The sequence below is a fragment of the Spinacia oleracea genome, chromosome 4 (assembly GCF_020520425.1).
Source record: "Spinacia oleracea cultivar Varoflay chromosome 4, BTI_SOV_V1, whole genome shotgun sequence".
NCBI classification, from domain to species: Eukaryota; Viridiplantae; Streptophyta; class Magnoliopsida; order Caryophyllales; family Amaranthaceae; genus Spinacia; species Spinacia oleracea.
In genome coordinates, this window is record NC_079490.1 from 41400478 (window position 1) to 41544656 (window position 144179).

At 38.1% G+C, this 144179-nt stretch overlaps 4 protein-coding genes and 2 long non-coding RNA genes across 6 annotated transcripts; 1 reads left to right on the top strand and 5 right to left on the bottom strand.

The window, feature by feature from the left end:
* Positions 1–17900: 17900 nt before the first annotated feature.
* LOC110795345 (UTP--glucose-1-phosphate uridylyltransferase) lies at positions 17901–25056 on the bottom strand. Its single transcript, XM_022000352.2, has 21 exons — positions 24808–25056; positions 24619–24666; positions 24416–24507; positions 24207–24297; positions 23213–23273; positions 23054–23131; positions 22918–22968; positions 22714–22787; positions 22303–22375; positions 22133–22190; positions 21880–21926; positions 21735–21800; positions 20049–20081; positions 19797–19849; positions 19644–19719; positions 19512–19568; positions 19335–19418; positions 19164–19262; positions 18982–19086; positions 18212–18283; positions 17901–18119 (listed from the first exon to the last, which is right to left on the bottom strand). Exons 1-21 carry the CDS (start codon positions 24891–24893, stop codon positions 18093–18095), a joined length of 1431 nt encoding a protein of 476 aa, XP_021856044.1. The 5' UTR covers positions 24894–25056; the 3' UTR covers positions 17901–18092.
* A 1553-nt stretch (positions 25057–26609) lies between these two features.
* On the bottom strand, positions 26610–29840 carry LOC130459615 (uncharacterized). Its single transcript, XR_008919127.1, has 3 exons — positions 28492–29840; positions 28014–28079; positions 26610–27308 (listed from the first exon to the last, which is right to left on the bottom strand). It is a non-coding gene; the product is annotated as an uncharacterized lncRNA (long non-coding RNA).
* Positions 29841–33856: 4016 nt separating this feature from the next.
* On the bottom strand, positions 33857–36151 carry LOC130459806 (uncharacterized). The gene is made up of 3 exons (XR_008919438.1): positions 35375–36151; positions 34897–34962; positions 33857–34191 (listed from the first exon to the last, which is right to left on the bottom strand). It is a non-coding gene; the product is annotated as an uncharacterized lncRNA (long non-coding RNA).
* Positions 36152–69286: 33135 nt separating this feature from the next.
* Positions 69287–71156, bottom strand: LOC110776401 (uncharacterized). Its single transcript, XM_056841662.1, has 3 exons — positions 70477–71156; positions 69917–70088; positions 69287–69709 (listed from the first exon to the last, which is right to left on the bottom strand). The coding sequence occupies exons 1-3, from the start codon at positions 71154–71156 to the stop codon at positions 69287–69289; spliced, it is 1275 nt and encodes a 424-aa protein (XP_056697640.1).
* Positions 71157–72641: 1485 nt separating this feature from the next.
* LOC110776403 (uncharacterized) lies at positions 72642–89378 on the bottom strand. The gene is made up of 11 exons (XM_021980964.2): positions 88943–89378; positions 75683–75794; positions 75582–75595; positions 75013–75231; positions 74785–74856; positions 74556–74645; positions 74398–74436; positions 74083–74187; positions 73569–73734; positions 73038–73147; positions 72642–72921 (listed from the first exon to the last, which is right to left on the bottom strand). Exons 1-11 carry the CDS (start codon positions 89186–89188, stop codon positions 72832–72834), a joined length of 1263 nt encoding a protein of 420 aa, XP_021836656.1. The 5' UTR covers positions 89189–89378; the 3' UTR covers positions 72642–72831.
* Positions 89379–125661: 36283 nt separating this feature from the next.
* Positions 125662–126435, top strand: LOC110776400 (uncharacterized). The gene has a single exon (XM_021980962.1). It carries the CDS (start codon positions 125662–125664, stop codon positions 126433–126435), a length of 774 nt encoding a protein of 257 aa, XP_021836654.1.
* Positions 126436–144179: the final 17744 nt, after the last annotated feature.

The window sequence follows — 144179 nt, forward strand, 5'->3', positions numbered from 1 at the left end:
TCCTATGAATCGATTAGTTTTAAGTTTACTAAATAATCGAACCAACATAGAAACAACTAGGTCCAAGTAATATTGAGTTTTAAAAATTGCCTTCCAAATCAACACTTACAAAAATCTAGGGATCTAAGATTGTAGGTTTACGCTAAAGCGAGGTGCTATTTTAGTTGACTTAGGTGGTAAGGCGTCCTAAAGGAGCACGTTGATTGTGGTTACAACTCAAACAACAATGGCATTAAGTTGTGGCAATGGGATAAATTATGGCATTAATTTATTAACCAAGAGTAATTTGGAGATTACTAGCAATAGGTTTTGCTTACCTAAAATCTTAAACTACTTAAGACATGCTAAAGCTGCTTAAGGATTTAGTACTTTTGGGGTCTTGGAATCGTTTCATTCATTTTGGACCATGTTTTTGCTTTTTGCATGAATGAAATGTTTTAATAGCTTTAATGATTGCATGTTTTTGCTTTTATTTCAAAGTTATTGAATTGTATGAATGGTTATTTATTGCAAATTCTTTTCGATTGTAGTAATCAAAATGGTCGCAAACATAACAACAATCATATCATCTGAAATTCTGGATGTCGAGTTAGACTTGACTAATTTTCTTGAATGGAAAGAGAAACTTGTCGAAGTTTTGAAAGTTAATGGCATACACTATGTCATTGAACAACCTTTCCCTAGCTATGATGCGCGAGGCATGACTCCTGAAAGGTACAGAAGTTGGGCACTTCACAAGTACCTTGTCACGGAGTTCATCCTTAAGTCTATACCTGAGAGTTGGAGAGGGAGGTTCATTACTTTTGAACCTCAAGCTCTCCTAAGTAGCCTAGAGGATAAGTGTGCGGGTTTTCGACCCATGTGCCAAACTGGTGGCAATGGGGTTGACGAATTGGCTAATTCGATGAGCAATATCAAGCTCATAACCCCACGCAAGTCGTGCCTAGAAATCGAACTTCTGGAGGCACAGAGGCGCATCTACTCTGTCAAGATGGACAAAAACACATCAATGCGGTCTCATGTGGATATGATGTCTAGATTATTTTTCACAATTGAGAGACTTGGTGGTTCCATCAAAGAGTCGGTAGCTATTGCACTAGTGCTGAATTCTCTTCATAAGGATTATGAGGGTTTTAAGATGCACTATCTCTTTCATCAGAAAGATAGCACATTCTGTGAACTTGTGGAATTACTCATGAAATGCGAGAAAATCCTTAAGTTCAATCAAGACCCTTTGAATGTGAGGTGCACTAAATTCAAGAAAGTAGGCAAGGGGAAGAAAAGCAAGGCTGCATCTTCGTCCACTCCCGGAGGGCATCTGGCGCCTTCCAAGAGCAAGATGAAGAGGAATGCTTCTCCTTCTACATCGCAATGCTTCAATTTTAATGAAACTGGTCATTACAAGCGAGATTGCCCCAAACTAAAGGAAGAGAAGAAGGACGGAAACGTTGCTTCTCCTTCATGTATGTATGTTATACATTGTAATCTTGCTAATTCTACTTCTTGGGTATTAGATACTGGTTGTGGCTCACACTTATGTTCCAATTCACAGGGACTAAGGAGAAGTAGAAATCTTGATAAAGGCGAGATGGATCTACGCGTGGGAAATGGAGCACGAATTGCTGCATTAGCCGTAGGATCTTATTTTATTTCTTTGCCTAGTGGGTTTGTTTTGGAACTAGAAAATTGTTACTATGTTCCTAGTATCACCAGAAACATCATTTCCGTTTCAAGTTTGGATTCTAAAGGTTTTAGTTTTCAATTTAAAGACAATAGTTGTTCTTTTTCTTTGAATGGAATGTTTTATGGTTCAGCACAACAAGAAAACGGTCTTTATGTGCTAGATACGAGCAAACACATTTATAACATAAATACCAAAAAGGCTAAAACTGGTGATTCGGATCTCACATTTCTGTGGCATTGTCGATTAGGCCATATAAACATAAAGCGCATGGAATTACTTCAACGGAAAGGAATTCTAGAATCATTCGACTTAGAGAAGATTGATCAATGCGAATCTTGTTTACTTGGCAAAATGACAAAGCAACCTTTCTCAAAGGTGGGAGAAAGAGCAATTAGCGAACTACTAGGGCTAATACATACGGACGTATGTGGGCCTATGAGTACGAAAGCTAGAGGTGAGTTCAGCTATTTCATAACGTTTACGGACGACTTCAGTAGATATGGCTATATTTACTTAATGAAGCACAAGTCTGAATCGTTTGAGAAATTCCGAGAATTTCAAAATGAAGTAGAGAATCAACATGGCAAGAAAATCAAAACTCTAAGATCGGATCGAGGAGGTGAATATCTTAGCCACGAGTTTGATGACCATCTAAAAGAATGCGGTATTCTTTCTGAATTGACTGCTCCGGGGACACCTCAATGGAATGGAGTGTCGGAACGGAGAAATAGGACCTTACTCGATATGGTCAGGTCAATGATGGGTCAGGCCGAACTTCCTTTACAGTTCTGGGGACATGCGTTGTAAACTGCAGCACTCACACTGAATCGTGCTCCGTCAAAAGCTGTTGAAAAGACTGCATACGAATTATGGACTGGGAAACTTCCAAAGTTGTCTTTTCTGAAGATTTGGGGTTGCGAAGCATATGTCAAGCGATTAATTTCGGACAAGCTACAACCTAAATCTGACAAATGTTTCTTCGTTGGGTATCCAAAAGAAACTATGGGGTATTATTTCTACAACAAGTCAGACAACAAGGTATTCGTTGCTCGTGACGGTGTCTTTTTGGAAAGAAATCATATTTCCAAATTGACAAGTGGGAGAATAATAAACCTCGAAGAGATTCGAGACGAACAACGAACTCAGAACTCTTTAGAAGCAGTTCAAGTTGATGAACCTCCAAGGTCTTTAGAAGAGCCAGTGGGAGTAGTTCCTCAAAACGTTGTTGCCCCTCGTAGGTCAAATAGAACTATTTTTCAGCCGGACAGATGGACAGGCGTCCTCTTGACTGAAAACTTAGACGTTCTCAAATTGGATAGTGATGAACCTTTGACTTACAAGCAAGCTATGACGATCCCAAGCTCCATTAAATGGTTAGAGGCCATGCAATCTGATATAGACTCCATGTTTGAAAATCAAGTCTGGGATTTGGTTGATTTGCCGGATGGGTTCACACCTATCGGATGCAAATGGGTCTTCAAATTGAAGAAAGACAAAGATGGAATTGTATACATATACATGGCTAGATTGGTAGCAAAAGGTTGCAGGCAAGTTCACGTCGTTGACTACGATGAAACCTTTTCTCCAGTCGCGATGCTTAAGTCTATTCGGATAATCCTTGCGATTGCCGCTTTTCATGACTATGAAATATGGCAAATGGATGTCAAAACTGCCTTCTTGAACGGTGTTCTTGAAGAGACTGTGTTCATGACACAGCCGGAGGGTTTTGTCGATCAAAAGAACCAAGGAAAGGTATGCAAGCTTAAGAAGTCCATCTACGGACTAAAGCAGGCATCAAGGAGTTGGAATAAACGATTTGATGAAGCAGTCAATAAGTTTGGCTTCATCAAGAATCAGGACGAATCTTGTGTATACAAGAAGGTCAAAGGGAGTAAAATTGCATTCCTAGTCTTGTATGTTGACGACATACTGCTTATTGGAAACGACATTCCTATGTTGGAGTCTGTAAAGACTTGGCTCGGGAAGTGTTTCTCAATGAAGGACTGAGGAGAGGCACAGTACATATTTGGCATCAAGATCTATAGGGATAGATCTAAGAGGATGATTGGACTAAGCCAAAGCACTTACATTGACAAAGTGCTAGCTAGGTTCAATATGATGGAAGCCAAGAGAGGCCATCTACCCATGTCACATGGCGTATATCTAAGAAAGAATCAGTGTCCCAAAACATCTGATGAGCGTAGAAAGATGAGTGGAATTCCATACGCTTCGGCTATTGGATCCATCATGTATGCTATGATTTGTACAAGGCCGGATGTTTCGTTCGCACTCAGTGCAACGAGCAGATACCAGTCAGAACCAGGTGAGGCGCATTGGACTGCTGCCAAGAACATCCTAAAGTACCTGAAAAGGACTAAGGATCAGTTTCTGGTTTATGGTGGTACAGATGAGTTGATTGTTAAGGGCTATACAGACGCAAGCTTTCAAACCAACAGAGATGATTTCAGATCACAGTCTGGGTTTGTGTTCTGCCTCAACGGAGGAGCAGTAAGCTGGAAAAGTGCTAAGCAAAGCACTATTGCGGATTCTACAACTGAAGCCGAGTACATTGCTGCCTCAGAAGCAGCAAAGGAAGCTGTTTGGATTCGGAAGTTCATCGAAGAACTTGGTGTTGTCCCCTCCATTAAAGGACCAGTGGCTTTGTATTGCGACAATAGCGGAGCCATTGCCCAGGCAAAGGAGCCTAGGAGCCACCAGAAGTCCAAGCACGTACTGCGGCGATTTCATATACTTCGAGAGATCGTTGAAAGAAAGGAAATCGAGATTTGCAAGGTTGGAACTGACGACAACGTCGCGGATCCATTGACTAAACCGTTGCCACAAGTGAAACACAACGCACATGTAGCAACCATGGGAATCAAGCATGTTGGAGAATGGCTTTGATTTTCTAAGTATTGTTTTAGAACATCTGTTAGATCTATGTTTAAAACAATTGGTTTAACCATTTCATATTTATGAAATTTATTTATTTCATATTCATTTAATTGTGGTTTAGAATTAAATGATAAGTCCATGTGATTCAAATCATTCAAATGGGGTGTCAAGATGGATTCTTTGACAAAGAAACACCCATAAGTGAACTTGAATATTGAAGTCACAAAGGATCCCTAATCCAGGTCATTGAAAGGTGGACGACCAATGACTAATGAAGATTAGATTGCAAGTAGATTACTTAGTTCTGTTTCTTGAACTAGAGTGACTAGATGTCAGAATCTTTTGCATAGATACTTATTGGATCTTGTATCGGATTGACCATGGGAACGCTTTAAGAGATTAAAGTCATGTCATAGGTAGTTCTCATTAATGGTGATTAGAAACCGTTCCTCAGAACATGAGCGATTATGTCTGCTCGTTTGAGAATTAGCTCGCTTTGATACTAGCTAAACGTCGCACCGTAAAAGGAGGCTATAAAAGCAGTTATTGGGCGTCCTATGAATCAAAGTGAGTGTTCATAGATTGCAAGAATGGATTTTCCTCCTATCTTTGATAGGATATGGTGTTGTTGTGTAACAAGGCCTCTCGGAGAGTTAGATACTGTAAAATGCATGGCCGTGCTCAGAATGGTTAGGCTTAACCTTCTGCAAAAGTTTGACAGTTGAACTCTGTAATCCGAGAAACACTTCTGGCCCTAATAAGGATGGCTTGGATCTTACCTTATGTTCAGTAAGTAACACTAAGTGACAAAGGAATATGGATGCACACTTGTCTGAATGACAAGTGGGAGATTGAAGGAAATATGTCCTTCACCCAAGGTGCATTAAGTCTAATACCAAGGTTCAGATTAATTGCGAACAATTAATTCAGTGAGATCAAGTGATCGGTACAACTAGCTGGAGCAATGCTTTCGATCAGTGAGTTCTAATGGCTATTGAACTCACAACTTACTCTTGACTGAACCTACAAGGTCACACCAATGACACGTAACAGATCACCGGATTAAATGAATCGGAAATTCATTTAATAGCTTTTCGGGAATTAGTTGGAAACGTATTATACGATACGACCTTTGTCGGAATCGTATATCGTATCGCGAATATTCGTAAGCTGGGCGACACGAATAAATCGTATCGTACGACGGTGATTCGTCGTATACGAAACGATAAATAATATATCAGAAATATATTAAATCGCGAATACGAAGGGCATCGGAGTTGCCGGCCCGTCGAGCCAAGCACGTAAGCGTGCAAGGCCCAACGAGCCAGCAAGCTCACGAGCAAGCAAGGCAAGCCCATTGGGAGCGAGCACGCAATAGCAAGCAAGAGCGCACAGCAGCGACGAGCGAGCAAGGCCCACGGCCCAGCTGCTCGGCGCGCGCGCTGTGGGCTTCGGCCTGCAGTGTGTCGCTGGGCACGCGGGCGTGTGTCCGTTGCTTGGCTCGCACGGCTTGCTAGCCGGCCTTGTTTCTTGCTTGGTCGGTTAGTAAGGTTAATGATATAACCTTACAACCTAGTTTCCAACACACACACAATTCATATTACTCAAACCCTAGAGACACAGAGAACCCTAATTCTCTATGTGCCTCCAAAGTGAGTTCTTCCCAAAAATAAAAGTATCTTGATTAATTTTCTAAGCTACGATTATCAAGACGGATCTGATCGTGTCGGTGAACCAAGTAGAGGAACGACAAGTGGAGTTCTTTGTTCGTGTTCGTTGACAGATTATTGTGGAAAACACGCTTCGAATGTAAGTTTGCTTAATCTGTGCTTTATACATGTTTCCTGGCTTTGGGGATTGTTCCGCACATGTTATTATGTTTAATTGTATTCCCTACATCTAACCCATCTTTAAAAAAGTTCATGGAAATGCTTGATTTCCAGTGCTACAATGTGAGTGTTGCTTCTCACTTGTTGCATAGGTTTAGTTATCATGCTTTGCCAATCTTAATATCCCTTTCATCGAATGTCTTTCGAGATAGGATAATAAGATCTTTTTAGTTTTTTTATTATGTGATCTAGTCTTTCTTACTTCAATAGTAGTTCTATGCATTTTGCAATGAAGAACCATTAAGTCAACAGACATGTGATCTTCCTAAGTTCAGTGAAGAACTCTTTATGTAAAAAACTCTATTTTATTGCTTCTTAGTCAATAAGTACTTTTACTTCAACTGTATAGGTTGCTAGTGATGCTTTGTTTGGATTTGCTTATCCAAGCAGTTCACAGATATGTGGAAGACTTTCCATCTGTATCTCAGACCATAGAAATTAATGTTTTAATTTCCCACGCAACAACTCATGGTCTTCAATCCATGTTGCCATTTCAAAACACGATGCTCTATAGCTCGTCCTTGCCAATGGTTAACTCCAAAGGAATCTTGCTTGATCCTTTGCCAATGTTTATGCGTGTAGCATCAATATTTAGCATATCTTTATTTCCTTGAATCAAGAACTATTCTTAGGTACCTTTTCAAGTACCATAAGTTTTCTTAATCTCAATCTACTTGATCTTTACTTAGACCAATAGAGATTGGTATATGTTCGTTATGCCTAAAGCCATACGATACATTTTTGGCGATCCTCATATTATATCATACATGATAAATTCTTTTGCAAAATAATTCTCAATTGAATTCTATTCATGTAACTTTAGCTCATCTAATTTCAGTAGATACTAAATACAGCTAAATTCTTTGACATATAATATAGGTTAAGAACCTCATTTAGACTCTATGATGTTTAACTTAGTAAATGCTTATACATAGTTCAAAGATCTATTACTTAGATTTATTCATATGGGTCGAATACCTCAAATGGAGTCTTTCGTGTTTGATTTAGTAAATGCCATTACTTAATCTAAAACAATATTCTAAGATCTTTGTAAATAGATCTTAATACTCTGTATGTACTAAGCTTCGCCTTGGTCCATCATTGATGAATAATTTTAAATCTAAGTCATTAACATTTGAATGTTATTTCACAATAGAGAGATATGTGTGTGATACACATAGGACCAATTAAGTTTTATGTACTCCCACTAAACTTCTTATATATATATAAGAATCATGTACATTTTATGAAACTAAAATATTTATTAGCTTCACTAAAATACAATTCCAATTCCCAATTGCTTGCTTAAATATGTACTTAGATTTCATAAGCTAGCTTTCCTTTTCAAGTATTTATTTGGATCCACAAATCCTATGACATACCATGTACATAATTTCTTCCATCATTTGATTGAGGAAGATGTTTTGTCATCCATTTGCCATATGTACCAATATGCAATCATTTCTTAAATTATAGACTTGAGCATTACGATTATGCATGAGGTTTCAACACAATCCACGTCGTGAATTTGCTTGTAACCTTTAGCAACTAATCTAGATTTGTGCGTGAACACAATTCCATGTTTGATGGTTTTTATCCTTAAAACCAATTTGCAACCAATAGGTGTTAACCTATTCTTGCAAATCAACAAAATTTCAATTTTGTCAGCAAAACATTGGTTATGTTTTATGGCCTTTAACCATCTAAAACATTTGAGTCTATATATGGCCTCTAACCATTTTAGGGAATCTAGGTTTCGTCATAGCTTTCTAACAAGTCACAAACTCATTAATCTACATGATAATAGTTTGACTGCAAGTTGCAGGTTTCTTTACTATCTAATAGAAGAATCTCATAGCTTCAGTGACCTGAACTCCATGTTTCTTCACTATCTAATAGAAGAATATCATAGTTTCAATGACTTGAACTCTATGCCTACTTGGGTGTGGAAGATAAAACAATAGAATATCAACAAACACTTAAAATTCCTTTGAAAATTCTGTTCTCCTTGAAGCACTTGTAAAGTCTTCTAAGAGATGTCTATTCGTTAAAGCCACTTCTAAAGTCCTTAAAGAATAAGTGTTAGGATTTTCTGAAGAACTTCTAAAAGCCTCCGGAACGTCCGTTTATGTTTGTTGTTCGCCTTTAAGACTTTCGAGGTCTATTTTCTCCCACTTGTCATTTTGGAAACGAATCTCCAAAAGGACATTATTTCGAGCAAACAAACATTATGTTCTCAAAAATTCGTGGTAGAAACAATACTCTTGTGTCTCATTTGAATAAATCACAATGAAACATATATCTATTATTGGGCCTTAGTTTGTTGAATAACAAACACTAAGCTCCCACTGAGTTTAGCAACTCTTTGGATATATTATATATTATTAAAAAGATATTCCGAAATTACTTTTCAATAGCTTTGACGAATTTGGTTTAGTTTGGTGGTAGTTGAGCATTTTGTTTTAGAAATTATAGGAAAAGTCTTTATGATTCATCATTGATCGAATCAAGCACTAATTGACTTCGATCATTCCAACTTAGATATGCCATATCTTATGGAGATAGATCGTGAAATTACAACACACAATCATTGATGATCATTCTTGACTTAAGTAATCATCAACATGATCTAACCTAGATCTTTATGATTTCTTTCCAAGTGGGTTTTATACTTCTGAATCTTTGAACTAGCCAAACAGATTCAAATTTATATCACATTTGAGTAAATAAACCTATATTCACTCAAGTCCATGTGAAATAATAAAGTCATAAAATCTTTCTTTAGCTTTGAACTCTATTTTCTAGGCGTTCTAACAATAGTTCATATCTTTTGTTGCTTTCAACAAGTAAGGCTAGCTTGTCTTAAATTAATCTAGAAATCAATCAACTTTCAAAATTCCATCAAAATAGAGCTTTTGAATGTTAACTTGTTGATATGGTCTAAGAAACAATGCCAAAGATTAGTGGAACACAAATCAAGGGGATGATTTGAACCTAGTAAAGTTCTTATTGTTAAAGATTTGTTTGTTTTAATCAAGCATATTGACTCAACCCGTAAATGACCATTTCATCCAAATAAACAAACAAACATTGTTTTTGTTTTTCTTGAATGAGAGTCTTTCTGTGTTTGAAACAGAAATTTAGGTATGCTGATTATGGAACAAAATAGCCATTAAGTTCCAGCCTTTGGAAGGACTTAAAACAACTAGATGACCCTACAACTAATGTAGCATTTTCATGCTTTATTTCCCACTTGTAGGTCACTAGTGTAGCCTGGCTTCCATTGTTTGAGTTATTACTGAAGTAAGTACCTCAAGCGGTATATGATACCAAGGAAGTTTGATTGCTAGGACACTTCTCTTTAAACATAAACTTATAGGTAGAAACGGAATCGTAAATTCCTTTCATTTGTTCCTTGTTTTCCTATTTCTTGTACCCTTTCTTATAGTCTTAAGAATTGACTTCTCTAGTGTTGACTTTTATACTTTGTTTAGTCGTGTCCAATGTCACTCCAACAAAGTTCTTACCATTTTATTTATGTTGAATATTCTGTTCCAACTAGATGATCTTACCAGAAGCTTCTAAAGTTCTCTAAGCATCGATCTATTCGAATGTCTACGGACTAGACTCATTCGAGAATTAAATGGACAAAGATATTAGGTTGTTAACCATTGGTTAAGCAGAGCGTTTAAACTCAATGCTTTATGATCTCAAAACTACATTGTATTTTGAATTCACAAGCACCAATCGGTTTGCCATTCGACTTTGACACTCGAAAACAACCATAAAAGTCGCTATAAGAAACGTACATTTAAATTGCTCATTTTCTCTCATTTCCGTGAATCGTTCTTGGATTCACTACCAATCGAGGAAATTTACTGTTACCTTTCAAAAAGGATTTACTGCAGTGCAAGTGTGAGGGGGTCGAAAAAGCACGAGGCTAATGCGTGACCTCGTCCCTCGTGGGTGTGACGATTCTTTTTTATTCAATCAAGTGTAATTGGATTTCCTGTGAGTTTACACCCAATTGACTAGTAATATAGGAGTCGCCATTCAGTTTTTAACGACAATGAGAAAAACTGACAAAACCCGGTTATTGTGACATAAAGGGAGTGCAATTATGTTTGACCACGACGGCCGTAGGTTCCCTTGTGATCCCTGGTGTGGGGATCTCTCAACATACACCCGCAAGGTAGAGATTGAGGGTTCGGGGGACTGTAACTACCGAGAGGAGTACTTCGCTCGTCGATAACTCCAGAGGCAGGATATCCTTACTAGCTCAGCATAAATAATTAAAGGGACATGCGTTAACTATTAAACTAATTTGAGTTGATTTTAGCAATATGCAACATATAATACTATATCGATCGCGATTATCTGATTTAGATAGTATTAAGGGACCTAGCATGATAATCCAATTTCCCAAAAATATTATATTTGTTAGGCGTGGTAGAACAATCAGATTTAGTTAGTTTAACAGCTCATAAAAAGGGCGAGGAAAGCAATTAAATCATCGAGAAGGGGCACATTACGACGCACCCTTGAGAGGTGCGTCACGGTTCTCAGAAAACTAACCACTTTGACTTTGCTATTTCTCCTTTTTATTTAACGAATCTCAAATTATGGGACAGGATACGTTCTGTTCGATTTATGGATCGATTGCGACAGAACGCGTGAACAATTTCGCAGCGTGAGGCTTAGGCTAAGGGTTGGAGTCAATACTCAGAATATGAATTGTGTGTTGTGTGTGTTCTTTTCACGTCGAATTTGGGGCTGTATTTATAGGGAAGAGTTCGTGGAAAGATAGAATTGCAGAGTTCTAATCCACAAAGAATTAGGAAAAAACACGTACCCAGGTATTTTCAGCGCCCAGGCCTGGGCGCCGAAGATTTCGGCGCCCAGAGCCAGGCGTTGAAAATAGGGTCTGGGATGTTTTCTTAGTCAGATTCGGACTCCTGAAATCCGTAGTGTTTGAGACTTAATCGAGTCTTTTAGTGCGTATCAATTTCATGACGGAATGCGTCTGGGCCCGTTACGAACTCTAGGCTCGTTAGGATTTTAATTAATACGTAACTCTTATTTCCGAATCATATTAGGAATAGGATTCTCGCAGTTTTCTATCTCATTTAGGATTTTATGTTGGAGTGCAACACCTAATTCTGACACGTTTCTATCTTTTATGACTTTCCACTTTTAGAAGCTACCTTTTACGGCAGTTACTATTTTTAGCAGGTTTCCATAAATAGCAGTTTTCTATAAATATCAGGTTTCGGGTGAAATGAAAAGGGAATTGGGATTCGTTTATTTTAAGGAGGTGCGTTGTCAAGTGGAGATTTATGTTTTCATCATCGAACCTTTCCCTTTCGGGAATGGGGACAAAAGTAGGTGTCTACAGCAAGATATTTAATTATAAACAATAATTAAAACATACATTGAAGCATGCAAAGTCTAAAAATTTATCATGAGTAATAACTTGAAAATTAAAGCAATCATGCAATTTTAAACAAGTTATTAGCATTTTATTCGAATTTATTGTTCCGGCAGGTGTGAATAAAATGATTCCAAGATCCTTAAATCATTGAATAATTAAGCATATTATGTATTTAGACTCAATTCTAAAATATTTTAGGTAAACAAATCCTTTGCTAATAGTCTAGAAACTACTCTTGGTTGATAGGTATGTCTAAGAACTTATTAGGTAAACCTATCCCGTTTGCCACGACATAAAAGGACTCCTTACTTATATCGTTGAGTTTCACCAAAACTAACATGTACTCACAATTATTTGTGTACCTTACCCCTTTAGGATCAATAAGTAACACCTCGCTATGGCGGAAAACTATTACTAAGATTGATGTAAAGGTTATCCAAGTAAGTGTTATTTTGGCATGACACGTTTTAACTCAATTTTAAAGTTTGGAACTTAAGGCTCTTACTATGTTGGTTAGATTTTAAGTGAACTAAAATCCTTAATCATGCAACATAATCAAGCCACAATCTCATGCATACTTAAGACATATTTAAAAGCAATAAATAACTTAAAGCATGCATAAGATATAAATGTGATCTAGTATGGCCCGACTTCATCTTGAAGCTTCAACTTCAAACTCCGTCTTGAAAATGGATTGGAAACTCCGTCTTGAATTTCACATGGGAGGCGCCATTTTCTTCAAATAGGATAAGCTATAATTTAAACTAATTACAACTATTTGATGGTACGCAGACCATATTTAAAGCAATAAAATTTGGTACTTTAGACCAATATTACATTCAAATTAATGGTACGCAGACCATATTTCTATCCTATTTAGGCCATACTAGTCACTTTCCATAACCTGCAAAACAGTACATTTACAATATACCATTCACCCATTCATTTATCAATGAATGGCCCACATAGCTGGTTAGTAGAACATATTATGCATCACATAAATATTTGCATCAATTAATCAAGGGTTCCAATAATCTACCAATTATTCAATCCTTATTAATTCTAATCAAGTTGTTTTAACCTTAAAGGAATGTAGACCTAATCAAGAGTTTATGACTAAAACGCTCCCACTTAAACCAATAAATTTACAAGCTTTACTAATTTTAAACATAAAATTGTATTTCCTAGTCTAACCGGAAACATACAAATTTAATTAAAATTTAAAGCTCATATAAATTACTATTTGAATCCTTTAATTTATTTTCAGTTTAGTAAATTAATTAATTTAAATTTAATCAAGGTTTTAATTTTAGTAAAATAATTAGTATAAATAAATTTATAATTATTAAATTATTCAAAATTAAATTCCGAGAAAAAAATTAAATTACGAATTTTAAATTTAATTAATATCGTTTTCCAATCTGAAATTAAAATTAAATTCAAAGCGCATCAATCGGGTCAAGACGAGGCCATGGGCTTGCGCCCATGCCCCGTCGAGTCACGAGGCAGCATTGCCCCTCACAAGTGATCGCATAGCAAGGCATGAGCAGCAGCCACGCGCAAACGTAGCAAGCCAAGCCACGCTTGCGCGCAGCATTGCTCGTTGGCTTCGTAGCACAACAGCTGCTTGGCGAGGCAGCGCTCGCTATGCGCAAGCCATCGCTCGCTGGGCGAGGCAGCGCTCGCAGCGCTCGCTGCTGCGAGGCATCCCTCGTTGCGCGCGCGCCTGCCTTGCTCGCTTGCCTTGCCTCTTCGCCCATCCACCCATGCCATCGCAGCACTAGACGCAAGGCAGGGCTACTACCTTGTGCTCGCGTGCCACTTGTCTTGTTCGCTGCATTCGTACCGCATGGGCGACGAGCTCCCTTGCTCGTCGTCGCATGCCTGCACTATACAACACCCCTTAAGGGTAACACGTAGCGTCTATTGCTTTGTGCGTGCAAGATTCATGAGCGTATTATATAAAATCAAAACTTTTAAATTTAAATTTATAGAAAAACTAATAAATCATATTAATTTCATAAATTTAGGGCGAAAAATCGAAAATTTATTATTCAAATTAATTTCCGATTATCATGGATTCAAATCTAGGTCATAAAATTTAAAAATTTACCAATTTTAACAAACTTTATGGTGGTTTTTAATCATGGATACCTAATTAAATTGTCAATTAATTATGAAAATCAAATCAAATTCTAAATAATTCGAATTTCAACAAATTAATTACAATTACAAATTAGGTTGTATAATTAACAAGCTTAGGCATTTAAATTTGTTAAACATATACAGTAGGTCAATCAAAAATTCAAGATTTACAAACAAGAATCGCAAATATTTAAGTTAACATCTTAAAATTACAAATTTTGCATTCGAAAAACTAAAACCTCCAAAAAGTCATAGTTAGGCTTCGAATTTGGGAAATTCTGGGTGCGGCATCAAATCTTTGATTTTAGTCAAAATTTTAAAACGCCGTTTACATGCGAAATACACTATAAAATTATACGATTCCGACCATTATTGACTAAACTGCCGAAAATTCTGCGGACATATAATTAAATAATCGCACGAATTTGCAATTAATTACAAAAAAAACGAAATTAATCACCCCTTTAATTCATTGCAAATTTATAAAATTTAACCATGTTAACTTATTATTATGGAATTAATTAGAGGCTCGCGATACCACTGTTAGGTTATTATACATATAAATCATATATTAATCATGCGGAAAAACCATAAAGCCAGGAATCCAAATTAATTGTAACATAACAATTAGCATAATTTAGTATACATACACTTTGTAGCGTGCCCTCCCTAGATGCGCCCGAACCGAACAAGAACAAGTCTTGCCGTCCCTCCGTAGATAGTCCACAGCACGTTCGGATCCGTCTTAGATTTAATTAACTAGAATTGCACCTAAGGTATTATGAATATATTCGAATATTTTTAGGCAAATATTAGACTTAGTTTTAATCCTTAAAACTAGGTGAATAATTGAAATTATGTGTGTTTATAAATTTGTGAGTGCCATCACATATTTATAGGGTAGGAATAATGGAATTAGAAGTCTACTAGGATTCAAGTATTCTAAATCTATTAGAATTAGAGTTTACTTAAAACTAGTAACATTAGGAAATTAATATTTTAATCTAATCCTAATTGCTTAAGGATTCGATGTATGCACAAACTTCAACACACACGAGCACGGCCCACAAGAATGCAGGCCATGCCCGCGCTCGGAGAAGCAGCTCGCAGCTCGCAGCCCACACGCTGCTCGCAGCCCGCGTTGCTCGCAGCCATGGGGGCGCTGGGCCTGGCCTTGCGCTGGGCCTTGCTGCCTTTGGCTTGCTGTGTCTCTCATGCCTTGCGCAATGGGCTTGCTAGGCGTGGGCCTGGCTTCGTGTTGGGCCTTCGTCTAGCAAGCTCGTCCGATGCTTATTCCGGAATTCATTTCCGATTCGAAGAATATTTAATATTTCCAATTTTGGAATTAATTTCCGTTTCGAACAAATATTTAATATTTCCGATTGCGGAATTAATTTCCGTTTCGAACAAATATTTAATATTTCCGATTCCAGAATTATTTTCCGATTCCGATAATATTTCCGATTCTGACAATATTTCCGTTTCCGGCAATATTTCCGATTCCGGAAATATTTCCATTTCCAATAATATTTTCCAATACATACCATGTTTCCGTTTCCGGCAACATCTACGACTTGGATAGTATTTATATTTCCGATACGATCCATATTTCTGTTTCCGGCAATATCATCGTTTCCGGAGTATTCATAATTTGCCTTTTGACGATTTCAGCTCCCACTGGAACCGAGATCCGTCGATTCCGAATATCCATAAATGGAGTATTTAATTCCTTTAAATACTTGATCCGTTCACGTACTATTTTTGTGACCCTACGGGTTCAGTCAAGAGTAAGTTGTGGATTAATATTATTAATTCCACTTGAACTGAAGCGACCCCTAGCTAGGCATACAGTTCACTTGATCTCACTGAATTATTAACTTGTATAATTAATACTGAACCGCATTTATTAGACTTAGCATTAAATGCATACTTTGACCAAGGGCATTATTTTCTTCAGTAACAGCAACTCATGGGCTGGCTGCAAGGCCATGTCCCATGTGCGAGCCAAGTAACACAACAGCAGCGACATCATGCACGCTGGCTTGTTGGCTGTAAGGCTCGCAGCGCAGCAGCGAGGCCACATCAGCGCCCAAGGAAAATGCCTAGGTGCGTTGGGCTAGAAGCAAGGCGCAACACAAGCAACAACACCCATGCGCTGACTGTGCTTTTGCGCGCGCTTGCACAACATGTTACTTGGGCCACAAGCAATGAAATGTTGTGTGCATTGTGTATGTGAGATTCATGGTTTGATTTGAATTCTATTACGTGTAGGTGTCCTTATCCTACACGAATTCTAATCCTAATCGAAGGATTCTAATTCTCCGATCTTACACCATAAATATAGCCGTAGGTGCTCATATTTAATATGACTTATAACAATTTCCTTGATCAAAGTGAGATCCCAAACCTATTCTACTACCTTGTGATATTATTATAAGGTAGTAATCTCAAGGCGGATCCGTGCAAGCTGTGGACCAACTACGGAAGGACAACACTTGGGGTCCCGACGCAGGTTCGTGCTCGGTTCTGACGCATCTAAGGGAAGACACACATCACTATGTATGTATCTTAATTATGCTAATTGGCTAATTGAATTATTACATGGATCCTTGCATTTGGGTTTATTTCGCAGAACAATTAGATTGTTCATAACCCAACTGTGGTATCAGAGCAACTTGTATTATTTTAATTTAATCAAAGTTAACATGGATTAATTACTAATATTGGAATGTATTAAGGTGGTGATTAAGTTTGCAATTTTCGGTACGATTATTAATTTTATGTTCATAGAAATTTGCGTAGAATTGTCGAAAACGATCGGAATCTTATGTGAAAATAGTGAATTTCTCATGTAATCGACATTCTAAAACGGACTAACATGTTAGGCCCCCACCGAAATCATCAAATTCTGACAAGAATTATGTTTTTCGAGGTTTTTTGTTTTCCATATTTTTTTTTTTGAATTTTAATGATGTTAAATCTAAAAATTGTTTTAAAATATAGTATTATACTTGATCTAATGCATATGTTTAATGATTTTAGGGATTAATTTCGTTCATTATGCATCCTAATTTGTAAGTTTGACTTAATTTGTTGAAAGTTGAAGAAATTAGATTTAGTTCTAGAGTGTTCCCACCTCCACAATTTCTAGGAATCCCTACTCACGTCTTCGAATCTCTCTAGAAGGTTCTACATAAAGAAATAATCTCACATGTCATGCCAGGGATCTAACAGTTACTAGACAAATTTAAGGCCCATTAGAGCTACTTTAGGCGTATGATGAAATTACTTTTAATTAGACTAGTGTTTTTTCGGCATGTGCGATGCCTCCAAGGAGTTGAAAATTATTAGGTGCACCCAATGAAAAAAAAAAATTGTGCCCTTAGGCCCTAAATTTGTTTGGGACTATGTGATATAGGTATTGATGCACAGGCATATATATATCCGGCCCTACCCTCGTGCTTTAATATGTTCAATGGAGTCCCTTCAAAAAAAATGTTCAATCAAGGAGTAGCTCTCAATGACTCTCCAAAAGGTTTTATGATTCGAAGGTTTTAGTCACCTTCAGTCTTTCACTTATGCATGAGTATATCCGAGTAGTAAATTCAAAATTAAACTTTTCATTTATCTGGTAATAGGGAGTGATAACCCAGGGATGAAAGTTAAAGTACTACCTTGTATATCATTTTGCTTACACGTACATTACTTGATTTGATTTAAAGATTATCTGGTAATAGGGAATGATAACCCATGGACGAAGCATACGTTGGTCCGTCCTTTACGGCAACAATGACCAAAATTCTTCTAATGGGGTATGTATTAAGGTAAATAAAAGTATATAAAGATGGGACACCAATAGAAAAACAACTCCGCATTATTCGAACTTCTGAAGCCTTGGTGCCAGTTTTCTACACAATTGCTCCAACAAAATTATATCCCCAAAATTCAAAATTCTATACTGTTCACTCGTATATGTGAACCATGAAAATAACTACATAGGCAAGAGCAGTCAAGTGATCATGTATCACATCCCTTGTTCCTCGAGGCTTTAAATATCCTCAGCTCCATTGATTTCCTGAGGAAAACAAGGCAGCTGTGGTTAACAAACACTCTAGAGTAATGAATGAATAAAATTTTGTCATACATATATTGGTATCAAGTGCTAACCTTGTCTGCAATCACTGCGCCATCTGGAACTTCCAGCTTCGCCGCAGACTTGGCATTGATAGTCACTTTTCCCTGTTGCAATTCAAACAGGATATGCTGTTAGTCCAGAAAAATGCAAGGCAGGACTGAAATAATCTGCAAAATTATGTTCAAGTTCAAGCATCACATGTTGAAAATATGGATTTATAGATCAATGAACAATGTGTTTCTACTGCAGGAAAGCAAGAGCAGAGGTGCTTTAGTAAAAGGTCAACCGATCAGAAGTTGATGCTGAACTGCTGGTACAATAAAAGTATTGCAAAGGAGAAAAAGTGACTTTTGCTAAAGGAGCAGGAGATATGTGATTACTCGAATATTTCCAAATCATTCTAAACAAGAAAAGAATATTCATTAATGACATTCTTGCAGGTGAAGGTTGTGATTGCCTGATCGGTGGTCAGACAATAGCCAAATTGCACACAAGACAGTTCGTTGGGTTTTGAAAAGAGACCTCTTTCTCATCAACCAAATGCAGTCTGGTTGGTTTCACGATACAGAACAATTGTTTTCATACTCATCTCTCTCATGCCCGAAATATATGGCACAATTACTAAAACTTTAGACACCTAAGTGGCACATAGAGAAGGTAATGACAAACAGCTTCGAGATTCCCTTCTCAGTACTTAATTTAATTTCTTATTGCCAAAATCTTGAAAAGTGAAACTGGGATAGGGCTTCAGCACATGGGGGTGTAGGGATTACTATCAAGGAGTTACGAAAATTCTCAGTACCTTGAGAGCGACCCCAGCACCAAACCACACATCTCCTGTCACCTTCAAGCTATCTAGCTCAATGATACTGGGGATAGACTTGAATCGGCTTAAGAAGTTGCTGACCTGTTCATAAGAACATTTAATTATAAACAAGAAGCTATCATCAAGAATCAAAGAACTTCACTGAAGCGAGACAAAACCTTTTTAAATTCTGGCCCCAACTCAATGGTTGGGTTAGCGGGGTTGTTTCTAGCTGTGTTTCTTATCACAAAGCCATCAACAACTGTGTACAGGTCCGACTGCAGCAAACCAAATAATGTTATAAAATGTCAAGTATTAGCACACAAAACAGTAATTGTAGGTCAACTAACCTGGACAAGGAGCAAATCTGAAGTTGCCTTCACTGGAAGGAATCGTGATCGTGGCACATTCATACCAATAGCATTATCAAAGAACTGTTACATTATAAAAGAAGCATGGACATTATGATCAATCCCCAGCACTAAAACATAGAAAATTATCATTAATGCATGATAATTGAAAACTACCTTGATTGCAGCACCAGCAGCAGTTTCCAATTGAAGAACTTTAACTCCATCAACTTCCTGAAAGAAAGATCAATTTAACCAAAAGCTCCGTGACAAATTACTACTTGTTTACCCTCAAAGAAAGTGCAATACCTTGGGGTTTGGAATAATTTCCATCTTCAGTGCATCAGCTTCTACAAGCCTTTTAATGGCATGCAAGTTCACCCACCTGAAAATCATATTACACCATGAAGTACCTCTGCAATTCAAAATTTGTTCAAAATCTTTCAAGACAATATAACTTACAGGTTGTTGGTATTGAAAATTTTGAACTTCTCAATTGATTTGAATTCGCTGACCTGATTTGAAAAAGAACAATCAATGAGCAATTATTTAAGGAATCAACATAGTAAGAACTAAGAAGAGCTCCTCAATCAGAAAACAAGATAAGAAACTTCCAACATTACAAAGTGAACGTGATGAAAGATATAAATCAGAACTTTTACTTTCGGAAGAAAAATAAGTAGAGCAAAGAAAAGTAGAATGAACAAAACTCACATGTTCATCTGGAACCTGTGCAATTTCTAGAAGCTGCATCACAAGAAAGACAAATTACCTTAATCAGCACCATTTTAAATACTACTTGATAGCATAATGCTAAAGAAAACATGTTTCATAGGCTTGGATTACACCTGGTGGCATAGGGTTAGGGTCAACTTAATAGGGTTTTTATTGGGTAGGGTTCTTACTTGACAGGGTCAATATCGAATCAAACTTATAACATAGTAATTTTGGAAACTAAAATAGTTATTTTATAAAAAATTATGTGTATTCCTTCGTATTCAATTGTATAAGCATACGACTCTTTTTTTTTTTCATTTTTACTTACTCGTTTATTGACCCGCGACCCACTTTGACCCGCTAAAAATGACAATTTCATTACCAATCCCATACCGAGCCTGACCCGACCCGCCCAATAACCAGGTCTAGCTTGGACTAGTATAAAAGATTTGGAAACCTACACTAACCTAAATCATCATCATTCAGACGGACATTCATAATGCATATAACTAATAATAATGATATCCTTCACCAACTCCTCCTCACCCCCCCCCCCCCTTCCACCATCAAGTAAGCACGCTAATGAGGCGCATTAAACGAAACATGATGTTGTCCAAGAATAATTTTACCTACCACGAAAATATTAGAAAAATATGAAGTCTTGTCAAAGAACTTGGAAATTGTTTTGCTAACACAAGCCCATGCTACCTCTAGAAAGCAGACATGCATTGTTGTTCACCTATCTCCATCCTTCACAAGTTCATCAGTGGGTGCCAATTCTTTACTCTCTTCCCTTGCCTCATTCGAGTCATTCCAATCTCTCCCTAGTTTGATCAACTACAAATTTACCTCCTAACTATCATCTATCACACTAGCACCAAACACGCCTTAAATAGGAGCAAGAAGTGTCAACAATAAAGACCTCCATAATAGTGACATGAAAGGCATAAGATATTTGGATAAACCCCAACCCAATACAATCCATCTTAGCAATTTGGATTGGACATTTTAAAATGGAATTTCTTATGGACTTTTTTTAAAATTTTGGATTTTTGAATTGGATTTGAAGTTTAGAATCTCATGTCCATATCACTGTCCATGCTTTTCACTCAGACACACGTAGGTTTTTAAAGTACAAAGGAAATTCACAAGTTAGTACTTCGTATGTTGTTAGCTGTTTACTTATATTTACTTGATGGGAACTGCTTAATAATTCTAATTTTGGTGGATAAGATTTATTTTCAACACGAGGGCCTCAATTCACTTGGTTCAAAATATAAATATCTCTTTCATGCAATTTTGCAATTGTGTCCCAACTCCCCAGAAGACGCAAAACCCCTTAACATTGCTAGTTTGCTACCCAGCCTACCATACCAAAAGTACTAGTCATTATATCTGTTAACAATCTGCAAAAAAGGGGCCTAGTTTGTTGATATATTTTGATAAAGAAAAAAAATTGAGTTAGAATTCAATTCAATTCCATCAGATTTTGACTCAGGTAAAAGTAATGAGATTGGATTAGGTTGGACTTGGCCGATATTCAGGTCAGAGTCTGACTTAAAATCCAAGTTTTGGATTAATAATAACTCTATCCTACCTACATCTCTAGGACTAGATAGGAAGTGCAAAGTTGAGGACAAAATTTTAAAACCATGGCAACCTTGAATAAATAGTAACACATACCTGGACCTTCCCTTCATAGGAAATAAGAGTTCCACCTTTGACATCCGCCAAAGTTTTAGGCGTTACCTACAGCAAGATAGAACAGTAAGATATATGTAAGTGGAAAAATCACAAGAAATTTCAAAATACTAGTTGGCATACATACCTCCATGCAGTACTCGTTCTTATTCTGGACCAAGTGACTTAAGATTTCTGTGAAGTAAATTAAGGAGGACAATTGGGTGGAAACCATGGACGGCAGCCCATGATTACTTAACCACATTATTGTGGTTTATAAAATGGCATTAAACCTAAAAGAAGGTGAACTAAAGGCATTATATAAAAAAATATTAGCATTATATGCAAGAAAGAGACTCTTAAAATAGATAAAACAGAAGAATAAGCCAGAAGTAGGATACTCAAATCAACAATAGCCCCAAGATTGTCAGAGTTTGCAACAAAGATATACTCCTTGCCCTGTTTGATTTCCATGTGAGCATCATGATACAGGAAAGTCTTAGTATCTCCTTATGAACAATACTCCATTTAGGTAAATAGTTATACAAGTGAAGTAATAGGATGAAGTTACCTGTGACAAGAACAAGTCAAGCTTTCCACTGTTCTTCAAGGACGGGAACACATCACCGTGACCAGGAGGATACCTTCATAAGCACAAGATGATCACAGGTGAATCAGAAAAGAGAACATAAAAAGCAGTACAGAAATGTTATACTACGTACAAGATTAGGAACTCGTTATTGGAAATGTACGCGGAGAACAAGAAAATGACCCGGTCCCACATAATTATTGAATAAAAGAAAGTACATATGTATTCCGTAGATTCATAAGTAATGGTGGTAGGGTATACCAATTATGGAACATGTATAATTACGGAACATATATGGGGATGAGATAGAAAAAAGCAGATAATGAAGCAAATATTGGAATATAACCATAATTTTGTCGCGTAACAAAAACATTTAACAGTGAGGATGCATACCATCCATCCTTGCCACTTTCACCTTTGCAGGGCAATGGCAAGAAATCTTCAACAACCAGACGAGGGTATTGGCTCTGAGTTGCAAGCAAAAGTCAGTGAGAAAAGAAATAATGAAAGGTAGAAAAAAAGATTTGGAATCAACAAGCTAAATCATCACATTGCAGTACCTAAAGCAAGAGGCGTGAACTCAACTAAACTACAAACCTGATTAAATGTGTGAATCTCAACATTTGAATTGGTGTATTTCTCAACAATCTGCATGCAGTAAGATTAAAATCACGAGAAGATACTCCACAAGCCAAAAGATTAATAGTATAAAATATTTTAAAGGGTACTTCACCTTAAGAGTATCATCATGTGTGTTGAATGAGTTCATCAGAACCAGAGGCACTTTGGATCCATACTTGCTGTTAAGGTTCTGCATATCATCCATAAAAAAACGTAAGTGTCATGTAGAAAAAAAATATGCATACATCTCAAAGAAACGAGAATGCAAGACCTCAATTTGCATGACTATAAGGTCCAGAAAGGTCAGGCCATTACGGACTTCAATGACAGACCTGTACAGCTCAGTCAATAATATACAAGTTAGTATTTGAGGTTATGCTCAGAAACCAAGAAGCACGAGACCACACTCAATGGCCGGAAAAGACTTTTCTACATAGTGAAGTTAGCAAAAACAATTCCTTTCGTACGAAATATTCAATCTGAAGAAAGCAACATCATCAATTAGCAACAAATTTGGAACATTTCCAGCAAAGCAAGATCTAATTCTATACTTTCAACAGTATCCAGTAAAACATAGCAGAATGTGATAAAAGCTACCCCACAGGAAAACAATTAAACCAATGCAAAATCAAACTGCTCCCCCCAGCCCGCCCAATGTGCTGACAACAATATTTCCCCCGGATATAGCTAAAGTGCAAGTAAATAGGGGGCAATTCTTCCTTAAATCACAAGCCCCCTTTTCCAATATGTGAACACAAATGTACAGTCATTCCTAAAGTTTGCTTCAAATCGTGCAGGATGTTATAGATAGCTTTTGCGTTATGTTTACATTTCATATCAGAACTTGATGACCGTAACATTACGTAAAATGACAAATCGCTGCTCAACTTCATATCGTGCCTAATACTTGTAATAGTGAATACTTTCTAGACTCTCTTTCAAAGATCATACTTTTACAAATAACAATATACACAAATTCGATAATCTTGTCTTACACCAAAGATAGATCAGGTATTCTTTGCCTATCACACATGACAGGATTGATAGCAAGTATGAAATCTGAAAGTACAACCATATACCACTAATCAAGTCCGAACAGTACAAACATACAAAAACATAATCACCAATCACATAAAAACGTATGATCTACGCACACATCTTAAAAACCTGAATCATATTCGACGAACAAAAATACAAAATCCGACCAACAAAATGATGTACAAAGAAAGCAATCAAAATATCATGATCACGTTAGAACAACATACTTAGGACCGGTACAACCCATGGTAGTTCCGAGTCCTCCATTGAGCTTCAACACCACAAGTTTATCCAAAAGCTCCTTAGTCTTTGCCTCTTCTACATTTAATCCAAAAGTTCAAACAACACAAAATCAGATCACGCAAATCGCCATTTCACCGAACGATCGACGCAATCAAACATACCAAATAGAGAAGTTTCATCAATTTTCGATTACCTTCCGGTGGCGGTGAAACGGTTTCGTACGGAACAACAATATCATCAGTAGGAGTGTTGATTTTGCTCCAATCAACATGCTGAGCTTCTCCACTTCAAAATTTTCCAATGCATTCAAAAATATTAATACTACAGAATTGGGCTAATCGTAATCAATTAAATCCAGAGTAAAATTCACTGGAGAATATTTTGAATTTTCCGTACCTTAGGTATCGAGTTACCAGATTGATGAATCCGGATTTTTCATTCTCACTGCAATGATAAATAGTAATCATCACGACAACAACAAAAACGACAAAACATCAAGATCTCAGATCCAAATCATAAAGAAAACTGAAGAGAAATTCAGAAATGCGGGAAAAAAAAATCAAAGATGAAATCGTTGATAGGAACCTGATTTCATTGAGGCCAGAGGTAGCAGAACGAAGATTCTCAATTTTGGTAGCTTCGACAGAGTTGAGAGTAGCAGCGGACGCCATTAATGGAGGTTGCAAAGCTTCGGTTTACAGAGAGAGGAGAGAGAAAGTGAGAGAAATGGAGAGTTGAGAGTGGAGAGTGGTGATGAGGTGGGAGAGGAGAAGGGGTTTTTAAATGAGAGAAATGATCCTACAAAAACGCTTTTTTGTCCAAACCTGAATTTTGTGCGCAAAACTAAGCAATCTGAATTTTGTTTTTTTATTAATTTTCTTTTAATGAACAAAAAAGGATAAAAAGCTAGAAGAAAAGAGAATATACAGGCGAATATAACTCGGGTGCCACGAGTTATTTTTGAGGTTAACAAAAAAAAAGAAAAATTTGGTAGAAAATAATTAGTGTCTAGGTCTCTCCTCAGCTTTTTATATGGGGTTGCTAAATGCAGCATGATTTTACTTGACGCAACCCTTTTTTCTTTCATTTGTTTCATTCTGAAAAAAACCTAACCCCCACTTTTATTGTTTTCTCTCAACCTTTTCCCCTATTATTTTTGTTCACGTAAATTTGATTTTTTTTTTAGTGTAACGTGTACGTGATAAAATTAGAATACGTATTTGGATTGACATGGACGATTTTTTTGACTTGGAAGACCTTGAAATTGAGGTAATATCCGTTTTTTTCTGTTTTCTTCGAGTCACTTCATGTAACTTATATGAAATATACACTTCTATTTCGTATAGATTGAACATAGTGGAACTAACTATTTCGTACAGATTGAACATAGTGGAACTAACTATTTCGTACAGATTGAACAAAATAGAGTTAACTATTTCATACAGATTGAACAAAATATAATTAACTATTTCATACAGAAACCAAAGAATTAAAAAGGGTATTTCTGGTTTTTTACAAGGGTGCGCCAAAGTAATTGAAGGTTGCGTATAGCAACCGTGTTTTATATACTTCATCCATTCTGTAAATATCACACCATTTTATTTTTATATACTATTTACGCTAGACTTTTAGGCCTTATTTGGTTGGGAAGAATTGGAAGGAAAAGAAAAGAAAGGAAAGTTAAAATAAGATTTCCTGTATTTGGTACAAATAATTATATGGGAAGTGAAAGGAAAGGAAGGGAATTGGAAGGAAAGCTCCTTTATAAAATTTTCACTTTCCTTTCCTCCCAAAATTGGAGGAATTCGGAAGGAAAGAGAAAATTAAAATCTGTCATTTATATTTCTTTTTCCTTCTCTTCCTTTCTTTCCTTTAAACCAAACACAGGGAAATTAAATCACTTTCCCTTCCCTTCTTTTCCTTTCTTTTCCCTTCCTTTCTTTTCTCTTCCTTTCCTTTACTAATAATGAACCAAATAGGGCCTTATTAATCTTTTGTGATTCATATCTAAAATAATTATAGTCATGTGAGATATTTTTAGATTCGTATCATCGATATATATTTTCTAAATATCAAGTTTTTACAATTTTTAATTATACATAATTCGAGATATTAAGAGTCAAACTATGTGTTAGAAAGAGTAAAGATAACAATGGTGCAATATTTAAGGATCATAGGAAATACTCCCTCCGTCCCGGATTAGTTGTTACACTTTCCTTTTTCGTCCGTCCCGGATTAGTTGTTATACTTCTAACTTAGGAATGACCCCACAATTATTATATTCTCTCTTACCACTAAATTTTTTTTTATCCCCACACCCTCTCTCATTCAATTTAAAAAATAATCCACTAACTCCTATCACATCTACTTTTTCAATAAAATAACAATTGATAACCAAACAATCACTTATCACCTAAAACTTTGTGCAAAGGTAAGTGTAACGACTATTCTGGAACGGATGGAGTAAATTTTTTTTAAAGCATGATTTTTTTTTTATTGTTTTATCCCAAAATTATAAAAAGAAAATGAGATAACTTAGTAATTTAACATCTATGCAATGGTCCATATCTTGATGAGTATCAATTTGGTGACCTATTGTTGCTACATAATATGTGGCACGATTGGTAATTATTATTTTTTTTGTTTATAATTGAGTTAAGGAACTACCGAATACAATGTTTGGAGGTCTGCAAAATGCAGTTGAAAACGATACGTAATACGGAGTAATCTTTAAGACAACTTTTGATTTACATTCGTACAATCAGTTGTATCTTGAGCAAATTACAACCAAGATGTAACACCCCAACCTCTAATTTATTTAATAAAGCATAATTAGCAGCGGAATTAACCTAATTCGGTCGGGACATTACCTGCCGTAACTCCCTCTTGGGAATTACAAGGCAACCATCAATCATAAGCTATTTAAACTCCAAAATTAACATAATACTTGATTTGTATTCCCAAGGTAAAAGTACATAACTTACTACGAGTCTTTAATTAAACTATTAAAACGTTAAGCGTAACTAGGTGAATATTATTAAAGTGAAATCCTCGCCACTACTCGTTTCCATCGTTCCCAGCAGTACCTAAAACAGAAAACAAAAACGGTGAGCCGAAGACTCAGTAACGAACTATTCTAGCAACGTAAATTCATTTCAATTCATTTTATTTAATAACACAGGGAGAATAGAATAATGTAAAGCATTTTATAAAGTCCTTTATTTAATTCATTCGTAACTTTAGGGTGCACATGCTAGTCGTGGCAAGTATGACATGGTGGAACGTCTTCCACGATGGACCGGTGTCCATAAAACATGGGGCCTTGGCCCGAAAAACATGAGAGCCTTGGCTCAATGGGCGGATGCCCCATGGGTACATGCATGACCGAGAATCGTAACCTGTGAACATATACTGCCAAACGGACTAGGAATTTCACTTTCATTTATCATGTTTCGTTTAATTTTACATTTTAGCCTTTTTACTTCAGTAGAAGTAACATAATTCCTTTAGATCATGAGATCATGATAAAACATCATTTAGATCCTGGGATCCATAAAATATCATTTCTTTCCTGGCATCATAGAGACATCATTTCATTCATGGTTTCTTATAAAGATCGTTTTATAAGAATTTCAATCAATCATATTATAATAAATAATTCAATCAAATCACATTTCATTTCCCGCAATTCATAAAACATGTCAAAGCATTCAATTCATAAATAAATCATAACATTGTATTTTCATAAACGCATTTATAAGGGAATTGCGGGTACTAGCAATAGCCGTTACCTCACTTCCACGATTTTGGCTAAGGATTTTCGCTGGTTCGTTCGTCCTGAGCTCCGAGTCCAATTTCTTTAAAAATAGTAAATAATTGAATTAGTATTAGATCGATAAATAATTTAAAATTAATATTTTATAAATCATAAATTTTATAAGTAATGAATTTATAAATAACGAATTTTAATAAATTATAATTTCGAATTTTAACGAAAATGTTATTATTAATTAAATTTTCAATCGAAATACATATATATTTGATAAATCGATTTTCATGAAAATCTTATTTAAATTCCGTTTTTGTTAACTCAAGCTAGTAATTTATTTTAGTAAAATCGATATTCGATAATTAAACCTGAAAAATAATAACAATTTATTAGTAAATAATTATATGATAAAAATTTATTAAAACATGAAAATTAATAATTTAGAGATTCTGAAATTTAATAATAGGAAATCTGAAATAGTTATTCAATTTTTAACTCACCAAAGGCCCAAAGTAAAATAGCCCAACTCAAATACGAGTTTGAGACTTTGAGGTGAATAAGAATCAATGTTTCACTTAGAAACATGATTCTCGGTTTTCTGGGAAGGGAAATAGAAACAGGGGAGGGGCGTGAAACAGGGAAGGCACGGAGGAGGAAGGGAGTTGGGGTGGCTGGGCTCGGTTGTCGGCGACGGGGAAACTCCAGCGTGGCTGGGCGGTTCTGACCGCGTGGCTGTGGCTCGCGGATAAGAGGAAGAAAAGGAGGGGTGTGCGAACAGGGGAGGGAGAACAGGGGAGTCGAAGAGAAAGGAGGCGGTGTACGGCGGAGCAGAGCACGAATAGGAGGGGAGATGGGGCTAGGTTTGGTGGCGCCAGAAATCTCCGGTGAAGGCGAAGGTGGTGGTGGCTGGTCTGCGGCAGTAGGACGACGAAAGAAAGGGAGGGGAAGTGCGAAGGAGGCGAGAGAACAGGGGAGTTTGGGGGTGGGGTTTTGCGGTGGTTCTGGGCGGCGTATCGCCGGAGATTGAGGATGGAGTTGGGTTTAGGAGGTGGTAATGTGTTTGTGGTGTGGTGGCGTGGTGTCGGTGTTGGTGGTGCAGCGAAGAGAAAAGGGAGAGGCAGGGGAGACGATATGAGTGTGCGGTGGTGGCCGACGGTGATTGGGACGGTTCTGGGTCGTTGTTGCGGTGTTTAACGGTGGTTGAGGTGGCGGACAATGGTGGTTATGGTGGTGGTCGTTGGTCCGAATCAGAGAAATCAAAAGGGGAGTGAAATTGGTTGTTGTTTTGATTTGTGATATTGAATTTCAATTAGGAAATAGAAACTGAATTTGTATCCATGTAGAGTAAATGGGAAGGAATGAACATGGACTGAATTGTGGGAAAGAGAGGAATGAAGGAAAATGTTTCCTTTTGCTTTGTACGTGGCGAGCAAGGGAAGAGGAGAAGGAAGAAAATTTCTTCACTCATTTGTGCGTGGAAAGCAAGCAGAAAAAGAAAAAAAAAGAAGATGATTTTGGCTCTTTTAAGGGCAATTTCGTAATTTCACATTATTTGGCCAAAATTTCAGAAATTGTTGCTATTTTTGAAACTTACTAAAAATAGAAATGTTTAATTAAAATAATTCTTTATAAAATTTATCGTTAACGAAAAATAAATAAATCTTCGTTTATAAATTTATCGTTTAAAATAAATCGTAAAAACGATTAAAATAACGAAATTCGATTATTCGTAATTATTTAAAACAAAATCAAGCTAATAAATATTTTTAATTTTAATAAAATCATGTTTAAAAATTTCGGGGTATTACATCCTTACCCCCTTAGAAAAAGTTTCGTCCTCGAAACTGGAGCTCAGTCGATCTTGCCATTCTTAAAATCATACGAGTCATATTTAATTGTTCTACTCGTCATTCACTAATCGAAAACATGCATGTCATAACCAATCATTTGATCTCACGCATAAGCATGGTTGATATATTACACATTCACAGAAAACATGGAGATTCGTACATCATATCGTTCTCTGGAAACTATTTGAAGATATTTCGCTTTCATTTGCTACTGGGCTTCTTTGTTTCAGAAATCTTGTCGTTGAGTTTCATTACTTCACTCGTTTAGATTTCGATATTCGATCTTTTCTTCTACGTTAAATAACTTCGTTGACCACGTTCGTTGCAGGGGTTTGAGTCCAATCACGTGACTAAAAATACATCGTTAGACATGTGGCGTTGCTACTTATCCTTTATAGTTTATAAAACCTCAGATTTTTTTTTTCTTTTTCTTTTAGGAGAATGCTAAGCCCTCAAGCGTGCCTTTATTTGGAACAATCTTGCTCCCAGAAAACTTAGTTCATATTACCTGGTCCTATAGACATGTCATATGTTGATTTCCTAATCCCAATTCCATTGCATTCCTCAATCATTCATAATTCTTTTCGAATTTCTAACATTCATTGATATCATCAACCTTATTGACAGATTAATTCTTGATAACTTATTTTGGTAGAATCCTCAAGATCTTATCCATGTGTCAACTCAGATGGGTCTTTTGTCATAACTCATGTTGGGTTCATAACATTTCTACTTAACTTCTTAGCTTCCTTACTTGAGGCATATCAATCATCTTTTAGTCCTTCAACATGCGTTTCTTTGATTTCACTTCAAAATAATGGTGTTCAACAATTTCCCACCTAAGTCAAATTCTTTCACAATGGAGGGCTCAGCCCAAATTACGTGACTATGTCTTTGAGCATAGCCTGGTTTAGATTTCTACATATACTCAAAATATACGGTATATACTTTAGCATAGATTAGTCTAGGTTGTTCACTCTAGATTGCCATTTCATAGCCTTCGAAACTACTTTCTTGCCAATTTGACATATTTCAAAACTTCATGAACTCCTGTATTTTCCTCAAATTTGTTTCCTCCATAATTCTTAAACTATACGTAGGCAGGTTTACTAAATGTATCAAAGCACAGGTCTTAATTGTGATTCGTCAAGATATCTCATACAATTGATAATCCCAAAATAATTTCAGCTAACTTTATGGTATTTGGTTTACAACCTCTACTATATTCTTAATAGCTCAACGAACCTTCAAAAATACTTTTGCACCAATTCCATTGATACCAGAATATGACGCATAATGATAACTTACCTTAATCCTCAATAATACTCATACATTATCGTTTCTTGCACGTAAGATTGGGGTTCCCAAGGTAACATTTTCATGTTATCATTCTTAAAATGATTTCCGCAAATTAACTCTTCTCATCTCATTGAAAACTAAAATCTTGTTCTCTTATTAAAGGTCTATCATGGTTCCTTCTCGAAATATATTTGGGCACTTACTATAGGCAACTAAAATTTTCTCTCTCCCCTAGTTGTCTGATAACCTTTCATTTTCGACCCTTTTGTCTCTTAGTCATTGGAGTAATTTACTCTTATTCTCTCATACGCATCAATGTCAATCTTCTTCATAATCTCCAACCTATCATCCTTTCATTACATCATCTCAATATGCCTGAACTCTCAGGTTACTCAGTACTCACTATCATACACATGTCAACCTATTTGGTATAAACTCTAAACATGTATGACAAATAATAAATAAATGAAGGAATGCCAACGAATATCATACAAAATAATTAGAAAAGAGAATTACAAGGACCATTGGTAACATTTATGCCTTTTTCATGTGGTTTTGCCAAAGAATCTTCTCCAATCATGGGTTCCTAAAGCATGCTAACAATGTCAATGGTTCTATGTTCGTTGTCAATAGACGATCTTTTAGTACGTGTAGCTGATGGTGATAGCTCAGAATAATCTCGAACCTAATGGTCATGACTTTCACAACGATCATTTGTTCCTATTGCAAATCCTTAATTCGTGCTTTCCTAATCTCATAATTCAAAGTTGGCCTCGCATTTAAGCAAACGTTTCCTTTATCCTTAAGGAACTTGACTTCCCTAACAAATATTTCCTTAGTCTCATCAATCAAAGTTGGTCTCGGTACTGACTTAACGCATTTAGACAAACATTTCCTTTATTCTTAACATCTTAACTTCTAGGTTTTACAGATCATCTTGGTTGGCTCGTAGAAAAGGTAGGATCGAATTTAGGTAAGATTTTGACTCAAGCATCTATAATAACATTAGCTTTTCTGGTAGGGTATTGTATATCAAGATCATAATTAAGGTAGTTCTATTCAGGGACTTGGAGTTGGCGAGAGAATCATCTATGACCTTCCTGTTCCATTTCGACACATCATATTCCATGTTTAGAAGTATTAATATAAATAACAAATCTCTTAGTTCCGGATGGAAGGCAAGGATATAGGAATTGTGATACGTCTATTAAGTTCTGAAATTGCAGATTTACAATCATCATTCCCCATAAATTTGATATTCTTTCTAACCCATCGGATTGTGGGTAAGGCAACCTTAGAGAAATCTTAGATAAATTTTCGATAACCTTCAGCTAAACCCATAAAATTTCATACTTCAGGGACATTGGTTGGTCTAGGGTATTCCACGATTGCTTTTACTTTCTCATGATCAACAGATACACCTTTCTCAGAAATAATATGACCTAAAAACGATATTTCCTTAAGCCAGAATTTACACTTTGACAACTTAGCATATAACTGGTTTTCAATCAACATATCTAACACTTTTCTCCGATGCTCCTCGTGTTCCTCATTACTCTTAGAATGTACCAAAATATCATCAATGGAAACAACTACAAACTCGTCAAGGTATGGTTTGAAATTGTGGTTCATTAAATCCATAAATACAGCTGATGCATTAGTTAACCCAAAAGGTATTACAACAAACTCGTGGTGACCATAGTTGGTTCTAAAAGTTGTTCTTGGAATATCCTCAAGTTTATTATAAAGTCGATGGTATCGAGACCTCAAATCTATCTTTGAAAACACTTTTGTACCTCGAAGTTGGTCAAACAAATCATCAATGCGGAATAAAGGATATTTATTTTTGTCCAACTCTCTATAATCTATGCATAACCTCGATGTTTCATCATTTTTCCTCATAAATATGGCAGGGCTCCCAAAAGTGAATCACTCAGTTGAATATACCCCTATCCAAATAAATCATTTAATTGTTTCTTCAATTCTTTGCAACTCAGTTGGAGTCATTCTATAGGTGCTTTAAGAATAAGGGTGGGTCTTGTGATTACTTTAATGCTAAAATTTAATTCTCTCGGTCGAGGCATACTATGTTTCTTTTCTAGAAAACATTTGTCGATTCTCGGACGATAGTTGTATCGGTGATGGGTACGTGATCGACAACACTACAAGGATAACCAGAAAAACTCACCATCGGTCATCAGGGGTTTTCAAAGCAGAGACAGTTTGAATCATTGGTTTTCTTTACTAACATTTGGGACGAAATCCTATCCTCATTTGCCATTTTGGTCACACTATGCCCCCAAAAAAAAATTATTGTTAGCTTCACATTCAGTCAACTAATTCATTCCCAAATTACATCAGATCTAGATAGATCAAAGGATACTAAAATTCAACTTTCTCTAACATCATAAGACAATTTCTAATTCACAATCACTAGGAAAGAAAACACTCATAACTGCATCGATATGGCATAATCATTGTGAACAGATTGCTCGTTGCGAGCCTTTGGTGACATTATTCATAGCCTCGATAGACAACATTTAACAAGTTGAAGCAAATAAATCGTTGAAAATAAACCCGTTCATCCCGTTCCTACACTCACACTCATATTCATTTTAACTTAACAAAATTTTAAGAATGTCCCATTTTAAACTTATTCTTTAAAACTCTTTTACTTAAAGCCTAATGAATTCTATTTCGTGCGAAACCCGTAAGGTCTAGCACTTATGGTCCAGAACCTTGGCTCTGAATACCAAACTGTAACACCCCAACCTCTAATTTATTTAATAAAGCATAATTAGCAGCGGAATTAACCTAATTCGGTCGGGACATTACCTGCCGTAACTTCCTCTTGGGAATTACAAGGCAACCATCAATCATAAGCTATTTAAACTCCAAAATTAACATAATACTTGATTTGTATTCCCAAGGTAAAAGTACATAACTTACTACGAGTCTTTAATTAAACTATTAAAACGTTAAGCGTAACTAGGTGAATATTATTAAAGTGAAATCCTCGCCACTACTCGTTTCCATCGTTCCCAGCAGTACCTAAAACAGAAAACAAAAACGGTGAGCCGAAGACTCAGTAACGAACTATTCTAGCAACGTAAATTCATTTCAATTCATTTTATTTAATAACACAGGGAGAATAGAATAATGTAAAGCATTTTATAAAGTCCTTTATTTAATTCATTCGTAACTTTAGGGTGCACATGCTAGTCGTGGCAAGTATGACATGGTGGAACGTCTTCCACGATGGACCGGTGTCCATAAAACATGGGGCCTTGGCCCGAAAAACATGAGAGCCTTGGCTCAATGGGCGGATGCCCCATGGGTACATGCATGACCGAGAATCGTAACCTGTGAACATATACTGCCAAACGGACTAGGAATTTCACTTTCATTTATCATGTTTCGTTTAATTTTACATTTTAGCCTTTTTACTTCAGTAGAAGTAACATAATTCCTTTAGATCATGAGATCATGATAAAACATCATTTAGATCCTGGGATCCATAAAATATCATTTCTTTCCTGGCATCATAGAGACATCATTTCATTCATGGTTTCTTATAAAGATCGTTTTATAAGAATTTCAATCAATCATATTATAATAAATAATTCAATCAAATCACATTTCATTTCCCGCAATTCATAAAACATGTCAAAGCATTCAATTCATAAATAAATCATAACATTGTATTTTCATAAACGCATTTATAAGGGAATTGCGGGTACTAGCAATAGCCGTTACCTCACTTCCACGATTTTGGCTAAGGATTTTCGCTGGTTCGTTCGTCCTGAGCTCCGAGTCCAATTTCTTTAAAAATAGTAAATAATTGAATTAGTATTAGATCGATAAATAATTTAAAATTAATATTTTATAAATCATAAATTTTATAAGTAATGAATTTATAAATAACAAATTTTAATAAATTATAATTTCGAATTTTAACGAAAATGTTATTATTAATTAAATTTTCAATCGAAATACATATATATTTGATAAATCGATTTTCATGAAAATCTTATTTAAATTCCGTTTTTGTTAACTCAAGCTAGTAATTTATTTTAGTAAAATCGATATTCGATAATTAAACCTGAAAAATAATAATAATTTATTAGTAAATAATTATATGATAAAAATTTATTAAAACATGAAAATTAATAATTTAGAGATTCTGAAATTTAATAATAGGAAATCTGAAATAGTTATTCAATTTTTAACTCACCAAAGGCCCAAAGTAAAATAGCCCAACTCAAATACGAGTTTGAGACTTTGAGGTGAATAAGAATCAATGTTTCACTTAGAAACATGATTCTCGGTTTTCTGGGAAGGGAAATAGAAACAGGGGAGGGGCGTGAAACAGGGAAGGCACGGAGGAGGAAGGGAGTTGGGGTGGCTGGGCTCGGTTGTCGGCGACGGGGAAACTCCAGCGTGGCTGGGCGGTTCTGACCGCGTGGCTGTGGCTCGCGGATAAGAGGAAGAAAAGGAGGGGTGTGCGAACAGGGGAGGGAGAACAGGGGAGTCGAAGAGAAAGGAGGCGGTGTACGGCGGAGCAGAGCACGAATAGGAGGGGAGATGGGGCTAGGTTTGGTGGCGCCAGAAATCTCCGGTGAAGGCGAAGGTGGTGGTGGCTGGTCTGCGGCAGTAGGACGACGAAAGAAAGGGAGGGGAAGTGCGAAGGAGGCGAGAGAACAGGGGAGTTTGGGGGTGGGGTTTTGCGGTGGTTCTGGGCGGCGTATCGCCGGAGATTGAGGATGGAGTTGGGTTTAGGAGGTGGTAATGTGTTTGTGGTGTGGTGGCGTGGTGTCGGTGTTGGTGGTGCAGCGAAGAGAAAAGGGAGAGGCAGGGGAGACGATATGAGTGTGCGGTGGTGGCCGACGGTGATTGGGACGGTTCTGGGTCGTTGTTGCGGTGTTTAACGGTGGTTGAGGTGGCGGACAATGGTGGTTATGGTGGTGGTCGTTGGTCCGAATCAGAGAAATCAAAAGGGGAGTGAAATTGGTTGTTGTTTTGATTTGTGATATTGAATTTCAATTAGGAAATAGAAACTGAATTTGTATCCATGTAGAGTAAATAGGAAGGAATGAACATGGACTGAATTGTGGGAAAGAGAGGAATGAAGGAAAATGTTTCCTTTTGCTTTGTACGTGGCGAGCAAGGGAAGAGGAGAAGGAAGAAAATTTCTTCACTCATTTGTGCGTGGAAAGCAAGCAGAAAAAGAAAAAAAAAGAAGATGATTTTGGCTCTTTTAAGGGCAATTTCGTAATTTCACATTATTTGGCCAAAATTTCAGAAATTGTTGCTATTTTTGAAACTTACTAAAAATAGAAATGTTTAATTAAAATAATTCTTTATAAAATTTATCGTTAACGAAAAATAAATAAATCTTCGTTTATAAATTTATCGTTTAAAATAAATCGTAAAAACGATTAAAATAACGAAATTCGATTATTCGTAATTATTTAAAACAAAATCAAGCTAATAAATATTTTTAATTTTAATAAAATCATGTTTAAAAATTTCGGGGTATTACACAAGATTAAGGCTTTGTTCCTTTCATTTACTTTTGCATTATCTTTCACTTCAACTTCTTCATGTTATGAGCCAATAGTCGTGGAATAGATCATCAAATATGTGTTTCTATAGCATTTTGAATTGAACTTCAGTCATGCTATCTTTCAGATCTCTATCAAACATTTGCGGATCTTCACTTTTTCTTACCATCCACATTATGTTGTACAATTGATATCCTACTGTGTGCCTACATATAAAATTTTGAAATGTGAAAGTGCAAATAATAATTGACTTTTTGTACACTTGTGTAGCTTTTGGCATATTCTATAGCACCTTCCACCTTTCCTTAACTTCTCAAATGTCATATCATCTATAATTCTTAATGACGAATGTCGAAAATGAAGTGTTTATAAGTTCCTCTATATATCCCGATAAATTATATCTAAATCCTAAATTACTTTACGATGACAAAACATCCGACCATATTTGGATATCCTGAATCTACCACATAGCATTTTTAATATTTATTATAAGGTACTTTAATTATTTTTCACATTTTTCTATTATTGATTTATTATTCCTAATGATATTATTATTATTATTATTACTATTATTATGATTATTATTATTATTATTGTTATTATTTATTTATTTCATTTTAATAAAATTAAGTTCAGTTAGTTTATAATCAGTAAGTCCAGTTTAGTTCAGTTCAGATTCAACAAGTTAAGTTTAGTTGAATTTAGAGATTTTCAGTCCAAAAGAACAATCTAGGTCTAAGTTTCAAATGCGGAATTACCAAAAAGATTATAGCTTTGATTGTACAATATTCAGTTGTATGGTGAAATTCTCCATAATTTGAAAGTTTATAATGAATTGAAATTATAATGGTGAAATTCTCCACCTCAACAAAATTTGATTAATTTCAATAAATACAAATAAATTATTCATGCTTTGACTGATAATACCCTTTACCACCTTAATAAATGTATTTAAAGTAATGCATATTATGTTTACTTTATTTTAGAAAATGAGGTTTATTTACTTATTGAAAATTTGACAATGATTTTTTCATAAATCTCAATCAAAAAATATGTTTTAATATAAAACATCTATTAGTTATTGGAATTTCCCTATTCTAATCAGCAAGTTACTAATAAAAGTCCAAACCCAAAAGTTTAAACAATAAACTTCTATTTATCATATGTATTGCAATAATATTTTGTGCGTTAGCGTTATTAAAAAGTTGTGTTCTTTTTTCTTAACAATATAGTGGTAGATATTTATTTAGTTATAATTCGTACATTTTTCCTTTCATTAGTCGGCTTAAAAACTAGTGCCACAAAAGTGGTACCCATCAATATAAGGCCTAAATAACAAAAAAAATTATTTTTGTCCCCCACGTCCCAATCACTTCCAACAATCTAGTTTATCTTATTGGTGGACGTGTTGCGGTCTTCCTAACATATTACTCTCTCCGAATTTATTTAAGAGTTACACTTGGTAGGGCACGGGCATTAAGAATAAAAATTGAATGAAATAAAATAATAAAGCAAGTGGGGTTGGGTAGATATTTTAATAAGTACATAAGTGGAGACCATGTCATTTTGGGGTGAGAGGTGAAGGTGGGTTTCAAAAATTATTTGTTTAATAGGATGGTGGGTCATAACGTAAATTAGAAGTATTATTTAATTAGATGGTGGGGTTGATAAGTTACTAAATATGGCAAGTGTATCTCTTAAATAAATACGGCCGGAAAAGGCTAGTGTATCCCTTAAATAAATACGGAGGGAGTACTATTTACATAACTATGAACTTGAATATTCAATATAAAATGATTACTTGGTTATACTTGTTACTTAATGTAATATTGTTATCGGTTTTTTCATGAAATGACATTGAAGATTCACGAAACACACCAAATACACCTACGTGTTTCAAAAAACATAATATACCCCTATTTAAACTTATTTGCACCAAATACCCTTAATTTTGACCTTCAGTTAGTCCTCTATTAAGTCATGGTTATAATTCACTAAATCTCTATTATATAAGTGAAGAGGTGGGGTTATTTTAGTAAATCCACTTTTGGTGTCCCATTTGGATTACTAAAATACCCTCCACACTTATATAATAGAGAATATAATGACAACCTACCCAATAGGAAAATCTCAAAAAGCATTTTAATCAATCTAACCCCTTAAATAAATTCTTACCATTTTAATCAATATGTTTATATGCGTTTGGCTCTATCTAACTTATATGTTTCTTATATTCGCATGCATCGCATTTATATTATATTCTTTACATGTTATTTCAGGTTTAAATGTAATAATACAAATATGTTTCTAATATTAGCACGCATCGCGTATATGTAAGACTAGTACAGCTATAAGTAAACTCATTGCACTATATACCCCTATTTTAAACTTGTTGTACCAAACACCAAATTTGTAACACCCCATTTTTGGCCCTTTATACTATATTATTATATCTTTAAAAGTATAAATAAGATAAAATTATGTTATATTTACTAGTTCTTTAAGTATTTTGGACCTATCTTTCCTTTTTTCTTCAATTAATTAATTTAACAAAAATTATTATATAATTATTTAACCTTTCATGTTATCATTCTTTTTTTAACAGTGAGTTTTGAAGACTTCCTAATTAAACGAAGCTTTAACTTACAATATCCTTTTCCGTTAACTTACCTTCTTTCTAATTTAGGAGTCACCTTTTCACTTTCCATAACTCCCTCGTCACTGTAGTGTTGTGGGTTCAGCCCACTTGTTGTACAAGTAAGTCATTTATTTTGTGTTTGTGAGTCCAAAATATTAGGTTATGTTTTTAGTCCACTTGGGACTAAATGGGTTGGCTTATATTAGAAGCCTAGTAGTGTTTTTTGATGTTTAGTTATGACCTAAGATGAGTTAGGTCAGCTGAGTGAAAAAATCAGATATAAACACACACACAAAAAGGAGAGGAGAGAAAGAGAAGAGAGGGTTCGTAGCTTTCAGGGCAGTCATCAGGAAACTGCCGTTTGCCGGAGATTGAACTGTCGGATCGTGCTGATTTTTGGTCAGCCCGTTCAGGATACATAGGGCCTCATTTTGAACAGTTGGATCGCCGTTTTGAGCTCCGATTTGTGCATGGTCGCTGCTGGACAGAACCTACGTTTTTGGGTGATATTCTTCATCTCTTGTCTCTTAATTGTTGTTCTCTTATGTATGGAAGTATTGGTGGGTTGTGAACCTTTGTATGTCTGATTTGGGTTCTTTTTCCCCCAATTTTATCATAATAAGAGAAGGTGACAAGGGTGGACTCCTCACAAGTCCCGTGGTTTTTACTCTTCACATCGAAGGGGTTTTCCACGTATAATTCGCGTGTGTTGATTGATTTTGTTATTCCGCATTATATTATTTGTTTCTGTCCATTATTGGTTGATTGTTAGGTTATTTGTTTGGTGGATTATTTATGGTGAATTGGAGTTGTATTGTTTGGTTGATTGTCTTAGAGGTGATCCTTGTGGGTAGTTGATATACTACTAGGGTCCTATCAGTTGGTATCAGAACGAGGTTTACTTTTATCATTGTTATGGAGTCTACTAGTAGTAGTGGAGGTAGTTCAATGGTGAAATTGACATCAACCAATTATTCCATCTAGAGACCGGTGAAGGATTTGCTATATTGCAAAGTTTTGTATGATCCAATTGAAACAACCACAAAAGCCGATGGCACCATTTCTAAACCTGAAAAAACCAGAAAAAGTGGAAGAGAAAGATTGGGGAAAGTCAAAGAGGAAAACTTTGGGGACTATTCGGCAGTGGGTTGATATTAGCATTTTCAACCATGTGTCTCAGGAGTCCGACCCATATGATTTGTGGAAGAAAGTAGAAGGTCTTTATGAAAGAAAGACCGCACATAACAAAGCTTCATTAATCAAGAGACTTGTTAATTTGAAATTGAAAGGTGGAAAGTCTGTTTCTGAGCATTTGAGTGACTTTCACGATATTATTAACAAGCTGACTACTATGAAGATTGTTCTTGATGATGAATTGCAGGCTTTGTTCTTGTTGAGTTCTTTGCCAGATAGTTGGGAAACCTTGGTTGTGACTATTAGTAACTCTGCTCCAGAGGGTGTTCTATCTTTGGATGTGATCAAAGAAAGCATGTTCAATGAAGAGATTAGAAGAAAGGAGATGGGAGTTGATAATTCACATGCTCTTGTTGTTGAGAATCGTGGAAGAAACAAGAGTAAGGGTCCCAAAGGCCGTGATAACTCAAAAGGGAAGTCCAAGTATAGAGACAAAGAGACTAGGACATGTCATTACTGCAACAAGCCTGGCCATATCAAAAAGTTTTGCTACCGTTGGAAGAAAGAACAAGGTAAGAAGCAAGACTCACAATGTTAGGTTATGATACATATGAACAACATAAATCATGCGGAAAAACCTATATGCCAGGATTCAAATTAATTGCACATAATCAAATAATTAGTCTAGAATGCATACACTTTGTAGCGTGCCCTCCCTAGCTGCGCCCAAACCGAACAAGAACAAGCCTTAGGACTCCAAGTGTCGTCCCTCCGTAGAAAGTCCACAGCACGTCCGGATCTGCCTTAAGATTGACCAACTAGCTAGAATCGCCCTTAAGGTACTAGTGATTTTCGGCTGATATGGGGCAAGTGTATGGTTGAATTTTTGCTTAAATTCTTACCTTTGAATACTTGAAAAACTCGTCTGTAAATTGTGAACCAGGGCCACATATTTATAGGGGTATGGAAAGGGAGTTGGAATCCTATTAGGATACTAATTAGCTTAATTAGAATTTTATTAAAACTCTTATTAACTAATTTATCCATTAGGATTAGGAATTTAATCATTGAACGAATCCCATTAGATTTAGGATTTGTATCGGACACAAACACACACGAGATCGCCCTTGCGGGCGCTCAGCCCACGCAAGCCTTGCGGCCCACGCGAGCCTCGCAGCCCATCGCGCGCGCGCCTTGGCCTGTTGGGCCTGGCCTTGCGCTGCGCCTGGCGTGGCCTTGGCTGTCTTGCATGTGTGGTGCGCTGGCTTGCTGGATGCGGGCCTGGCTTCGTGCTGGGCCTTCATTTAGCAAGTCTCGTCCGATGCTAATGAAGGAAATAATGCCCTTGGTCCAAGTATGCATTCTATGTTAAGTCTAATAAATGCGGTTCAGTATTAATTAACAAGTTAATAATTCAGTGAGATCAAGTGAGCTGAATGCCTAGCTAGAGGCCGCTTCAGTTCAAGTGGAATTAATGATATTAATCCACAGCTTACTCTTGACTGAACCCGTAGGGTCACACAAATAGTACGTAAACGGATCAAGTATTTAATGGCATTAAATACTCTATCTATGGATATTCGGAACCGACGGATCTTGGTTTCAGTGGGAGCTGAGATCGTCACAGGCAAGAAATGAATACTCCGGAAACGATGATATTACCGGAAACGGAAATATGGATCGTATCGGAAATATAAATATTATCCAAGTCGTAGATGTTGCCGGAAACGGAAACATGGTACGTATCGGAAAATATTATCGGAAATGGAAATATTACCAGAATCGGAAATATTGCCGGAAACGGAAATATTGTCAGAATCGGAAATATTACCGGAATCGGAAAATAATTCCGGAAACGGAAATATTAAATATTTGTTCGAAACGGAATTAATTCCGGAATCGGAAATGTTAAATATTGTTCGTATCGGAAATGAATTCCGGAATCGGAAATTTAATCGGAAGCGTATCGTACGAATAAGCATCGGACGAGGCCTGCCGGACGAGGCCCAACACGAAGCCAGGCCATCGCCCAGCAAGCCAAGCGCGCCGCACAAACAGCCACGCCAGGCCCAGCGCAAGGCCAGGCCCAGCAGGCCGTGGCAGCGCGCACAGCGCGCGCAGCGCGCGCGGGAGCTGCGTGGGCTTGCAGCTCGCGCAGGCCTCGCTGCGTGGGCTGCTGCTCGTGCGCACGCATGGGCGGCCCATCGTGGCTGCCGTGTGTGCGTGTGTAAGTGTTTGTGTTCGTGCACGTTTCCTAAAACGTGCAGAGTTCGGTTAATGATTAAATTCCTAATTCTATTTGATAAATTAATTAAATTAGAGTTCTTGTAAGATTCTAGGTTTAATCAATTTGTATCTGAATAGGATTCCAATTCCCTTTCCATACCCCTATAAATATGTGGCCTGGGTTCACAATTTATAACGAGTTTCAAAGTATTCAAAGTGAGTTTTTGAGAGAAAAATTCAGCCACACATCTTGCTCAAAAGTGCCGAAAATTCTAGTACCTTAAGGGCGATTCTGGTTGGTCAATCTTAAGGCGGATCCGGACGTGCTGTGGACTATCTACGGAGGGACGACACTTGGAGTCCTAAAGACTTGTTCTGGTTCGGTTCGGGCGCAGCTAGAGAGGGCACGCAACAAAGAGTATGCATCTAAATTATGCTATATGATTATGTGTAAATAATATGTAATCCTGGGTTAATGGTTGTTTCCGCATGATTTATGTAATATCATATGTATCATAACCTAACAGTGGTATCACGAGCCCCTTATTATTTTCATAATCTAATTTGCATAAACATGGTTAAATATTACAAATTTGCAAGAATTAAAAGGGGTGATTAATTTTCGTAATTGTTAATTAATTGCAAATTGCGTTTATTTAATTATACGTACGCAGTTTTTCGGCAGTTTCTTCGTTACTCATCCAAATCGAGTGATTTTTGTGTCAATTCCGCATGTAAAAGGCATTCTAAAATTCCGAACCCAGAATTCTCAAATTCGAAGCCTAACTTGAAGGAAATAATGCCCTTGGTCCAAGTATGCATTCTATGTTAAGTCTAATAAATGCGGTTCAGTATTAATTAACAAGTTAATAATTCAGTGAGATCAAGTGAGCTGAATGCCTAGCTAGAGGCCGCTTCAGTTCAAGTGGAATTAATGATATTAATCCACAGCTTACTCTTGACTGAACCCGTAGGGTCACACAAATAGTACGTAAACGGATCAAGTATTTAATGGCATTAAATACTCCATCTACGGATATTCGGAATCGACGGATCTTGGTTTCAGTGGGAGCTGAGATCGTCACAGGCAAGAAATGAATACTCCGGAAACGATGATATTGCCGGAAACGGAAATATGGATCGTATCGGAAATATAAATATTATCCAAGTCGTAGATGTTGCCGGAAACGGAAACATGGTACGTATCGGAAAATATTATCGGAAATGGAAATATTGTCGGAATCGGAAATATAGCCGGAAACGGAAATATTGTCAGAATCGGAAATATTATCGGAATCGGAAAATAATTCCGGAAACGGAAATATTAAATATTTGTTCGAAACGGAAATTGATTCCGGAATCGGAAATATTAAATATTGTTCGTATCGGAAATGAATTCCGGAACCGGGAATTTAATCGGAAGCGTATCGTACGAATAAGCATCGGACGAGGCCTGCCGGACGAGGGCCCAGCACGAAGCCAGGCCATCGCCCAGCAAGCCACACGCATCCAACAACACGCCAATGCCTCGACCAGGCCTAGCGCAAGGCGAGTCCCAGCCAAGGCTGGCGCGCGCGCACAAATGGGCTGCGGGCAGTGGGCCTGTGCGCCGTGCCCACAGCGTGGGCCGCAAGGCTTGCGCATGGGCGTGCGATGCTCATGCGGTGCGTGTGTACGTGCTATACGAATCCTAAAGCTATCGGAATTCGTGCATAGATTAAATCCTAATCCTAAAAGATTAAATTAATTATTTAGAGTTCTAATAAGATTCTAATTAATTAATTAGTATTCTAACAGGATTCGAAATCCTTTCCAAGGTTCTATAAATATATGCCTAGGGTCATAAATTTAAAAACAAGTTTTCAAGTATTCAAAGCTAGGATTTTTAAGCACAAAAATCAGCCATAACTCTTGCCCATTTAGCCGAAAATAAGTAGCACCTTAAGGGCGATTCTAGTTGGTCAATCTTAAGGCGGATCCGGACGTGCTGTGGACTATCTACGGAGGGACGACACTTGGAGTCCTAAAGACTTGTTCTTGTTCGGTTCGGGCGCAGCTAGGGAAGGCACGCAACAAAGAGTATGCATCTAAACTATGCTAAATGATTATGTGTAAATAATATGTTTTCCTGGCTTTATGGTTTTTCCGCATGATTTATGAATTGTCATATGTATCATAACCTAACAGTGGTATCAGAGCCTCTTATTATTTTCATAATCTAAATTGCATGAACATGGTTAAATATTACAAATTTGCAAGAATTAAAAGGGGTGATTAATTTTCGTAATTGTTAATTAATTGCAAATTGCGTTTATTTAATTATACGTACGCAGTTTTTCGGCAGTTTCTTCGTCACTCATCCAAATCGAGTGATTTTTGTGTCAATTCCGCATGTAAAAGGCATTCTAAAATTTTGACAAAAATAGTAGTTTTCGGCCGAACCCAGAATTCTCAAATTCGAAGCCTAACTATGACTTTTCGGAGGTTTTAGTTTTTCGAATGCAAAATTTCGTAAATTTTAGATGTTAAATTAAATATTTGCGATTCTTGTTGATAAATCTTGAATTTTTGATTGACCTACTGTATATGTTTAACAAGTTTGAATGCCTAACCTTGTTAATTATGCAATCTAATTTGTAATTATGATTAATTTGTTGAAAATTGGAATAATTTAGAATTAATTTGATTTTCATAATTAGTTATAATTTAATTAGATACCTATGATTAAAAACCACCATAAAATTGTAAATTTATGTTAAATTTTAAATTTTATGACCTAGACTTGAATCCATGTTAATCGGAAATCAATTGAATAATAAATTTTCGATTTTTCGCCCTAAAATTATGAAATTAATATTATTTATTAATTTGTCATTAATTTTTAATATAAATTTTAAATTTTTTATGCGATTCGCTCATATAACTTGCACGCACAAAGCAATGGACGCTACGTGTTACCCTTAAGGGGTGTTGTATAGTGCGGGCATGTGACGACGAGCAAGGGAGCTCGTCGCCCATGCGGTATGAAAGCAATGAGCAAGGCCATGGTGCACGAGCACAAGGCAGCAGCCCTGCCTTGTGTCGTGGGCTGTGTGCAATGGGCGAATGGGCGAGGGCGAGAGCAAGGCACGAGCAGTCGCGTGTGGGCAGCAAGCGAGCTGCGCCACAGCGCGCACTGCCTCGCGCAAGCGTGCGGAGCCTCGCGCGCAGCGAGCGCAAGCTCGCGTGCCACGAGTGCTACGCCCAGCATCGATCGCTCGCGCGCAGCGAGCGCTGTTGTGCGTGCAACGAGCGCTGCGCCCAGCGATGGCGTGCGAGTGCTTGTTGTGCGTGCGACGAGCGCTGCGCCCAGAGATGGCGTGCGAGTGCTTGTTGTGCGTGCGACGAGCGCTGCGCCCAGCGATGGCGTGCGAGTGCTTGTTGTGCGTGCGACGAGCGCTGCGCCCAGCGATGGCGTGCGGGTGCGTGTTGCGACGTGCGACGAGCGCTGCGCCCAGCGATGGGCTGCGGCAGCATGCTCGTGCGTCGAGCGCTGGCGCGCGCAGCAAGCACCATGCGTGATGCCTTGCGATGGTGAGCAGCAGCGATGCGAGGCAGCGCATGGGCTGCGCGCACATGGCCAGCAATGGCTGTGTGCGTGTGGCCCATGGGCGTGCGTTGCGTGGGATTGTTGCGTTGCGATTAGATCGTTTTGAAATTTTAATTTGAAATTTTCAGTTTACGTAATTTTAATTAATTTTAAAATTGATAATTTAAATTATTTTCTTGGATTTTAATTTTGAATATTGTAATTATAATAAATTTTATTTATTCTAATTATTTTACTAAAATTAAAATCTTGAATTAATTTAAATACGACTGAAATTAAATTAAACATTTTGGATTCAATTATAAATTTATATGAGCTTTAAATTTTAATTAAATTTGTATGTTTCCGGTTAGACTAGAAATACATTTTTATGTTTAAAATTAGTAAAGCATATGAATTTATTGGTTTAAGTGGGAGCCCTTTTTAGTCATATACTCTTGATTAGGTCTACAAATCCTTAAGGTTAAAACAACTTGATTAGAATTAATAAGGACTAAATAATTTGTAGATTATTGGTGCCCTTGATTAATTGATGCAAATGTTCATGTGATGCATAATGTGTTTTACTAACCAGCTATGTGGGCCATTCATGATAATGAATGGGTGAATGGTATATATTGTATATGTACTGTTTTGCAGGTTATGAAGTGACTAGTATGGCCCAAATAGGATAGAAAATATGGTCTGCGTACCATTAATTTGAATGTAATTGGTCTAAAGTACCAAGTTGTTTTTCAATTCAAAATGGTCTGCGTACCATCAAATAGTTGTAATTAGTTTTAATTATAGCTTATTCTATTTGAAGAAAATGGTGCCTCCCACGGAGATTTTCAAGACGGACTTTGAAGTTAAATCTTCAAGATGAAGTCGGGCCATACTAGATCACATTTATCTTATGCATGTTTTAAGTTATTTATTGCTTTTAAATATGTCTTAAAATGCATGAGATCAAAAGCTTGATTATGTTGCATGATTAAGGATTTTAGTTCACTTAAAATCTAACCAACATAGTAAGAGCCTTAAGTTCCAAACTTAAAAATTGAGTTAAAAGGTGCCATGCCAAAATATACACTTGCTTGGATATCCTTTACATCAATCTAGTAATAGTTTTCGCTCAGCGAGGTGTTACTTATTGGTCCTAAAGGGGCAAGGTACACAAATAATTGTGAGTACATGTTAGTTTTGGTGAAACTCAACGATATAAGTAAGGAGTCCTTTTATGTCGTGGCAAAATCGATAGGTTTACCTAATAAGTTCTTAGACGTACCTATCAACCAAGAATAGTTTCTAGACTATTAGCAAAAGGCTTTTGCTTACCTAAGATGTTTTAGGATTAAGTCGACAAACTGTGCTTAGTTCTTCAATGATTTTAGGATCTTGGAATCATTTTATTCACACCTGCCGGAACACATAACTTGAATAAAATGCTTAATGAACATTGAATTATGCATGAATGCTAGAATTTAAGTTTATTAAGAGAAACTGTGAATGGTTATTTATTTGTTTATTCTTTTCAATTGTAGTTTTAAATATGGCAAACAACAATTTATTCAACATTCGATCAATTCTCGAAAAGGAGAAGTTGAACGGGAAAAACTTCCTTGACTGGCAAAGGAACTTGCAAATAGTTCTTATGCAGGAAGGAAAGGAGTATGTCCTAGAAGAGGCGATGCCCGAAGCCACAGGCGACGGGGTCACTCAGGCAGCCCTCAATCGTTGGATTGATGCCAATAAGGATGTGAAATGTCTAATGCTCGCCACCATGAGTGCAGATCTGCAGAAAACGTTCATCAACTCAGATGCTTTCACAATCATCAGTGAGTTGAAGAACATGTTCCAAGATCTGGCTCGAGTCGAAAGATTCGAGACTCATAGGCAAATTCTTGAGATCAAGCTTAAGAAAGGCGAGCCCGTAAGTCCACATGTTCTCAAAATGATTGGACTCATTGAGAATATGAGTCGGCTGGATCAGCAATTTTCTCAGGAAATGGCTATAGACACCATCCTCCATTCTCTTCATAGCGGGTATGATCAGTTCAAACTGAACTACAGTATGAATAGTCTGGACAAAACGCTCACTGAGCTTCACGGTATGCTGAAGACCGCTGAAAAGACGCTCAAAAGTGATAAGCAGGATGTGCTTATGGTGCGTGGGGGCAAGTTCAAGAAATCTGGAAAGAAGAGGAATGCTAAGAAAGGTGGCAACAAGGCCAGCCCAACTAAGAAAACTAGCGCCAAATCTGTAAAGAGGAAGGCCAGTCAACCCACTTCTGAATCCGAATGCTTCTACTGCAAGAAGAAGGGGCATTGGAAGAGAGATTGCTTGAAGCTAAAGGAAGATCAGAAGAACGGAACAGTCGTTCCATCTTCAGGTATTTTCGTTATAGACTGTATACTTGCTAATTCAACTTCTTGGGTATTAGATACAGGTTGTGGCTCACACTTATGTTCCAATCCACAGGGACTAAGAAGAAGTAGAAAGTTAAGCAAGGGTGAAGTCGACGTGGGAAATGGAGCACGGATTGCTGCATTAGCTGTAGGAACTTACTATTTGTCGTTGCCCTCCGGGAACTGGAAGAATGTTTCCATGTTCCAAGTCTTACTAAAAACATCATTTCAGTTTCTTGCTTAGATGCTAAGGGATTTTCCTTTTTAATAAAAGACAATAGTTGTTCGTTTTATTTTAAAGAGATGTTTTATGGATCTGCTAGATTAGTCAATGGACTTTATTTATTAGATCACGACAAACAAGTTTATAACATAAATACCAAAATGGATGATTCAGATCTCACCTATCTGTGGCATTGTCGATTAGGCCATATTAACTTGAAACGCATAGAAAGACTTGAAAAGAAAGGAATTCTAGAACCATTTGACTTAGAGGATTATGGTAAGTGCGAATCATGTGTACTTGGCAAAATGACAAAGCAACCTTTCTCTAAAGTTGGAGAAAGAGCAACTGAACTATTGGATTTAATCCATACAGATGTATGTGGACCAATAAGTATAAATGCTAGAGGTGGTTTCAGCTACTTTATCACTTTCACTGATGACTTCAGTAGATATGGTTATGTCTACCTAATGAAGCATAAGTCTAAATCCTTTGACAAATTCAAGGAATTTCAGAGTGAAGTAGAGAATCAATTAGGCAAGAAGATTAAGGCACTGCGGTCTGATAGAGGTGGTGAATATCTGAGCTATGAATTTGATGACCATCTGAAAGAATGTGGAATTCTATCAGAATTGACTCCTCCTGGAACACCACAATGGAACGGTGTGTCGGAACGGAGGAACAGAACCTTGCTAGACATGGTCAGGTCAATGATGGGTCAGGCCAAACTTCCATTAGAATTTTGGGGACATGCACTAAATACAGCTGCACTCACTATAAATAGAGCTCCGTCTAAAGCTAACGAAAAGACTCCATATGAATTATGGTTTGGAAAGCCTCCAAATGTGTCTTTTCTGAAGATTTGGGGATGTGAAGTATACGTCAAACGATTAATTTCAGACAAACTTCATCCAAAATCTGACAAATGTATCCTTGTGGGCTATCCAAAGGAAACAAAGGGGTATTACTTCTACAATACATCTGAGAACAAGGTGTTTGTTGCTCGAGATGGTGTCTTTTTGGAGAAAGATCACATTTCCAAAATGACAAGTGGGAGAAAAGTAGACCTCGAAGAAATTCGAGTCGAACAACAAACTCCAGAGAATGCTCAAGATGATATTCAGGATGAAACTCAGAGATCTTTAGAAGAATCTGGTGAGAATCATGGTCAATCTAGAAATGTTACCCCGCGTAGATCGCAAAGATATAGATCTCAACCGGAAAGGTACTTAGGTATTTTGACAAACGAGAGCTATGACGTTCTATTACTTGAAAGTGATGAACCTGCGACTTACAAACAAGCTATGACGAGCCCTAGCTCCAAGCAATGGCAAGAAGCCATGCAATCTGAATTAGACTCCATGTCTGAAAACCAAGTATGGGATTTGGTCGATTTGCCAGATGGCTACCAAGCCATTGGAAGCAAATGGGTTTTCAAACTGAAAAAGGACAAGGATGGGAAACTTGAAGTTTTCAAAGCTAGATTGGTTGCAAAAGGTTACAGGCAAGTCCACGGTGTGGATTACGATGAAACCTTTTCACCAGTTGCAATGCTAAAGTCTATTCGGATAATGTTAGCAATCGCTGCATATTACGATTACGAAATATGGCAGATGGATGTCAAAACTGCTTTCTTAAACGCGTTTTAACAGAAACTGTGTTTATGACACAGCCTGAAGGTTTTGAGGATCCAAAGAATGCTAAAAAGGTATGCAAGCTAAAGAAGTCAATCTACGGATTGAAGCAGGCATCCAGGAGCTGGAATATACGTTTTGATGAAGCAGTCAGTGACTTTGGTTTCATCAAGAACGCAGACGAATCTTGTGTATACAAGAAGGTCAGTGGGAGCAAGATTGCTTTCCTAGTATTATATGTCGACGACATATTACTTATCGGAAATGACATTACTATGTTGAACTCTGTCAAGATTTGGCTTGGGAAATGTTTTTCGATAAAAGATCTAGGAGAAGCACAGTACATATTGGGCATCAAGATTTACAGAGATAGATCTAAAAAGATGATTGGACTTAGTCAAAGCACTTATATCAATAAGGTGCTTGATAGGTTCAAGATGGCGGACTCCAAGCGAGGCTACCTACCCATGTCTCATGGAATAACTCTAAGCAAGACTCAGTGCCCAAAAACACTTGATGAGCGTAGACGAATGAATGGGATTCCATATGCATCATTAATTGGTTCAATAATGTATGCTATGATATGTACACGCCCGGATGTTGCGTACGCACTCAGTGCTACGAGCAGATACAAGTCAGATCCAGGAGAGGCGCATTGGACTGCTGCCAAGAATATTCTGAAGTACCTGAAAAGGCACAAAGATGACTTCCTGGTCTATGGTGGAGATGATGAATTAATTGTTAAAGGCTATACGGACGCAAGTTTCCAAACCGACAAAGATGATTTCAGATCACAGTCTGGGTTTGTCTTCTGCCTCAACGGGGGTGCAGTAAGCTGGAAAAGTGCTAAGCAAAGCACCATTGCGGATTCTACAACTGAAGCGGAGTACATTGCTGCACATGAAGCAGCAAAGGAAGCTATATGGCTAAGGAAGTTCATAGGTGAACTTGGTGTAGTCCCCTCCATTAAAGGACCAATAGCCCTGTATTGTGATAATAACGGAGCTATTGCACAGGCAAAGGAGCCTAGACACCACCAGAGAGTCAAGCATGTACTTCGTAGATTTCACCTTCTACGAGAGTTCGTTGAAAGAAAAGAAGTCGAGATAAACAAGATAGGAACTGATGACAACATATCAGATCCATTAACTAAACCTCTGCCGCAGGCGAAGCACAACTCGCACACTGCAGCTATGGGAATCAAGCATATTGGAGAATGGCTTTGATGTCCCTGTTTCATGTTTTAAAGTTTTAGAGTTTAAATCTTTGTAAAACATTATTGGTTAATCATTCACAACAAATGAAAAGAATTCATTTTTCCATTTAATTAGTGGTTTATTAAATGATGAGTCCCTTCAATTTGACGATATATTCAAGATAGACTGTCAGGACCAGTCCTGTGACTAAGAAATGTCTATCAAGTGAACTTGAATGTCAAAGGTTGAAAATGGTCCCTAGTGGGAGTTTTCTATAAAATTGGACGCATAGAAAACGTTAGACGATTAGAATGCAAGATGACTAGTAGTTCTGTTTCTTGAACTATGTGGACATGGCAATGTCATAATCATTTGCATAGATACTTACTTTGGGAAGACTAGTATCGGACAAGACCTATGAAACTTTACTGTAAGAGATGAAAATCTGTCATAAGTAAATTTCATTAAAATTATTAGACACTAAATCCTCAATACCTGAGTGATTTGAGATTACTTGTTTGAGAACTGGTTGCTTTGACGTTGACCAACCGTCGCACCGTAAAAGGAGGCTATAAAGGCAACGCTCCGGTAATCACCTATCAAACGAAGTCTAATCTCAAGATCGCAAGATTGGGATTATCCTCCAATAAATCGGGATGAGATGCTTAAAAGTTGTACAAGGCCACTCGGAGAGCTAGAAACTGTGAAATGCATGGCCGTGCTCGGATGAATCATAGGCTATGATTATCTGTTTATTTGATCAGGTGAACTCTGAAACCGAGGAACACCTCTGGACATAATAAGGATGACAACTCTAACCTTATGTTCAAGAGCAAGTATCAAGCGACAAAGGAATTAGGAAATGCACACTTGTCCCTAAGGACAAGTGGGAGACTGAAGGAAATAATGCCCTTGGTCCAAGTATGCATTCTATGTTAATTCTAATAAATGCGGTTCAGTATTAATTAACAATTTAATAATTCAGTGAGATCAAGTGAGCCGAATGCCTAGCTAGAGGCCGCTTCAGTTCAAGTGGAATTAATGATATTAATCCACAGCTTACTCTTGACTGAACCCGTAGGGTCACACAAATAGTACGTAAACGGATCAAGTATTTAATAGCATTAAATACTCCATCTACGGATATTCGGAATCGACAGATCTTGGTTTCAGTGGGAGCTGAGATCGTCACAAGCAAGAAATGAATACTCCGGAAACGATGATATTGCCGGAAACGGAAATATGGATCGTATCGGAAATATAAATATTATCCAAGTCGTAGATGTTGCCGGAAACGGAAACATGGTACGTATCGGAAAATATTATCGGAAATGGAAATATTGCCGGAATCGGAAATATTGCCGGAAACGGAAATATTGCCAGAATCGGAAATATTATCGGAATCGGAAAATAATTCCGGAAACGGAAATATTAAATATTTGTTCGAAACGGAAATTGATTCCGGAATCGGAAATGTTAAATATTGTTCGTATCGGAAATGAATTCCGGAACCGGGAATTTAATCGGAAGCGTATCGTACGAATAAGCATCGGACGAGGCCTGTCGAACGAGGGCCCAGCACGAAGCTAGGCCATCGCCCAGCAAGCCACACGCATCCAACAACACGCCAATGCCTCGACCAGGCCCAGCGCAAGGCCAGTCCCAGCCAAGGCTGGCGCGCGCGCACAAATGGGCTGCGGGCAGTGGGCCTGTGCGCCGTGCGCACAGCGTGGGCAGCAAGGCTTGCGCATGGGCGTGCGATGCTCATGCGGTGCGTGTGTACGTGCTATACGAATCCTAAAGCTATCGGAATTCGTGCATAGATGAAATCCTAATCCTAAAAGATTAAATTAATTATTTAGAGTTCTAATAAGATTCTAATTAATTAATTAGTATTCTAACAGGATTCGAAATCCTTTCCAAGGTTCTATAAATATATGCCTAGGGTCATAAATTTAAAAACAAGTTTTCAAGTATTCAAAGCTAGGATTTTTAAGCACAAAAATCAGCCATAACTCTTGCCCATTTAGCCGAAAATAAGTAGCACCTTAAGGGCGATTCTAGTTGGTCAATCTTAAGGCGGATCTGGACGTGCTGTGGACTATCTACGGAGGGACGACACTTGGAGTCCTAAAGACTTGTTCTTGTTCGGTTCGGGCGCAGCTAGGGAAGGCACGCAACAAAGAGTATGCATCTAAACTATGCTAAATGATTATGTGTAAATAATATGTTTTCCTGGCTTAATGGATTTTCCGCATGATTTATGAATTGTCATATGTATCATAACCTAACAGAACTCTCGTAGAAGGTGAAATCTACGAAGTACATGCTTGACTCTCTAGTGGTGTCTAGGCTCCTTTGCCTGTGCAATAGCTCCATTATTATCACAATACAGAGCTATTGGTCCTTTAATGGAGGGGACTACACCAAGTTCACCTATGAACTTCCTCAGCCATATAGCTTCCTTTGCTGCTTCATGTGCAGCAATGTACTCCGCTTCAGTTGTAGAATCCGCAATGGTGCTTTGCTTAGCACTTTTCCAGCTTACTGCACCTCCGTTGAGGCAGAAGACAAACCCAGACTGTGATCTGAAATCATCTTTGTCGGTTTGGAAACTTGCGTCCGTATAGACTTTAACAATTAATTCATCATCTCCACCATAGACAAGGAAATCATCTTTGTGCCTTTTCAGGTACATCAGAATGTTCTTGGCAGCAGTCCAATGTGCCTCTCCTAGGTCTGACTGGTATCTGCTCGTAGCACTGAGTGCATACGCAACATCCGGGCGTGTACATATCATAGCATACATTATTGAACCAATCAATGATGCATATGGAATCCCACTCATTCGTCTACGCTCATCAAGTGTTTTTGGGCACTGAGTCTTGCTTAGAGTCATTCCATGAGACATGGGTAGGTAGCCTCGCTTGGAGTCTGCCATCTTGAACCTTTCAAGCACCTTATTGATATAAGTGCTTTGACTAAGTCCAATCATCTTCTTAGATCTATCTCTGTAAATCTTGATGCCCAGTATGTACTGTGCTTCTCCTAGATCCTTCATCGAAAAACATTTCCCAAGCCAAATCTTGACAGAGTTCAACATAGGAATGTCATTTCTGATAAGTAATATGTCGTCGACATATAATACTAGAAAAGCAATTTTGCTCCCACTGACCTTCTTGTATACACAAGATTCGTCTGCGTTCTTGATGAAACCAAAGTTACTGACTGCTTCATCAAAACGTATATTCCAGCTCCTTGATGCTTGCTTCAATCCGTAGATTGATTTCTTAAGCTTGCATACCTTTTTAGCATTCTTTGGATCCTCAAAACCCTCAGGCTTTGTCATAAACACAGTTTCTGTTAAAACGTCGTTTAAGAAAGAGGTTTTGACATCCATCTGCCATATTTTGTAATCGTAATATGCAGCGATTGCTAACATTATCCGAATAGACTTTAGCATTGCAACTGGTGAAAAGGTTTCATCGTAATCCACACCGTGGACTTGCCTGTAACCTTTTGCAACCAATCTAGCTTTGAAAACTTCAAGTTTCCCATCCTTGTCCTTTTTCAGTTTGAAAACCCATTTGCTTCCTATGGCTTGGTAGCCATCTGGCAAATCGACCAAATCCCAAACTTGGTTTTCAGACATGGAGTCTAATTCAGATTGCATGGCTTCTTGCCATTGCTTGGAGCTAGGGCTCATCATAGCTTGTTTGTAAGTCGCAGGTTCATCACTTTCAAGTAATAGAACGTCATAGCTCTCGTTCGTCAAAATACCTAAGTACCTTTCCGGTTGAGATCTATATCTTTGCGATCTACGCGGGGTTACATTTCTAGATGGTCCATGATTCTCACCAGATACTTCTAAAGATCTCTGAGTTTCATCCTGAATGTCATCTTGAGCATTCTCTAGAGTTTGTTGTTCGACTCGAATTTCTTCGAGGTCTACTTTTCTCCCACTTTTCATTTTGGAAATGTGATCCTTTTCCAAAAAGATACCATCTCGAGCAACAAACACCTTGTTCTCAGATGTATTGTAGAAGTAATACCCCTTTGTTTCCTTTGGGTATCCCGCAAAGATACATTTGTCAGATTTTAGATGAAGTTTGTCTGAAATTAATCGTTTGACGTATACTTCACATCCCCAAATCTTAAGAAAATACACTTTTGGAGGCTTTCCAAACCATAACTCATATGGAGTCTTTTCAACAGCTTTAGATGGAGCTCTATTTATAGTGAGTGCAGCTGTGTTTAGTGCATGTCCCCAAAATTCTATTGGAAGTTCGGCCTGACCCATCATTGATCTAACCATGTCTAGCAAGGTTCTGTTCCTCCGTTCCGACACACCGTTCCATTGTGGTGTTCCAGGAGGTGTCAATTCTGATAGAATTCCACATTCTTTCAGATGGTAACCAAATTCATAGCTCAGATATTCACCGCCTCTGTCAGACCGCAGTGCCTTAATCTTATTGCCTAATTGATTCTCTACTTCACTCTGAAATTCCTTGAATTTGTCAAAGGATTCAGACTTATGCTTCATTAGGTAGACATAACCATATCTACTGAAGTCATCAGTGAAAGTGATAAAGTAGCTGAAACCACCTCTAGCATTTATACTTATTGGTCCACATACATCTGTATGGATTAAATCCAATAGTTCAGTTGCTCTTTCTCCAACTTTAGAGAAAGGTTGCTTTGTCATTTTACCAAGTACACATGATTCGCACTTACCATAATCCTCTAAGTCAAATGGTTCTAGAATTCCTTTCTTTTCAAGTCTTTCTATGCGTTTCAAGTTAATATGGCCTAATCGACAATGCCACAGATAGGTGAGATCTGAATCATCCATTTTGGTATTTATGTTATAAACTTGTTTGTCGTGATCTAATAAATAAAGTCCATTGACTAATCTAGCTGATCCATAAAACATCTCTTTAAAATAAAACGAACAACTATTGTCTTTTATTAAAAAGGAAAATCCCTTAGCATCTAAGCAAGAAACAGAAATGATGTTTTTAGTAAGACTTGGAACATGGAAACAGTCTTCCAGTTCCAAAACTAGCCCAGAGGGCAACGACAAATAATAAGTTCCTACAGCTAATGCAGCAATCCGTGCTCCATTTCCCACTCGTAGGTCGACTTCACCCTTGCTTAACCTTCTACTTCTTCTTAGTCCTTATGAATCGGAACATAAGTGTGAGCCACAACCTGTATCTAATACCCAAGAAGTTGAATTAGCAAGTATACAGTCTATAACGAAAATACCTGAAGATGGAACGACTGTTCTGTTCTTCTGATCTTCCTTTAGCTTTGGACATTCTCTTTTGTAATGGCCTATTCCATCACAGTAAAGACAGCTTGATGTGGACTTGTCCTGCTTTGTTTTAGCATTGCCCTTGGACTTTCCACCTTTCTTGAAGGGTCTCCCTTTAGCCTTGAGTAAATCTTTGGCTTCACAGTCGAGTATTATCTCAGCCTTTTAGACAAGGTGAACAAATTCTGCAACTGTTTCTTCTCTTGGTTCACTTAGGTATAGTTGCTTGAAGAGACCAAACCCACCGTGTTGTGAATTGAGCAAGATAGAGACTGCCATCCTTTCGCTTATTGGTGTTCCTAGCTGTGAGGGGGTCGAAAAAGCGCGAGGCTAATGCGTGACCTGTCCCTCGTGGGTGTGACGATTCTTTTTATTCAATCAAGTGTAATTGGATTTCCTGTGAGTATACACCCAATTGACTAGTAATATAGGAGTCCCCATTCAGTTTTTAACGACAATGAGAAAAACTGACAAAACCCGGTTATCGTGACATAAAGGGAGTGCAATTATGTTTGACCACGACGGCCGTAGGTTCCCTTGTGATCCCTGGTGTGGGGATCTCTCAATATACACCCGCAAGGTAGAGATTGAGGGTTCGGGGGACTGTAACTACCGAGAGGAGTAATTCGCTCGTCGATAACTCTAGAGGCAGGATATCCTTACTAGCTCAGCATAAATAATTGAAGGGACATGCGTTAACTATTAAACTAATCTGAATTGATTTTAGCAATATGCAGCATATAATACTAATTCAATCGTGATTATCTGATTTAAATAGCATTAAGGGACCTAGCATGATAATCCGATTTCCCAAAAATATTATATTTATTAGGCGTGATAGAACAATCATATTAGGTTAGTTTAACAGTTCATAAAAAGGGCGAGGAAAGCAGTTAAATCATCGAAAAGGGACACATTACGACGCACCCTTGAGAGGTGCGTCACGGTTCTCAGAAAACTAACCACTTTGACTTTGCTATTTCTCCTTTTTATTTAACGAATCTCGATTATGGGACAGGATACGTTCTGTTCGATTTATGGATCGATTGCGACAGAACGCGTGAACAGTTTCGCAGCGAGAGGCTTAGGCTCAGGGGTTTAGAGTCAATACTCAGAGTATATTATGTGTTGTTGTGTGTTCTTTCACGTCGAAACTAGGGGCCTATTTATAGGGAAGAGTTCGTGGAAAGATAGAATTGCAGAGTTCTAATCCGCAAAGAATTAGGAAAAGAAACGTACCCAGGTATTTTCAGCGCCCAGGCCTGGGCGCCGAAGATTTCGGCGCCCAGAGCCAGGCGTTGAAAATAGGGTCTGGGCAGTTTTTTTGTTTAGTCAGATTCGGATTCTAAAATCCGTAGAGTTTGAGATTAATTTGAGTCTTTTAGCGCGTATCGATTTGTGACGGAATGCTTCTGGGCCCGTTACGAACTCTAGGCTCGTTATGATTTAAATTAATACGTAACTCTTATTTCCGAATCCTATTAGGAATAGGATTCTCGCAGTTTTCTATCTCATTTAGGATTTATGTTGGAATGCAACACCTAATTATGACAGGTTTCTATCTTTTATGATTTACCACTTTTAGAAGCTACCTTTTACGGCAGTTACTATTTTTAGCAGGTTTCCATAAATAGCAGGTTTCGGGTAAAATGGGGAATCGAGATTCGTTTATTTTATAGGAGATGCGTTGTCAAGTGGAGTTTTTATGCTTTCATCATCGAACCTTTCCCTTGCGGGAACGGGGACAAAAGTAGGTGTCTACACTAGCAGACTTAGGCGATCAAAATATAAAAGCATAAGCTCCACATGGAACCTCAGTGGGACGCATACCCTTTGTTTAGTGCGAAGGAGCTGAACATGTGTTTCTTGGACCTCTATCCTATAACACATGTTAGGAGAACCAACCTTTAGACCAGACATTGATTCAATCAACTCATGGACATTTAGGTCCATGTCCTCTGTGTTTCCACGACAGATATCCCTCAGATTCTTGATGAGCATAAAAGGTTCGTAAGCTACAAATCTTCTAGCCCATTCATCAGGGATATTGTTCAGCATGAGACTCATAACCTTTTTGAGATCCGCATCCCAGGCGGCAAATCTTTCAGGGGTCATGTCTCTGGCATAGTAGCTTGGCATGGGATGCAACAGTACATACTCAAGTCAATTGAGTCTGACTATTTCAACAAGCTTAGCTTCCCATTCAAGAAAATTTGTTAGGTTCAAGTTGACCATAAGCTCAGAACCCATGATGATGTTTTGATTGTTGTTTGCCATAGTAAAACTACAATATAAAAAGAATAAACAAATAAATAATCATTCACAGTTTCTCTTAATAAACTCAAATTCTAGCATGCATGCATAATTTAATGTTTATTAAGCATTTTATTCAAGTTATGTGTTCCGGCAGGTGTGAATAAAATGATTCCAAGACCCTAAAACCATTGAAGAATTAAGCACATTATGTATTTAGACTCAATTCTAAAATATTTTAGGTAAGCAAAAGCCTTTTGCTAATAGTCTAGAAACTACTCTTGGTTAATAGGTACGTCTAAGAACTTATTAGGTAAACCTATCGAATTTGCCACGACATAAAAGGACTCCTTACTTATATCGTTGAGTTTCACCAAACTAACATGTACTCACAATTATTTGTGTACCTTACCCCTTTAGAATCAATAAGTAACACCTCGCTATGGCGGAAAACTATTACTAAGATTGATGTAAAGGTTATCCAAGTAAGTGTTATTTGTGCATGGCACCTTTTAACTCAATTTTAAGTTTGGAACTTAAGGCTCTTACTATGTTGGTTAGATTTTAAGTGAACTAAAATCCTTAATCATGCAACATAATCAAGCCATAATCTCATGCATAATTAAGACATTTTTAAAAGCAATAAATAACTTAAACATGCATAAGATATAAATGTGATCTAGTATATTCACTAGTGGAAAAAATACCTGTTGAGGGGGGCATTTTGGGCTTATTGAGGCGAACAAGGCCCGCTTCGACAGACGTGGCTTCAACAGCTCACATAGCTGTTGAGGCGGGATTTGTTCGCCTCAACAGGTAGTCTGTTGAGGGGGGCTTTCAAAAGCCCGCCTCAACAGGCCAAAAACTAAAGCGAAAAATAAGGACTTGTTGTGGGGGGCTTTACAAAAGCCCGCCTCAACAGACACCTCTGTTGAGGCTCACTTCTTAAATGCCCCCCTCAACAGACCTGTATTTTTGCGCCAATACCTGTACATTGGCGCCATAAATTCATATGTTGTAGAGGCGTACATTAAATGCCCCCTTCAACAACATTTTTTTTTTTCCAAATTCTTTTAAAATATAAAATAGGTGGCAATAACCAAATATATATATATATACACCATTGAGCATTGAAACCTGTACACGCACCAATCAACACCAGAATAGCAAGGTATGAATCTGCTTATTTTTTATTAATAAATCATTAAATTAACTTCATTTATATTAACCCAATAGAGAAAAGCGTATAGTACGTCCGTAAAGTTTACAATTTTTAAACACCTAGCTAGCTAGTCCAACAAATTAAAACTAGTCTAACAAATTTCTCTAATCCGGCCACTTAGCTCCCTTTAGATCATGCATTACAAAACCTTAATTAATTAAGGCCGTGTTGACGTACTTTCTAATTCCAATCGACTCGATCCCTGCAAGATGGAAGGAAAATATATGAGCTATAGAGTACCAAAGTTCACACTCACGATATTATCTTTACATTCCATTGAAGCATAAAAAGATATAGTTGCAGACTACAGAGATAATTAAGTTGTTAAAAATATGACCTATAACGACTCAATGAGCCTTAAATGTGCATAAATAGATTCGAATGAGTCTTAGAAAGTTAAAACTATGTATATTAGTCATGTAATAAGAATCAAATGAGTCTTTAGGTTCTTTAGTTCAAAGTTGGGAGCGGAATGTCATTTTAGCTCTAAATATGACCTATAACGACCCAATGAGCCTTAAATGTGCATACGTAGATTGAAATGAATTTTAGAAAGTTAAAACTATGCATATTAATCATGTAATAAGAATCAAATGAGTCCTTAGGTTCTTTAGTTCAAAGTTGGGAGCGGAAATGTCATTTTAGCTCTAAACATGACCTATAACAACCTAATGAGCCTTAAATGTGCATAAATAGATTCGAATGAGTTTTAGAAAGTTAAAACTATGCATATTAGTCATGTAATAAGATTCAAATGAGTCCTTAGGTTCTTTAGTTCAAAGTTGGGAGCGGAAATGTCATTTTAGCTCTAAACATGACCTATAACGACCTAATGAGCCTTAAATGTGCATAAATAGATTCGAATGAGTTTTAGAAAGTTAAAACTATATATATTAGTCATGTAATAAGATTCAAATGACTCCTTAGGTTCTTTAGTTCAAAGTTGGGAGCGGAAATGTCATTTTAGCTCTAAACATGACCTATAACGACCTAATGAGTCTTAAATGTGCATAAATAGATTCGAATGAGTTTTAGAAAGTTAAAACTATGCATATTAGTCATGTAATAAGATTCAAATGAGTCCTTAGGTTCTTTAGTTCAAAGTTGGGAGCGGAAATGTCATTTTAGCTCTAAACATGACCTATAACGACCCAATGAGCCTTAAATGTGCATAAATAGATTCGAATGAGTTTTAGAAAGTTAAAACTATGCATATTAATCATGCAATAAGAATCAAATGAGTCCTTAGGTTCTTTAGTTCAAAGTTGGGAGCGGAAATGTCATTTTAGCTCTAAACATGACCTATAACGACCTAATGAGCCTTAAATGTGCATAAATAGATTCGAATCATCATACCATTGTTTGTTGAGCTTAAATGTGATCCTAGTTTCACCCATGCTGAATGCAAGCCAATCATTCAAGTGCTCACAGATTGCATAGGTGTAGAAACCAGATGAACCACGCAACATTATAAACCTGAAAACAATTTAATTATTTATCATGAATCAATTGGGATTTGGGAAACATCAGAAATCAGTGTTGCAGCATACTACCTCTAGTTGTCTTGAATCAGAAAACATCAGACATCAACCTCTAGTTTTAGTTGTCAGAAATCAGAAAACAACAGACATCAACCTCTAGTTTTAGTGTGTGTGTGTGTGTGTGTGTGTGTATGTTGGTTTACACCACTGCAGTACTGATCAAGCTATCAACACCAGCAATTCAGCCAAGCAAGATCACAGCAGCAACTTCACTGAACCCTTGCTCAGTTCCAGCTCAGTTTCTAGAACCAAGCTCAACTGATTTCCCTTGAAATCAGGAGGTGTACAAACAATACGATTGGTTTCAATACATCACTCTAGCTTGTATAAATACACTAAACACTGTAATTCAGATTAACATTCAATAATACAAAGATCATTTTCTTCAAATTCTCTCAGTTTTTCTCTCAACTGAATTCACCCTAGAGGGAGAATTCTGAGATTATAATAAAGAAAGATGCCATCTTGAAGCCTGTTCAATAAAACTCAGAGCAATCACGAGACCTCAGCAAAACTCATATTTGAGCCTAGGCAGGAAGGAGATCAAACAGTTATGGCAAACAGTATTCTGGAATCGAACCAAATCACATACGAGTAAATATCCTGCAGTGTCAAATATACAACTTGGAGAAAAATGTACAAAATGTGCTGCAAAATGACACTGTTGTCACAACTTAAAAAACCCTATTCGCTCTTCAGGGTCACCCCACCCCTAGGAAGAAATGGCATAGTGTTTGCAACCCATATATTTGATTTGATACAATTAAGGTATCAATTCATAGTGTTTGCAACCCATTCAACCAATACCAAAACACCAGAATTTTATCACAAAATCACAGGAATGAATATTCTTCTAATCTCAAATATATTAACTAATACTACATATACCTCTTAACTCTAAAGAAGTTTCAAAAAAATTAACTAATACACACAGAAAAAATATAATGCATATATATGTATATCACTATATATAATTATGTTAGTGTATGTGCAGACGTGCTCATTTGTTCAGTTGCTGCTTCTTTTCTTTCTTTAGTAACTTCAAGACCAAATCATTAATTGGTGAACAACTCAGGAAAGAAAACTATATGCAGATGATGCGTGACTAGGGGCAAACGAAAATTAAGCATGTGACTAGCACACATGCTTACACTGAATTAAGAAATTACAAAATTAAAAAAACAGAATTAAGCAAATTCGACCATGGTGTGGACGACAGAAGATGAAATGAATGAATGGATGGATCAGTAGGAAGGGCAGATGAAATCAGTAGGGAGCTTGCAATCACAATAGTTGACAAGAGCTGTAAGATCAAGTTTAACGTTGAGGTGAACAAGTCCTAACAAGACTACAACATTCTGCCTTTTTAGGAGAACCAATTCGAAGGCCCGACTTCACTTGAAGTTTCAACTTCAAAGTCCGTCTTGAAAACGGATTGGAAACTCCGTCTTGAATTTCACCATGGGAGGCGCCATTTTCTTCAAATAGGATAAGCTATAATTAAACTAATTACAACTATTTGATGGTACTCAGACCATATTTAAAAGCAATAAAATTTGGTACTTTAGACCAATATTACATTCAAATTAATGGTACGCAGTCCATATTTTCTATCCTATTTGGGCCATACTAGTCACTTTCATTAATCTGCAAAACAGTACATATACAATATATACCATTCACCCATTCATTATCATGAATGGCCCACATAGCTGGTTAGTAAAACACATGTTATGCATCACATAAATATTTGCAACAATTAATCAAGGGCACCAATAATCTACCAATTATTCAGTCCTTATTAATTCTAATCAAGTTGTTTTAACCTTAAAGGATTGTAGACCTAATCAAGAGTTTATGACTAAAGGCTCCCACTTAAACCAATAACTTTATATGCTTTACTAATTTTAAAAATGTATTTCTAGTCTAACCGAAAACATACAAGTTTAATTAAAATTTAAAGCTCATATAAAATTATAATTGAATCCTCTTTAATTTATTTCCAGTTGAATTAAACAATTGAATTTAAATTAATTCAAGGTTTTAGTTTTAGTAAAATAATTAGTATAAATTAAATTTTATAATAATTATAATAATCAAAATTAAATTCCGAGAAAACAATTTAAATTATTAATTTTAAAGTTAATTAAAATTATTTCCAAACTGAAAATCTAAAATTAAAATCAAAACGTATCAATCGTAGCAAGACGAGGCACTTGGGCTTGCGCCCAAGCCCTATCGAGCCACGAGGCTGCTGCGCCCCATACAACTAATCGCTGCACAAGGCACGAGCAGCAATGCCACACGCACACCCAGCCACATTGCTTCGTCGTGTCTGCTTGCTGCACAAGGCAGCGCGCGTTGGGCGAGGGATCGCTCCCTGCTTCCGCGTTCTGTCTTGCTTGCTTGGGCGAGCCAGGCGCGCTGTGGCGCAGCCCCATCGCTGCCCACACGCGTCTCGCTTGCTCGCTTGTGCCTTGCCCCATCGCCCTCGCCCACCGCACAGCACACACGCCCAGGCGCTGGGCTGCGCTCGCGCCTTGATTGTCGCTCGCTGCATTCGTACCGCACGGGCGACGAGCTCCCTTGCTCGTTGTCGCGTGCCCGCACTATACAACACCCCTTAAGGGTAACACGTAGCGTCCATTGCTTTGTGCGTGCAACATTTATGAGAGAAATTAATGACAAATTAATAAATCATATTAATTTCATAATTTTAGGGCAAAAAATCGAAAATTTATTAATCAATTAATTTCCGATTAACATGGATTAAAATCTAGGTCATAAAAATTTAAAATTTATCATAAATTAACAATTTTATGGTGGTTTTTAATCATGGATACCTAATTAAATCGTCAATTAATTATGAAAATCAAATCAAATTCTAAATTATTCGAATTTCAACAAATTAATTACAATTACAAATTAGGTTGTATAATTAACAAGCTTAGGCATTCAAATTTGTTAAACATATACATTAGGTCAATCAAAAATTCAAGATTTAACAACAAGAATCGCAAATATTCAATTTAACATCTTAAAATTACAAACTTTTGCGTTTGAAAAACTAAAACCTCCGAAAAGTCATAGTAAGGCTTTGAATTTGGGAATTTGGGAATTTGTGAAAATTTTAGAATGCCTTTTACATGCAGAATTGACACAAAAATCACTCGATTTGGTTGAGTAACTAAGAAACTGCCGAAAAACTGCGTACATATAATTAAATAAACGCAATTTGCAATTAATTAACAATTACAAAAATTAATCACCCCTTTTAATTCTTTGCAAATTTGTAAAATTTAACCATGTTAAGCAAAAATTGATCATGCAATTAATTAGAGGCTCGTGATACCACTGTTAGGTTATGATACATATGAACAACATAAATCATGCGGAAAAACCTATATGCCATGATTCAAATTAATTGCACATAATCAAATAATTAGTCTAGAATGCATACACTTTGTAGCGTGCCCTCCCTAGCTGCGCCCGAACCGAACAAGAACAAGTCTTAGGACTCCAAGTGTCGCCCCTCCGTAAAAAGTCCACAACACGTCCGGATCCGCCTTAAGATTGACCAACTAGAATCGCCCTTAAGGTACAAGTGATTTCGGCTGGTATGGGGCAAGTGTTTGGCTGAATTTTTGCTTAAATTCTTACCTTTGAATACTTGAAAAACTCGTCTGTAAATTGTGAACCAGGGCCACATATTTATAGGGGTATGAAAAGGGAGTTGGAATCCTATTAGGATACTAATTAGCTTAATTATAATTTTATTAAAACTCTTATTAACTAATTTATCCATTAGGATTAGGAATTTAATCATTGAACGAATCCCGTTAGATTTAGAATTTATATCGGACACAAACACACACGAGCATCGCCCTTGCGGGCGCTCAGCCCACGCAAGCCTCGCAGCCCACGCGAGCAGCGCAACTTGCAGCCCATCGCGCGCGCGCCTTGGCCTGTTGGGCCTGGCCTTGCGCTGGGCCTAGTGTGGCCTTGGCTATCTTGTGTGGTGCGCTGGCTTGCTGGATGCGGGCCTGGCTTCGTGCTGGGCCTTCTTCTAGAAAGTCTCGTCCGATGCTAATTCGTACGATGCGCTTCCGATTAATTTCCCGATTCCGGAATTCATTTCCGATACGAACAATATTTAATATTTCCGATTCCGGAATTAATTTCCGTTTCGAACAAATATTTAATATTTCCGTTTCCGGAATTATTTTCCGATTCCAATAATTTTTCCGATTCCGACAATATTTCTGTTTCTGGCAATATTTCAGATTCCGGCAATATTTCCATTTCCGATAATATTTCCCGATACGTACCATGTTTCCGTTTCCGGCAACATCTACGACATGGATAATATTTATATTTCTGATACGATCCATATTTCCTTTTCCGGCAATATCATCGTTTCCGGAGTATTCATTTTTTGCCTTTGACGATCTCAGCTCCCACTGAAACCAAGATCCGTCGATTCCGAATATCCATAGATGGAGTATTTAATGCCATTAAATACTTGATCCGTTTACGTACTATTTGTGTGACCCTACGGGTTCAGTCAAGAGTAAGATGTGGATTAATATCATTAATTCCACTTGAACTGAAGCGGCCTCTAGCTAGGCATTCAGCTCACTTGATCTCACTGAATTATTAACTTGTTAATTAATACTGAACCGCATTTATTAGACTTAACATTAAATGCATACTTGGACCAAGGGTACCGACAAACCTTTGGTGATGGTAAGTGAAAATTGTCTAAGGGCTCGATGATAGTTGCTCGTGGCGAGTTGTGTTGTTCTTTGTATAAGACATACTTGAGTGTATGTTGTGGTGAGCTGAATGCAGTTGAAGAAAAGAATTCTCCAAATTTGTGGCATCGGAGGCTAGGGCATATGAGTAACAAGGGGATCAAATTGTTAGCATGTAAATATCTTATTCTTGTTGATAAATCAGTTTCTCTTGACCCTTGTGATCATTGTTTGACAGGTAAGCAGCATAGAGCTTCCTTTTCTAGGAAGTCCACCAGAAGGCAAGAAAAGTTGAAGTTAGTACACTCCGATGTTTGTGGTCCTATTGAGGTGGAGTCTCTTGGTGGCAATAGATATTTTGTCACTTTCATTGATGATGCTACTCGAAGAACTTGGGTGTATATGTTGAAGACAAAAAGCCAAGTGTTCGAGATTTTCAGAAAGTTTCATGCCATGGTAGAAAAGGAGACCGAAAGAAAGTTGAAGAGTCTTCGATCTGACAACGGTGGTGAGTATACTTCGATGAGTTCAAGTATTATTGCTCACAACATGGCATTAGACATGAGAAGACAGAGCCCGACACACCACAACACAATGGAGCTGATGAGAGGATGAACAAAACCATTGTTGAGAAGGTGAGATGCATGCTTAGAATGTCTGATCTTCCTAAGACATTCTGGGCCGAAGCAGTGCAATGTGTCATGTATTTGATTAATCGATCTCCATCGATTCCTCTTGGTCTTGATATTCCAGAGAGAGCATTATTCACATTTGAGAGTGTTGAAGGAAATAATGCCCTTGGTTCAAGTATGCATTCAATGCTAAGTCTAATAAATGCGGTTCAGTATTAATATTCAAGTTAATAATTCAGTGAGATCAAGTGAACTGTGTGCCTAGCTAGAGGCCGCTTCAGTTTAAGTGGAATTAATAATATTAATCCACAGCTTACTCTTGACTGAACCCGTAGGGTCACACAAATAGTACGTGAACGGATCAAGTATTTAAGATAAAAGGGCCTTAAGTGAGAATGGGCTTGCTTCATTTGGGCTAAACCTCTTAATACTCCCCCTCAAGCTGAGTACGTGGTCGGTGAACTTTGCACTCCAAGCTTGCTCAGAAGATCATAATGTTGTCTGGTGTTGAGAACTTTGGTGAAGACATCAACAGCTTGAGCATGAGAAGGCACATACTGAGTAACTAGTTCTCCAGTGTTGATCTTGTCTCTTATGAAATGACAATCCATTTCTATATGTTTGGTCCTTTCATGCAGCACATGGTTGGCAGCAATAACAATAGTTGCACGATTATGACACTTCATTACAGTTGTAGGAAGATGTTGAGGTCCCATATCTTTTAGTAGAGCCGTTAGCCATGTGATTTCACAAGCAGTAAGAGCCATGGCTCTGTATTCAGCTTCTGCAGTAGAACGTGCCACTACTGTTTGTTTCTTGGATTTCCATGATATTGGGGATGATCCTAAAAGAATACACAATCCAGTAGTAGATCTTCTTGAGGTAGGACAACTTCCCCAATCACTGTCACAGTAAGCCGTCAGTTGTGCAGATGATGAGGATGCTAGCAGGGTGCCTTGGTTTGCAGTCCCTACAAGATATCTCAGAAGCCTTCTTGCTGCTTGCATATGCACTGTTGTTAGATGCTGCATGAATTGAGAAAGAATATGCACTGTAAAAGTGATGTCGGGCCTAGTGATTAAGAGGTAGATCAGTTTCCCTAAGATTCTCTAGTACAACTTAGGGTCTGGTAGTGGATCTCCCTTTTCTGAAGTCAATTTGAGATGAACATCCATAGGAAGTTTGAGTGTAGATGAGGTGTTCATACCAAACTCTTTCAGCAACTCAGAGGTGTATTTCCTCTATGACACAAAAAAGCCATAATCATATATGTCTATTTCCAGACCTATGAAGTAAGTCAGTTCTCCAAGGTCTTTCATGTGAAAGCACTTTGACATCAAATTTTTAAGCTCATTGATCTCCTCCATAGAATTTCCACATATCATCAAGTCATCAACATAGATCAGGGTTATGGTGATGGTAGTTTCTGTTGCCTTTGTGAACAAGCTATAGTCTGCTTTGGACTGAGTGTATCCAATGGTTATGAGAGTGTCTGAAAGTTTGCTGAACCATTTTCTAGGGGCTTGTTTGAGTCCATATAGGGCCTTGATTAGCCTACAAACTTTGTATGTTGGTTCAAGCTCCCCCTGGTTCACACATATCCTGCTTCCAAGCCCATTGTAGCCTTGTGGCATTTTCATGTACACCTCTTCTTGTAATTCACCATGCAAGAAAGCATTTGTGACATCCATTTACACTACAAACCAGTCAAACATTGCAGTTACTGCTATTACAGCTCTTACTGTTGTCATTTTTGCCACTTGAGCAAATGTTTCACTGTAATCAATTCCATGAATCTGCTTATTTCCAAGAACAACAACTCTGGATTTATGCCCCTAAATGGTACCATCCTTCTTGCGCTTTGTTTTGTACAACCATTTGCATCCAATAACATGTTTTCCAGGAGGAAAGGTTGTTATTTCCCAAGTGCCATTCAGTTCTAGAGCCTCCAGTTCTGTATTCATTGCATCTACCCAGTGTCTCTGAGCAACTACATGTTTGAAATGCACAGGATCAGTTGTTCTTATCATTGTGGACAAGAAACAACTTAATTGTTTATCCAAGGGAAATTGAGTCACAGTTAACACATTAGCAGAGGGTCTTACAGATGGATTCACATAGTGTTCCATCCAAGTAGGTGGTTTTGTTGGTCTTATAGACCTTCTTAAAGGTGGTGGAAACACTGGTTCATTTGGCTGATGTGTTTGTGTGACGGGCTCTGTGTTTGGGTTTGTGTTTGGGCTTGTGTTTGGGTGTGGCTGAAAGTCATCATCATGGTCATCACTGTACTATATTATGTCATCTGAAAACTCATGTTAGCTGGGCATTTGAACAGGAAGAGGTTTCATGTAGCTGGCCATACATTCTTTGTGCAAAGGAAAGATGTCCTCATGAAATTTTACATCTCTTGATACAAATTAGGACTTGTTCAAGAGATTCAGGAGCCTGTATCCCTTTTGAATTACAAGATACCCTAGAAAGACACAAGGTACACCCCTTGCTTCAAATTTGTCACCAGTTTGGTCTGGATTTGTGGCAATGCTTAAACAACCCAAGACTATCAAGTGATCATAGTTTGGAGGAGAGTTGTTCAGAGCTTCATAAGGAGTTTTATTCTGCAAAACTGGTGTGGGAAGTCTGTTTATCAGATGTACAACAGTCAATGCACACTCACTCCAGTATTTCAGAGGTAAGTTTGCATGAAACCTCAGAGCTCTGCTCACTTCCAGAACATGTCTATGCTTTCTTTAAACCCTTGCATTCTGTTGAGGTCTCTTTACACAAGAAGTTTGATGGATGATTCCCATCTTTGCAAAGAACAGTTTACATTCCTCATCATCGAACTCAAGTGCATTGTCTGACCTGATAATCTTGATCTTCTTATTGTACTAAGTATTCACATAGTTACTGAACATTCTATTGTTTCAAATGACTCAGATTTGGGCTTCTGCAGGTACAGCCAGGTCATTCTTGAGAAATCATCCACAATTGTCATGAAATATCTATATTTTCCTCTTGATATTACTCTGTAGGGCCCCAGAGATCAATATGTATTAACTCAAATGGTTGAGCAGCATGTGAGTCACTCAGAGAAAAAAGTAGCTTGGTGAACTTAGACATAGGACAAGTTATGCATGTATGAGTTTTGTCTTTCACATATGGTTGTACACAAGGGATATATCTGAGTTTCGACTTAGGTGCATGACCCAATCTATGATGCCAAAGATCATACAAGTCAGTTCCAGAGCTTGCATTTCCAACTATCCTTCTTGTTTCTTCCTCTGGTCCTTTTAAATAGTATAGACCATGCTTCATTTCACCTTTTCCTCTGAGTTCCTTTGTCAAGGAATCTACAACTGTACATGTCCTAGGTGAGAACATTACATCACAAAGATTGTCTTTATACAACTTATGAATGGACACCAAGTTGTGTTTAAATTGAGGGACATACAACACATTCATCATCTCAAGACCATTTGATAGAGTGATGTCACAATAGTGAGTTATCATTTCCCTTGCACCAGTTGGCAAGTTGATTGTGAGATTTGATGGTGCTTTTCTCACATTTGTCAGCAAGTCTAGGATTCCTGTCATGTGATCAGATGCACCTGAATCCATTATCCATTCATCATACTTTGCACTAAAATAGGTCATCGTTCCAGAGAAAGCATTATCCAACTTATCATCAGTTTCTGAATGTTTCATGGGATTAAGTGTTGTTACTGCACTTTGAGGTATCAACTTTAGTAATTTTCCAGCTGCTGACTTGAGAAAACAATCTCATCATCTTTTTCACTCATCCCTTGAGCTGTATTGGCTGATTTCGGACCACTTGAGGTGGCTCCCTTGTTGCCTAACCACCTTGTTCCAGAGGACTGGTTTTTGTTTTCAGCCTTGTTCCCAGACTTCTTGTTGTATTTGTAATGCCATTTAGGAACCCCACAACAGTCCACCACCTTTCACTGGTGTGTCCTTTGATTCCACAAGCAGTGCAGGTTACAGTTCTATCTGCACTCACACTACCTTTGATATACATAGCAGAGGTGTCACTATCCAAACTACCACTGTGGATCAGTACATCTCTTTGAGTTTCTTCTTGTTGTATCACAACACATGCAGACTTAACAGATGGTAAAGGTGATTTCATAAGCAACTGACTTCTTTGTGGACTATAGACATCATCAAGTTCATTAAGAAACTGAAACAATTTAGCTTCTTCTTTCTGAGTCCCAATAGCTTTCATTACAGCTGTGACATCTTGTGCAACAGTTGTGAGCATAGGCATCATGTTCATTGATTCAATTTCATCCCAAAGACTACTCATACGCTCATAGTAGTGTAATATTCATCTATTTTCCTACCATTTTGTTTTAGGTTAAACAAGTCTTTACTAAGCTTATATTTTCTAGATCCATTAGAAAGAATAAACCTTTTTTCTAACTGTTTCCATGCCTCATGAGCATTCTTAACAAACATAATAGAATTTTTAATGGATTCAGAAACATTAGTGTGAAGCCAGCAAGTTACCAGATCATTGCAGGTATCCCACTGAGTTGCATTGGGTTCATCCTCGGTGCTCCTTATCACAGTGTCATTGACAAATCCAAGCTTTCTTTTGGATGAGAGTTGTATCTCAAACAATCTCCTCCATGCTCTATAGTCAGCAGCACCTTGCAACTTAGCCACACTAATGGAAAGAGGTCCATCAGATGGATGGAGAAACAAGGGGTTCTGCATATCTGAAAAAGTAAACCTCGATCCCATAGCTACTGAAAGTGTTGTCACCCAGATTCACTCACTTGTGGCTATAAAGATGAAAACTTTGAGGTGATTTCCTATGAATAACTTCACTCTTACAAACTTCACTCTGATTCTCGATGTTCTGAACTCCTACAGCTCTGATACCATGAAGATTTTCATCAACGAAATGTAGTGAGTTGCGGAAATTGTTTGAGGAAAGAGAGGAAGAGAAAGACTGAAATTTGTAGCCCAAGTATTTTTGTTATTCTTACTTGACTGCTGCCCTTACAACATTTGTCTTAAATACCACAATGCCAATCATTTGTGGTGGCTAACCTAGTACTACAAAAGACCAGATTAACCTTGCTTACAATCAGAAAAAAAACAACAACAACATATTGGCTAAAAAACAAGTAAAGAAACAACCCGAAAGTACAAGATAAAAGGGCCTTAAGTGAGAATGGGCTTGCTTCAATTGGGCTAAACCTCTTAATAATTTATTTATTTTAAAATTTAAAGACATGAATATATATATCTAGTAAGTCATTACGTAACGCTTATCCTAAGTTGGACCTAACAATAATACAAGGGGGAAATATTCTAACTCAAAAATCAAAATTGAAGAGATGCAAAAAGAGTATTATTGACAAGGTATGATTGTTGGCTCCAAAGGACTAAAGGGATCGCTATTGCAATTGTCGTAGCTCGCAATGTCAGCAATCAGTTCTCCCTGTTTCACAAACAAATATGGAGTATGAAAAATGATTTTGATTATTATAATTATTGGGATTACTCCCTCGGAAATTATTATTAAAAAACTACGAGTAAAAAACAAAGAATATGTACCTTAGCAATGTTCCTTAAATAAGTTGTTGTGTAATTTCCTGTGGGAAAGATTGCTTCCATCAAGTCTGCTAATACTAGTTGAGGTTGAGACACAGCACCATCGTACCAATCTTGAGAATAACAAACATAACATAATGTCATTTCATGGAACTGTTCTGCTATCTCTTATACGTACATATCCTTAACCCCCTCCGCTTTCAAGTCACGCTTAAAACATATATTTTAAAATATAGAACTTTTTATGCATTTTCGTAAAAGTTATACTACGTACTTTATGAAGTAGAAAGTTTATATTATACAAATATTATACTTCGTAGAAGTATAACATATTAAAAAGAATGTAGCAGATCTCAGATGACTTGACTACATTACTTCTTAACCTGGTTATGCTCTTTATCCACCCTGACCATTCGGCTTGCTACTAGACATAATATAGAGTCTGGCTTGACACACGAGTCCATGGCTACATAATCCAAAAAGGTTAAAAAAAATAAAAATAAAGTAAAAGAAGAGTTAGTGATGTATACTGACCAAGTGAAGCGTTATTCTGCATTCTTTTGTCATATCTCCAAATGCTTTGGTTTGTTAAGAAAGCAAAGCAAGATTGATCCTCAACTCCAACATTTTGGAGGAATGTAGTCATGTTGTATGCAATTGGATCAGTTGTGTATGTTTCATCTATCACTGCATCCACCGACTATACAACAAATTTATATTAAAGTTAACACAAAGCCTAACAATAAATAAAAATATGATTATATGATGCAATCGAATATGCTCAAACTTAAAGCTTTGGTAAATCGATCTAATACAATGTAATTTTCCCTCAAATACAACTTTTAGTTGTCGCAATCTTATGTGTTTCCGACTATTTTAAATTGTTTATGAGTGAACATAAAGTTGAACGTATTGTTTTCCTAAACTAGTGTATAGAAAATCAAGGTTTGAGATGGGATTGACTTGACAACAAATGACATGCCCGGAATTGAGAAATAGAAAAAGATGGTATGCAGAATGCAATGATAGAAGAGATGGATAAACTGACACATAAGATAGCATGAAGTTGATCTAGGTCATCAGGAATTGATATGTTATAGGTCATGCTGTTGATGGATTCATCTACATTTTCTCCACCCGCATCTTGCACAAACTGCATCAACCGTACCCCATTTAGTATAGGAAAATAATTAAACCAAAGAATATCATGTATTCATTCAATGTTACTTGTTTAATAGTACAAATTCAAAATAACAACCATGATACTAGTACATTACTCATTTTATAATTTTATGACAAAATTGAAGTGCATCTTTCATCAAATTATAGTGGGGTGCAAACTGCAAGTTATGAGTCTTATAACCTTTATTTTGTAGGCTTCTGTTGTGAAGGACCATGTACCCTGCACCAAACACAAATACACTATTAAAAGTTTCACAGTTCAACACTTTGTAGTCAGTGGTACGGTCGTTGTACGGATGCTGATATGCATTTACTTGAAACTTTCTGAGGAACACTTACATCTTCATAACGCATCCAAGCAACAACAGGTTTGAACGACGAATTTCTGCTTATCGACATCTTTGCCAAGCACATATAATTTTGTTTAACCTACAAACATATAATTAATGTATTTGATCCTTAAAATAGGTACGTATTCAGTCTTTAGCAGGCGAAAGCAGTAGAGGGTTACAACAATATTCATGATCCTCAGAAGCTAATAATTAAGAGTTCGTTAAAGCACAATTACCGCATTATACACTGAGTTTGCTCTGAATTCCAAGTTTGCGAACATGGCAATATATTTGATCCACTCTGCACGCTAACAATTAACATTCGTATGTTAACAAATTAATCGGTTCAGTTAAGTTAAAATCAGTCGAATAGAACATGGCGGTAATAAATCTCTCATGTTTTTCAAGGAGCTAAAACAAAAGGGAATGCATAACAGAAGTAGATACAAATGAAATTGGCAAACCTGAAGAGGGTAATCTTCAGATGCTGGTAAAAAAGTAGCAATATTGCAGGCTGGTGGTTGGTCTGTGGAACTCGTAAAGTAAGCCGAAAACTGAGAAAGTTGTTCTGTTTCACTCTTGTTTACAATTGTAAGTTCCCCTCCATCATATAACTTCAATAAACACTGAGATGCCATTTCATTTGAAGTGATACCCTTACAAGTCCCAAGCAAACCTAGAAGCTAACATAACCATATCATATTATTACATAATGTCATTAAGAATAATCAACAATCAATTTGCAAAACTAGAGAAATTAAATGTCCAAATATTCAACTCATTATTACTTGCGAACACTAAGCTTGTACCCTAGCAAGTAGCAATGGTTATTTTGCTCATTTCATCAATTTTGTTGATTTAATAAAGGCAATACTATATACATTTTGTATTTAGTTGCATGATGCAAAAACAATAAGATTCAGAAACAGGACAATGTTTACCTTATGTATGTAGTTACTAAATATAGGGTATGTGCTATTTTCATAAGCGTTAAGAATGTTGCAGAAAGTACGTGCCAGGAAAGAATCCTTACCTCAAGGAAAGAAACTGCAGGAAATCACAGAAAACAGTGTTTAGCACATTAGAAAGACAAAACCCCTAGAATAAAAGTTTGTTATGGATCTACATCTTTACCTGGGATGCCTGGAAAAGTATCACTATCAAGCGAGTAATTCGACAATGGGATGACGAATGATTTCATCCGATTTGTGCAGTACTTTGTCCTCCCCGCCATCTTTGAGTTATTCTGTGATTGAAAGAAAGACCAAAAGCCCATTGTTGTTAATCAAGTGTGTAACATGTAGGTGTACTGGAGTGTGTACGTATATTACCACAAACAACTAGATATCCATCCTTCAAAATAAATAAATAAAACTAGATATATCCCTTGTACAAAAGATGTTTAACTAACTCCTAGAAGGTGTACGTGTCAAATGAATTGGATATTGATGCTCTTACTGCTCGTTTGGTAGCCGGTCATAAATGGTGGCGATGAGAATGAATTTGTGTGTAAATCGGTAACGAAAATCAATATCCATTCCCATGGTAATTCTAGCTCACTCAAAATTATTTCTTTTTCTTCAGAAATTTCCATTACCACCCATTACCATTTGGGGGTGGTATTGGATGGAAATGGAAATTTATGAAGAAAAATAACAAGTTTCAAATATAGTTTCATTGCCATGGTCATTGTGATGTTATTTTTCTTGTCAAAAAATACTTAGATTTATTTCCATTCCCACCATTTATTATCGGCTACCAAACGGACCGTTAACGTACAATACATCTTAAGGACTTGCTAGTTGCTACTCATTTCTTGGTGGGATACTGGGGTGACGGCCGGAATGGTGGTGGGTTGCTGGACATGGTGGTTGGGCAGGACAAAGCCAATTAACCAAATGTCCAAGTAACCAACCTAAAAACATAAAAGATTCTAGTTTGCCACTTTTTTTCCTCCAAAATATCATTTCTCCCAAAATTGACCATCTTCCTTAAAAAAAATCAAGATAATAAATTAGTGTTAGGCTTTATTTGGTTCACTATTAGAAAAGTAAAGAAAGAGAAAAGAAGGAAAGGAAAAGAAAGATAATTTATTTTTCAATGTTTGGTTTAGTAAAAGGAAATGAAGGGAAAATAAAAAGAAATATAATTGACATGTGTTCTATTCACATGATTTTTACTTATCTAAACTTATTAAACTTATCTAAATTTATTTTAGTTATAAATTGTAAATGGCAAACCCTTATTTTCATGAACTTGACTAATCAAACACTCTAACGCGCCTATTAGTGTGCACCTTGGTCCAACATCTTAATTACTTATAATCTTGTGTATGGGCTCTTGATCTACACACCATATTGCGCCTATCATCCCTCTTAACTCTATAGGCTTAATCTTACATTGTTACGGTTGTACTATTCCTATGTCTATCATGTTTGAATATGCCTTGAATCGATCAAGCCACTTATTGTAACGCCCCAACACGGATATCTGCCGGGGTTATCTGTTTGGGGCCTATTTTTTGGGCTTTCACGCATCTATCTAGAGAGTTATATAAAACTCCCTAGGTCTTACCTACTTGTATTCTGTAATCTGTACTTATCAAGATCAATAAAATTTTCCTCTTCTCTTCCTCTTCCTCTGGACGTAGCTAACAAATCGAGTGAACCACGATAAATCTCTGTGTTCTTTATTTACGTTACTAATACATCGTCAATCAATATTATTCCTTTTAGTTTATCATGGTATTGGATCTATCCATAATTTTGGATTGATTTTACGCTTCCGCAAATAGTCTATGGCCGATGGTTATGAGTTAAAAACCCACCGGCTGCATTTGTTAACTCTCCAAGAGCATCAATATTAGCTATCTCTTAGCCCACACTTAACTTTTATCTCTCTTTAAGAGTTAGCTCTTAGTTAAAATGTGGTAACTCTTAGCTCCCTCATATTTAGAGGTTGATTATGACATCCTCTAAATAAGAGGTAGCTCTTAGAAATAAGAGGGGGTGAGGTGGAATATTGTGGGGCTTTTATGCTTGCTTTTTGATATTTTTGTATTAAAAATAAAATGGAAAATATGAAAAAGCTATATAAGAGGTACTCCCTCCGTCTCTTTTTGTTTTTTACGTTTCCTTTTTGGGTATTTCAAAATGTTCTTTACATTTCCTTTTATATTATCACATAAATAATTTAATATTCTATCAAAATTTGTGCTCAATTATTATATTAACCAATTAAATCAATTGGGTCATTTAACCCCTCACACTTTTCCATAAAGACATTAACTTTTTCTCATTTTCCCAATATCAGAATTTTGATAAGAGTGAAAACATTATAAATAAACGTAATTTTCCTCGTTTACATGAAAAACTTAGAAGAATCTCAATGCACATTAATTAGTCGTTAAAACGCGTGCAAAATACCAAACGTAAAAAACAAAAAGAGACGGAGGGAGTAGTAAATAAGAGTTAGTATATTTCTTGTATTTTTTGGTAGCTAACTCTTATTAAGAGTGGTTTTGGGTGGAATCCAAAGCAGGAATGTACATGCGCTGTGTTGGTGCTCAACGTGTCCTAGCACGTACACCAAACTCTTCACCAGTTATTGCGTAGTGTACCGCGACAAAGGAACATGAGTGTACCTTTTGTGTCGACATCAGATTGATGGTTTCGGTCGTCATGATTTACACTTCAATCGTACCGTTCGTGTTACTACAGTTACGATTGCGGGGAGTGTTAGAGTTATGGTATATCTGTTTTGGGCAAATTCGACTTAGAGGAGAACTTGCCTTGATGAGGGTGCTAACAATCGATCGAGCTAGATAATTGAATATGGTGAGAGCAAGTTGTAATAGCATAAGATAATCGTAGGTTTATTGCTTGGAAATCATGTATGTAAAATAGACAAGACTAAGCCATTTTATAGGCATTTATAACAAGAATGTAACGTTTATGGAATAATTGCTCATAATTAGATAATAAATACGTAATGAAGGCCGGCTTCATCAAGGGTTTGTAACGTCCGTTTTGAGCCCAGCAGTTGGGAATAACGTTCGAATAATGCCACCTTGCGCCTTGTTGCCAGCCACGTAAGCAATGCTTGCCACGTATGCCCATGTCACCAAGAGGGTATTTTTCCCCCTAACAATTGTCCCCAAACCCATTTTGAATTTATTCCGAGAAGTTCAAAAAAAGGAGAAATGGGTTTCACGGAAGGAAAAAACGGAAACCGCCTCTTAACCTCCCCAACACTGACGGCGTCAAGATCATGATGACTTTTCCCTTGGAGACGCCAACCATCCATATGCGCCAATAAATAGGACTGCGCTTCCAACCATCCGCAATCACTTCTGCAATCTCTCTCTTCTCTTTCCCAGAAAAAACGATCGGCGCTCTTTCTCTCTCCTTTTTCCAGGTAACTGCTCGGCTTCCATCTTCTTCTCTTCTTCTTTCTTTCTTCGATTCCTTCTATGTCGCAACGAATGGGGACGAAATCCACCCGTGCGAAGAACAAGAGAGTGGTGGTGGAGTGCGATCTGACTGAGGGGCCGATTTTCAGCCCTACCCACATTCTGGACAGAAAGAATGCTCGGCCGGCCACTTGGGGGAAGCAGGATGTGGAGGCGCTCAGGGAGGAGTGTGGTTTTCCTCCGTTGGCGGTAATTCGTTTGCCGCAGCCCGACGAACGGGCCGATTGGGTATCGGACGGCTGGGTGTGCTTCTATGAGTATCCCTTCAGAATTGGGTATACTTATCCCTTCTCGCCACTGGTGCGAGGAGTTCTAAGGGCACTGGCTGTGCCGCCGGCGCAACTGATGCCGCAGGTCTGGAGGGTGATGCACCTGGTCGACCATCTGGCCGGCAAACTGGACATGGAGTTCCGGGTTGAGGACCTTGTGTATACCTACAAGGTCCAAAATTATGGGGCTGGTAGGTACTTGCTGCATGTCAAGGACGACAGGGAGGCTATTCTTGGTGCGGACAAGTCGAACGACCGCGAGTGGATGGGTCGGTTCTTTTTTGTGGAGTTGGCTACTTTAGGGCCCAACTCCGACTTCTTGACGGGGGAGTGGATGGCTAGAGGTATTTTGTTTGTTTTTGGTGTTTTTTGGGCTTGTTGATTTGACTTTGTCTCACTTTTGTGTTTTTGTAGGTGCATCTTTCGACACAGTTGGTGTCGGTGCCGAAGCCATAGAAAAGACTACTGTGTTGTTGGGGGTCCCTCTAAAGGACAGAGCTTTCATCGGCCTCAAGTTAGAACGCGAGGAGCCTTCTCAAGAAGAAGAAGTTTCTGAACCTGCGAACATGTCGACATCAACAGGTAAACATGGATTAGGGTTAGTTTACATTCTGTTTGGGTTCGTCGCCCTTTTCAATACGAAATACCATTTACAACTGCTGTGACGAGACTGAGTCGTCAAATAAATGCTATCAACAGGTACTGGCCCGTCGACACGCTCTGACAAGGCCCCATCTGCGGATGCATTGCTGAGGAAGAGGCTGGAGTCACTGGGAAGTGTGTCTCGAGCCAAACCCATCACTGTATTGTCACCACCGAGGCCGCCAAAGGCTTCAACTGACACCACGGTGACGGGGGAAACCAGCTCGCTTCTGCCTGCTGAGAAAAAGCTGTCGCCTCCGTCTCGGAAGAGGAATCTTGTAGTGGAGTTCCCTGACGACTATGGGTCGGCAGATGCGCCACGGGTTCAGCTTTGGCCTGAAGTTGACCGCCTCTGGATGCCGTCAAGCCGGGAGCGCCAGGAATCTTTGTCCCCAGTAGCTGCAACTGTCGAGAGCGTCTCGGATGCATGGAGGGTATGTGTCTGCTCTTTCTTTTTTTTATTTTCTTCGCCTCTTCCATCCTCATCTCATCACTCTTAAAAACTCTTAAATGATTTGCTTTCGCACAGGCCCTGCAATCTGCTCTAGCCACGCGTCATCATGTCATCATGTTAGAAGATCAAATAGTAAAACTGAAAAATGACATGAAGAAGGCAAAGCAGGAGGCTGGTCGTCTTGGCGGTGTGGCCAAGGAGGCGACAGCAAGGGCTGAGGCGCTACAGGTGAGTCAAAAGAAGGGGGTTGTTGAGGTCGCACAGTTGAACGCTGAGAAGGAGACGCTGGTTGCTGAGGTCGACGAGCTGAAGACGTCTCTCTCCAAAGTCAAGGCGAGGATTTACGAGTGTGCTGGTTATTACACTTGGAAAATGAAGGCCGAGATGATGGAGGAGTTCAAGGCGGGCAAACATGTGAACTGGACTCCTGACGAAGACATTGCTCAGTTCAACACTGCATTCCCCGAGGACTATATCCCCCCTGGTGCCGTTAGCGATGAAGAAGACGTCGAGGAGGGTGCAACTGCAACCAGCCCCGATGTCGAGACGATGGTGGCACTAGGCGATGGCGAACAAAGGGAGAATGCAGGCCCAGCAGACCATCAGGAGTAGTTCTGTCCCCCCTCCTTAAAAAATTTAAAATTTGAATGTTTGTGGTTGTTAAACAATGATTTTTTTTAAACAATGTTTTGTGTGTTCGGCCTTTGGGAAGGTCGAAAAGATATTTGTGGATGTGTTTCGCCTTGAAGGCGGCAGTCTTTTGAATGTTTTTGGGCTTGTCCAAGGGGGCAAGTCATGTAAATATTTGTGGTTTGTGAATTCTGTGTTGCTTGCTTTGTTTTTTGAAAAATGTGTTTGGTTTGGTGTTTTGTTTTGCAGGTTGGGCACATACCTGGAGTTTGACTTTGGTGACGCCTCCAGCCTGTCAAAGGGGAACCTGCAAGAAATGTATGCTGTAGAAAAAATGTAGATTTGTATTCCATTATGTATGTAGTGTACATTGTAGTGTACCAGGCGTTTTTGTAATGGCCTAAATTGTGTTTTGTAGTTTGTAAGATTTGTAATGTGCAATGTATACAAGCATTTTTGAATAAAAGAACATTGTTTTCCTTTCACTTCGTGTTTCTGAACATGCGTGCACCATTTCGACTTTTGTTTTCCTGTATGCTGTGTTGTACACTTTGCTTCATCTGTTTTCTCCTTGTCGAATTCGTCACCATGTAGGCACCATACTGTCAACACAGCAGAGCGTGAGGATTGGCCGTTGGTGGAGCCAACGGCCCTCCGATGCTTAAGTCAGTATGGAGCAACATAAAAATGAGAGGAAATTACGACAAGGAGAAAAAAGAAAGAAAGAGTTCAAGGAGAAATACGGGACGAAGTCAAGTCGAGTCTTTATGTTCGTTATTCCTCCTAAGTGTATACTTATGATGTCGCCACGGTGTTGTCTGCAAAACAAGACGATGGCGTGAGGGTTGGCCGTTGGTGGAGCCAACGGCCCTCCGATGCCTAAGTCAGTAATGGTGATAACATACAAGGAGGAAAGAAAAAAAGATAGAGGAGAGGAACTTAACTTCTTGTTTCTTATAAGTGTATATAGTTCGAGATGTTCTCGACTTTGTAATACGTCATGCCCACTCTTTCTCGGGGGTATCGACATAATGGTGATGAATGCTAGAGTACCTGTTGTGTTAGAAAAACTAGAAAGCAAAAATTATTCGAGTGTTCAGAAATGGTACAGTTTTAGGTGTGTCGCATTCCAACTTCTTGGGATGGGTGTGCCGTCTTTGTCGACCAACTCGTATGCGCCATGTCCTGTTCGTCTCACGATCTGGTAGGGACCTTCCCATGCCGGGGCCAATTTGCCGTGTCGAGGATCCTTTTTGTTTGGGAAGACCTTGCGCAGAACCCAATCTCCCTGCTGAAATATCCGAACCCTCACATTCTTGTTGTAGCTGTTCGCGACGGCTTGTTGGTAGGAGGCCATCCTAACCAGTGCCGCTTCCCTAAGTTCGTCAACAGTATCGATGTCGTAAGCCAAGACTGAGTCGTTCATTCCCGGTGCCATGAAACTGCTTCTTGCTGTGGGGAGTTCGACTTCGGCATGGATGACTGCCTTGCAACCGAAGACCAAGGAGAAAGGAGTGTGGTTGGTCGCCGTCTTCGGCGTCGTCCTGTCGGCCCAAAGGATCATAGGTAACTCATCTTCCCATCTTCCTTTGGCGTCATCAAGGCGCTTCTTGAGGTTATTGATGATGATTTTGTTACTTGACTCGGCTTGGCCATTTTCTTGAGGATATCTTGGTGTTGAGGTGTGCAAGGTGATGTTATACCTACTGCAGAATTCTTTGGTTTTGTTGCTGATGAACTGAGAACCATTGTCGCAGATGATCTCGGAAGGGATACCGAACCGACTAAGGATATTTCGTTTGATGAACGATATGACTTCAGTATCTCGAACTCGCTTGAAAGCTTCTGCTTCGATCCATTTGGAGAAGTAATCAGTCATTGCCAACATGAAGACGCGTTGTCCTGACGCTTGTGGTAAGGGACCTACTATGTCCATCCCCCATTTCGTGAAGGGCCAAGGGGACAAGATAGGACGGAGTACTTCACAAGGTTGATGAGAGATGGACGCGAACCGCTGGCAGGAGTCGCACTTCTTAGCAAAGGTGATTGCGTCTTTCTTCATGGTGGGCTAGAAATATCCCATGGTAAGGGTTTTGTGGGCTAAGCTTCTTCCTCCGGCGTGGTTTCCACATTCTCCATCATGTATGTTGCGCAATGTCGACTCAATCTCGTCATGATCAAGGCATCTCAGGTACGGTCCTGCAACCCACTTTCTTAACAATACTCCGTGGATTAGGATAAATCTGGAGGCTTTCATGCGGAAGGCTTTTTCGTGGGTGACTCCAGGTGGGGCAGTGTTGTGTTTAAGCCAGTGTATGTAAGGGTCGCGCCATGAGGGCATTTGAGTAGGTTGAGACTGTTCGGTGATGGGTAGGTTATCTTTGGTGATGGCTGGATACATTAAGTGGACTACGGGGATGGAGGTGAGTTTAGGTTTGATGTTTGAGCCAAGATTGGCTAAGGCGTCAGCCTGGGTGTTTTGGTCTCTTGGTATTTTTTGTAAGGTGCATGAGTCGAACTTGTTCACGAGCCTTTTTGCTATTTCCATGTAGGCCTGCATCTTTGAGTCCTTCGCTGCATACAAACCGTTAATCTGGCTGATAATTAATAAAGAATCGCAACGTACCTCAAGTCGGCGGATATTCATGTCGAGTGCTAATGACAACCCCAAGATCAAAGCTTCGTACTCTGCTTCGTTGTTGGTAGCTTTGAACTCGCAACAGACGGATTGTACTATGGTGCCCCCTTGTGGCGACTTTAGCACGATGCCGAGGCATGTCCCCCGTATGTTGGAGGAGCCGTAAGTTTGTAGGGTCCATGTTGACGAGGATCCATTGTTGGTCAGTGTGTTGACTTCGTGATCGACTTCGTGTTGGAGGCTCGGGCTGAAGTCAGCCACAAAATCAGCCAGGGCTTGCGACTTGATGGCTGTGCGAGGTTCGTACCGGATGTCGTAACAACCTAATTGTATAGCCCATTTGGACATCCTGCCAGACAACTCGGGTTTCCTCATGATTGACTTCATGGGATAGTTAGTTCTAACAGTGATAGCATGACATTCGAAATAAGGACGCAATTTAACTGAAGCAACGGCTAAAGCAAGGACAAGTTTTTCGAGATGAGAGTACCTTGTTTTGGCGCTAAGTAAGGACTTACTGACGTAATAAACAGGTAGCCGCTTTCCGTCTTCTTCCCGTACTAACACTGCACTGATGGTCGACTCTGTAACTGTGAGGTATACTTGTAGCACTTCATTGTTTTTTGGTTTGGACAGTAACGGGGGGTTTGACAGGTATTGCTTGAGTTGCTGCAATGCGGCTTCGTGTTGGTCAGTCCAGCTGAACTTCTCATTCTTCCTGAGGATGTCGTAGAACAATTTGCACTTGTCGGACGACCTGGAGATGAAGCGGTCGAGGGCAGCCACTCTGCCTGCTAATTTTTGTACGTCCTTCTGGTTTCGAGGTGATTGTAAGTTGATGATTGCGCGGATCTGATCAGGACTAGCTTCGATGCCTCTTTGAGTAACATGGTAACCTAGGAATTTTCCGGAAGAGACTCCGAACGAACATTTGGTGGGGTTGAGTTTCATGCTGTACTCTCGCAACACGCCGAAGGCTTGCTGAAGATGCGTGATGTGATCCGAGGCTTTCTTGGATTTCACAAGGATGTCGTCGATGTAGACTTCCATTGTGTCGCCCAGCTGTTTTCTGAACATTTTGTTGACTAGGCGCTGATAGGTGGCGCCTGCGTTCCTTAATCCGAACGGCATGACCTTGTAACAATAAGTTCCCCGCTCCGTGGTGAAGGCGGTTTTCTCTTGATCTTCTGGGTGCATCAAAATCTGGTTGTAGCCACTTAACGTGTCCATGAATGTGAGCATCTCGTGTCCCGCAGTAGCATCAACCATGGCGTCGATGTGGGGTAAGGGAAAAGAATCTTTAGGGCATGCTTTGTTGATGTCGGTGAAATCTATGCACACCCGCCATTTCCCATTCTTCTTCCTGACTACGACGACATTGGCCAACCAGTCTGGATATTTCACCTCCCTGATCTTTCCTGTATCTAGTAGTTGCTGAACTTCATCGTTGATAATTTGGTTGCGTTCTGGAGCGAACTTCCGCCGCTTTTGTTTGACGGGCTTGTGTCGGGGGTCGACATTGAGTTTGTGAGTGATGACGTCTGGGCTGATGCCTGGCATATCTTCGTGTGACCATGCGAAGCAATCCGCGTTGGCTTTGAGAAATGTAACGAGCTCTGACCTGATGTCGTCAGGTACATCGCATCCAATAAAGACGACCTGTTCTGGTTTCGCAGGATCCAAGATGATCTCGTCGAGTTGTTGAGATTTAGGCTCGTCGTAGCTTGCTGGTTCGGAATTGGACTATAATTGCTATAATGAGGATTTATTTGTGGCCGATGGCTTTAGGGCTGTCTTGTAGCACTCTTTGGACTCTTGCTGATCTCCTTTGATTTCTTGAACCCCCCATCGAGTCGAGAACTTGATGGTTTGGTGATATGTCGAAGGGATGGCCTTCATGTCGTGGATCCAGGGCCTGCCCAAAATAATGTTGTAAGATGAAGGGCAATCAATAACACAAAACTTTACCTGCTGGTTGATTCCTTGTGCGTAAACGGGTAGGGTAACTTCTCCGAAGGTGGTTTTTGCTTCGCCACTGAACCCTATTAGCACGGTGGATTTTTTGACGACATCTGTGTCTGGGTTGAGCCCCATCTCCTTGAGGGCGTCGAGCATCATCACGTTAGTTGAGCTGCCATTGTCGACAAGGACTCGTTTGATCATGCAGTTTCCAACAGGAATAGATATCACCAAGCCGTCATGATGTTTGTCCGAGATGTCCCCTGCATCAGATTCATCAAAAGATATAGGGGTTAGGTATTTGGCGGCTACAGCTCGGACTGGTCTGTCTATCTCGTTTTCTCGGGCGTGTCTCTTCGCTGCAGAATAAGTTAAACCACAAATGTCAGAACCTCCAGCAATGAAATTCACAGTTTTAGTATGAGGGAGAGGTGGAGGAGGTCGAGATGGAGAGTTAGAGTCGTCTTTGTTGACAACGCCACGAGCTTTATCTGACATGACGTCCTTGAGGTAATCATTTTTCAGCAGGTAGGCTACTTCTCTCCTCAACGCGACGCAGTCGTTGGTTGTGTGACCGATGTCGGCATGAAAATCGCACCATTTAGAGGGATCCTTCTTCGACTCGGGTTTGCTGGACTTCGGTGGCCATTGCACTGCTTTCCCCATTTTCGAGAGGTGGTTCATCAGACCTACAGTGTCAACACAGAAAGAATATTCGTTAATTTTTGGAGGAAGATCCGGGCTGTTATTCCAGTCGGAGTCGTCGTCTTCCTCCACTACTGCTACATGTTGAGGTCGGGAATAAGGAGCAAGGCAGTCGTTGCTCCTCTTGGGGTAGGGCAACCGTCTTTCCGTCTTTGAGTAGTCATTGCCCCCTTTCCGAGAATGGAGAGTTTCTTCCAACCTAACTTGGGCCATTGCTTTGGCTTGAGCATCTTCGAACGTCTTGCAGGGGTATTTGATTAAATCTCTCCAGAGGTCGGTTTCGCTATATAATCCCTATCTGAACGCTTCGATGGCTGTCGGAACATCACATTCAGGAACAGTCACCTTCTCCCTGATTAACCGGGCTATATAATCCTTCAGGGGTTCGTCAGGACGTTGGATTACTCGGTATAAGTCGCTTGTCTGCTTCTCTAGACATCTGCTGCTGGCGAACTGTTGGTTGAACATGTTGTCGAGGTGGGCAAAAGAGGTAATGCATCCATTTGGCAGGCTAGTCAACCACTTCAAGGCGGGCCCAACCAATGTCGAACCGAACCCTTTGCAAAGGCTGGCTTCTCTCATGTGTTTGGGGACTGGAATGGTCATCATCCGCTGTTTGTAGGTCAAGATATGTTCTCTTGGGTCGGTTGTCCCATCGTACATGGGCATGTTGGGTGGGCTAAATCGTTTCGGGATGTCTATTGCATCAATGGGATCAGCATATGGGGAGTCGGCATAACTGTCTAGGCTAGCTTCTTTGATTGGTGTTGGTACACCAGGAATTTTGTTTATCATGGTCATGATTTGTTGGAGTTGGTGATTGGTGTTCTCATAGATGCTGTTGAGCACCGGGACGAGGGGGCTAAATGTTTCGGGAAGGCTGGCTTGGAGATGTTGATAATAGTTACTTTGCGGGTATACGCCATGAGGTTGGTGAGGAGTGAACTGCGGCACCACTTGTTGCATGTAAGGGGGCGTTCCTTGAGTAGCGTGGGTACCTGCAACATAAGGGAAAGGAGTTACGAAACCGTGACTAACCGGAGCGACTGACCTGTTAAGAGGAGTGTATGGAGAATAGTTTCGAGAAGAGTCGGGGCGCATTTGGGCATTGGCATTGGGAAACGCTGCTTGCGGCGCCTGGCTGGCTAAAGGGACCGTCATCGACTGGGGAGGTGCCCCTGGCGCCGAAGTGACCAGGTTGACAACAGGTTGGACGACTTGCTGAGAGAAGAGTTGATCCCATGGCATTTGAATCGCTGGCGTTGGTCCTTGCGCCGGAAGCGTAACAGGCAGGGGCATTGACATGGTCACCATTGGGGGAGGCAACGGACGAGACACCGGAGCGGGGGCCGTCACCATGGTGGATGTCGTCATGCCGACCTGAGGTGGGGTTACCCGGGCAGCCGCCGAGGTGACAACTGTTGCCGATGTACCTGCAGAAGATGGTTGAGTTGGAGGCGGGGGAAGCCAACTCGGGTTAGAACGGGGTTGATTCGGTAATGGATCGAATTCGCGGATCTGCTGGAGAACGGGACCCCCAGGTTCGCCAAAAGGTACATGGAGGGGGTGATCTGGAGGGGCGTCAAGATCCAAGCGGCGGTTTAACCCGGAGGTGTCTCGTCGGTACTGGAACCTGGATCCGGTGGCGATGGAGGCGGTGGACCTCACTTGAGAGTGCAACGCTTCGTTCTCCTTTTGGAGGATGTTGATGCGCTGCTCCATGGCTTCGAAGCGACGAGTGATAGCATCGGATGAGCTAGCATTTCCAGCCATGGTGATCGGAATGGTATTATCGAGCTGCTTTTGATTGCCAGCCCCACGGTGGGCGCCAAATTGTTTTGGGCAAATTCGACTTAGAGGCGAACTTGCCATGATGAGGGTGCTAACAATCGATCGAGCTAGATAATTGAATATGGTGAGAGCAAGTTGTAATAGCATAAGATAATCGTAGGTTTATTGCTTGAAAATCATGTATGTAAAATAGACAAGACTAAGACATTTTATAGGCATTTACAACAAGAATGTAACGTTTATGGAATAATTGCTCATAATTAGATAATAAATACGTAATGAAGGCCGGCTTCATCAAGGGTTTGTAACGTCCGTTTTGAGCCCAGCAGTTGGGAATACCGTTCGAATAATGCCACCTTACGCCTTATTGGCAGCCACGTAAGCAATGCTTGCCACGTATGCCCATGTCACCAAGAGGGTATTTTGCCCCCTAATAATATCTAGGGCTTTAGTATGTTTAGAAAACTAGAGTTGTGTTAGTTTAGAAATCTAATAGAATCCTAAACCTAATAGAGTTAAGTTATAGTTTCCTATATTAACCAATTATATAACCAAGTTATGATTAACTTGTTCGGTTCTATTATCGTCGTCGATCAATATTATTCTCCTTCATCTGTTTAAACATATCCCATAGATGACCTCTGAATCTCTGATCAACTCTAGTTTTCCGGACACAATAAAAAAACAGTAGAGTAGGATATCCCATATATGACCTCTGAATCTCTGACCAACTCTAGTTTCCAGACACAATAAAAAAAAAACAGTAGAGTAGGAAACTAGGAAATCACAAAAATAATGAACGGAAGTAATTGAAGGGAGCATATTAGAAACATACCTGGATAAGAAGATAACTTTTTCCATCAATACCATTTTTGATGACTTTGAAAGTCTGGCCATAATACATCTTGAAATTCACTGCATCATCCACCGTGCTGATGTTCCCTACCTGCACCGGCGCCGGCTTTCCAGCATTCACACTAAATTCCTCCAAATTCATCAATGTACTTAATATGAGGAACCAAACACTAGCTAACATCATTTGGAGAGCTAAAGGATATGATAATAAACACATTTTCTTCATTTATTTGGGCACTTTTTGTAGGTAAGTGTAAAGAAGAAGAGGAAGAGAAGACAGAGTACTCTGTTGTTCGTATTATGTGATTGGCATGAATAATGAATAATGAGGCTAAGCCACTTTACTTGAGTTGAGTGGAGAATGAACTAACAAGTTGTCTCCATGTGTGACGTGGTTTTACCAATTTTAATCTGACATTCGGAAAGTCATTCATCTTTTTGGCTACATGGAAATAATGGAATGGATGGCTCGTTGTGGGCTCATGAGTTGTGTATATTCTGCCTCATGTGAATAACATAGACTTAGAGGTCAAAAAGGAGTTACGGCTCGGGTTTATTCTACTTGAGTTGGATTTGAGTCAGGAATGGGTTAAATCTGAGAAATATGAAATATGAAATATGGCTCACCAACCTAACAAATATGAGGAGAGTTTATTTCACTATAAATTAGCTCTTGAGCCCGTTCTAAGAACGGGCAATTAATTATTGTTTACGTATATGATTAAATAGAGATGAAATTTGACGGTTGAAATTATATATAAAAATGAAATTAAACGGTGAATTAATATTGAGTGTTCAAGAAATAGATGAAGTGTAAAAAATTGAATGAATATTATTAAATGGTAAATTGATATTGAACGAAGAAGATGAAGTGAAAGATTCATTAAAATTGTAAAATATAGCAAACAACAAAATAAACAATTGAAAGAAAAAATAATGAGTGAAAGAAAAGGATGACACATGTCATCTAAACATCTACAGTGTTGCTTTTTAAATAATAGGTATGGATTCAATGAAGGTTTCACATTAAAATCAATTGGCAGCAGTGAAAGTAAATTCACAAGCTTATAAGGTGGTGTTTCTTCTCCTCATTCTCCAAGGTGGGACAATTCATATGTGAGATAACATTGAATTTCAACAGAAAGAGACCCTTTTAATATGGGAGAGCACCACTTGACCAACTAACACTTGTAAATAAGATCGTTTCTAAATTAAAATTCTAGCTCTATTTCGCTTGGATTCTTTCATCCGAAATGATGATTTTAGATGGTTTGCCTGAGTTTTTCTCCTTATAAAAAACTTTTAAAAAAACAATAAAATGTGTTGAACTATTGAAAAGGGAAATTGATTTTATTCAAAAATTGAGTGGACATGTGTTTATTCAGAAATGTGGAAGTATTTGAAATGGATCAGAAACGTAGTAGCCCGTGAACCTAGCTTTACCTTTAAACCACTATTTGTCACTTTCTTTGGAATTCTTTACGATTTGTTTTCAACCTTTTTCATCAACGCTTGTAAACAAAACCCATGTGATATGCACAACCTTTAGCTCTTAGGGTCACAAGCCACCGTCATTTCTAAACAATTTGAATTACACTTGTAAAACGGGTTGGTCGGATCAGGTGGTAAAAGAAATAATTTCGGGTTCGGGTTGGTAAATTTCGTGTTCGGGTTTACAAATATTTATTCAAGACCCCAAATCGGGTTGAGAGATTTTAAAAGGCATAATATATTTTCATTAATTTAGTTAATAAATATACAAAATATGGGCACAAAATTTACAAACATTCCTATACAAGTATATATTTAGTCAAACTGAACCATAAAATGACGTATAATTCAAATTAAAACCATATTACACACAATAATTTTAACAACACGTTACTATGCTTAAAGTTCCTCATAATCTCATTTATTACTCTAAATACCATGATTTTCAATCGATTAGGTCAAAAAGGGCTTCGGTCGTGTGTTGAAAGACCCGGTCCCGACATTTTATGGGCCCTAGGCGAAACAAGAAGAAAATGTCTGAGAGATTTTAAAAGGCATATTATATTTTCATTAACTTAGTTAATAAATATACAAAATATGGGCACAAAATTTACAAACATTCCTATACAAGTATATATTTAGTCAAACTGAACCATAAAATGACGTATAATTCAAATTAAAATCATATTACACCCAACAATATTAACAACACGTTACTATGCTTAAAGTTCCTCATAATCTCATTTATTACTGTAAATACCATGATTTTCAATCGATTAGGTAAAAAAGGGGTTCGGTCATGTGTTGAAAGACCCGGTCTCGACATTTTACGGGCCCTAGGCGAAACAAGAAGAAAATGCCCCTTCTTTAAAAAATTCTAAAGAATTTGCTAGAATTCATTGCTACCAAAGTGAATTTCGTTAAATTTTAATTTATTTTTCAATAAACATATTCCATACTATGTATGATTACGTTAATCAACCAAATAATAGGAATTAAGATTCCCTTCAAAGAAAAAAAATGAAGAAGAATTGCGAAATACTAATTACTCCGTACATAAAAAAGGTATGCTAAATATTTATACTTCGTGTTTTACTTCTACAATCAATTTAATCTTATACTATTTGAGTCTTTTTATTAACACGGTCCTATTAAAGTTGAAAAAACAACTAATGTAATCACAATATTTTATTCAAAACAAATATTCACTACTAGTATATATTTTGATATTTTTGTTATTTTTATAATATTGAAAACGACTCACTGGAAAAAAAAAGATCAATAGAAGATATTTGTAGGGGTTTTTTTCGTACGTTCCATAGTGTATTCCCCTACGAGGGCGGTTTTAGAACCTTTGTATTTTTGGATTATGAAAGAGTCGCCACAAAACATTTTTAAGGGTCTCGTTTGGAAAGATTAAAAAGTGACTCTATTAGGATAATGCATTGAATCTTAGAAACGGATGGGTGAGATCCGGGCAAGGGAACGAGATGCTTATATATTCCGCGAGCTTTAGAAATATTCAAATGCATGGCACAAAACATTTTCGAATAACCCTAGTTATGACACTATGTGGGTTTGAATTTAGTACTTGCACAAATAGAATTTCTACTTTTGTATTGTGACCACTTCGCTTTAAAGTTAATTCAAGGGAACCTAAGGCCGGTTTGTCCAAAAATTATCTTTATTAAGCGTGGTGTAACTTTGTATTTTATTGTATTTAACATGTGAGGTGATGAAAGCGATAAACTAGTAAAGCAACATCACAATGGAAAATAGATGCGTAATTAGTAAAATACATCACCACCTAGAAAGGGTCTAGGTGGGAAACCACATTGCCTAGAGGGACTAGGCAAGTAAAGTTGCATAATTGAAAGTGCGGAATTGAAAGGTGCAATATTTAAAGACGTTATTGAAATTACGATATTGAAGTGCATAATTGAAAAGTGCGATATTGAAATTGAACTATGGCACATGAGATCCGAACGCCAAACAACTCCTTAAGAATAAGTGCGTCCGACACGGATTCAAAGCTAAAAATCTCAACTTTAGGTCAAGTTGCTCAACCTAAAGTGTCTTAGATTTTGAACATAGAAACTGAACTTGAAATGTTGAACTTGAAATATTGGACTTAAAATATTGAACTTGAAATATTGAACTTGAAATATTGTACTTGAAATATTGAACTTAGGAGTCTTGAATCTCAAATATTGGACCTTTTAATGTTAAAAAGGTTTTATCTTTGATATGCTCCTATTTTGAAATGATTTTAGTTTAAGGAAGTGATTACAAACAACCTTAAACATCATTGAATCTTGGAATTTGGAAACTTGAGCTTGTATATTGAAAAATGGAGTCTTGAATCTCAAAGATTAGACCTTTAAACATTAGAAAGGCCTTACCTTTGATTACTCCATGTTTTGAAGATGATTCTAGTTTAAGGAAGTGATTACAAACAACCTTAAACATCATTGAATCTTGAAATTTTGTATTTGTATCACATAAAGTGTGGATTTTGTGATTGTTGTAAGTGACACTTTTAAAAGTAAAAGTATCAACCTTACTAATCATGTTTTTTGAAAACAAAGCATAAAGATTGAAACTTAAAACTTGTAGGAGGAGTTTGGATGATCATTTGAGTGGGGTTTCAAGTATGAAATCCCCTCAAAGATTACTCCTTTTTGACATATCCTAGTTCAAGTGTGTATTAATCAACACAAGAACATCATAGGATTAGTAAACTTGAAATTAGAAAGGTAGAAACTTTGATTTGAGAGTCCTCGGAAACATACCTAGATTTAGGTGTTGATTGATTTCCAAGCTTGGACTCCCAAATTGCTTAGGACATTAGAACATTGAACTTGTATTTTGAAATGATTGAATGAGAGTGTTTTGTAGAATTTTATGTTGAATATTGAAGGATTTGAAGCTTGAACATTGAAGGATTTGAATATTGAATTTTGAAGAGTTTTGAAGTTGGCAGAGCTTCGCTACTCATGAGTGATTCTTGCTCCATTTGTTCGTAGAAAAACGGGGGTATTTATAGGAAAGCTTGCTGGGATTAGGGAAAAGCTGCGCCAGGCGCTGGCCCTGCGTCAGGCGCCGCTAACGTGGCACAGGACAGCTGGCACAAGCCAGCGCGCCGCTTTTGTCCTTTTGGGCGTTTTGGCGATTTGCAAAAGATGCTCTTTGTACCTTCTCCGTCCTTTTTCTTGGAGGTTAAGGAATGGATATTTATGTATTTGAAAGATATATTTTTGAGGAAGCTTCTTGAGATTGCTGATTTGTACGGGTTTTGCTCGGTTTTACGGGTTGGCGCCCGGAATGCTCGGTTTGGGGCCGGCGCCCGAATTTGACTTTCCTTATATGATTTTGAGTGGAAAAGTGCCACAAAGAATTATGGTGGCATCCGTTTCTTGATATTGAACTTGGATTTTGAAATTTTATTTTGGAGATGTGTTTGGGCTTGAATTGGAACCCGAGGTTAGGATTTGGGCCCAAGGTTTGTATCTTTGAATTGGAAGTTTGGAATAGAAATTGAACTTAGGAATTGACACTACTACAGAAATGTCATTTAATAGCGCTTTTTTAATAGCGCTTTTACTCCTTCCCCTGTTAAAGGTATTAAAAACAACATATTATAGCGCTTATCGAAAAAACACCGTCATATGTACAAGATATTATAAGACTCTATAAACACACGCTGTCATATTATAAATTTATTATAGGACTTTTAATGAAAACGCTATTAAAGCTTATACAAAATATTTTAAAAAAACATAAATTAAGAAAAGAACGCCTAAATTTTCTTCCCACGCCTAAGCTTAACAAAAACTAAAAAGAATCGCCGCGCCCAGCTTTCTCTTCCAAACCTAAAAGCCTCAAAACCTAAGAACTTTCGATTGAAGGGGAAACCAGACTTCAAAAATCCTTCAAACGATAGTGAAATCTTTCAAGCGATTGATGGCGAAACCAACCTTCAAAAATCCTTCACACGGCACCGATATCTTTCAAGCAATGGCGATTTCCTTCAGGTGGTGGCGTTTCGTTCAACCGGCATGCTTCTTCTCAAGGAAAAATCGAATTTCAAGGTAATCCATCCATAAAATTTGTGGAGTTCTGTTTATTTATGTTTGGTTGTTCCTAATTTGCGTTTTAAGTGTATTATTATTGGTAATTAATTTACTAGAATTAGGATTTGTTTAATTATTGGTTTTAGGGTTTTGTTCCTCTGAATTGAGATACGTAGCGTACTTAATTTTAATTGGGTATGATTCTTTATGTTGATAATAACTTGTTGAATTATTTGATTTCATGATTGCACTGGAGTATTACGTTTTTGTTGAATTATCTTTTCCTGAGATTAGCTCACAATTGCCTATATTAATGGAAGAAAAAATCACGTTTAGATTGAAGTTAATTTCGGTTTGCTGATGGAGTAGTAAGTTTTATTGTTTTTGTTTTCTGGAATTACGGGAAACTGCAGTAGCTCAACTTGAGAGTCCCGTTAAGGACAAGTTTTTGTGTTCATAATCCCCTGTTGGTGTAAGACAGGTGTAGCCGTTAGTTTCGGTTCAATTTTACGAAAACATTATACCATGGTAAACTTGAAATGGAAGTATATATGTTAGCCTAAAATATAATCTGAATGGTTAGCCTAAAATTTGATCGAAGCAAACTTTGCTGCTTTGAAATTGAAGTATAAATGGTTAGCCTAAAATTTAATCGATGTAAACTTTTGCTGCTTTGAACTGATCTACTGCAATGCTACTAACTACTAATATGCTGCTTTCCGCTATGTGTAATGATCTGATGTGGTTGTGTTGTTATGCTAATTTGTGCTAATCTGTTATGATGTGATTGTATTGTTCTGCTTGTTTATGCTAATTTGTTCTTCTGCCATTGGAGACTACAAAATTGAAATATTAAAAGTTTGTAACTTGTATCAATTCGTTTTAATCAATTCGATATAATTCTGATTTATATTACTGAATTACATTGAGCATTTAACAAAGCTTTTATAATACCTGAATTGCATTAGGTGTGTTGGGAGCTTGGCTTGCTTTTGCTGGGCTAAGTGTAGGTTGTAGCTTTGCATCTGTTTGCTGGTTTCAGGCTGAGTTCAATTCTGGTTGTATCTGGATAGGGTGCTATGTTCTGTTTCTTGTGTTTGCAGGGGGCTGTTTTCTTTTGTTCTTACAGTCTGGTTGAAGGTCTTATCTGTTGGGGTCTACTCCTTTCTATATGTTGCAGCTGCTTTTCTGTGTTGGCTGGCAGTTCCAGTGTTTCTGCTGCTCTGTTATGTCCTGCTGTGCTGTTGTTTTAACTGTGTGGAGAGTACTTGCTAGCTGCAGATCTGCTTTGTGCAGGTGCTTGTTCGTGTTGAGCCACTTACTGCAGTTTGGGTGTTGTTCTGTTTGTTCAGGTGCGGGCTGTGCACACTACAACAATTTGGCTGTGCAGATCTGGTTTGTTCAGGTGCGGGCTTTGAAACTCTCTTTTTCACTACAAAAATTGGAGAATCTTGCTAAAAAATAGAAGAATTAAGGTGGAGTTTGAGCCGGAGGCTGCAACGGTGGTGGCGGCATCAAGGGTTTGACTTGTCAGGTGTTGGTGCTTCTTCGATCGGACGGGTAAGTTAATGCAATAAAATCCCATTATTTTGGATGGAACAGGACAAATTGTAGAACCATAGAAGCTGTTACTCTAGTTTCCTCTCCCTATGTTGTCGTCTTTGCAGATGGAAACTGAGGGTACATGGTTTGGAAATTTTCTTTCTGTGAGTTCATTAATTATCTTATTCTTCAGATTGATTTACAAGCAAGTATTCATTCTGCCTTGGCCTTCTTTTAATCTCACTGAATGTGCTCTCCTTGACAGAATGCTCTCATGGTTTATTTCTTTGAAATGGTAAATGATGTCATGAAGCATTTATTTATTGCCAAATTCAATGATATAAAGCCCATTATGTACTCATAATTTCTTCAAGAGCCGTGAATAGGTAACACTGCATGATTTAATAATCTTCCTTAACCTTGATTATCTAGCTATGTAGGATTGGTAGTACATTGCATTTATATAACAAGCAGATTGTGCATTAATTTCCCTTGCTTCATCTTGTGCCATCGACTCGTATGCCTCTTTTTATGAGGTCTTGTTGAGGGTTTGGATACGTATCCCTTCATTGGTTCTGTTGTTCTCAATTCGTCATGTTGTATTATTAACCAGAGAAGTAAGGGTCCAACTCAAGGAGCTTGGGTCACAAGAAGTGCACTTGCATGATGTCTCAGCAAACTCAGATCATGTAAAGCACCAGTAATAAGCCCGGAAGAGGCATGTATGTGAGTTTGTAGTATCCTCGTCATTAAAATGCACAATTCCTCCTATTCTCTTGATTTTCTTTTAAGGGCAACTTTTTTGTGGTGGGTTGATGTTGCTCGACGTTGTGCTTGTCATTTTTCAGTTATTTGTACTGGTTTCTATAATGATCTTCAACCACAGACTTATCCCTCTTTTTATTTTGTGTGTGTTCATAATCTTATCTAAGATTCATCTTCTTCTACACAGGTTTCTGAAAGTTCTGGCAGTGTCTAATTAGTTTTAATGAAGAGATCGATCTCCAAGCTCATTTAGCTTTTAGCCTGACATTATCTCTAAACTAAATTGTCGGTTGTGTCTATGCTTATGTCTAGGCCTTTTTTAATCTACGAAGCCTTCTGCAAATGAGAAATTGATGTGGAAAATGGTATCTTGGGAAGAGAAATAGATAATGTTTGGCGAACTAGAAGATCTGTTAATATTCCGGCCTTACTGTCCATGGCGGCTTACTACATTTCATCCTGCAGCATGATACTCATTAACAAATTTGTCTAGTCAATTTGTGACTTCAATGCTGATACATTTAATGTTGTACCAGGTAATTTATTCATTTTTAGGTTCCTGTTGATGCATCGACAAACCATTTAACCATCTGTTTAAATCTTGGTAGATACAGATACTTGTATATATTTATAGTGCAAGCAAACTATGCGATTGCTATGTCTCTGCAAATGCTCACGCTATTTTTTTGTTGCAGAAATTCATTTCAGTTGTTATAATGTCAGAACTTAGATATTTATGGGTTTGGAGATTAAGAACTTAGACATTATAACAACTGAAATGAAGTTCTGCAACAAAAAAGTAGCGTGAGCGTTTGCAGAGCTTAGACAGTATCTAATTTCAGTTGTTATAATGTCTAAATTTATGCGTTTGGAGATTAAGAACTTGTTTTTCTGCAGATCATTTCAGCCATTTCTGGAGGAGTACTGATCTAACCTTCCATGCCTTTGCCTATACTTGGAAATTTATGAACTGTTTTCTAACTACTACATATTCTGTGAGTGTTTGACATAATATCTGTTAAATAATTGTTCCTAATCTGCTTGTCATTCATTTCATCATGCTTATAACATATTAAGTTCTCTCCAAACTCCTAAGGTCATTGTCAGCAGCTCTGCATATTTGTTTGTGTAGTATTTTTCTCTTCTATAAGTCACTATTTTGGTGAAATGGGTCTGACAAGCTAGAAACTTGTACACTCTCCCTTTTCCTTCAGATGCAGGATATGTATGATAATTTTTTAACCTCCCTCTCCTTGGCCCTCTTTTCTGCTTCTCCTTTGGTTCATCTTCTTTTCCAACGCTGTTAGTTTTTTTTTTATAGTGGTCGTTGAATTTATCTTCCGTATTTCATCATTATATTTTGTAAATTCAGAAGGCTTTTTTCTTTTTAAGTTTGAATTTTCCTCGCTTTAAATATTTTCTATGTTACAACTGCTTTGGTATGTTTGTCAATTCAACGACCTTCTCTTTAGATTTATAGCCTACTTCTTCCCCGCAGTCTTAAGAATAGAAGAAACTTTGTTAATTTTATTTTTCAATACATTGCTTACGCTAATGCTAATTATTTGATATTTGATATTTTTCCCTTTAATATACAGATGCATATCTTATACCCTTTTGTTTCGCAGTGGTTTACAGATGGTCAGTTTCCAAGTTATGACAATGAGCAGATTAACGAAGTAAGAACTCAGTGGGCGCGCTATGTTGTTTAACACTCTATATTAGCTAGGTTATGCTGAAGGATTAACAAATATACAACCTGTTAATTAATGTATTTTGCGTAGTTTAGTGTTTAGGGTCTTGTAGACACCTACTTTTGTCCCCATTCCCGAAAGGGAAAGGTTCGATGATGAAAACATAAATCTCCACTTGACAACGCATCTCCTATAAAATAACGAATCTCAATTCCCCTTTCTATTTCACCCAAAACCTGCTATTTATGGAAACCTGCTAAAAATAGTAATTGCCGTAAAAGGTAGCTTCTAAAAGTGGCAAATCATAAAGGATAGAAACCTGTCAGAATTAGGTGTTGCATTCCAACATAAATCCTAAATGAGATAGAAAACTGCGAGAATCCTATTCCTAATATGATTCGGAAATAAGAGTTACGTATTAATTAAAATCCTAACGAGCCTAGAGTTCGTAACGGGCCCAGACGCATTCCGTCATGAAATTGATACGCACTAAAAGACTCGATTAAGTCTCAAACACTACGGATTTCAGGAATCCGAATCTGACTAAGAAAACGGCCCAAACAGCTATTTCAACGCCCAGCCCTGGGCGCTGAAATTGCCTGGATCATATTTTCAACGCCCAGAGCTGGGCGCCGAAATCTTTGACGCCTAGCCTTGGGCGCTGAAATTACCTGGGTACGTGTTTTTTCCTAATTCTTTGTGGATTAGAACTCTGCAATTCTATCTTTCCACGAACTCTTCCCTATAAATAGACCCCTAAATTCGACGTGAAAAGAACACAACAACACACAATTGTATTCTGAGTATTGACTCCAACCCTTAGCCTAAGCCTCTCGCTGCGAAACTGTTCACGCGTTCTGTCGCAATCGATCCATAAATCGAACAGAACGTATCCTGTCCCATAATTGAGATTCGTTAAATAAAAAGGAGAAATAGCAAAGTCAAAGTGGTTAGTTTTCTGAGAACCGTGACGCACCTTTCAAGGGTGCGTCGTAATGTGTCCCTTTTTGATGATTTAACTGCTTTCCTCGCCCTTTTTACGAACTGTTAAACTAACCTAATCTGATTGTTCTATCACGCCTAACAAATATAATATTTTTGGGAAATCGGATTATCATGCTAGTTCCCTTAATGCTATTTAAATCAGATAATCACGATCGAATTAGTATTATATGTTGCATATTGCTAAAATCAACTCAGATTAGTTTAATAGTTAACGCATGTCCCTTCAATTATTTATGCTGAGCTAGTAAGGATATCCTGCCTCTGGAGTTATCGATGAGCGAAGTACTCCTCTCGGTAGTTACAGTCCCCCGAATCCTCAATCTCTACCTTGCGGGTGTATGTTGAGAGATCCCCACACCAGGGATCACAAGGGAACCTACGGCCGTCGTGGTCAAACATAATTGCACTCCCTTTATGTCACGATAACCGGGTTTTGTCAGTTTTTCTCATTGTCGTTAAAAACTGAATGGCGACTCCTATATTACTAGTCAATTGGGTGTATACTCACAGGAAATCCAATTACACTTGATTAAATAAAATAATCGTCACACCCACGAGGGACGAGGTCACGCATTAGCCTCGTGCTTTTTCGACCCCCTCACAGTGGCGACTCCACTGGGGATAGTGAAGGAAATACTCGTACTTGTAGGTAATCAAAATAGCCGAAGGGTGAAACGATCCTACCCCGCGTTTATTTCCCCATCAAGTTGGGACGACCTGAAAATCAGCATATTAATGTGAACGGGCAGAACAGCATAACGAATCTCGGCTCCCTCGGGAGTTGGGACTAAGGATACCTTTTTTCGCCAATAGGGGGGGTACATGCCGCGCATGTTGCCCACTCGGTACTTGTGCAGGTAGTACACCTATCCCGAACCCAATCGCTCGCCCATTAGGTCCCTCTCGCCTGCATGCCCCCTTGGCTTGCACTTGCGGGTTGGCCTCTTGAGCGAAATTCGTCTGTTGAAGACACTACCTCGACCGGGGCATGTGTTGGATCTACGATAGAAGCGGTACCAAGCCAGGCGCAAATAACTACCCATAGAAGCTTATCATAAACTACGTGACATATTTAATTTTCAAATCCATGTTTGTAATGTAGTTATGTGTAGCGAACTATGTGACTATGTTATGATTGTGCATACGAATAATGCTAGACAAATAATCCTAGAAAAACCAACGACCTTAAAAATTACCTAAACATTCATAAACCAATTGGCCAAAGAGTTATACCAAAATACGTGTTCCACAAACCCGAACGATCGCCACAAAAATAAGCGACGCTCGGGATGACCTGTAACGAATCCCACAAACGCTGCACAACGCGTAAGGACGTTATTAGGCAAGCACGCAAAATCGAAGTCGCATAAACAAAAGTAGACGCAAACAGAAAACGAGAACCAGCCAGGGACGCATTTTCAACGCCCCTGGCTGGGCGCCAAAATTTCTCACGCCCACTTCTGGGCGCTGAAGTTGCTGCCTGGCCTTTTGGTCAGGCACAGCAGCCTCGGTGCCCGCGCATAAAAATATACGTAGCAAAAAAAAAACTTTTCGAAAAAAATTCCTGCGAGGGCGTATGAAAAGGCACTCGATTCTAAAAGCGATTTGTTAAAAAATAAAATAACTCTTTGCGTCGTTGTCAGGCCTCCTACGACGACAATGCTCGGCACTATAAACCGAACATGCTAATAATTATGAATGTCACATGGGCGAAGTATTCAAAAAAATAATGTTCGAATAAAGTCTTCAAGAAAAAATAAATGTTCAAATAGAAAATAAATAAATCCGAGTCTAGACTAGGTTATGCCGAAGTACAATCTAAATCCTAAGTCTTAGTTGTCTTATCCATAGAATCGGTCCTAATACTTGGTGTCGTTCTGCAAGCTAAAAGGTTAAACCATATTGAGTCTCCCTTCCTAACATTTAAATCAATAAGCACCCATATGTAATCGTCATCCCTTGCTAAGAATCCACGGCCTCAATACTCTCTCTCACCAATAAAAATTAAATAATATATTATAGTATTTGCAAAATGGAAACGGCCACATTCTGAAAATCATCCCCCATAGTCGCACAACCCCCAAAGTGAACCTAAGGTGTCAATACCATTGGCAAAGGAAAAATTAATGGCCTCAAGGCTTATAATCACATTGGGTCACGACTATCATAGTCCTCTCGAGTCACTCGCTCCTTGAAATACTACTAAGTACGGACTAAAAGATTTTCCATGAATGCAACATGACCAACCATGAAAATACCCAAATCGGCATACCATAAAGCTACCATTGGGGTAAAAGCAATACACCCTAAGAGAGAAGCCGCACTAATGATTCTAGTCTTGCAAAAATAAAAATTCGATCTCCCCAATTAACTACCTTGCCAACATTAAGCAAAATGGCGCATGACAAATGAACACCCAAGTGTTAAAATCTAAAGTGTCAACCAACGAAAGTTATGGTCCAATTAGCCTAAGTCTGAGAGTCGCTTGGTCAAGTATTATAGGCTTACGCCATGTCCTTATTTTGAGTCTAGGCCACCTCCTTGTATTCATACACGGGTTATAATCAGAAAGATTAATGAAAGTTTGAGTCTAAATCACAACTTCCAATTAAATCCCAGAAACTGGAGTCTGAAAAGAAACAAAAAAATTATTTTCGATGTAATTCTTTTGTTAAATTTCAATAAGGTGAAAATAAGATTTCAAATCTACGCTATTTGCACATTTTAAGAAACGACTAAATACGCTTGCAAAGTAAGACATTTAAAGGTCCACCCTAGGCCCACTAAAATTAAAGGTCCACCCTAGGCCCACTAAAGTTAAAGGTCCACTATAGGCCTACCAAACGAGGCTTACTCAGTCTCGCCTCGTGACTCAAAGACCACAACCATCTACCTTTTAGCCCAAACAAAAAATTGATTGAAGGATTTATGTTGGGGAGAAATCCCATGCAAAAAGGGAAAAATAGAAAGAGAAAAGGGAGAGCGAAAAGAGCAAGCCATGAAACACTTAGCCCGTACCTCCCAAAGTACGAAATCTACCCAAGTAAAACGAAGGGAAAAAATTGAGTTAGCCCGTACCTCCCAAAGTGCAAAATTTACCCAAGTAAACGAAGGAGAAGAATTGAGTCAACCAATCCAAATCATAAAATTCTACGATGTCTACCTTTCCAATCCTTATGCTCTTAGACGCCTTCGCTCTGGGGTCCCTGTTCAGCTCATTTACCCCATCCATGTTCTCATTGCCATAACCCAAGAAACCATTACCTCAACTCTTGTTTTTGAACTTGTTGTCAACCGCAAACCACGCACGGCCATTGACACGTGCGTCATACCCGTTATTTCCAAAGCTCAAACCCATTCTTACGCCACCATTAGCATGATGACCATATAACTTGTTTGGATACATCCTATTGATATACCCTTGAGCCATCCCCATGCTATTCATTGGCCTTGGTTGATGTAATCCTCGTGCTTGACTAATACCTATACAACTCATTCAACCCATATTTCAAGCCGTCTTGAGTCACAAACAAAAAAAAGGAAACAAATGAAAAGTGCAAAAAAAATAATAAAATGTGAATAATAAAAAAGAAACTTTGCAAAAGCGCCTCTAAAGTTAGTCTAAAAAGAAAAATAAAGAAGCATTCAGCGCACCAAAAAGATCCGCCCAGAAATAATTTTCAGCGCCCACAGCGGGGCGCCGAAATCTATAACGCCCCAGCCTGGGCGCTGAATCTCTTTGCTTGCCAAATTTTGTCCAGAAGTGCTCGTCATTTTATCCGCACATGCACGGAAAAATAACGAACACTTGGGGGGGTACAACACGTATTCAGGTATACGTACCAAAAATGAAAAGATAAAAAGAAAATACATGTACTCAAAAATATAAAACAAATTTTTGGCTTATGGCAAAGCAGCAGAGGGACATAATAATAAACTTCACTTATTCTACCGTTTCAAATAATATGTTTCCACCTCAGAACGTACTTGTTTAAAATCGGCATTCTAAGAAACCATTTTCTAGGCTAAGAACTACGCAAGACCTGATTCCAAATTAAATCTATTTAAGGCGGATACGTAGGCAATCCATGATTCGGTCCAACCAATTTGTAAAAATATCAAAGCCTATAGAAAAACAAGAATAAAAAATAAAAGTCCCTTATTGAAATTTAATTACTTGCAATCCAAGTCGAAAGAAAAATTAAGTCAAAGGAAGAATCCAAGTCATCAAGATGCCAAAACAAGCACACATCGAAAGTACCCTTGCCAGAAGGAGCACTCACACTCCTAGGCATTTAGCCAAGACACAAAAGATCGCTTTGCCTCAATTGAATGGGGGCTAGCGCAAGCGTCCGTGACCTCTAAAGTACTCGACTTGACCCTCCCTAAAGCGAACTAACTCACTTAAAGACTTACTTTCACCCCTAGACATAGTCGTTCGCTTAAAGACCTTCTTTCACCACTAGACACAGTCATAATCGCCAACAAGTAGTAAAGACAGTAAGCTTGCAATAAAGAGAATTTTTCTACGGCATCGCCCCATCGTTTCTTCGAACTCAGGGCACCCGTTCATGGTAATTCAAATGCTTGCTAATCCCCTTTGAAAAAAAGAAACAGACATTGTGAATAGGACTTGGAACTTAACCAAGGCTCACCCTACTCAGACATATGACACGGGCATCTAAAATCGAAATCTGAAAACATTATTAATGGGAAGACATAAACAGCAACTGGGGGCTAAAAATTGAAATGAAAGAGCTAGGGAAAGAACTAAGTATACCTTGACCTTTTGTACAGACATACACCAAGTAAATCTAAGTCAATTTGAAAACGGTTTATATTCCCGCAATTCTGGAAAAGACGGCCCTAAAAGCCTAAAGCATATGCCGAACGGGCACAAGTATATCTTGACGCCTGCACCCTGGCTTCCAGCAAATCCTTAGACAGCATTCCAAAAATCGTAACAGTATTTTGATTCACTCATGTAATCCTGTACGAACCCTTCTATAAGTCAACCTACTCAGGACACCTTGGATTGTACACAGTAGGATTCGGATTTTAAATAATTTTCAAAAGATTTTTAAAGACTTCTTCGAACATAATAAAGTGTCGTTGGTATAAGCTTAGTGTGCGTCTATCTCAATGTTGCAAGTGAGTAAAAAGATTTCTAAATATGATTATGGGTAAAGAAAGGCACCTAGCTTTTGGTCAAGGCACACTTCAACATGTGACTACCTTGACCATGGCAATGTCGCACAATACGATATTTACAAGAGAAGTAGCAGATCACTACTCAAACGTAACTTGCACTAAACGAGTCTGGTTCAAACAATTCATGATCCATGTCACCATGAATGCATAAAAACGTATGCCAAGCATTATAGCACCAAGCCAATCCCGTAGCTACAATTGGGGGCTTGAGAAAGACACTCTAAAAATGCTCGAAATGACGATTTTATCGCAAATTCTCGATGCTAATGCTATACACACGTCATAGGGGCACAATCCTAAGATTTAATCGTGTAAAACGAACCTTAGAATGGCTACAACCCCTCTCAAATCCTAAGCACTACTTAGAATATATAAAGTCACCCCACTAACAAGGGTAACTGAAAATCGCGAGTCACCAAAACTCCGATCAAACCACTGCACATAACGCTCGCTCTATAAAGCGCCCGTTACACAGTCTACATCGTTCCAAAGCAAAAGCGAAAGAAAAAAAAATAAAAAAAAAACTGTCAAAGTTCTGCCCAGAAATCATTTTCAACGCCCAGAGCTGGGCGCCGATATCTTTAACGCCCCAGCCTGGGCGCTGAATATCTCTGCTTGCTAAATCTTGCCCTGATATAAAGACAAGAAAGAAACACCTATAAATCCTCGCATCAAACGAAGTAATAAGCCGTGCAAACCCACGCAGAAGGTGCTACACTTATTCGAGCACCTGAACAAGGCATGATGAAATACTCCAATGCAAATGATATCCCAATACCTGGAAGAATGTTCTAAGACACGTTTTTAGGCCACACAAGCCTACGTCGCACCATAAGTTCAACCATCCCACGGTACAAGACTAAAAAAAGAGAGTAAGGCATATTGCACTAATGTAGACACGACCAAGAGCACGTGTAAAAGAGGCAAAAAACTACTTATCGCCCAAATTCAAAATGCAAGCCACACGACTTCTACATTAAGTATTAAAAGGTAGCCAAATATTACTTACCACGGAAGGGATAGCTCGCACCTACACGAGCGGAACCCCAAGGCATCTTTCTCAAAAGAACCTACAAAAATCGTACGCCAAAAGGAAGCATCCCAACATGAATACTTGGGGGCTCCAAGCTACGAAACGACCATAGCAAAATAAAAAATCTCGAAGAATATGTTTGAACGATCGAAAGGGCACAATGCTTGAGCCCACTTCATGAATGGGCCTGATCCCTATCAAGCTTCTAAGCAAACTATTCAAAAATCAGTCATTGCTCAAAAAAAAAATGATTCAAGCGAACTGATTAATGGACCGCACACAACGGCCATTCTATGAACGCTCGTTCGCACATACATATCATCATTCTAAGTATTGAACATTCACGAACGCGTTCAAAAGAAAAAAAATATATATACAAGAGCGATCAAAATCTTACGCCTCGAGGTATGTTCCTCGGGCCAAATAGACTCGCCCAACTATCGCAATAACTGTACGCCTTAAGAGCAACAGTTCCTTAAAATAATCGCCCCAAAGCGACAAGCACCGTAGTCCACCAATCGGCTACGGCTTCTCAAGAAAATCATCACGTTCTAAAAACAAAGAAAAAAAACAAAAGAAGAGAGAATACATAGAACTTCCAAGTGAAATAAGCGAATGAACAAAGGCCAACTATGTCATCAAGAAACCTCGCCAGAAATTATTTTCAGCGCCCAGCGCTGGGCGCCGAAATCTTTAACGCCCAGGCTTGGGCGCCGAAAATGATCCCAGACCCTCTCTGACTTCTATAGGGTCCTGCCATATTCATTTGACTTGAGAGTTGCCGATTTCTTTACTGAAAGTCGCACCTCACGGCTTTGTTAAGAGTAGCACACCACTACAAAGATCGCTCGCACTTACGAGCACAATCCCAAACACGATCAAGGACATTACAGAATGTGTAGGAACCTCTTTGACAAGAAATGACCGTCAAGCACGAATGCTTGGGGGCTCAAAAGAAAATATATATTTCAAAAAAAGAGTATGCAAAGTTAAAACAAAATTCCCAGACTACGCTGTACAAAGTCCCGTGTTTGGATAATCTCAAAAGAAAAAAAGAACCGGTTTACGACCTCAAGACAAAGGTCGCCGTTGATACTTATACATGGTCCCCCAATCAAGGACCCAGGTAGTGGCAAGATTGAGCCGTAAAGACTAGCTCAAAACCATGAAAGGTGATGACCACAAGACAATAGTCCGTCTAAGCACGTTATCAACCCACATTCAGGTTACAACTAAATCCGAGCATCCCTCGAAAGAATTCGCTCTTGCAAGAATGAATAAAAAGAAATTCTCAAAAGAAATCACAAAGAACCAAAGAAATAGGAACCTGCCCATCTTCAGTCGGCAAGATCACGTCACCAACCGCGCGAGTTCCCAAATCGAAAAAAACGAATTCAGGGACGTCCACCCTTAGCGGACAGGGCTCGCCCACCCTCAGCGGGCGGGGTCTGCGTCACTAGCCGCACAGGTCCTCAGTTTTCGAAAAAATAAAGTCTTCAAAATTAAAACAGGCTCGCCATCTTCAGCCGGCGGGGTCTACGTCACAAACCACGTAGGTCCTTATTTTCAAAAAAGCAAAACAAATTTCAAAATAGATTCGTCCACTTCTATCGGACGGGGTGTCCACCCTTAGCGGACAAGGTTCGCCATCTTGTTGATAAATCTTGAATTTTTTATTGACCTACTGTATATGTTTAACAAGTTTGAATGCCTAGCCTTGTTAACTATGCAATCTAATTTGTAATTATGATTAATTTGTTGAAAATTAGAATAATTTAGAATTAATTTGATTTTCATAATTAATTATAATTTAATTAGATACCTATGATTAAAAACCACCATAAAAATTGTAAATTTATGTTAAATTTTGAATTTTTATAACCTAGACTTGAATCCATGTTAATCGGAAATCAATTGAATAATAAATTTTCGATTTTTCGCCCTAAAATTATGAAATTAATATTATTTATTAATTTGTCATTAATTTTAAATATAATTTTTTTAAATTTTATGCGATTCGCTCATATAACTTGCACGCACAAAGCAATGGACGCTACGTGTTACCCTTAAGGGGTGTTGTATAGTGCGGGCATGTGACGACGAGCAAGGGAGCTCGTCGCCCATGCGGCACGAATGCAATGAGCAAGGCCATGGTGCACGAGCACAAGGCAGCAGCCCTGCCTTGTGTCGTGGGCTGTGAGCAATGGACAAATGGGCGAGGGCGAAAGCAAGGCACAGCAGTCGCGTGTGGGAAGCAAGCGAGCTGCGCCACAGCGCGCACTGCCTCGCGCAAGCGTGCGGAGCCTCGCGCGCAGCGAGCGCAAGCTCGCGTGCCACGAGTGCTACGCCCAGCGTCGATGCCTCGCGCAGCGAGCGAGGCTCGTAGGATCGAGCGCTGGCAAGCGCGCGCAGCGAGCAATGGCCCGCATAAAGCGAGCGCTGGCGAGCGCGCGCAGAGAGCGCTGGCTCGCATGAAGCGAGCGCTGGCGAGCGAGCGCAGCGAGCGATGGCTCGCGTGCATCGAGTGCTGGCGCGCGCAGCGAGCACCAGCTCGCGTGATGCCTTGCGAAGGAGAGCAGCAACAGCGATGCGACGCAGCGCATGGACTGCACGCACATGGCCAGCGATGGCTGTGTGCGTGTGGCCCATGGGCGTGCGATGCGTGGGGTTGTTGCGTTGCGATTAGATCGTTTTGAAATTTTTAATTTGAAATTTTCAGTTTACGTAATTTTAATTAATTTTAAAATTGATAATTTAAATTATTTTCTTGGATTTTAATTTTGAATATTGTAATTATAATAAATTTTATTTATTCTAATTATTTTACTAAAATTAAAATCATGAATTAATTTAAATACGACTGAAATTAAATTAAACTTTTGGATTCAATTATAAATTTATATGAGCTTTAAATTTTAATTAAATTTGTATGTTTCCGGTTAGACTAGAAATACATTTTTATGTTTAAAATTAGTAAAGCATATGAATTTATTGGTTTAAGTGGGAGCCCCTTTTAGTCATAAACTCTTGATTAGGTCTACAAATCCTTAAGGTTAAAACAACTTGATTAGAATTAATAAGGACTGAATAATTTGTAGATTATTGGTGCCCTTGATTAATTGCTGCAAATGTTTATGTGATGCATAATGTGTTTTACTAACCAGCTATGTGGGCCATTCATGATAATGAATGGGTGAATGGTATATATTGTATATGTACTGTTTTGCAGGTTATGAAGTGACTAGTATGGCCCAAATAGGATAGAAAATATGGTCTGCGTACCATTAATTTGAATGTAATTGGTCTAAAGTACCAAAGTTGTTTTTCAATTCAAATATGGTCTGCGTACCACCAAATAGTTGTAATTAGTTTTAATTATAGCTTATCCTATTTGAAGAAAATGGTGCCTCCCACGGAGATTTTCAAGACGGACTTTAAAGTTAAAGCTTCAAGATGAAGTCGGGCCATACTAGATCACATTTATCTTATGCATGCTTTAAGTTATTTATTGCTTTAAATATGTCTTAATTATGCATGAGATTGTGGCTTGATTATGTTGCATGATTAAGGATTTTAGTTCACTTAAAATCTAACCAACATAGTAAGAGCCTTAAGTTCCAAACTTAAAATTGAGTTATAAGGTGCCATGCCAAAATATACACTTGCTTGGATATCCTTTACATCAATCTAGTAATAGTTTTCGCTCAGCGAGGTGTTACTTATTGGTCCTAAAGGGGCAAGGTACACAAATAATTGTGAGTACATGTTAGTTTTGGTGAAACTCAACGATATAAGTAAGGAGTCCTTTTATGTCGTGGCAAAATCGATAGGTTTACCTAATAAGTTCTTAGACGTACCTATCAACCAAGAATAGTTTCTAGACTATTAGCAAAAGGCTTTTGCTTACCTAAAATGTTTTAGAATTGAGTCGACAAACTGTGCTTAATTCTTCAATGGTTTTAGGGTCTTGGAATCATTTTATTCACACCTGCCGGAACACATAATTCGAATAAAATGCTAATGACTTGTTTAAATTGCATGATTGCTTTCATTTTCAAGTTATTATTCATGATAAATGTTTAGACTTTGCATGCTTCAATGTATGTTTTAATTATTGTTTATAATTAAATATCTTGCACTGCAATAAAATCCTTCTAGAAAGATAACAGTAAATTTCCTCGATTGGTAGTGAATTCAAGAACGATTCACGGAAATGAGAGAAAATGAGCGATTTAAAATGTACGTTTCTTTTAGCGACTTTTATGGTTGTTTTCGAGTATCAAAGTCGAATGGCAAACCGATTGGTGCTTGTGAATTCAAAATACAATGTAGTTTTGAGATCATAAAGCATTGAGTTTAAACACTCAGCTTTACCAATGGTTAACAACCTAATATCTTTGTCCATTTAATTCTCGAATGAGTCTGGTCCCTAGACATTCGAATAGATCGATGCTTAGAGAACTTTAGAAGCCTCTGGTAAGATCATCTAGTTGAAATAAAATATTCAACATAAATTAAAATGGTAAGAACTTTGTTGGAGTAACATTGGACATGTCTAAACAAAGTATAAAAGTCAACACTAGAGAATTCATTCTTAAGGCTATAAGAAAGGGTACAAGAAATAGGAAAACAAGGAACAAGTGAAAGGAACTTACAATTCCGTTTCTACCTAAAAGTTAATGTTTAAAGAAAGTGACCTGGCAATCAAACTTCCTTGGTATCATATACCGCTTGAGGTTCTTACTTCGGTAATAACTCAAACAATGGAAGCTAGGCTACACTAATGGCCTACAATTGCTACATTAATTGTAGGGTCATCTAAGTTTGTTTTAAGTCCTTTCAAAGGCTGGAACTTAATGGCTATTTTGTTCCATAATCAGCATACCTAAATTTCTGCTTCAAACACAGAAAGACTCACATTCAAGAAAAACAAAAACAAATGTTTGTTTGTTTATTTGAATGAAATGGTCAATTACAGGTTGAGTCAATATGCTTGATTAAAACAAACAACTCTTTAAAGAACTTTACTAGGTTCAAATCAAACCCTTGATTTGAGTTCCACTAATCTTTGGCATTGTTGCTTAGACCATATCAACAAGTTAACATTCATAAGCTCTATTTTGATGGACTTTTGAAAGTGGATTGATTTCTAGATCAATTTAAGATAACTAGTCTTACTTGTTGAAAGTAACAAAAGATATGAACTATTGTTAGAACGCCTAGACAATAGAGTTCAAAGCTAAAGAAAGATTTTACGACTTTATTATTTCACATGGATTTGAGTGAATATAGGTTTATTTACTCAATGTGATATAAGTTTGAATCTGTTTGGCTAGTTCAAAGATTTAGAAGTATAAAATCCACTTGGCAAGAAATCATAAAGATCTAGGTTAGATCATGTTGTTGATTACTTATACCAAGAATGATCCCATCAATGATTGTGTGTTGTAATTTCACAATCTAGCTCCATAAGATATGGTATATCTAAGTTGGAATGATCGAAGTCGATTAGTACTTGATTCGATCAATGGTGGATCATAAAGACTTTTCCTATAATTTCTAAAACAAAATGCTCAACTACCACCAAACTAAACCAAATTCGTCAAAGCTATTGAAAAGAAATTTCAGAATAACTTTTCATAAAATATATCTAGAGAGTTGCAAAACTCAGTGGGAGCTTAGTGTTTGTCATTCGACAAACTAAGGCCCAAGTATAGATATATGTTTCATTGTGATTTATTCAAATGAGACACAAGGGTATTGTTTCTACCACGAATTTTTGAGAACATAATGTTTGTTTGCTCGAAATAATGTCCTTTTGGAGATTCGTTTCCAAAATGACAAGTGGGAGAAAATAGACCTCGAAAGTTTTCAAGGCGAACAACAAACATAAACGGACATTCCGGAGGCTTTTCGAAGTGCTTCCGAAAATCCGAACTTATTCTTTAAAGACTTTAGAAGTGGCTTAAAAGAATAGACATCTCTTAGAAGACTTTACAAGTGCTTCAAGGAGAACAGAATATTCAAAGGACTTTCAAGTGGCTATTGATATTCTATTGTTTGATGTTCTATACCCAAGTAGGCATAGAGTTCAAGTCACTGGAACTATGAGATTCTTCTATTAGATAGTAAAGAAACATAGAGTTCTGGTCAATGAAACTATGAGATTCTTCTATTAGATAGTGAAGAAACCTACAACTTGCAGTTAAACTATTATCATGTAGATTAATGAGTTTGTGACTTGTAAGAAAGCTATGACGAAACCTAGATTCCCTAAAATGGTTAGAGGCCATATATAGACTCAAATATTTTAAATGGTTAGAGGCCATAAAACATACTCAATGTTTTAATGACAAAATTGAAATTTTGTTGATTTGCAAGAATAGGTTCACACCTATTGGTTGCAAGTTTGTTTTAAGGATAAAAACCATCAAACATGAAATTGTGTTCACACACAAAGCGAGATTAGTTGCTAAAGGTTACAAGCAAATTCATGGTGTGAATTGTGTTGAAACCTCATGCATAATCGTAATGCTCAAGTCTATAATTCAAGCAATGATTGCATATTGGTACATATAGCAATTGGATGACAAAACGTATTCCTCAATCAAATGTTGGAATAAACTATGTACATGGTATGTCATAGGATTTGTGGATCCAAATAAATGCTTGAAAGAGAAAGCTAGCTTATAAAATCTAAGTACAGATTTAAGCAAGCAATGGGGAATTGGAATTATATTTTAATGAAGCTAATAAGTATTTTAGTTTCATAAAATATACATGATTCTTATAGATATATAAGAAGTTTAGTGGGAGTACATAAAACTTAATTGGTCCTATGTGTATCACACACATATCTCTCTATTGTAAAATAACATTCAAATGCTAATGACTTAGATTTGAAATTATTCATCAATGACGGACCAAGGCGAAACTTAGTACACAATGGGTATTAAGATCTATTTACAAAGATCTTATATTAATGTTTTGGATTAAGTAATGGCATTTACTAAATCAAACACGAAAGTCTCCATTGGAGAAATTTGACCCATATGAATAAATCTAAGTAAAGAATGTTTGAACTATGTATAAGCATTTACTAAAGTTAAACATCAAAGGATCTAAGTAAGATTCTTAACCTATATTATATGTCAAAGAATTTAGCTGGATTCAGTATCTACTGAAATTGAATGAGTTAAAGTTACATGAATAGAATTCAATTGGGAATTATTCTGCAAAAGAATTTATCATGTATGATATAATATGAGGATCGCCAAAAACGTATCGTATGACTTTAGGCATGACGAACATATACCAATCTCTATTGATCTAAGTGAAGATCAACTAGATTGAGATCAAGAATACTTATGGTACTTGAAAAGGTACATAGGAATAGTTCTTGATTCAAGGAAATAAAGATATGCTAAATATTGATGCTACACGCATAAACACTGGCAAAGGATCAAGCAAGATTCCCTTGGAGTTAACCATTGATAAGGACGAGCTATAGAGCATCGTGTTTTGAAATGGCAACATGGATTGGAGACCATGAGTTGTTGCGTGGGAAATTAAATATTAATTTCTATGTTCTAAGATACAGCTGGAAAGTCTTCCACATATCCGTGAACTGCTTGGATAAGTAAATCCAAACCAAAGCATCACTAGCAACCTATACAGTTGAAGTAGAAGTACTTATTGCCTAAGAAGCAATAAAACTGAGTTGTTTACATTAAAAAGGTTCTTCACTGAACTTGGCTGGATCACATGTCTGCTGACTTGATGGTTCTTCATTGCGAAATGCGTAGAACCACTATCGAAGTAAGAAAGACTAGATCACATACTAAACAAACTCAAAAGATCTTATCATCATATCTCGAAGAACATTCGATGAAATGATTCAATGATGAGTCCCTTCAATTTAACGATATATTCAAGATAGACTGTCAGGACCAGTCCTGTGACTAAGAAATGTCTATCAAGTGAACTTGAATGTCAAAGGTTGAAAATGGTCCCTAGTCGGAGTTTTCTATAAAATTGGACGCATAGAAAACGTTAGACGATTAGAATGCAAGATGACTAGTAGTTCTGTTTCTTGAACTATGTGGACATGGCAATGTCATAATCATTTGCATAGATACTTACTTTGGGAAGACTAGTATCGGACAAGACCTATGAAACTTTACTGTAAGAGAAGAAAATCTGTCATAAGTAAATTTCATTAAAATTATTAGACACTAAATCCTCAATACCTGAGTGATTTGAGATTACTTGTTTGAGAACTGGTTGCTTTGACGTTGACCAACCGTCGCACCGTAAAAGGAGGCTATAAAGGCAACGCTCAGGTAATCACCTATCAAACGAAGTCTAATCTCAAGATCGCAAGATTGGGATTGTCCTCCCATAAATCGGGATGAGATGCTTAAAAGTTGTACAAGGCCACTCGGAGAGCTAGAAACTGTGAAATGCATGGCCGTGCTCGGATGAATCATAGGCTATGATTATCTGTTTATTTGATCAGTTGAACTCTGAAACCGAGGAACACCACTGGACATAATAAGGATGACAACTCTTACCTTATGTTCAAGAGCAAGCATTGAGCGACAAAGGAATTAGGAAATGCACACTTGTCCCTAAGGACAAGTGGGTGACTGAAGGAAATAATGCCCTTGGTCCAAGTATGCATTCTATGTTAAGTCTAATAAATGCGGTTCAGTATTAATTAACAAGTTAATAATTCTGTGAGATCAAGTGAGCTGAATGCCTAGCTAGAGGCCACTTCAGTTCAAGTGGAATTAATGATATTAATCCACAGCTTACTCTTGACTGAACCCGTAGGGTCACACAAATAGTACGTAAACGGATCAAGTATTTAATGGCATTAAATACTCCATCTATGGATATTCGGAATCGACGGATCTTGGTTTCAGTGGGAGCTGAGATCGTCACAGGCAAGAAATGAATACTCCGGAAACGATGATATTGCCGGAAACGGAAATATGGATCGTATCGGAAATATAAATATTATCCAAGTCGTAGATGTTGCCGGAAACGGAAACATGGTACGTATCGGAAAATATTATCGGAAATGGAAATATTGCCGGAATCGGAAATATTGCCGGAAACGGAAATATTGTCAGAATCGGAAATATTATCGGAATCGGAAAATAATTCCGGAAACGGAAATATTAAATATTTGTTCGAAACGGAAATTGATTCCGGAATCGGAAATATTGAATATTGTTCGTATCGGAAATGAATTCCGGGATCGGGAAATTAATCGGAAGCGTATCGTACGAATTAGTATCGGACGAGGCCTGCCAGACGAAGGCCCAGCACGAAGCCGGGCTATCGCCCAGCAAGCCAGCGCGCCACAAACGCACCAGCCAAGGCTGCGCCAGGCCCACCGCAAGGCAGGCCCAGCGCGCGCCAAGGCTACGGCAGCGTGTGGGCTTGCGGCAGTGGGCTGCGAGCTCGCGGGCTGCGCGCGCGCGCATGGCGCCCCTCATGGGCTGCTATGCGTGCGTGTGTGTTTGTGTGCTACTCGAATCCTAAAGCTATCGGGATTTGTCATATGATTAAATCTAATCCTAAAAGATTTAGTTTATTTAATTAGAGTCCTAGTAGGATTATAATTAAATAAATTAGTATCCTAATAGGATTCCAAATCCTTTTCCATAACTCTATAAATAGGTGCCTAGGGTCACATATTTACATCGAGCATTCAAGTATTCAAAGTGAGTTTTTGAGAGCAAAATTCAGTCATACAATTGCCTATAAAGTGCCGAAAATTCTAAGTACCTTAAGGGCGATTCTAGTTGGTCAATCTTAAGGCGGATCCGGACGTGCTGTGGACTATCTACGGAGGGACGACACTTGGAGTCCTAAAGACTTGTTCTTGTTCGGTTCGGGCGCAGCTAGGGAGGGCACGCAACAAAGAGTATGCATCTAAACTATGCTAAATGATTATGTGTAAATAATATGTTTTCCTGGCTATATGGTTTTTTCGCATGATTTATGAATTGTCATATGTATCATAACCTAACACCCTGGGCGCTGAAATTGCCTGGATCATATTTTCAACGCCCAGAGCTGGGCGCTGAAATTACCTGGGTACGTGTTTTTTCCTAATTCTTTGTGGATTAGAACTCTGCAATTCTATCTTTCCACGAACTCTTCCCTATAAATAGACCCCTAAATTCTACGTGAAAAGAACAGAACAACACACAATTATATTCTGAGTATTGACTCCAACCCTTAGCCTAAGCCTCTCGCTGCGAAACTGTTCACGCGTTCTGTCGCAATCGATCCATAAATCGAACAGAATGTATCCTGTCCCATAATTGAGATTCGTTAAATAAAAAGGAGAAATAGCAAAGTCAAAGTGGTTAGTTTTCTGAGAACCGTGACGCACCTCTCAAGGGTGCATCGTAATGTGTCCCTTTTCGATGATTTAACTGCTTTCCTCGCCCTTTTTATGAACTGTTAAACTAACCTAATCTGATTGTTCTATCACGCCTAACAAATATAATATTTTTGGGAAATCGGATTATCATGCTAGGTCCCTTAATGCTATTTAAATCAGATAATCACGATCGAATTAGTATTATATGTTGCATATTGCTAAAATCAACTCAGATTAGTTTAATAGTTAACGCATCTCCCTTCAATTATTTATGCTGAGCTAGTAAGGATATCCTGCCTCTGGAGTTATCGACGAGCGAAGTACTCCTCTCGGTAGTTACAGTCCCCCGAACCCTCAATCTCTAACTTGCGGGTGTATGTTGAGAGATCCCCACACCAGGGATCACAAGGGAACCTACGACCGTCGTGGTCAAACATAATTGCACTCCCTTTATGTCACGATAACCGGGTTTTGTCAGTTTTTCTCATTGTCGTTAAAAACTGAATGGCGACTCCTATATTACTAGTCAATTGGGTGTATACTCACAGGAAATCCAATTACACTTGATTGAATAAAAGAATCGTCACACCCACGAGGGACGAGGTCACGCATTAGCCTCGTGCTTTTTCGACCCCCTCACAGGTCTTATTTTAGAACATATCTATGTAAATGGTTTTTTTTATTATGGTGACGATTGTAATTCTTTTCTTTAAAGCACAATTGGAAATTGATATTCCACTGTTTATTATGATCTTCAATACATGGTGTTATTAAGCAATATGTACGGTTTTGTGGTATAAAATAAATTTTTTTGGAGCCAGAAAAATTAGCAAAAAGTAATAATAATTCAAATTCACTTTAATAGCGTTTCATATACATTTGCTATTAAAGAATAATTTAAAAGTTGGCGGTAAAATCTTTGACAGCACACCTTTAATAGCGCTATAATGTGCTATAAAAGAAACATTTGAATCATCCTAATAGTACTTTTAATAGCGCTTTTGGAAAGCGCTATTAAAAGTACATATTACTTTGAATAGCGGAGCCATCAACAACGCTCCAAGAAGCTAGCGCTGTAAAAAGCAATATTAAGCGCTATAAAAAGCATATTTTGTCGTAGTGCATGAACTTGTATGGATTGGAATTATGAATTGGAGTTGGATTTTTGGAATTAGAATTTGATTGGATTGAAATTGTGTTTGGTTTGAGATTTGTACTTGAATTTTGAACGAAAATTTAGAATTGAATTGAAATATGTCATTTGCAACTGGTCGCTTGTACATGGAAATCAATCGCCTAAACCTATTGGCGATATCGTCATTGGTCTCTAGGGGAGACACAATTTTGGTGTCTACAATATCCAAATAAAAAAATGGGACAGACTTATCTTCTAGATAAGAAACCCAAACAAATTCCCATGAAAAGAAAAAAAAATCTATTTCTATATACTAAAACAAACACCGCGAATGACACATGTCACTTCCTAGTGTAAAATTTTTCAGCCTAAAATATTTTCCTAAAATATGAATTATGTCTTTTTTATTTTATTTTATTTTATTTTATTCTCTACCCTTTTTACAAACTATTTATGTATGAAAAAAATATTAGTTTATAATTTATTGCAATAATAGATATCACATAATAATAATTTTGCTAAATGTTTTTTTTAATAATATTTTAGTCAAATCGGTACATTAATAATGGAAATTATATTCACTTGATAAGTCGGTCAAAGTAGCATATTACACATATATAGTATGCATATTAGATGAATAAATATAAATGAGTTTGTTTAAATTCTTTTATAACTATGCATTAGTTTGAGGATATTTAGTTAAATATTTTGTAAAAAAAAATTATCATAATCCGTGCGTGCACGGGATCTAATCTAGTAAAAAGAATAAAAAAGAGACACATTACACAAAGAAATTTCGATTTAAAAAACACAAAGAAATTAAAAGCTAAAAAACAAAAAGAAATTTCCATTTTAAAAAAAACACAAAGAAAGTAAAAGCTAAAAATTCTGCATTGAAGCTCGAACCCTCAATACAAGCATGCAGCTTTGCACCTTCAACCGCTACGCCACGATACCGTATCAAGTTTAAATGCTCCTATTTTGTTATATGTATAAACCTGTAGTGGTTAGAAAATTGGGCCCCCTTTCGGCCTTGGGCCCTAGGCGGGCGCACTCCTCGCCTATGCCTAGGGCCGGGCCTGTGTGTTGATCCATTACTTTTCGGATTGATCGGGTTTGGATAAAATCGGGTTGCGGGTTACATATTCTTGTTCAAGACTCAGTATTTTCGAGTCGGGTTGATTTTCGGGTCAGATCGATTTTTGACAGGTCTAATTTGAATGCTTCATATTACAGATAGTGCATTTTTTTTCTTTGTTGTGTTTCCAAAGCCGTATAATTCCTCATTATGGAAAGAGATTCTTAAAATAGGGTGGGGGGGGTGAGGGTTATATGTTCCTTTTAAAAAACAGTTAAACTGTTTTGAGGTAATTAATTGCACTTGAATATGTTACTAATTTAGTTTTATAAAGATCTTTACAATTACTAGCTGCACAGATATTAAGACAAAATTAGAAAAGTTGGTTGAATATAATAAAATGTGGATAAAGTTAGAGAAATGTGGAAAAAGGTGGGTGGGTGTAAGGAAAAAAAATCAATAAAGTAAGAAAAAGTGAGTGGAAAATTGTAAATATTGTGGGGTAAGAAGCGTTAGATAGTAAATTTTCATTTCCAAAAATGAAATAAAGCAAAGTGTAAAGAACATTATAAAACGGACAAAAACGAAAAGTGTAAAGATAATTTTGAAACGGAAGTAGTAGTAATTAATTAACTTACATTTAAGATAAGGAAATATATTTGTTGCTTAATGGTTGCTTGTTTATTATGTTGCATGATTGTCCTGGGTTTTAAGACCTTGTAATTAGGATGTTGAATATAATTTTTTTCATTTATTTCCATTTTTTTGTCCTCCATAGGCGTTGAAAATGATGTTCCTAATTTTTTTTATTAGTATCATTGTGTGTTATTTGTTCATCAACAATTATAATAAAGTAAATTTCCGTTAACATATGAAAATCGTCGTAAGCACTTATATTTTTTCCCATTTTAATTGAAATTGATCCAAGTTCTTGTTGTAATTTAGACTATGTATTTTGAGTTTTATTGTTATGAAACCAAAAAAAGTAAAGTCAGTAAATCCTTCACTTAATTAATATGGCGTACGTTTATAATGTATGTTTTGACTACATAACTTTAAACCCCTAAAAAGAACAAATATGAGAAATTCCAAAGCAAATCATAAAATTTTTTGGATCCTATTTGTAAATTTCTGGATCCGCCCCTGTCTTAAAGGACGTGCAATTTTAGATAAGCGTCTTCGAATAGGAATAGAAAATGGTAAATCAACTTCCTTATGGTATCACCATTGGGTCGATGATACCCGACCTATAAATTAATTAATTATGAGGTGCCAAATAGTAAACCCCATTGGTTTGTGTGTAATATAATTAGAAATGGGAATTGGTATCTTAGGGATATAGAGCATATTCTTCATAGTAACATTAAAGGACTGATTTGGACCACCACCTCTCTCAATCCTCAGACGTAGAGGATATTTTAAGGCGGAATCCATCTAAAGTGTCTTTCATCATTAAAACTGCTTACTGCACTCTTATTTCTGCAAACACAGCTCCAGTCTTCCCATTAGAGCTGGCAATTTCAACTGAATTCGGTGGATATCCATCCACCCGATCAAGATTATACGGACAAAAACCCTAAAATAAGCGGATGGTTAAGGATGATGGATGGATCGGATGACGGGTGGGTCGGATATGGATGAAGGTGCATCCAACCCACCACCCGATCCACCACTCAACCCATCAACCTATTGCATTAGTTGTATGATTTAATTTATCACCATTTACTTTCATAATATATTTATTATTAAAACTATACCAGACATAAGCATAACACACATATTGCGTTCCCTTGCTAGGATAACACATGCAAAGATAAATCTAAAGCTTTGTAAAAATTATTCAACGGTTTTTCAAAAAGAAAAATAGTCACGTGGACTATATGTGGACTAATTATTCCTAATTGCAACATGTGTCACTTTAAGTTGTTTTTTAGGCAAATTTGCAAAAGACAACCTTTTATAACCACTTTTTTGCGAAAGACAACCTTTTATAAATTTCTTTGCGAAAACAGACCTTAAACTAAATTAAATTTGCGAAAGACAACCTAAATGGATTTTCAGGCGTTGACCCAACGTTTTCCGTCTTGATTTACCCGGTTTGGCTACTTACACCCTCTTTCCCTCCCTTTTTCCCACTTAAAACTAACTTGGAGCAAAAAATCAAAAAAAACATCCCCTAAAATTTCTTTCTCTTCTGTGTTCTTCCTTCCCCCAATTGCAACACTTTTCAAATAATATATTTTTTCTTTTACTTCCACGGTTTCAAAAAAATGCAACACTTCTAGTTTTAACACAAATTATACACTAACTTTGGCCATATAATTTTACAAATTTATTAATAGCAATATTTTCAAATAAAATGTTGTTAATTGATTTCATTATATACTTTCTGAATATTAGATTTTAAGATTTTTTTAGAAAAAGATAATTAAAATCAACTTGGTAAATGCGCTAGTCAAAATGTGATACTCCCTCCGTCCTGGAATACTTGCAATGGTTTGACTGAACACGCTTGCCAGTGCACAACTTTGACCATTAATATCTTCAATTACATATTATAAAAATTTATAAAATATTAATATTTTGAAAATATATATTAAGATTAATCCAACAATATATTATATTCTAACACTTATTTTCATATACTATAAATAAAATGGATCAAAGTGAATTATGTGAATAATGCAAAAAGTCAAACCGTTGCGAGTATTCTGGGACGGAGGGAGTAATTTTTTTTTAAAAAAAGGAAATACGGAGTACTTCATTCGTTTCTTTATAGTTACAACACTTTATTTTTTGCACTATTAACATATTCTACTTTGTTTATTTTTGATGGCTTATACTTAAGGAAAAACATATTCATGTGAGATTTTGTTAGATTCGTCGTAAAATAAATTTTTCTAATTTTACTTATTGATAATTAAAGATATTAATTGCTCAAGTTATGAATTGGGAAGCGTCAAAAGAAAGTGTTACAATTAAAAAAAAAGGATAAAGTATATCTAGTGATTGGCGATCGAATATTCAGCTGGAAGTGTCCAGGTTATTTCTTTCTTTTTGCAATACTCGCAACATTAGCTAAATGCCAATAATGAGAAACATACTAAGGCCACAAACTTTTAATTTTAACCAGTGTTTTTTGACCGCACGTATAACGCGCGGATTCTTTTGGTAATAATTTGTTTTGTTTACATGTTGTTATAAGTTTGTAACTCTTTATTTTATTTTAGAAGTTAAAACTTACAAAAAAATAAAGAAGTTACAAATTACAACAAACATGTTAGTGTGTATCTTGTATAGGTCCGGGGAGGTCCGGATGCATGCAATAATACTCTTCAACAGTTAACCATTGGAGATGTTATTTTAGAAACACTTCTATCTCTTCGTTCTTTTTTTTTTTTTTTTTTATAGAAGGAAACTGATGAGCGGCATTTATGTCGCTCTTAGCTTAGGATTTCTTGCTATTTTTATTACATTTTGCATGATTTTGTATAGCTTATAGGCCATGTATATGCTTTATCCACTTTGATCTTTTATAGGTAAAATGTTGAGAAAACGTAGAAATCCAAGGTAGAAAGTGCAGGAAACAGGCTTGTGCGCGCGCACAAGTCAGCTCTGCGCGCGCACGGTGAAGAAGAAAGTCATAGAGGGATTTTCCAGTTTGTGCGCCCGCACAGATTTGAAGTCCCAAAATCAAGACATTCTGCCAAAATCGTGCGCCCACACAAGATTGAACGGTGCGCCCGCACAGAGTACCATGTGCGCCCACACGCCCTGTCACGCGTCCGCACAAGAACTGAAACAAGCCCAAGTATCAATCTCAATTGTGCGCACACACAAAATTTCTGTGCGCCCGCATAGTGCGCGAATTCTCACTCTTCGCTATGTGTGGATGCACGAAATCTCTATGCGCCCACACACATTACTTTGTGCGCCTGCACAGCGACGCGAGCTGGCTCTTTTTTCGTAATTTAAATTTCTATTTTGGGGAAGCATATAAATAGGATTTCATTTCTTATTTTCAGAAGTTAATTTTCATTTTATTTTCGAATTAGTTTTTCAGCTTTTTCTCTAAACACTTTGTAATTTCCCAAATTTCTAGAGAGAGAAACTCAGTTAAATTCAAGTTTGATTCAAGATTTCTGAAGCTTCATAGTAATTCTTTCTTCCTTAATCTCTTTTTCTCTTTCATTGCTTTTCTTTAATTGCTTATGTTCTTGATTTCTACACTTTCTATTGGTTGTGGTTTGCATTACATTTTAGGATTTCATGTTCAAATTGCTTGTTTGATTCTCAATTTTGCTTTCAATTCTATCAACATGTTCATTTACATAATCCAAATCCTTATCTTAATTTCTCTTTCAATGTGTAGTGAGTAGTTTCCATGCTAGGGTTAGGGGTGATGATTGTGGATTAGTTGGGGATGTAGAATTGAATTATTGATGATTTCGTGATTAAATTGTGATATGCTAGATAGGAATTCCATGTTTGACATAATTGGTAGTTGCAAATTCCATGAATGTTATTGAAATTGGAGTGTTCATCATATGCTTGTCAAGAGATTGAGAGTGTGTCATTGCATATGAGTAGCTAGTCGATTTCATGAACCATTTTAGGACTTAGGTGACTCGAGAGCGTGCCATAGGGACTAGATTGGTAAGGCGTTCTAACCGAGAGGGGTGAATCGCTAAAATAGTTGGTTGCTCCCTACAAAGTATGTCTTTGCATCATCATGTATGTTATTCGATTCGTTTTCCCCAATGAAACTCAATTGGATCCCCAATCCCCCTAGCTTTTCCATAATTGATTTTTTTTCATATAAGTTTGGATTCGTTAGTTTCAAATCAATTCAACCATTCTTCTAGGCTAGCTTGTTTTTCTTAAACTCAACTCGCTTCGTTCTCTTGGGACGATCCCTAAACTTGCCGCTATAGTTGATATAGTGTGTCGGATTAGGAGATTTATATATTTTGTTTGGTAGGCAGAGTTCGTTTCAACGACCGAAAACCTCCCTATCAAAATGGCGCCGTTGCCGGGGAACGGTAGTCGTATTTGAGTTTAGTTTAACATTGAGTCTAGTTTAACTAGTTTACTTCTTCCTATTAGTGTAATTGTCATTGCTCACATTTTCTTTGAGTTATATGCAAGATCAAGGGCGAAGCCGTCATCGACCTCTCTATTCTCTTGACTTGGAGTCAGAGAGGACATTGCGGGGTCTAAGGAGAATTCGAACCCGATCTTCAAGCTACAACATATTTGCTACTTTGAGCTCGCTTCCACCGAACCAAGAGTCTTTAAGTCATACACTTGAGAGTATGGCTTTTCCGGTGAAGAATTTGGGAATTTCGGGAGCTTTTGAGGCCACTTGTGGAATTCTAGCACCAACCACTAATGAAAATAATTTCGAGATAAGGCCCGCCTTGATCACACTAGTCCAAAGCCACCCATTTTGCGGGAAGGCTAGTGAGTCGCCGCATGAGAATTTTAAGCAGTGCGAGCATTATTGCGACACAATCAAGCATAATGGGGTCACTTCTGAGTATGTGAGACTCAAGTTGTTTCGGTTTTTGCTTCTAGGGAGAGCTAGTGATTGTCTTGACAAGGTGGTCAAGATAAACTCACTAAGAACTTGGTACGAGGTCACTAGTGCTTTCCTAACTAAGTTTAACTCACATGGGAAAACCGCCGAATACCGGCACAAGATACAATCATTTGAGCAGAAACGTGATGAGTCCTTGTTCGAAGCTTGGGATAGATTCAAGGAGTATCAAAGGGAATTTCCGCAGCATGGGATTCCAAAGTGGCTCCTCCTCCAAACCTTTTATTTGGGACTTAGCCCGACCTCTAAGACTAGCCTTGATGCGGGGGCGGGTGGTCCAATGATAAACAAAACGGAAGATCAAATCGAGGAGATCATTGAGGATGTGGTGTAGAATTATCAAGCTTGACATGTAGGGGCGGGGAACTATGAAGGGAAAAGTAGGTGTGAAGAGGGGAAAGGATCGGCTTTCGCATTGGAGAAAGAAAACATCATCGAAAAGCTTAACTCATGCCTTGAAAAGCTTGAGAGTGCTCCTACTCAACCACAATCTCCATCAGCAATTCCTCCACCGTTGGCCACCCTTCTTGTCAAAGGGAAGGGCGAGGTTAGTTCCTATAATACCATGCCCGCTAATACTTTGTTTTGTGATATTTGTGGTGGACACGATCATTTTCCTAACATGTGTCATCTCTTACAAAATGTCTCCTATGTTGAACATGACTCATCTTATGAGCAAGAATTTGATATTGAGTATGCAAATGCTTTAAATGAAAGACCTAGGTACGATGGGGCCCCAAACCCAAATTTTAGTAGACAACAAGAACCTAGAGGCCCTTCTATGCATGCCTACCAAGGTGGTTCCTACCAAGGCCAAGGCCAAGGAGGGGGGTTTGATCACCAAGGTCGGGGAAACTATAGGGGGCAAGGCTATCAACGCCAAACTTCCTATAGTCAACCCCATGGCCTAGGTAATCAAGCTCCTTACCACCAAGCTAGTTATAACCCAAATCACCAAGATGGAATGGGCTATAACTACCAATATCGGCAAGGTAGAGAAGTTTCTAGTGGGGGCTATCCATTGAATTCGGGAAACCAATATGACAATTGCCAATATCCTCCTCCCAGATTCAATGTACCTAGGACTTATGGCTCTCACTTTCCACATAATCCTTCCGGATTCGGCAATGCTCCCCCACCACTCCGGTCTACTAAGTCTAATCTTGAGGCTCTAATGGAGTCGTTTGTGGGGGCGCAAGACAAAAAGAACGTGGAATTTGAGGATGGATTCAAGCAATTCAATACTCACCTCAAGATGATTGAAACTCAACTAGCTCAACTAGCTATCACAATCAAAGAGAATCAAGTGCACACAAGTCTCGCACCCCAAGGTCAAGCACCACCTAAGCAAATGTATGCCGTTGTGACTAGGAGTGGGAATTGAAGACTCTAGTTGATAGTGCTAGGCTAAGTGAAGCCTCGAGTTGTAGGGGTGAAGTGTCAAAGGGAGTTGAGTCTAATGACAATGATAAGGTCGAAGAGGAGCCTCACGTTGATGATGTGAGTGATGGTTTGAAGCCAACGAAAGCTACTCTTCTTCCTCTCCCTACTCCCAAACTCCCTTATCCTCAAAAGTTTTTAGGGAAAAAGTTGGATATTGAGTTTTCCAAGTTCCTTGATGTGATTAGTAAGTAGCATGTCTCATTGTCCCTCAACGAGGCAATCAAAAAAATGCCCCACTATTCTTGGTTTATGAGAGACATTCTTAGTGGAAAGAGAGGTTGTGAGCCCAAGGAGACCGTGCGTCTTCTAGAGAGTTGTAGTGCTATAATCCAAAGCCCATTTCCCCCAAAAATTAAAGATCCCGGGAGTTTTTCAATCCCCTGTAGCATTCGAAAGGTCAAAATTGATAATGCTCTTTGTGATTTGGGGGCAAGTGTGAGAATCTCGCCATATAAGATCTATGAGAAGCTCAATCTAGGTGATCTCTCTCCTACCTCCATGTCATTGCAACTAGCCGATCGTTCGGTTATGTTTCCATTGGGTTGGATTGAGGATTTTCCCCTTGCTGTTGGCAAGCTTACTTTTCTTGTTGACTTCGTGGTCTTGGACATCGATGAGGATGCCCATACCCCTATTATCTTAGGGAGGCCATTTTTGGCCACTGCGGGCGCCGTTATTGATGTGCAAGGGGGGCTAATCACCTTGAAAGTGGGAGATTCGGAAGCTAGTTTCAAGCTTCCCCTTGGTGGTAAAATTAAAAGTTGCATCAAGATTGATACTATTGCTTGTATTGAGAGCCATTTCTTACATGCTAACCCTTCTAACGACTTTTGTGCTTTAAAGTGTGACATTAAGCTTGCTAGGTCCACTTCAAGTGAGAAAGAAGTTCTTGAGACGCCCAAGGTGTTGGGTGAAAGTTTTGATGATGTGATCACTGTTCCAAAGATATTTGGGATGCATTTTGATGATAATGGCACATGTGCCACACCCTCCCAATATTAAGCATGAACTGGCCAAGAGGGTCAAGAAGTTCAAAAAGGCCAAGGATAAGCCTCATGGAGGTTGGTTGGGGTGCGTCGATATGAGTGTTGGCCTCAATAAGGTGTTTGTGCCCAAAAGGAGCAAAGGAAAGTTTCTTGACTTGTGATGACCCAAAATAGGTTGCATATGACCCCCCATGAATTTGGGGGCACCGTCAAGCTAGTGACTATAAAGAAGCGCTACCGGGAGGCAACCCGTATATTGGTCTTTTCTCTCTCCTCCCACCATGCATTTGGGGGGAGTCGTCAAGCTAATGACGTTAAACAAGCGCTGCCCGGGAGGCTACCCGGATGTCTAACCTTTGGTTTTACATTGATTTTGTCTACTAATATTTCCTTTTTCTAGTGTTGTTTGGTTTTAGGTGGAAAAGTCGTGAATTGGAGATTTTCTGGTCTTGTGCGCGCGCACAGAAATTCTGTGCGGGCCCACACATGGAGATCAGAAGGATCCAGGAACTCTTAAAATTTTGTGTGTGGGCGCACAAACTAAGCATGTGCGCCCGCACAACTCAGGCTGTGCGCCCACACAGGTTTTTTGTGCACCCGCACAAGTTCAGAAAAACGATACTGCAGTTATTTTTCTTCTAATTTCACGATTTCCACTTCTTTTTCTCATTTCATTCGAACTTCCTCACACTCCTCAACCAGAAACGCTCTCTTTTCCTCTCCATAATCACTCCTTCTACCTCTCCTCTCCACCATTTTTGCTCAAATCTGCACCAAAATTTCACTCTCTTCAACTTCCCAAACACTATTTCATCATTTCTTCACATCCAAATACCACAAATTTTCAAAAAATCCCCAAAAGTTTGGGTTTGCTCTTAATATTTCAAATTGATATTTTTGGTGCATTTTGAGCTTGGAAACTATTTGGAATTGATCTTTGTCGCCTTTTTTACTATTGGTGGATGATTTCTATCCATTTATTCTTCATTCTCATGCTCTTGTTCTTCATGTTCATGATATTTTTGAGAATTTCTTAATTTGTGATTATTGGATATTTGGTGATGCATGTTTGATTATTTGTGAAGTTTTTGATTGTCTAGAAGTATTATACATGCTTAATTGCTTATCCTTGTTACTTTCTAGATTTTTGGTGAATTTTTGGTGAATTTTTAGCTTACTTGTTGTTCTTCGAGTAGAGTAATATTTTGGGTTATATTGGAAAAATCAGTGCTTTTGGAGTACTTATGTAGTGTTTTAGTGTTTGATTGTGGTGATTGTAGACTAATTTTTTTTTCTTGTGGTTCGTTGTTTGTTGTGTTTGGTTGCTTTTTGTAGGTGTTTCATCAATTAATCATCGTGATGTCTAAGAGAACAAAGAAGGGTTCCACCTCCACTCCCAAGAGGAAAGCTCCTACCCTGCCGGATCTTGAAACTTTATGGCATCGAGTTCACGGACCAAAAGCCTTGGGACTACTTTGCAGAATTTTCCAAAAGGTCCGTTCGTCCCACCAAATTCTACCACGAGAAGATGGTGAGAGACTTGAGTATTGAAAATGAGGTCAAGCAAATGATTGCGGGCCTTAATTGGGATAGGTTCGTTCAAATGAGTGTCAAGACCTACCGGCAAGTAACTTTGGAATTTCTAGCTTCGGCTAGGAAGAACATTGTGGTTGATCATGGCGAAGAAACCATTGAGTTGAGCTTTCAAGTCTCCAACAATCACAATACTTTGACGGACAAGGATATCAATGCTTTCTTCTCAATTCCCTCAACATATGGGTTTATCACCAATCCGGTGAGTGAGTGTGCCTGGAGCTACGATGAGCATGAATGGTGGCGCACTCTCACGGGCGAACCGGGAAAGTTTGCTTCCGCTTTGTCCAAGTCTTAATCCTTCCAACACCCGACCTTTCGGTATGTTAGTCAGCTCATCCTTTATGCTCTTTTCTCTAAGGCTTCTACCGGGGCCTTGTCGGGTACGGAGCTTGGTGCCCTTTGGTTGGCTAGAACCTCCAATTGGGGCACGTTGGATTTTGAACAACTCTTCATAGAAAGGATCATTGACATCCGGAACGTGTTTCCGGTTAGTGGGGAGATCCAACGGTAGGGTTATGAATAATATAAACAATATAATTCATGCAGAAAAACCATAAAGCCAGGAATCCAAATTAATTCCCACATAGTCAATTAGCATAATTTAGTATACATACAATATGATGCGTGCCTTCCCTAGCTGCTCCCGAACCGAACAAGAAAAAGTACCGGACTCCAAATGTCGTCCCTCTGTAGATAGTCCACAACACGTTGGGATCCGCCTTAGATTCAACCAACTAGAATATTCTCTAAGGTTTTATGTGCACTCGGGAAACTCACAATGGTGGTAGGAAAGTATTAAATTCTCCCTTGAATTTAATGTGTTGGAATAGTATATTAAATTGCGATCATGAATCACATATTTATAGGGTGGAAATAAAGGAGTTGTAATCCTACTAGGAATCGATTAACTAAATCCATTAGGACTCTAGTTAATTAATAACATTAGAATTCTAGGGATAATCAAACACTAAGTATTTCAGATTTACCCTTAATATCTAATTTTAGTAGATTTAGGAAAACTATAACTTGTGGCCCAACCTACTTACCGCGCAAGTAGCTTGGCACACAAGCTTGCTTAGCTTGCAAGCAATCGGCCGGCCAAGGCCTTGAAGCGTGTGGCCTAAGCCCACGTTGTTGCGCTGAGCTTTGTGTCCAGCAACAGCATGCGGCCCACGCTGGGCGCTGCTGCCTTGCTTCGGCACAAGCGCGCTTGGCGTCCAGCAACAGCACGCAGCCCATGCGCTGGGCGCTGCTGTCTTGCTCGGCACAAGCGTTGCTACTCCGTGCGGGCTTGCGTGGCGTTGGGTTTGGCGCATGCGCTGGGCCTTGCGTCTCGCAAGCTCGTTCGTCGAGCATTCGCACGTCGCGCTTCCGATTCGTTTTCCGATTCCGGGATTTATTTCCGATTCGAATTTTTTTTTACGTTTCCGTTAATATTTCCGATTCCGGAAATAATTTCCTTTTCTGACAATATTTCCGATTGCGGTAATATTTCCGTTTCCGGAAATATTTCAGATTCCGGCAATATTTCTATTTCCGATAATATTTTCCGATACGAACCATGTTTCCGTTTCCGCCAAGATCTACGACTTGGATAATATTTATATTTCCGTCATGATCCATATTTCCGTTTCTGGCAATATCATCATTTTCGGAGTATTCTCTATTTGTCATTTTGACGATTTCAGCTCCCAATGGAACCGAGATCCGTTCACGTACTATTTGTTTGACCGTCGTTTCCGAATGTTCATAAATGGAGTACTTAATGAATAATATATTCACTTAAATACTTGATCCGTTCACGTACTATTTTTTTGACCCTACGGGTTCAGTCAAGAGTAAGTTGTGGATTAATATTATTAATTCCACTTGAACTGAAGCGGCCTCTAGCCAGGCATTCAACTTACTTGATCTCACTGAATTTATTAACTTGTTTAATTAATACTAAACCGCATTCATTAGACTTGGCATTGAATGCATACTTAGACCAAGGGCATTATTTTCTTCACCAACTCGGGGGCATGCTTACCCTCCTTTTGCGAGCCCTTCCGGAGGACCCATATTTGGATGCTCTTAAACCCTTGACCCCCATGCCCGGTGATGAGTTCTTGGATCTTCAAGCCTTGTATAGTTCTAAGTGGATCAAGTACACAAATCGGGATGGTTATTTCATTTGGTGTGTCAAGGGTTCTGATTGGTGCGTTCTACCCGATCGATCTCTCACCTCATGGGATCCCAATTGCCGCTACTTGATTCCACATGATCCCCAAATTTCTCCCACTCGTGGTGGTTCATCCCATCACCCCCACCTTGCTCCACGACCATGTATACACCCCACCAAGAGGGAGGTACATCTTCTTCCTCTCCTCTTTTTGATTTTGATGGATTACAAGCCATTCTCGCGGCTATCTTGCAAGGGCAAACCGAACAAGCTAGTAATTTAGCTTCTCTTGCCCCTCAAGGAAGCCGTGAGGTGGCTTCCTATGATTCTTTTGACTCGTCCTATTTTGATAGGCGGGTGTATGATTTCCATGTGGACAAAGGGGATTTCGAGCCCTATGTTAATTATCCATATCATCCACCCCAACAAGGGCCTGTCCCTAGTTGGAATGGGGAGCATACACCCACTTTTCCTTATTGGACCGGACCGTCCCGACCAAATGTGTAACACCCCGACCTCTAATTCAATTATTAAAGCATAATTAGCAGCGGAATTAACCTAATTTGGTCGGAACATTACCTGCCGTAATTCCCTCTTGGAAATTACAAGGCAACATCATACATAAACCATAAAAACTTCCAATTTAATATAATAATCCTTTATATTCCCAAAATACAAGTACATAACTTACTAGAAGTCTTTAATTAAACTACTAAAACATTAAGCATAAACTCGGTGAATAATATTAAAGTGAAATTCCTCGCCACTACTCGTTTCCATCGTTCCCCGCAGTACCTAAATCAGAAAACAAAACGGTGAGCCGAAAACTCAGTAACGACTACCCTAGCAATGTAAATTCATTTAAATTCATTTTATTTAATAACACAGGGAGAATAGAATAAGTAAAACATTTAATAAAACATCATATTTAATTCATTCATAAACTTTTAATGAAAACGTCATTCATAAACTTTTAATAAACATGCTAGTTGTCGGCAAGTACGAACCGTGAAGGAATTCTCCACTGGGCCTGGGCCCATAAGAGCCTGGGCTCATCATCGTAACATGGGCCTGGGCCCTAAGCCTGGGCTCATAAACCATGGGAGCCTGGGCTCGTAATCCATGGGTGGACAGGTGTCCGTGGTGCATGCATGACCGATAGATAGGAAGATGGTAGTTTATATACCGCCAGACGAACCAGGTCTTTCACTTTGATTTATCATGTTGTATGTAATTTTACCAAGCCTTGGCTTGTATTTCAGTTGAAATAACATAACTCGTTTTATATCATAAAACATCATTTAGATCATGGGATCCATAAAACATCATTTCATTCAGCGCATCATATAAACATCATTTTATGAAAAAACTTAATCAAATCATATTATAAAGAATAATTCAAACAAATCATAATTCATTCCCACAATCCATAAAACATGTCAAAACATTTAATTCATAAATCCAATCATAACGTTATAATTTCATAATAAATTTATAAGGGGATTGCGGGTACTAGCAATAGTCGTTACCTCAACCGTAGTTTTACACTTCCCGTTTGATGGATCGTTCTTCCTGAGCTCCTGAGCTTCAAGTCCGATTTCTTTCAGAATATTAAATTATCGAATTAGTATTAAAACGACAAATAATATAAAATCAATATTTTATAAGTAATAAATTTTATAAGTAATGAATTTATAATTAACGAATTTTAATAAAAAGTATAATTTTGAAATTTAATGAAAATATTATTAATCGAAATTTCAATCGAAATATATATTTGTATTTCATAAACCTATTTTAATGAAAATATTACTTAAATTCCGTTTTTGTCAATTCAAGCTAGTAACTTATTTTTAGTAAATTTGATAATTAAACCTGAAAAATAATAAACCATAAAAGTTTATTAAAGCATGGAAATTAATGATTTAGAAAATCTGAAATACAACTTAGTTTCTAACTCACCCAAAAGCCCAAATGAAAGTGGCCCAACTCCATTATGGGTTTTAGGGAAATAAAATCAAGGTTTCATATTGAAACCTGATTTCTAGTTTCTGGAAAAAGATACGAACAGGGGAGGGGGAGGGAGGAGGAAAGAGAAAAGAAAGGGAGGGGAAGCTGGGTTCGGGTCCTGGATGGCGCAGCAGCACCGGAGCCGCGCCAGGAGGCGCGGTGATGGTGGTGGCTGAGCGGTGGTGGTACAGGCGAGGGAAGGGGAAAAGGGACTCGATTGGGGCGAAAGAAAACAGGGGAAATGGGTGCTCCTCGGTCTGGTCGGGGCGGCGGTTCGTCGGGAATTGAGGGAAGGTTGGTCGGAGAGAGGATGAGTGTGGCTGGAGGTGGTGGTGCGGCGTGGATGGTGTTGCGAGCAGGGAAAGAAAAAGAAACAGGGGAGGCAGGGGAGTTCGGCCGAGGAGAGAGTAGGGGGAGTATGGTGAGGCGTGGTGGTGGTTCTGGGTGGACGTGGTTGCTGGTGGTGATGGTGGTGTGGTGGTTGTGGCCCTGGTGGCTCGGCGAAGGAGAGAAGAGAGGAGTAGGGAGTTGCGTGGGATGAGAGGGGCAGGGGAGTTTGGTGGGGGTGCTGCGGTGGCCGACGGAGGTTAGGGTGGTGTTAGGTGGTCGAGTATGGGTGGTTGGACGGAGGTGGTAGTGGTGGACGGTGGTGGTTGCGGTGGGTGATGGTGGGGGGTGTTTGTTGGTTCGAACAAGGAGGAACAAGGGGGATGATTTTCAGTTCGATTGATTGATTTTGGTTGATAAACAAGATGGCAATTTGTGTCTGATTATAAAACTAAGAAGTGTGAAGAAGAAGGATCACCCCTTGGGGAGCAAGTAATGAACCAAGACTGATTTGAGGGAAGGGGAGTAAAAACATACGTGGAGTGGAGGAAGGAGATGAGAAATGAAATTTTGCTCTTCAAGGGCATTTTAGTAATTTTCCTTAGTTAGGCAAATTTCTGAAAATTTGGTGCTATTTTAGGAAATTAATTAGAATAGTAATGTTTAATCAAAATCAAGTTTTCAAATAATTCTTTATAAAAATATTGTTAACAAAAAATAAATTTAGTTTTCGAATAAAATAAGAATGTTTCGAAATTATTAAGAATCCGAAAATAATTAAGATTTAAAAACGTCGTTAATCTCGTAAATATAAAATTAAATTATATAATCTGAAAAATAAATCCTGTAATAATATTAAACTTCCAAACGAAATAAAGCTTCGTTAAATTTAAATAAAGTTTGAAATTAGGATTTAAAACGATTTAAGCTAAATAAAAATTAATTAAGCATAATTAATCGAGTTTTAAAAATTCGGGGTATTACAAAATGTCACTCCCCCTACTTTCCCCCCTTATGATTATGCCCAAATAGGGGGGGGGGGAGTGACTATTGTGGCGACCCCATGTATCCCACGGTTATGCCGGATGTGCGGCCTAGTGATAGACCCGTGGGGTACACCGGTGGGTGGCCCACTTCTTACACCGGAGATTGGGATGGTCCTAGAGGAGATCCTCCCCAAGGCTTGTACCCCCTTGAGCCCAATTATTCTTGCCCCCCCCCCACACCGATGCCTCGGGTCCCGATGTGGACCCCAACTTCAACTTCACCCCTTTCCCCGACGAGCAAGCAATTGCCTATCGTAGTGAAAGGGATGAATATTGGAAGGAGCATGCTCGGAAAGGGAAGGGCGCCGGCCCGAGTGGTTCTTAGGAGCCACTCCACTTCTCCCCCATCATTTTGTTGTGATGGCATGCTTTTCTTTTCCTTGGGGGGAGAAGTGAGCCATGGGGGCTAGGCTTGTCTTGCTTGCTTATTGATTCTTGCCTAGCTTGGGGAGTTGGTTATTCGATGGTCGGTTGATGATTCTTGCCCACTTTGTGTGGATGTGTATATACATGATGATTTCTTGATTGCTTTACCTTGTTTTGGCGATTTGGCCCTTATCCACTAAATTTCTTTTGCCTTTTGAGTTTGTGCGTTTTCTTGGTGTGGAATCATTTCATCCACCTTCTCCATGCCCGGATATACTTTTGGTGAGTTTGTTCGTTATTATGGTTCTTTGCGGGACTTGCTTCCACGTCATTCCCGATAATATCCTTCTAACTCTCGTGCATTCTTTGGGATCGGGCATACTTTATGTGGGGCAATGGTTGGGTAGTTGTGCCCCTCCTTGTTTCATTTTAGGCCTTGAGGACATGGCCTAATTCGAGCTTGGGGGGAGATTTTATTGTGTGGTTTCCACTATGATCTCCATGTGTAAGATTGCATGCTTTTGAGTGTTTTTGTGCATATTTCTTGATTAGTTTTTTGTTTTTCTTTTCTTTTCTTTTCCTTTTTCTTTCTTTTCTTTCTTTTATTTCTTTTTCTTTCCTTTTTATTTCTTTCATTTCTTTTTCTTTCTATTTCTTTCTTTTTTTACTTTTTCTTTCTTTTTTCCTTTTAGTCAAGCCAAGTTTTTCTAGTTTTTAGGATTTATTCTTGATTTGGGCATAATAAAATTGGACCTTGTAGTTGTGAATGCTTGTATTCCTAATTGGTAGAGGTGTGCACAGTTTGGGATGTCTAGGGTCGAATTTAGGATTTCTATGCTAAGGTATTCGGTTAGAACTTTTGAGAGCATGAGTCTTGAACCCTTGGTTTGTGGTAAGACAATGTCATTCTCTTTACTGATTTGAAACCGGAGAGGATATTATTTGCTACCTATGTGAGGATTTCGTTCTTTTTAGCCTATCTCTCAAACACATATATTGAGTGGCATGGATCCTTGACATTGACTTTCTCATATCCAGAATTTGACTCTTTCCTTCCCGAGACCGCGACCGAGCTACTTTACGGGACGATAAAGGCATTTCTTTCGGTGACTATTTTCGTTTTTTAGATTATGACATCATTTTTAGTTTTACTCTTGTATTTTATTTGCATTTTCCCCCTTGCTAGCCATTTGAGCCTTTTCCCTTCATTTCTTATAAGCTCATTACAAGCCGATTAGCCTTTGTTTTATTTTCACCTTTAGAAGTGATAGTGAAGCCTAGTGTTATTGTGCTTTATAGTTTTGATTGAATATACAAAATGGTGAGAAATGATGGATGTTGGGTTGAAAGGAAATCTTTGAGAATTGAAGTATGTTGTATATAATGAATAAGAGGCAAAAGCAAAAGAAAAAGCAAAAAGAAAGTTTAGAAAAAGCCAAAAAATAAGAAAAACAAGGAAAATCAAAATGTTTCACTTGAAATACCAAAAAAAAAGAGAAAATGAATCAAGAAAAGTTCAAAAAGAAGTATAGTCCGATTTTGTTTGTTGAATAGGCTTGGGGGAGGCCCAAATAAGTGGTATGAATTGGTTTTGGTTCTATTTGCTTGAGTAAAGTTCTTATGACGCTTCACTTTAGGTTTTAGCTCCATATCCCAAATTTTTGCACACCCTTACCCCTAGCCTAACGTTACACCTTAAAAGTCCTTTTGAATCTAGAGAGTTGAGTCATTGTCGGTGGAGGGAGGAATAAGTCAAGCCTATGGAACGAGTTAGTCATGTCAAGATTGTCGAGTACCGTTCTCTCCCCTCTTGAAATTATATTCTTTTCCGGCGCCTTCGCGGTGTCATGAGAAGCTATCTTTGAGGGTAAATTTGATCTAAAGGGAGGACGCGGTAAGATCTGTTGAAGGGGGAGATGAAAGAAATAATGCCCTTGGTCCAAGTATGCATTCAATCCTAAGTCTAATAAATGCGGTTCAGTATTAATTAATTATGCAAGTTAATAATTTTGTGAGATCAAGTGAGCTGAATGCCTAGCTAGAGGCCGCTTCAGTTCAAGTGGAATTAATAATATTAATCCACAGCTTACTCTTGACTGAACCTGTAGGGTCACACAAATAGTACGTGAATGGATCAAGTATTTAAGTGAATTAAGAACTCTATTCATGAATATTCGGAATCGAAAGATCTTGGTTCCAGTGGGAGCTGAAATCGTCAAAAGGCAAAATATGAATACTCCGGAAATGATGATATTGCCGGAAATGGCAATATGGATCATAACGGAAATATAAATATTATCCAAGTCGTAGATGTTGCCGGAAACGGAAACATGGTACGTATTGGAAAATATTATTGGAAATAGAAATATTGTCGGAATCAGAAATATTACCAGAAATGGAAATATTACCGGAATCGGAAATATTGTCGGAATCGGAAATATTAAATATTTGTTCGAATCGGATATAAATTTCGGAATCGGAAATATTAAATATTGTTCGAATCGGAAATGAATTCCGGAATCGGAAAACGAATCGGAAGTGCGACGTACGAAACAATCGTCGGACGAGCTTGCTAGACGCAAGGCCCAACACGAAGCCAGGCCCGCGCCTAGCAAAGCCCTCGCGCAAGCAAGCAGCAAGGCAAGCCCAGCACAGGCGAGCAGCAAGGCAAGCCCAGCGCAGCGGCAAGGCAGGCCCAGCAGCAGCGCCCACGATGGGCCGCGTGTTGCCAGCGCTTAGCCTTGGGCCGAGCTGTGCACCAACGCCCCTTGTGGGCTACGTGGCTGCAAGGCTACGAACGACCGAGTCCTTGGTCGTTTAGGATTGCTTAAACTCGTTTTCCTAATTCTACTCGATTTGAATGTTTTGTTAAATCTGAAACGCTTAGGTGTTTGATTAAACATTAAATTCTAATAGATTAATTTAACTAGAATCGTAATGGATTTAGTTATTTGAATCCTAGTAGAAATCGAAGTCCGTTATTTCCACCCTATAAATACGTGGTTCATAATCACAATTTCTACACAACAATTCAATAAATATTCATATAGATTAAGTTGAACTGCGAATTCAATAATTTGTCTAAATTAATAATTAACCTTTCCGAATAAACATAATACCTTAGAGAATATCCTAGTTGGTTGAATCTAAGGCGGATTCGAACGTGCTGTGGACTATCTACGGAGGCGCGACATTTGGAGTCCTAAACTTGTTCTTGTTCGGTTCAAGAGCAGCTAGGGAAGGCACGCATCACATGGTATGTATCCTAATTATGTTAATTGACTATGTGGCAATTAATTTGTATTCCTGGCTTATGGTTTTTCCGCATGAAATATATGACTTATATTTGTCATAACCTAACAATGGTATCACGAGCCTCTAATTAATTCCATAATCAATTATAGTTAACAAGTTAAATTTTATATTTGCAATGAATTAAAGGGGTGATTAATTTCGTGTATGTAATTAAATGCAAATTCGTACAATTATTTGATTATATGTTCGAAGTATTTTTCGGCAGTTTTGTCAATAATAGTCGGAATCTTATAATTTTATAGTGAATTCCCCATGTAAACAACGTTTTAAAATTTTGACAAAAATCAAAGATTTGTCGCCGAACCCAGAATTCCCAAATTCGAAGCCTTACTATGACTTTTCGGAGGTATTAGTTTTTCGAACGCAAAATTTGTAATTTTATGATGTTAAATTAAATATTTGCGAATCTTGTATGTAAATCTTGAATCTATGATTGACCTACTGTATATGTTTAACAATTTTAAAGCCTAATCTTGTTAACTATACAACCTAATTTGTAATGGTAATTAATTTGTTGAAATTCGAATAATATAGAATTTGATTTGATTTTCATGATTAATTAGCAATTTAATTAGGACCCTATGATTAAAAACCACCATAAAATTTGTTAAAATTCTAAAGTTTTAAAATTTCATGACCTAGATTTATATCCATGAAAATAAATATAATCGGAAATTAATTTGAATAATAAATTTTCGATTTTTCGCCTAAATTTATGAAATTAATATGGGCTATTAATTTGTCAATAAATTTAATTCTAAAAGTTTCGATTTTTATGTAAATCGCTCACAAATCTTGCACGCATGAAGCAATGGAAGTTAAGTGTTACCCTTAAGGGGTATTGCAATTGTGCGGGCATGCGACGCTGAGAAAGGGAGCTCGTCGCCCATGCGTTACTAGGCAGCGAGCAAGGCACGAGCATGCGCACGGGGCAACCCTCCTGTGAGGTGTGTGCTGTGTGCATGTGAGCGAGAGGCGAGACGAAGGCAACGAGCAACACAGGCCGTGCGCGCGGGCAACGAGCGCTGGCTCGCCCAACGAGCGATTCCTCGCCCCAGCGAGGGATGCTTGCTGCGCATAGCGCGTGGCTTGCTGCGTGCTATGCGTGGCCTGCTCGACGCTTGCGCTACGAACATCGACAGTAGCAGGCCATGGGCGATGCACTCGTGCACGCGGCCCATGGGCGCTGCTACTACGAGGCTTTGACGAGGCATGGGCGCAAGCCTATGACTTTGTCGTAGCCCGTTGGTTCGTTTTTGATTTTCCTGTTGAAAACGATTTTAATTAAATTTAAATTCGTAATTTAATTTTTTCTCGAAACTTAATTTAGATTAATTTAATTATTATTAATTTATTTATACTAATTATTTTACTAAAATTAAAACCTTGATAAAATTTAAATTAATTAATATTAATAACCTAAAAATAAAAATGAAAGGATTTAAATATATTTTATATGAGTTTTAAATTTTAATTAAATTTGTAAGTTTCCGGTTGGACTAGGAAATACTCCCTCCGTCCCACATTAGTTGTTACACTTTCCTTTGCACAAAGTTTTAGGTGATAAGTGTTTGTTTGGTTATCAATTGTTATTTTATTGAAAAAGTAGATGTGATAGGATTTAGTGGGGTGTTTTTTTAATTGAATGAGAGAGGATGTGGGGACAAAAAAAGTTTTAGTGGGAAGAGAGAGACAATATAATAATTGTGGGGTCATTCCTAAATTAGAAGTGTAACAACTAATCTGGGACGGACGGAAAAGGAAAGTGTAACAACTAATCTGGTACGGAGGGAGTACAATTTTATGTTTAAAATTTGTAAAGCTTGTAAATTTCTTGGTTTTAGTGGGAGCTTTTAGTAATTAATTAATCTCTTGATTAGGTCTACATTACTTTAAGGTTAAAACAACTCGATTAGAATTAATAAGGTTGAATAATTTTTAGATTATTGGAACCCTTAATTAGTTGTTGAAAATGTTTAGGTGATGCATAATATGTTCTACTAACTTGCTATGTGGGCCATTCGTTGATAAATGAATAGGTGAATGATATATTGTAAATATACTGTTTTACAGGTTATGGAGAGTGACTAGTATGGCTCAAATAGGATAGAAAATATGGTCTGCGTACCATTAATTTGAATGTAAAATTGGTCCAATGCACCAAAGTTTTTATTTTAAATATGGTTTGCGTACCATCAAATAGTTGTAATTAGTCTCAATTATAGCATATCCTATTTGAAGAAAATGGCGCCTCCCATGGTCAAATTCAAGAAGGAGTTTCCAATCCATTTTCAAGACGAAGTTTGAAGTTGAAGCTTCAAGATGAAGTCGGGCCATACTAAATCACATTTATTTCTTATGCATGCTTTAAGTTATTTATTGCTTTAAATATGTCTTAATTATGCATGAGATTGTGGCTTGATTATGTTGCATGATTAAGGATTTTAGTTCACTTAAAATCTAACCAAAATAGTAAGAGCCTTAAGTTCCAAACTTTAAAAATTGAGTTAAAAGGTGGCATGCCAAAATAACACTTACTTGGATAACCTTTACATCAATCTTAGTAATAGTTTTCCTCCATAGCGAGGTGTTACTTATTGATCCTAAAGGGGTAAGGTACACAAATAATTGTGAGTACATGTTAGTTTTCGTGAAACTCAACGATATAAGTAAGGAGTCCTTTTATGTCATGGCAAATGAGATAGGTTTACCTAATAAGTTTTTAGACGTACCTATCAACCAAGAGTAGTTTCTAGACTATTAGGAAAGGATTTTCTTACCTAAAATATTTTAGAATTGAGTTTAAATACATAATGTGCTTAATTCTTCAATGATTTAAGGATCTTGGAATCATTTTTTTCACACCTACCGGAATACATAAATATTGAATTATGCATGAATGCTAGAATTTAAGTTTATTAAGAGAATTGTGAATGGTTATTTATTTGTTTGTTCTTTTCAATTGTAGTTTTAACTATGGCAAACAACAATTCATTCAACATCCGCTCAATTCTCGAAACGGAGAAGTTGAACGGGAAAAACTTCCTTGAATGACAAAGGAACTTGCAAATAGTTCTTATGCAGGAAGAAAAGGAGTATGTCTTGGAAGAGTCGATGCCCGAAGCCGCTGGCGACGGGGTCACTCAGGCAGCCCTCAATCGTTGGATTGATGCCAACAAGGATGTAAAATGTCTAATGCTTGCAACCATGAGTGAAGATCTACGGAAAACGTTCTTCAACTGATATGCTTTCACGATCATCAGTGAGTTAAAGAACATGTTCCAAGATCAGGCTCGAGTCGAAAGATTCGAGACTCATATGCAAATTCTTGAGACTAAGCTTAAGAAAGGCGAGCCCATAAGTCCACGCGTACTCAAAATGATTGGACACATTGAGAATATGAGTGGGCTGGATCAGCAGTTCTCTCAGGAAATGGCTGTAGACACCATCCTCCATTCTCTTCATAGCGGGTATGATCAGTTCAAGCTGAACTACAGTATGAATAGTCTTGACAAAACGCTCACTGAGCTTCACGGTATGCTGAAGACCGCTGAAAAGAAGCTCAAAAGTGATAAGCAAGATGTGCTTATGGTGCGTGGGGGCAAGTTCAAGAAATCTGGTAAGAAGAAGAATGCTAAGAAAGGTGGCAAGAAGGCCAGCTTAACTAAGCAAGCTGGCAGCACCAAGTCTGAAAAGAAGAAGGTGAGCCAACCCACTTCTGAATCTGAATGCTTCTACTGCAAGAAGAAGGGGCATTTGAAGAGAGATTGCTTGAAGCTTAAGGAAGATCAGAAGAACGGAACGACCGTTTCATCTTCAGGTATTTTCGTTATAGACTGTATACTTCCAAATTCAACTTCTTGGGTATTAGATACAGGTTGTGGCTCACACTTATGTTCCAATTCACAGGGACTAAGAAGAAGTAGAAGATTAAGCAAGGGTGAAGTCGACCTACGAGTGGGAAATGGAGCAAGGATTGCTGCATTAGCTGTAGGAACTTTGTTATTCCAGTAGGAACACGCACAAGAGGGGGGGGGTGAATTGTAATTAGAACTTTGATAAAGTTTCTTGCGGAACTTAAGAAACAATCAAGAAACTGAGAATAGAGAAGACAATAACAACAATTGTGAAAACTTCTTGATACTAATCAAGAAGAGAATTCTTTTATTATGGTAATGCCTCGATTACAATAATCTCTCCAACACAAGTTCCTCTCAAACTCGTGTTCCTCACAGTAATCTACTTCGATTACAACTCCTCAACTTCTCTCTCTCAGACTTAAACTCTAAGTCTAAACAGGATAACTCTATCCTTACTAATACAAAATATAATTCGTGTTTGGATAACTCTAGATATTAATAATGCTTTTGTGAGGATATAAGAAACTTAGGAACTTTGAATTAACTAGGACACAAACTGTTTTAGAAAATCTTAGACAAAACGTTTTTAGGAAAGCAAAAACTCTCAGAATGTTTGTGTGCTTTAAACCAAAAACGATTTCCCTTTTATAGTGTTTATCCTTAGGGTTAGTTCCCTTCAAAACCTCAACTGCTAACTGCCAGCACTTTGGTCTCCACGTCCCTTGACTTGAGGAACAAGGGGAAGACCACTTCCCACGTTCAGCCATAAAGCAGTTGGTGATTTGACTCAATCAAACCCTAAAACATTTCTTTAAAACAGATTTTATTTATCTACAAAAACTTAGGAGAATTTTTAGGAAAATAAGTTTTGTTTAAATAAAATAAAACGTAAATCTATTTTATATTAAATATGCAAAACTTGTTTTTATTTATGAAAATGTTTTCCATAAAAATCGCTTCCAATAAAATAAATGGCCTAATTAAATCATAAGTTCCTTGAGTACTCTATATACCATTAGCATAATTAATATTTACATAAAATTCTAAGTACAGTGGACTACCTAGACTTCATGTCTTCCCTTTGTCTGGAACTTGCAACTCAGAAGCTTCAGACGTTCCAGCCAAGGAACATTGATGAGTTCCTCTCTAGCTAACACAGGAACTCTTGGCTATGAGTCTGTAATAGTTCTTGTGGATATTCGGAACTCTTGATATGTAACTGTGTTGCTCCTCTTGTGACTTCAAACTGGAACAGATACAACTTCCAGCTCTGAAACTCCATTGACTGTTCCAAGTGTACCTCAGGAACTTCACCAGTTTATTCAAGTTCCTATCCTAATAGAAACTTGGGCATATGCCTGTTCAAAGTCATTTAGCAACCATAATCAGGAAGTTTGCAATATGTGTGTGTCATCAACCAAAACTTAGGAACAACAATATTCCCCCTTTTTGGTGATGACAACACTTGCAAACTTTTTACAAAGAGAGTAAGTACGAACAAACAAGAACTTATACAGACTATTGTGAAACAGAACATAAAAATTGAAAAACAAAAGAGAAAGATTAGAGAGAAGAAAGAGGAGCACCCTTGGCTTACAGAGAGATGCAGAGAGATTGATTCAGGAACTGGATTGAGTGTACTTCCAACTGGATTGAGTGTGCCTTGGAAGTTTGCACCCATGACTTCCCCCTGTTGACATCAACAAAAAGCATAGCACGAAATATAGCCATTCCAAACACAGTGCCCCACGATCAACGTTTGGCAAGTTAAGCTAGCCTCAAAGTGTTAAACTAACTCATACAATAAATTGAAAGCAAGCAGTAATGATCAAGACTAGAAAGCATAGATATGTGTAACCAAGCAAGTCAAAATAAGATGGAACAAATACCCAAGTTTAAAAATTATACAAACCGAAAGCAAATTAAAAAGATTGTTCCATGGCAAAAGATAAAAGAAACATGGGATAGGGTGATTTAGGCTTGGGATGGGGAACCAGAACCAGCAGTTTCTTCTATCACAGTCTCCTCAAAAGATTCCAGGTTGTTGATCTTGGTGAGGATTGTGGCACGAGTTGCATTGGCTTGTTCTGAGTAGTGGTGAAGATCGTTTTGGAGAGTCTTGACACTTGTAACCAATGCACCTATGTGGGCCTGCATTGAGCTAATCCTGTGATCTGTTCCCTCCTGTAGTTCCACCAGACGAGCAACTGTTGCCTTTAGCTCCAATATCTGATCATCCTTTGTGTTCCAGGCACCCCCATGATCTTGAACATGTTCCTGTTCAGATGGAACACGACGAGCTTTGGACTTTGTGGAGGATCTGGGTGTCCTTTTTCTTGGCCTAACAGTTTCAGGCAGTTCCTCTTGATTCAGTGGAACAGCATCCTCCTCTATGGGCATCTCCTTGACATCCCCTTCCTCATTTATTTCCATGAAGACAGGCCCTCTTTTCTTGTTCTCCTTCATTGCTACCCTCATGCTCTTTCTTTTTCCTACACTCTTCCTGTTCCCTCGAGGTAAAGGGACCTCTATTTGTTCGAGTTCCTCCTCCTCCTCCACTTCTTCTTTAACTGCAATTCCTTCCTGATCTTCCTCATCTTGTTTCTCTTCCTTTCCAGCCCTAATGACTTTACCCTGAACCACTTTAAGATTTAATAGATGGAGCATTTCAAGTTGAAGGATTTGGGTGGATTTTAAGGGAATCACAAAGTATGGGCTAAGGTCAACTGAGAAGCTTTTGAAGATTTCTGTAAGAAGGGAGGAGTATGGAATTTTGAATTTGGGGATACAGGTAGATAAGTGTTTGATCATGATTGCAGGAAAGTTTATGGGAATTTTCCTTTCAAGACAATACATGAGACATGCATCAAACAGACTTGCTATGTTCCTTTTCTGAGTTCGAGGAACTACACCTCTCCACACAATATTAAACAGTAATTTTTGAAGAGGTGAAAAGCAGTTGTGTGAGGTGGAGGTGGATACTTTAGAATCTCCTCCAATGGAACCAACAATATCTTTCTCATCTACATTATCTATGGTCACTGTGATTTGACCTTTGAGCCACATATCAAAACCCCTA

What these genes read in the sequence shown, in the direction of transcription:
- LOC110795345 (XM_022000352.2), bottom strand. Translation starts at nt 24,893, where the DNA reads ATGGCGTCCGCTGCTACTCTCAACTCTGTCGAAGCTACCAAAATTGAG. An exon ending in TTATAGTCATGCAAATTGAG is followed by an intron (nt 23,132 to 23,212) that starts GTCTTGCATTCT and finishes GATGATATGCAG; the next exon opens with AACCTTAACAGCAAGTATGG. An exon ending in GTGCTGGGGTCGCTCTCAAG is followed by an intron (nt 18,284 to 18,981) that starts GTACTGAGAATT and finishes GAATTGCAACAG; the next exon opens with GGAAAAGTGACTATCAATGC.
- LOC110776401 (XM_056841662.1), bottom strand. Translation starts at nt 71,156, where the DNA reads ATGAAACATTCAGAAACTGATGATAAGTTGGATAATGCTTTCTCTGGA. An exon ending in GATCTCTGGGGCCCTACAGA is followed by an intron (nt 70,089 to 70,476) that starts GTAATATCAAGA and finishes TCTGATAAACAG; the next exon opens with ACTTCCCACACCAGTTTTGC. An exon ending in GTGTCTTTCTAGGGTATCTT is followed by an intron (nt 69,710 to 69,916) that starts GTAATTCAAAAG and finishes GATGACTTTCAG; the next exon opens with CCACACCCAAACACAAGCCC.
- LOC110776403 (XM_021980964.2), bottom strand. Translation starts at nt 89,188, where the DNA reads ATGAAGAAAATGTGTTTATTATCATATCCTTTAGCTCTCCAAATGATG. An exon ending in CAAACTCAGTGTATAATGCG is followed by an intron (nt 74,646 to 74,784) that starts GTAATTGTGCTT and finishes ATATGTTTGTAG; the next exon opens with GTTAAACAAAATTATATGTG. An exon ending in ATTTAAGGAACATTGCTAAG is followed by an intron (nt 72,922 to 73,037) that starts GTACATATTCTT and finishes TTTGTGAAACAG; the next exon opens with GGAGAACTGATTGCTGACAT.
- LOC110776400 (XM_021980962.1), top strand. Translation starts at nt 125,662, where the DNA reads ATGCCCCACTATTCTTGGTTTATGAGAGACATTCTTAGTGGAAAGAGA.